A 141,802-nucleotide genomic window follows, 5' to 3' on the forward strand; every position below is an offset into this window, starting at 1 on the left:
CCCCGCTCCCTCCCTTCGGGCCCCCTAGCCCTTTCTCCGCAGTGCTGGCTTCACCCTGCACCCAGATGGCCTTCTCCAAGCGACCCAGGCCCCAGGCCCCAGCCTGGAAAGAAGCGCCAGTTGCTACCCCACAAACACTCTGCCAAAACCCAGAGACCTGGGGCCAATTTTCCTCTTCCGACAGCACCCGTTTGTCTGCTGTTTTCCTGGGGCCTCTCCTTCTCTCTAGTCCTTCATCTTTTTCAGGTTTGGAAGCTGGTGGGGTGAGGGAGGGAGAGAGACTGCGATTTCTGCCCAGACCGAGAAGGGCTGTGTTGCCACCGCGCTAGCCTTGGCCGCCTTGGCTCTGCCCCCGGGGGGGCGTGGCCTTCTGTGCGCTCGGGGACCAGCAGATGTTCTGCCTTGTGGCTCAGGCTGAGTTTAGGGTTCCAGCTGCAGCTGACTTGAAAAAAGGGCTTTCCTTTCCTACTCCCCGCAACTCTCCAGAGCTCAACTTTAGGAACTTCAGCCCAGGCCAGTGCGAAGCAAACCAAGTGGGGGCCAGCAGGGGCCCCCCACTTTGAGCAGAGTGGCTGGCAGGCTGGGCTGAAATCCACACTTGAGAAAGCTGTTGGGTTTCCGTTAGTCGGAACTGGCCTTTGATGGTCTGGGAAGAAGGTGGGGGAGCAACACGGGACGCCCCAGACTTTAGTCCATGGTGTCAGCTTAATCTGGGGGGCTGGTCCTCAACCTGCGATCCCCTCCGTCCCCTCAACCTTAACCCCTCCCAGCAAACCTCAGAGGATCCTCTTTTTCTCTGACCCCCAAAGGCAGTGGGGAAGGCCTGGCGGTTGTTAATCTCTTCTCTCAGAGAAGCCCCCTTCACTCTCTGTGACTGGGTTATGGCACTAAAGAAAGGGGACACCAAATGAAGAGTGACTTTAGGGACCTCTGGTGCCTTCTCTCTCTCTGTCTGAATGGCAGGATATGTTTGCTCACATGTGTGTATTTTTGCTCTGACATTGGATGTGGGGGCAGGGGCTTGGGAGCACAGTGAGGAGGCATATGGGGTGTGTGTGTGTGTGTGTGTGTGTGTGTGTGTGTGTCTGAGAGGCTGACTGATGATTTGGGAATGTTCTCAATGTCTGGGGGCTGGATGGCAGCTATTTTGGTCATTCCTGGCATCTTCCTCTGGGCAGGTGGCACATCTTAAAAGTCATCGACACCAAGAATAAGAATGGGCCTTTGAAACTCATGTAGGTCAATCCTTATGCTTACATAGGGGAAAACTGAGGCCCAGAGAGGCCATCGCAGCAAGGGATTCCAAAATCCAGAGCTAGATTTTAGACTGGGGCCCTTTCCATGCATGTGAGTGAGTGAGTGAGTGAGTGAGTGTGTGCGTGCGTGCATGCGTGTGTGTGTGTGTGTGTGTGTGTGTGTGTGTGGTTGTTGTCAATGGCTTTGGAGGGCATGAGTCAGTGTTCTCTGAACCCTGCCTCTGGCTACGTACGGGAAGGAAAGGGTTTAGGCTGAGAGTGTATCCCAGCGTGTGATTGGAGCACAGGGCCCGGAGGAGTGTGTACGTGTGCGTATGTGAGTGTGTGTGAGTGGGTATTCGATCTCCTTCGTGTAGACCGGGTTCTCCATCGTGATTCTCTCTCTCTCCCACATTAGCAGCACCTTCCTGGTATAAGGAAGAGATCTTTCCTCACAGAACCCCCCTGTTTCTCCCCCCAGGGCCCTCCTCCTCTCCCTCCCCCTGAGCCCAGCCCTTATATCTTGCAGCAGTTTGGTTTTGTTTTGTTCTTTAATGGATTTGTATATTTGTTTTCTGTTTTCTCTTTACAAGTTCCCTGCTAAATTTTAAGTCCCCCACCCCACCCCATTGTTTTGTTTTCACAGTTTAAAGCTGGAAAAGAATTAAAAGAAAAATACTATCTGATTTTCTTGCAAGTAAATCCACTTATTATATATTTACATTTATTTATAGTCTGTGGTTTTTTTATTAAAAAAAATCACCACTTGTTTTTCCTTTTTCTTTTGTAAAAAGAAACCTTTTTGCAGTGTCGTTGTTGGACTCGCTGGGCCCCCGGGAGGGGGGCTTCAGTGAGTCCGAGGACCCCCAAAGGGTCAATGAGCCCCCCTTCCCAGGGGGCCGGGGGCCTATGAGTCTGGGGGTCCACCATCGCCCCAGGGTCATCAAGTGGCCCTGAGGTGAGAGGTGAGGAGGGAGAGCTGCTTTATAACCCCCCGGGGGGTGAGCATCTCCCGCTCCTAGGGACAGGAGCTTGGGGTGGTGACCCCAAAAGCTCACCCTGAGGATTCCAGGGTTTCAGGGCATCTTGCAAGCCAAAGGCAGCCATCCCCTCTCCTTCCCCTCCCTCAAGGCCTAGGAAGTCATCACAGTGGGTTAAGGACCATTAAGGACTGGGAACTTGGGCGCTACGCAAGCCCCAAGTGCACCCCCCTCCAGGCACCTTTCGGACAGGAGGGACCAAGGACTCTAGGGTCACCTGGAGGCCTACAGTTGCCCCATCGATGCTGGGTGGAGCCGGCTCGCAAGCCTCGCGAGCCTCGGAGCTTGCCCAGCGTTCCTGGGGCAACCATCCAGAGGCTCCAGGGACCTGGCAGTGACCGAGGGGCTCACCCGGCGCCGGGGCCCCTGAGTCTCCACCCCCCCACTCGCCCAGGGAGGCAGAGCCCGCTTGGGGTTAAAGAGAACAGAAAAGTTAACTCTCCCGCATTAAAACAAAAAGTAACATAAACCCCTGATAAATGCAGAGAACATCCCCCTTCCTTTCCGCTCCCTCTCATTTTTTTGCTTTAATGTTATCTTGGTTCCCTTTTATTTTTTCGTTTAAATTGGTTTTTATTAAATGTTAAAATAATGGTACATGGGAAATCATGCATTTTCTTTTAGATTTATTTTCTATTTTAAATTTTTTATCCTCTCTCGCTTTTTTTTTTTTTAAGTTTGTTTTTCTTTCCCTCGGTTAATATTTTTTCACATTTCCTGTCGTTTTGCTTCTGTGTTCCTCTTATATTTTGTTCTTTTTTTTTTTTTTCAAATTTACTTGTTATGTTTTTCTCTTTTTTTGTTTTTTTTTTCGTTTTTTTGTTTTTTTATTTTTTTGTTTTTTTGTTTTTGTTTTTGTTTTTGTTTTTTTTTTTTGCTCTTGGAAGGTTTCCCCTTCCCCTTGGATGGTCGGGTTCCCGCCCCCTCCCCTGCTCGCCCCACCTCCCGGCGCACGCGCCCCTCCTGCGGCGCTGCCAGGCCCCTCCCCCACCCCCTCCCGCGGGCTTCATACGGGGGTGGTCCGGCGGTTGGCTGTGTTGGAGTGGAGAGAGTCTTTGTTCTCCTTCTGGATACAGTTGTGGACTTGGAGGAAGCTGTTATCCCTGTCGGAGTTGTAGGTGGCGGTGGGCGTGGTGGCGGCCTTCAGGGGGTCCCTGCTGAGGGTGTACATGGAGATCTCCGTGGACGGCAGGGTGTTGAAACCCTTGATGCCCACGGGGGAGGCGTCCCTGGAGTGTGAGGGCTCGGTGGAGCGGGAGCTGGAGCGGCTTCGGCGCTGGTAGCGGTAGCGGTAGCTGGGGATGCGGGTGATGGCGGAGGCCTGGAGGTAGTCCGTGGCGCGGGCGGTGGCCCGCAGCTGTTTGTGCCGGTCGATAAACATGTGCACCGCCAGCACCCCAACCATCTCGGCGATGATGAAGGACAGGGCCCCGAAGTAGAAGGACCAGCCGTACGAGTAACTATTCTTTTTGGAGTCGCTCTTGGAGGGGTCTCCGGCATTGGCAGATATATACACGATGATGCCAATGATGTTACTCAGACCTGCGGGGCACAGGGACGGGCGCGGAGGGGTGGGAGTCAGAGCGGGGGGGGGGGGTTAGTTTCCAGCAGGATATCAGGCCCTGGGGAGGGGGGAACCGAAGGGCAGGGGCAGCTGGGCGGGCTCTCCCTGATCCGGAGTTTTCAGGGTCAGTGCTCTACAGTGACATAGGCAAGCATCACCTTAATATTTTTGTCACGCCACTGAAGAGAGCCACAAAGGGGAGGGCAGTTGGAGGGGAGGGCAGTTGGAGACAAAGATGTGGGAGTGGAGGGGGAGAAGGGAGAGGCATTCTACAGCGCGTTGAGTCATGATAATGGACACTGTTTATTGAGCGTCTGCTACCTGCCTTCACTATTGAGCGCTTTCCAAGGGCGTTGCAAACTGAGGAAAGGGATCACAGAGAGGTTAGGTAACTTGCTCCAGGCTGCACAGAGATTTGAAGCTGGGATTGCAGGAAGTTCAGACTGGCTCCTGGAGCCAAGACTGCCTGGAATCAAAGCCCTTGGCAAGGTAACCTTAGAGTTTCCAGATCTGTAAAATGGGGAGAAGGATAGGATTGGCTCTTGTGGGAGTGATTGATTAAATGACTTAATACCTGTGAGGCTCTGGGGGGCCGGGTGTGGTAAGGACTACTTAAGTGTTCCTCATTCTTGTTAAATGGCTCATCCCACAGCCGTGTTCTTTCTCTGGCATCTGTAGCAATGTGACTAGTCCTGTAATGGGGCTGAGGGACGTGGTTTTAGGTGCCTGCCTGCACCCAAGTGGGACAGTGAGGGGACAGGGCAGTGAGGACAGGCCCAGTATTCTGAGAGGGACCTGGGATCTGGGCCCTTTTCTAAAAGGTAGGAGGAAGATGGGCCATTTGGGCTGAGAGGCGGGGTCTGGGGATGTTCCTGGGGGACTCCATGGCGGCGGGGGGCTTGGATGTTGTTATGGGGCGGGAGCCCCAGCACAATCCACCTCCCCTATGACATGACCTGTTGCCAGTCCTGGAGATCCCTCTTCTCCCTCCCCCCTCTCTGTTGAGTCCTCCCCGTCGCTGAGCACCCCAGCCTCAGCCTTTTCCCCCCAGGCAGGCCTGGGCTCTGGCCCAGCGCAGCTCAGTGGCCATTACCTGCAGACACGAAGAAGATGCCGGCACTCAGGATGATGTTGTGTCGAGTCTTGTAGAACTCGCTGGCTGCGATGCAGAGTCCACCCATGAAAAGCAGAATCACACTCAGGATTGGGAAAATGCTTGAGGCCCTCACGGCCCCTGCAGAACACAGAGGGTCAGGGAGAGAGAGAAGGGCACAGCTGTGAGCCAGAGGGACGCTAGGGGGAGAGAGTGGCCCACGGGAGTGGGAGTGGGGAAGGGGAGGGGGAGCAAGCCACTGCCCAGCTCGTGGCCCTTCAGGGGCTCCTCTCTGCCTACAGGACCAAACCAGGGCCTCATGAGGCCCACAGGGCCCTGTGTGACCTGACCTCTGCCCCCCTCAGGCTTCATGCCTCCTGGTCCCCATGTCTCCTCTTGTCAAGCCACAGCACCCTTCCCATGTCATGTAATTGCATGCTTCTGACTTTTGACGCACTGGCTTTTCTTACTAGAATGTTTCTCCTGTTCCTTTTGACTCAGCAAATTCTATTCATCCATTAAAACTCAACTCAGGGGCGCCTGGGTGGCTCAGTCAGTTAAGCCTCCGACTTCGGCTCAGGTCGTGATCTCATAGTTCGTGAGTTCGAGCCCCGTGTCGGGCTCTGTGCTGACAGCTCAGAGCCTGGAACCTCCTTCAGATTCTGTGTCTTCCTCTCTCTCTCTCTCTCTCACTCTCTCTCTCTCTCTCAAAAATAAATAAACATTAAAAAAATTAAAAAAAAAACCCTCAACTCAAATTCGCCTCTTCTGTCAAGCCTTCCCTGACTTCCTTAGGCAAAGTTGTCTGTCCCTCTCTCTGTGCTTTGGGGCACAAGGAGAGGCAGCGTGTTATAGTGGTGAGGGAGTTGCACAGCCTGGATATGGATCTGGCTTTACCATGTGTTAGCTGTGTAAGTTTGGGTAAGCTGTCGCTTTGCGCCTCAACTCTCTCATCTATAAAATGGGGACGGTAATAGTGCCTACCTTGCAAGACGGCTGTGAGGATTAGATGAGTTGATTCTGATAACGCGCTGGGATGAAACTCAGAGCGTATGTGGTAAACACTGGTTAAATGATAGTTATTACAGGAAAAATTCGTTTCTACATATGCTGCTACCATAAAGCCGTGGGGTCCCATGAGGGCAAGGACTGTGGCCTTTTTTTTTTTTTTTTTTTAGTTCTTTCTTTTTATTCTCTCTGTCCCCACCACACCTCTGTGTCAAAGACGCAGTAGGTCCCCAGTAAAGGCTCACTGAGTGAATAAGTGTGGGGAGGGCTTCCAGAAAGAAGCAGCAGCAGACATGTTACCAAGAAAAGAAAAAGTAAAAAACGAAGAACAACAACAACAAAAAAAACGCCTTCAGGATAAGATAAGAAGCAAGGACTGACAAACAGGCAAGAGAAAAGAATACCTTCAGGAACATTTGCCACCTGCAGGTGAGAGGAAGGAGGACAGAGGGACGCAGGGTGGCTGAGGGCAGGGGAAGGCAGCTGGGGGAGAGGCAGGCCCGGCAGGCAGGCTGTGTATGTGGGGGACAGTGTCCGGATGAGGTCCTCCCTAAAGGGTCTCTGGAGAGGAAAAGAGCTTTTCTCTCCAGATTCAAATAGGCAGCGAGTGACCTCAGAACCCTGATTGCTCGTCCCCGGAGCTGTGGGCCCGGCAGAGCCATCTGGAAGCTTGTGTGAAGAAAAGGAAGTTTTCTTTACGTGTTTGGGCTGTTTAAATGGCTTCTGAGGAAGTTGGGTCCTATTAGAGGGCCTGTTGGCTCAGCCGTGGGGTGGGGGTAAGGGTTGGCTGGGGATGTGCATCTTGGAGACGAAGGTGCCGGGGGTCGAGCCTCCCCTGGCTCCCCACCCCTCTGGGGGGCAGTGTGGCGAAGAGAGTTTTTCTGTATAGAACTCGGGGCATTTTTCTAAGAGGATTTTAGGCAGTGTGCTGCAATGCGTGGCATAAAACCTCCCTTCTCTCTTCCCCATGGATCTTTAGGAAGTCTACACTGCTTACTGATGCTGTTGGGTGAGTCGATTATTTTAGGGGGACTTGAAGAAAGGTGAACCTGAGCCGGGGCCAGAGGAGGAGGCACACAGAGGGTGCAGTTGGGTTCCTGGGCAATCGGGCTTCCCTTCTCCCGCCGACGGATGGGCCACCTCCCCCCAGACCTGAGTGTTCTCCCCCAGCAAGTCATTTCAAGAGAACCGTTATGTCCCCAACCTGGTCGCCCTTCCCGCACATCCCTACACACGCGCACACATGATTGCAAGGTACCTGGACTTGCACAGTCAATGCTGCCTGAATCCTCATCTTCACAAGCACAAGGGGAGAGGGGAGAGAATCTTTGATAAGCACCATTCTGTGTCGAGCCTTGAACGAGTACCTGACATACATTCTGTAATTTAATCCTCATAACAGCCCCATGGGCTGTGTTTTTTAGCCCCCGTCTATAGACAAGAAAACTAAAGCTCAGAAAGGCATAGTAACTCGCCCAAGGCAGCCCAGCTAGTGAGTCAGAGATCTGGATGTAGGGTCCCAACTATGCCACTCACTTGCTGTGTGGCTGAGACAGGTGCCTCGTCCTCTCTGGTTTGCCCATGTGCAAAGAGGGTGTGGACCATCAGATGATTTCTCACGCTTCTGCCCTCCCTGCGTGGATACGATTCCTGACCAGCTGGGAATGGGGGGGGGGATGACGGCAAGAAGGAAGAAGGAGAGGTTGGTGTGACTTCCAAGGGGGCAGTGGCAGTGGCTCAGATGAGCAGAGGGAGACCCAGATGGAGGCTGGGCAAGGAAGCTGCTTTAGAGCAAGCAGGGACTCTTACATTGGAGAAGTTTCTCGAAAGAGTTCTTTCCCGCTAGGCAGTGTCATAGGCTGAGTGGGGATTTGGGAGTTCGTCACATCTGAGCTCAGACCGGGCCTTGTCCCTAACAATGTGTCCTTGGGCCAAGGGTCTTTACCTGGCTGAGTCTGTTTCTGCATCCTGGAGAATGGGAAAAATAACCCTAATACCCAGCTCCCGGGAATGTAAGGTTTGCTGTTCACAGGGCAGTCGGAAGGCCAGGGGCCTGGGCATCGCGGGGGAGCTGGTTAGAGCCTGCAGATTCTTGGGTCTTACACTGCCAGCTACTGAGTTAGATTCTACATTTTTGCAAAAGCACGTAACACAAGTCACGTGCACGCGAAAGTTCGAGAGGCACTGTTGTCAAGGTTACATTGGACCATGGCTGTCCTCTTTCTACCCTAGAAAGGGTACAGTAAACGGTACAATCGTTGTTATTTCTATCGTCCTGCCCCCTCCATCCAGACACTTCTTCCCCACGAATTGCCTTGATTCCCACTGAAGCTGGGGTGGTTTTAGTGCTAAAGTCTATCGCGAGGAGCAGAAAGTATCTGGTTTATTCAATGAACAAATATTTATCGATCTCCTATGAGTAAGCATATGGAACTCTGCAGTCCCTACCAACAATTCTGGAGCTCTCCCTACAGCATCCTACGTGCCTTACATGGATAAACCCATTTAAACCTTACACCAGCCCCACGAAGCCATGGCCTTGGCTTCAAGGAGGTTACAAATACCTAAACCAGGTATTGGCAGACTTTTTCTGTAGAGGGACGGGTAGTAAATATAATCATTTGTGGCTTTGCTGGCCATATGTTCTCTGCTGCAACTACCTAATTTAGCTATTGTAGCTTGAAAACAGCCACAGGCAATACGTAAACAAATGAGTGCGCTTCTATTTCAATAATACTTTATTTACAAAAACAGTGCGGTGGGGGGGGGGCAGATTTGGCCTGCGAGCTGCAGTTTGGACATTTCCTGGCTGAGAACATAATATGCTGTACTGGGGAAGGGCCGCATGGTCCCGGAGTGGGGAGATGCTTCGCTTTTAACTAGCTGTGGGTCCAATGAATAAACACAGGTCGAGTGCCCGCCGCTGTACCAACTTCCAGGCTGGGCATGGAAGACACAGGGGTTCAAAAACAGGCCTGGGCCATGTCTTTATGGGGCTTACATTCTCATGAAGGAGATACATGTCGTCAGGTAATAACACAGATACTATGTAATTATCAACCAGGATAAAGTGCTATGGAAGAAAGGTACCCATATGGCACCATGAAGGTATGTGACAGGCTGATGTCACATATAGATGGCCAATGTTCATCGAGTGGTTCGTGTACCCCAGGGCTGTTCTAAGCACTGTGTATCTATTAACTCATTAGTTCTCATTACAGCTCCGTGAAATAAGTACGTTGGTTAGCCCCCATCAAGCGGCAGCTAAAACTTGAGGCACAGAGAGGTTAAGCCATTTGTCTGAGTCCGCCCAGCGAGGAAGTGGGGAAACTGGGTTGTGAACCCAGGAGGTCAGCCTCGAGGGCCTGTGTGTCTTGACCACCGCCCTCCCCTGCTTTCAGACATGCACGTCTTGCCCCTCAGAGCATCCTCTGAGCTCACGTGGGCATCAAGGAGGGCTTCCCCCAGGGAGTGAGGCTGGGGCTGGCATCTGAAGGGTAAGGAGAAGCTAACAGGGCACAAGAGAGGTGGGATGCGGAGTGTTCCAGGGAGAGGAAGCAGCGTGTGTGCGCTCCGGGGCTGGAGAAGCATCCTTGCTCAGGGAACTGGAAGATTCTGGATCGCAGAGAGCCACGGGAGAGCTTGGGGAGCCCTAAAGGGAACGAGGCAGGCCAGGGTGGGGGGCTCACGAGGTACAGGCTTGGGGCACAGAGCTGCGGTGGGCTGAAGCTGTAATGGGGGGGGGTTGTAGACACAGAGGTGGGGCACAGATGCACCTGCCTGTGGAAGAGCAGAGGGCTTAACTTTGAGGCTCCGGGCACCCTGGTGTGAAGTGATGGCCCAGCAGGGGCTCGTGCAAATCACGTGGTATGCCTGGCTTCCGCTTCCTTGTCTGGATTAGGTGATCTCTAGGGTCTTGTCTGTCTCTGATGGCCCTGTGTCCCCCAGACCTCCCCGCAGGGTCCACTCAGCCAGCCAGGCCACAGTCTCACCTGTTCCCTGTGCCAGTTGTGGCCTTTGATTAAAACGGTAGTCTTACCAGGTATATGGAGGGCGGGCTCCCTACTTTCCGGGCGCAGTGCTCAACTCTTTATGTCTGTTATCCCACCTGGGCTTTTTTTCCCCTTCTAAGCGGAGAGGATCAGCGAGGAGGTGGCTCAGGGGGGGTTGCTGGGCTCTTGGGCTTTTGTCCCTCACTCCCCTCCCCGCTGTGCTGGATGGGGTGGCCAGGACCACAAGTGTGTGTGTGAGCGTGGGTCCGAGAGAGGTGGGGAAGGGGAGAGAGAGGAGGAAGGACAGAGCGAGGGAGAAGGAAGGAGGAAGCAGATGACGATGGATGAGGGGAGAGAGAGAAGCTGAGAGCGGTGGCTTGGGAGCCCGGGCTCCACACGGGGCCTCCTTGGAGCCCCGTCCCAGCCTTCCCACCGGCAGTGTGGCCTCCGTGCCTCCAGTTTCTTGCCTGTGTAATGGGGACACCAACAGCACCTACCTCCCGGGGTGTTGTGAAGGGGAACACAGGTAACATATAAAGTTGTCAGGTGTGTTCTATCTAATGACATAAGGAAAAGAGTTCCAGAAGCCCCGGAGCTTCCTTGGGGAGTGCCATCTGCGCGGTGCCAGATGCTGTCCCATTCCCTGTTGTCTCCGGGGCTGGTGATCAGCTGCACCAACTCAGGAGAGAGGCGCCCTGCGTGCCTCCGCCGGCCATGCCCCCTGCCCTTCTGAGCCTCAGTTGTCCCGCCTGCCATAGGGAGGTCACAAGCACACCCAGCTCATAGCCTGCGATGAAGAGTAAGGAGTAAATACATTTCAAGCAGTTAGAAGAGCGCCCGGTACGCGCCAAGCACCAGGAAATGTTAGTTTTCTCATCTTGGCAGAAGGCACTGTTGCTGTTTCTCACGGGCCCCGGGTTGGTGTTGATCACAGTGCGGGTTGTGAGTCAGGACTAGGTGGGGAAGTCAGCGTGCTGGGTGCCACCAGCACTTAGAGAAGTGAAGGGGGACAGAATTCAAAGTGTCAGCGTGCGTGGAATGCACGAGGTCGGAGCCGTTTTGAGAAATGTTTGCTCTGGCTGCATGGATGTGAGTGACTAGGGGTGGTGGCTTGGGATGTGCCCCAATCACACTGTGACCAATGGGAAATACCAGCTCCCATCTCCTGGACACAACACACACACACACACACACACACACACACACACACACACACAGCCTGCAGGGACCTGTAGACACGCAGCAGACACGAGCAAACACACATTCAGACAGACGCTCAGATGCGCGGACACACGGGCACCAAAAGACACAGAACACAGCACAGACTCACACACTTGTGCACAAAGACCGACACACTGACAGTCACAGGAAGTCACACCTGGGCCACCTCTGCCTCTTCCTCACCCGCTCGCAAGCTTTGGTAAGGATAAGGATGGGCGGGGGCTGGGGCACCGTGGCAGACACATCGATGGCCCCCCAGAGCGGGCTGGGCAAAACAAGTCTGGCCATCATTTGTTCCTGGGCAAGCTAGTGACAGGTGGGCTAGAGCCACACTGGCCACACCTTCGTGGGGCCCAGATGTCAGGAGGCTCCGGGTGGTGGCCAGGGCCTGTCACCAGAAAGTCCCTGGACTCTGTGTTCAGGAGAAGCTTTGGAACTCCTTAAATACCCATGGGGGTTGGGGGTAAAAATGTTCATTCATTCATTCATTCATTCGTCCCATTAGATATCTATGGGGCGCCTTCCTTCTGCTGGGCCCCCCAGGAGGCCTGAAGCTTGGTCTGATGGCTTGAGAGCAAGTGAGCCCCACTTTCTTGCCATCCCAGGAGATGAGCTCTGCGCTCCTGTCCAGCCCTTCTGGCTTGCTCTCTCCTCCTCCTCTGTTCTAGGTCCTCCATCCAGCTGGTGGAGCAGGGATGGTAGGGGTGACCCGGGCCACCCACTTGCCACCCCCCTCAGCCCCCTTCCCTGGGGCCTCCTCCTCTTCCTGGCCTCTAAACCTTGGCATCCTGGGGCTCAGACTCTGCACCACCGCCTCGGGCCATTCATCGGCTCGTGGCTGTAAATGTCCTCCACCCGCTGACAACTGGCAAACTCCTGTCTGGGCCAGCGCCTGTCCCGTGAGCCCCAGACCCCAAGGCGTCTCCCCAGGGAGTCCCATAGGTTCCTCTGACTTAATGTGGCCGACACTGAGCTTCCGATTCTTCCCAATCCCAGCCTTGGACTCAAACCTTGACACCTTCCTTTCCTGGGAAATCCACAGGTAGGCTCTCAGGAAAGCTTACATTGCAATCCCTTGGGAATATTTTCAGGCTCCGACCCCTTCCCACCTCCTTCACTGCTATTACTTGGGTTCAGGACGCTGTCTCTTGTCTGGATTTGTTGCAGTAGGTTCCTAACTGTTCTGCCTGCTTCTGTCCTTACCCGATTTCAGTCTCTTGTGAATGGAGCAAGCAGAGGGTCCTGTAAAGTGTGAGATAGTGGGACTCTCTGCTCAGACCCTCTGATGGCTTCCTGCCTCAATCAGAGCAACCCCCCAGCCCTTTCTAGGACCCACAGGGGCCCCCGGGCCTCTCTTCGCTGGCTCTTCCTTGGCTTCCCCTTGCTCACTCCACTCTTGTCTTTCTGGCCTCACTCCTGCGCCTCAAACATTCCAGGCTCCAGTCTCAGGGCCTTTTCACTTGCTGTTCTCTCTGCCTGGAACATTCTCCCCTCACATTTCCACATGGCTCCCTCTCACCTCCTTCAGGTCTTTGCTCAGATTTCACAACAAGGATTTTATGGACAACCCCCTCTCCCCGGAATTTCCTATCCCCCTTTCCTGCTGGATTTTTCTCCGTATCCCTCCTCATAGTTTAACAGACCATATAATTAACTTGTGAAGTTCGTTTGTTGTAGCTTGCAAGCACCATGAAGGCCCGTCTTAATTTTGTCTGCAGGCAAAAAGGACCCACGGCCCATGGGTAGCTCAGATCTTTCCTGGCCTCCCGAGTACTGGGACCTCAGGCCCAAAGAGCCAAGGAGAAGATACTCAATGGGTTTCTCGGGAGCTATAGCTCTGCCAGGAGAGGCCCACAGCCCCATGCTTACACATGGTCAGGCCTCTTTCCGTCCATGTCAGCAATGTGCTGGCCCTGTGTCAGCCTCTGAACAGATCCTGCCCTTAGGTTGAGCAGAGTCCAGTAGACTGTGCCCCTGACCTTGGTGATAGCAGGAGCTCCTGCCACCTTTCTGGAGCCCACCCTGCCCGCCCTGCTGCCCTCCGAGTGTGAGGCAGGCCGGGCACGAACAGTCAAAGCCAGAATGTTTGGCTGAGCCCCTTTCCACCCTCCTGGGTCTCCTGCCCCCCACCCTGCCCCTCCTGCCAGTCCTCTGCTGTCCTCTGGAAACCCCTTGGGGTCCGGCCCCAGGACCCACCCCCAAGCGCCTGCTCTCCCCTCCCCCCCTCCTCAGCCGTGTCTCCCAAACAGCCCCTCACTTCTGGCCACCACCACAGCTATCGCTCTGGTCCAGGCGCCATAGCCTCTCACCAGGATGCCAGCAGCAGCGGCCAACTGGCCTCCCTGCCCCCGCCCCGGCCGGCGGCCAGAACGGACCTTCCACATCAGTGTCCCCTGCTCACGGTTCCCGTCGCACTTAGAATGACACCCGATTGGGCTCCTCTGCCGCCTCTTGGACCTCGTGCTGTGGAATGTCTTCCATTCCTGCACTGCACTCAGCCAGCCGGGCCTCCCCTCTGACCCCCCCCCCCCCCGCCTTAATAAGGCCCTTGCTTTCTCACCAGTCCCCCCTCGGGCACGCACTTCCCCCAAGTCCTCTCGGCTCTGTCCTTTTCCTCATTTAGAGAAGCTGTCCCCACCACCTGTCCTCAGCAACACCCCCCACCTGTCCTCCGCCCACCGCCTCACTCTCCACCCCCTCACAGCCAGTTCTGGAACAGTCTCAGGGGGCTATTTGTGGTCTTGCCCATTGCTTCTTTCCTCCGCGAGAATGTCACCTTCACAGAGGCACCGGTTTTGTTCTGTTCACCCTTGGGTCCCCTGTACTGACAACAGGGCTCTGCACGGAGTGAGTGCTCAGCGAATGTCTCAAGAGTAAATGAGTGAATGCTTCTAGAGGCCCAGTCTCAGCCTTGGTGCCGCTTTCTCAAGGGGACGCTTCTGGAATCATCTCCGGTTTGGGGGTTAGGGGCCAGGCTCCCTCAGCACCACACACTCCATTTTATCCCTGCCTGCGTCTTGGCATTCACGCTACCTTCACCGGCCTGTTTCTATATAGTGAGCCCTCAGGGACAAGGGCGCCGTCAGCCCCTCTCACGGCCTCCCACGTGGCAGGTGCGCTGTGAGAATGGGTGTAACCGACCCGAACTGGAAGCCGGCTGAAGCCCCGCCCACCTCCAGACACAGCCCCGCCCCCCTCCCCACTTCAGTGGGGCTGGGGATCGGAATAGAAGAACGATCGATCCCTGGCTTCTAGCATCTCGAGAGCTTATGAAGAATGAGACCATCTAGTTAGAATGTATTAGGATTTAGACTCTATTGATAAGGATAGGAACTCCCGTCTTCCGGCTTTCCAGAATTACTTTTGTTGCCTAGCCCAAGATTAGCGTAGTCTAGATCAGGGGTCAGCAAACTATGCCAAGTGCAGCCTGCTGCCTGTTTTTGTAAATGAAGTTAAGTTTCCTGGGAGCACAGCCACACTCATTGGCTTCCATTATGTCTAGACTCCACGGGCAGCATTGAGTAGTTGGGACAGAGGCTGTGTGGCCCACAAAGCCTGGTATATTTGCTGTCTGACCCTTTATAGAAAAAGTTTGCCGACTCTTGTTACAATGCTCAAAAAATACTGTTGGGTTAAGTAAGCTTAAATCAGACCCTTGGAATCCTGCCCTGTTAACAGCAGTTAACCAATTCAGGTCTTTTGTCCGGGGACACCCCAGTGAACCAAACACTTTCTGTGATTCTCTCTTAAACAATGAGGCTATGGAGGTATGGAGTAGGTAGAAACAGCCACTGAAGACTCCTATATCTGCCCTTTATGTAACAGACAACATTTATGGAGTATCTGCTCTATTCCAGAAGCTGTTCTAGGCACAGCAATGAAGGAGACAACGTTCCTCCTTTGAGCCCTCTAGCTGATTATCACATCCTTACTGTGCTCAACCAGGGTGGCTCCTGGCACGAGGCTTAGGCTGTGGTCCCCCTACTCCCACCGCCACCAGCAGGCCGCATCCGTCCCGCGCCGCGTCTCCCGAGGCCAGCTGTTTCTCTGAGGGGCTTCCCGGCCAGGCTGGGCGCTGCCTGGGGCCACGAGCTGCGCCTGTATTTTTCACCTTGATCTCCCCACCACCGATTGCAGGCTCTGGCCTAGGTCTCAGCCCGCTTTTATGCCACCGCACTGCTCCTGCAAGAGCCCCGGACGTGGTAGTGGGGAACGATAGCCCAACCCGTCTTTTAGGACTTCCATTTAAGAGCAGTGCCTTTCGGGAGTTCATAACCGGAAATGATGAGCATTGTAAGATATTTTTCTCCCTTTCAAAAGAAATCTATAAATTACATCGTGTTCCCTTCCTTTCTCTTCCTCACCACTGGGCTGACTTCATGTTCCATGGGCTTTTCAATGAAACCAGGTTGATTCTAAGGCTGACCCGAGAGTTGGCTTTGATGTGAAGAGTAGTTACTGAAAGAGACAGGGTGATCCATGTAATGAAATGCCTCCTATATTTTCCATAAAAGTGATCAGAGAGTGATGCTAGCCATTCTGCTGGGGGCGGGGGGGAGGCGGATGGGAGGGAGGCTTTAGCGGCCTCCATGCGGCTGGGAAGGTCAGCGGGGACAGAAGGTGGGGACGCTCCTGGTGGAGAGCAAACCTCTTCTAGAAGAGCCTCTTGAGAGCGTGGAGCACAGCTTTCACCCACTTCTGCTTGGGTGGCTTTGCTGTCCCAGGTGTCAAGGACCCTCAGCCCCTCTCCTGGAAATCCCTTTCTCAGGGAGCATTTTACCTTGTTAGTTTTTGTTGGTTCTTGAGAAGTTTTCTTTGGGACTCAAAATGCTTTCTCTTGATAATATGCCTCAGGTGGATTTAAGGTCACAGCATGTACCTCAGGATTTAACCGTGACTTGATTGTGGGGGAAGAAAAAAAAAATCTCATGTCTTGTTCTCGGTCGAAGTTCCAATCTGAAACTGCCTGATGAGTTTCTTCATTGAGTTAGTCAAGAAATATTTACTGAGCGCTTATTATGTGAAGGGCATTGGGCTGGGAATATGAACATGTGAACGAGATAGGGTGGGTCCCTGGCCTAACATAATTGGTGGGACTGCCAGGGAGATGTTTACTCAAATAGATCGGGACCCCACAGCATGATAAATGTGCTGTGCTCTGGGAACCCGTTAGGGGCACAGAGGACTTCCTGGAGGAGGTGATGTTTCAGGCTGGGACCTGGAGGATGAATAGGAGTTTATCAGACAAAGGGGAGGGAAGAGGGTTACAGGCAGAGGGAACAGCATGCATGAAGGTTCGGCCTCCAGACAGGAGGAAAGGAGCGAGGCTCAGCTTTTTCCTGCCCTCTGCTGATACAGGGATCTCTGGATAGTCCTGGCCTTTGGTGCTCTGGAGGTTAGAAGGACTGGACCCACCACCAGAAGGGAGAAAAAATTGCATGCACTCACGGAGGAAATATTCTGCTGTGTCAGCTTCGTAATCTGCATCCTCTGGGAAGTGATCGATTTGCTTGCAGAGACCTTTGAAGTTCCCTGGAAAACAAGAGGAGAAAGGACACGTGAAACATCAGAGTTTCCAGGGGCTCAGCACCCACTGGCCTCTTGCTGACTTCTGGCTCTTCTGAAGCTGGCTCAGCCCTCTCCCCGGCCCCTGAAGGAAGGTATCACTTTGTCTGTTTGGACATCTGCCTGGTGAATCAAAACACACACACCCGCGGTGCAATGGAAAGGATCTAAGGCCTAAGACTTCAAAACCCAGCCTTCCGTCCCTGCATCGAGGCTTCTGAGGATTAGCTGAAGCTTGGCGGGCAGCAGAGGTTTGGCTCGGGGCTGGGGACTGCCGAGGAGGAGGCTGATGAACCCGTCAGTACACCCGCCTCTGTGCCCCAGCTCCACTGGGAGTCACCTCGCATTTTGCATGCCAGAGAGCAGATCGCTGTGCAAAGAAGACAGACCCCACACGGATGCCGACAAACGTTCTCACAGCCCTTAAACGAGCTTGCAAAGTGCCTTCCCGTCTGCAGGGCCTGGAATCCACTGTGCCCAGCCCCTAGCTGCTCTGGGCAGGGGAGGAGGATGATGGGGGGGATGATGGGGAGGGGTTGAGCCCCCAGTGGGGGCTGAGCCCCACTGCCAGGCTCTTGAACTACAACTCATTCTGGCTCTACCATAGGCCTGTGAGAGGACTATTATCTCTTCCATTGCACAGATGAAGAAACTGAGGCTCAGGGAGGCTAAATGATCCGAGTAAGTACTTGTGGTCAGGAAACGATAGATCCAGGGCTCCAACGAAGGCCTTTTGACTCAATCTTTTCTGGCAGATGGCCGAGAAGGTGAACACAGGCTCAGATGAAAACCCAAGGTCCCAGCCGGCTCCACCAACGACTGTGAAGTGAATGTGGTCTTCGTGAAGGGCTGATTTGTGGGCTGGAGCTTGCCAAGCGGGTCTGCTCCGCCACAGTAGAAACCTCTGTCAGTTTCACACACGGTCGTACCCCCCCCCCCCGACTGCACCAGCAGACGAACTTTCTCTGAATGAATAAATAGGCAAACCCATGCTGGCAGCTCCTGTGGCCTGGGTCCAGCCTGGCATTCCTCACCTGAGAGGTGGAGATCAAAGGAGTTCTTCCTTCGTGGATTAAATGAGCTGACACATATAAAGTGCTCAGAGCGAGTGCCTGGCACGTCGGTAAAAGTGCTTGGGGGCATCGCTGTGAGGGAGAATTGGATGCTGACTATATTCAGCCACTGACATTTGGGATTTTTCTGTGACAGTAGCTAATATAACCTAATTAATACAGTTCTCGGTCCGTGTTAGCAATCTGTTTTCCTATGGGGTGCTGAACCTTCATATCCCATAAAGTAGGTTTTATCATGTACTACGGATATGATTTAGGAATTTTAGGGCGTTCCTACATAGACCTGTGTATATATCATATTACACCTGCTTCTATACGATACAGGTGTACTTCTATAAAGGGAAGCGTTTTAGGCATTTCTAAGGCTATTATTTTATGCGACATATTGCAGAGAAGATGGTTGATCGCCCCAATCACTGTCTCTGTACCATATTCACCCCCTTTCCTGACTTCTGCAAGAAAAACGATTCCCCAGAGGATATGGAGACTTCTGGTAACTTCACTGAAGCTCTGTGGGGACTCAGGAGCACAGCGTTTCGCTTGAAATGCTCCCCTGGGGCAGAACCCTTCTTGCCCACCCACCCTGCTTCTCCGCCCTCTCCTCAAGCATCCCCAGGAGGCCTCAACTCCCTCTAGGACCTGAGAAGAGTCTACTGCTAAGAGTCTAGCTGCTAAGAGGATAAAATCTCCTCCCTATTGGTAAAATTACAAATCAGTGTATTTGAAAAGTGCTTTGCAAAGTGCTTTCATTTGCTTTCAACTCAAGCTGGCAAATATCTCATCAGTGCCAATCTGGTGCCGGGCATCTTTGTAAGCAATCCGTGCAGGAGGTGAGATGTGGGCCCCGAGACTCCTAACAAACTGGGGACACGGGGCGGCTGGGGGGCTCTGTCGGTTAAGTGGCTGACGTTGGCTCAGGTCATGATCTCACGGTTCATGAGTTCAAGCCCCGCATCGGGCTCTGTGCTGATGGCTTGGAACCTGGAGCCTGCTTCGGATTCTGTGTCTCCCTCTCTGTCTGCCCCTGGCCTGCTCACTCTCTCTCTCTCAAAACTAAAATAAACATTAAACAACAACAACAACAACAAACTGGGGACACTGCTCAATCCCAGGCTAAGGGCTTGTGGGTGGTGCCTCCACCCTGTCTTCTAAGGGCCCCACGTTTCATGCTAGCAGCCCGCACCCATACCTGCTTCCCTTGCAACCTGGCTGTTTCTCTGCACGGGCCGTGCCCCAGTGATCTTTAGACCATGAGCTCCTAGCGCGGTGCCTGGCACACAGGAAGGGCTCAAGAGATGCTGTATAGGGGCTGTGTGAGGTCACCAACAGCCCAGACTCTCCCGTGAGGGCCAGACCTGGTATCCACCTGCCGATCTGATGTCTCCTGGTGGATGTTTTAAAGGCACTGTGTATCCAGAAGGTCCAAATCTGAACTCATGATCATTTCCCCTCAAACCTGGTCTTTTGCAGGCACCAACCAGCTCAGTGAATGCCTCTCCATCGCTGCCGATGCAAGCCTGAGCCCAGTTGTCACTGCCTACATTTCTTCTTCCTGACCGCAGGTCCCTTCCCTTAGGACGTCCTGCCTGCATTCACTCGCAGTGTCTCTCAAAACTGTCAAGTTCTCTCCATTGGCAGCAACACCCACAGCCAGGCCACCATCCTGGCTTCTCTGCGTGACAGCCTCCCCACTGGTCATTTTGCACTCACTCTCATCCTTGTCTACAGAGTAATCGTAGCGATCCTTTGAAAATGCAAATCTGATCAAGCCACTTCTAGCTTGAAATGCTCAATAGCTTCCCAGTCCTGTAAGGAAAGCTCAGCATCTTAAAGCGGCCTGATCCCAACCTCTGTCTGGCCTTATTTCCTGCCCACTTCCCTCTCTGTGCACATGCCATCTCAGCCTTCTGTCACGCATGCTCCCCCCTACCACAGGACCTTTGCACATGCTGGTCTGGCTGCCCCAGCCTCCCACATATCGTTTGTTGTCTCTTTCCCTCAACGCCCCTCTGCCCCTCCTGTACTGTGCTGGCGGGGTGTCTGCTGCTCTGCTGTCCATTCTGTGTTGGGGGAGATGTTAAGGCATGAGTGATCCTGGTGGGAATGTTCCAGAAGAGAGGGAAGGCATGATAGCTGGAGAGACGAGGGAGCGATGCAGTGTGAGAGGGGATGAGGCCCAGCTACATCTAGGGTGTGGCTGAGTCTGGCTGGAGGGTTGCCTTGCACCAGGGTGGGGGTCTGTGGAATGAGCCCAAGAGCAGGGGTGGGGGAGGCAGTGATTATGAAGATGGGTCAGACTCTAAGCTGGGGAAGGAGGCAGTGAAGAGGTGATGGGGTCAATGCATTGGAAGCCTAGGGTGGGGTGGGGGTCAAATAACTGCCAGAGCCGGGGGCTCCTGGGAGTAAGGTGGAAGACTGGGGCATGAGAGTCAGAGAGTGGGGGCCAGCGATTGAGATCACTGAGGGGACGTGGCATTGGTTCAAGGATGAGACCATGAACTGGGTGGCTCGGGTCGGGTGGAGGTAGGGACGACATTCAAAGTCTCTAGCAATCGGAAAGGTCATACCAATAAATATAGAAGACAAAACTAAACGTTCACTTTTATTTTCTATACGTAGTTAAGTATGTCTTAGGAAGCTGCCTACCAAGTTAAGGATGATACGCAAAGCACTCATCACATTATTCTGATAAACCCCAAATCATTGGTTGTTCTTAGAAACTATTGGTGTGAGGCTCTTTCTTTTTTTTTTTTTTTTTTTAATTTTTTTTTTCAACGTTTATTTATTTTTGGGACAGAGAGAGACAGAGCATGAACGGGGGAGGGGCAGAGAGAGAGGGAGACACAGAATCGGAAACGGGCTCCAGGCTCTGAGCCATCAGCCCAGAGCCCGACGCGGGGCTCGAACTCACATACCGCGAGATCGTGACCTGGCTGAAGTCGGACGCTTAACCGACTGCGCCACCCAGGCGCCCCTGTGTGAGGCTCTTTCTAGCTAAATGATGGTCCTGTCTGGACCACGATTTGCCGCAGGGAACCATACCAGCTGCTTCCAACATGTCTCTGTTGGAGTAAGACTTACTTTGTCTCAGTAAATACAGAATTTTCTCCTACCCTGTCCCATGCCATCGTGTTGGAGGCCCTCTCCAAGCAGGTAGCCCTCCTGCTGGGCGACCTAGGAGGCCGGGAAGGATGCCCCTGTGGGTGGTGGAGTGGGGGGCGGGGAGGAGAAGAGCGGAAACCTCAGAGGTAGTGCTCTCATGGGTGATGAGATGCCCAGCCTGGCCCAGCCACTCCGGCTGTAGGAAGATTCTGTTCTTCTGGGGCCCTCGCTGGGCCCAGGGCTTGGAGAGCTGCCAGGCCCGGGGCACAGAGCTCAGCCCTCCACCAATTCTTGGCGAGTGGGGAGAGGAGATGGGGCCTCAGTCCCAGCTGCTCCTTGCTCTATCTGTCACAGCCGGGAGCCACCCCTGTACAGCCCTCTTCCTGCACTTAGTGGGGCTGCTTGAAATCCTGGGTACACAGGATTTCAGCAGTTAACAACCAGCAAGCTGGGACTGAGATGTGCTCACCGAGCAAGGTGTTCAAGGCCAGGTACTGGGAAGGCTGTCTGACTGCTTGTGAAATCCAAGATGGCTGCAGGGTGGCCTGGGAGAATGAGGTGGGCCCGTGCTTACCTCCTCAAAGAATGGGGGGGATGCCAAGTTGGGACTGGGCAGGAGAGAGTCGGGGAAGAGAAGACTGGATGAGTTTTAGACAGGGCCTTTGGGAAGAGGCAATAAAACACCCCCTGTGAATTATCAGCCCTGTGAGTCATGTCCTCAAGGGACAGGCAGGTTTCTATGAGTGAGCACAAAAGAGGTTAGGAGCAGGGGTTCCTGACCTCTGGACCAAATGCCGAGGAGCCCTGGGCAGGGATTTGAAAGGCTGGGGGGGGGGGGCGGTGAGGTGGGAGATTGGGGCAGAGGCTAACGGTAGCAGTGAGGCGGTGAGGGTGGGCTGGAGGCGTAAAGGGTCTTCAGGAGCACTTGAAGCTCTGTGGCCACGGATTCAGTCCGAACGAAGAGGTGCTGAGGTTCATGAAAGGGAGGTGGCGTCAGCAGCACTCAGCCACCTCTGTTTGGAGTTGAAATGTGGTAGAACATCTTCGAGACGTCACAACAGTCAGTGCAGAGTGGCGCAGTCTGGCTTTCCTGATGCCAGCCTAGGGTCCTGCTGTATTTTTTTCAGGTTGGTGCTCATCAAGCCCAGGGACTGATACGGCTTCAGGCACAGATGAATCCAGGTGCTCAAAAATCTGGGGTCTCTCTCCCCATCTCTGGTTTTCCTCTCAGTTGGCTTCGTCCTTAGGCAGGCTCTCTCCCCAAGGTAGGGACTAAGGGCTGACCATGTGCCTGGCACTGGGGCGGTGGAGGGAAATCTAACCTGATTCCCTGCCTTTCGGGGGCTCTCAGTCTGGGGGTGGGGGGAAGACAGCACGGAATTTACTAGAATGTAATGTCCCACATACTCTATAGCCAAATGTATGAGGCCTTATGACAGCAGAGTTAGTTGTTCAGCTAAGATTTGTGTAGCGCCAACCGTATGCCATGCTCGGTGTAACCTGCTGGGGACACAGAGGAAAAACGTATACTTTCTGTCCCCACGGAACTTGTAGTGTGCGGGGGGAGATGGATGCCAGACGCTGTGGTGTAGCAGGGTCTGTGCGGCGACAGAGCAGAGCGTGTCTCGGGGCGCACAGGGGGGGCACGTGTGACTGTGAGTGTGTGAGTGAGAGTGAGCATGTGTGTGTCGGAGGGTGATGAGGAAGTCGGGGAGGGGGGCGGTGAGAAGAGATTTCTAGGACAGAGACCAGCAAGAGCAAAGGCAGGGAGGTGCGGGGCACACAAGAGGGGACAGACTATCTTGGGGGGTCGGGGAAGGTCCCCTGGACCGGAGTTGGGGGTACAAGGGAGCCCAGAGGCAGAGGTGCGCGGGAGCAGGCTTGCACTAGCTTCCGGCGGCTGCTCGTTAGAGTCTCTTGGTCACTCACGCGGGCAGCCACGGTGGGAGGATTTGCACCCTGAGAATTGGCACGTACGATAGATCGAGGTCCCCTTTCCCTGCCCGGAGAGCCAGTTGCTAGACATTTGCCGGCACACCTGCTGGATGAAGGGCAACCCGTGTGAGGGGTCGGCCGGGGTGGACGCGTGACATCAGAGCGGGACTGGAGACTTACAAGAAGATGGCTCCCATGTAGAGGGCTGGCTGGGTGGGGGTGAGGGCAGAAGAGGGGACAGGGACCACGTCCCCAGGGGGGCTGGGGGTCCAGGCTGAACTGAGGGGGGAGCATCTCACGCCCCACTCCCCAGAATGGCATTGACTTTGAGCTCTTAGAGCAGGAGGATGTGGGAGAGACTCTCCCACTGTGAACTAGAAAGGATTATTCTGCCAAGGCCCCCAACAATCACGAAATCTCTACTGGACCCCCACCCCAAAGGGCAGCAGTGCCCCACCGACCCCAGAGCCGAATGACTGCCCGCCCAGCTGAGACAGAAAGGCCAAGGGCTGTGCCTGAGGCTCTGCCTCAGCTCTGCCTCCGGGAATTTACTCTCAGACTGGAAATTTCAGCTTGCAGGTATTAAGTAGTTTAAAGGAGGTTTCATCAGCTTTGTAAAAAGCACATTAATATCTCACAACACCAACTGCTGTCTCATTTCTTTGAGATACAATAAGCTCTTCATAAACCTGGTCATTAGGGGCTGAACAGACGCCGTTTTATTTCCCACATATTCATGAGAAGCTGAAGGAGAGCGGGGCGGGTGCTCGGAGGGAGGGGGGGAGGCACCGGCAGGAGGCTGGCTAAGTAATTTTTTAAGTGAAGCAAATGAAGGGTTTGGTGGGAGCTGCTTTCTCTGTGTTTTCAACCTTTTCTGCTCCTGGCTTTTCGCTTTGCTGGCTGGGCCCTCCCTGCCGGCGGGGATTCAGGAGACCTTGGGGTGGGTGGGCAGTGCCGGGCTCCTCCCTGGCTGGGACCCCCAGCCGCCAGCACGATGCCAGCGGCAGCCGGTGCTGGAGGGTTTGAAGCAGCCTGTGTGGCTGTCTGTGAGCTCGCTCATTCGTTCATGCACTCATTGGATTATTTCAGACACCCACTATGGGCTAGGTCCCGTTCAGGTTCCCCTGGGGCGGGATGAGAAGGGGGTAAGGTGTCTGGCCCACCGACCGCCAGCTCACCTCCCAGAGGTCCTGAGCACAGATGTAGTTTTTCCTCTTCAAATGATGCCTCTTTCAGGAAGCCTTTCTTGATTGCCCTCAACTGGAAAGACTCTTTCTCTTCCCTATGGGTCTCTGCCTGCTTCTCAGATTTTAATGGGCATGGGAATCGCCCGGGGTTCATGTTAAGCCAGATTCTGACTCAGTGGTTCTGAGGCGGGGCCTGAGACTCCATTTCTCACAAGCTCCCAAGTGGACCACAGTTGGGATTGGGTAGCAAGGCTTTCAAGCACCTTGTGTCTGCTTTGACCATGACCTCTGTTAGGGTATTGTTGGGAACAAGTAAGCTCCTAAGGGCGGAATTTCCTCTAGAGAATTCCCTGAAGGTACCATATTTCCCTTGACTCTAAGATGCTCTCACACGCACATTTCAGTGTTGCTGAAATTAGAATGTGTCTTATAATTGATGGATTCATTTACTGCACTGTGTTTCTTTCCTCCTGAAGAATCATCATTACACTGATGGTGTGGCTTCTAATTGATGAGAATGGCTACATGACAAATGTTTATTGAACAAATGGACAATAAATGAATGAGTCTGTGTGTGCGTATGTGTGCCCACCCAGGTCTGCGGGCAGGCAGTGTGTTACACATTTCCATCCTCCTAAATGGATGAACACTTGTCTCAAACCATTAGAGCCCCTGGGGCATCGCCACCACCTTTTGCACCTGGCTTATTAAAAACCTGTTTGACAATATGAAAATATGTGTATCCCCCCCACAACCCAGCAGTTTCTCTTAGAAATTTGCCTCGGAGAAATTCTTTCATGTAGGCATGAGGAAATGTGCGTGCGAATGTTCCTCCCAGCCCTGCTTGTAAGGGCAAAACACTGGGACGAGCCCACGGTTCTGTTGTCGGAAGAATGCTAACTCCTTGGAGTATGTTGATAAAACGGGATACTACACAGCAGTGAAAATGAATGGATTACAACTACCCGTGTCAACACCGGTGAATCCCACACCCATAATACTGAACAGAAAATCAAGCTGCAGAAATATATATATATATATATATATATATATATATATATATATTTTTAATATATTTATATATTTATATATAACATATATATATATACATATGACATATGTATAACATCTAGATGTTATATATAAATATATAAATATATATATTTATGGTATGATTCTATTTTCACAAAGGTAAAAACTTGTACAACTAGGCTGACGATCATTTACAAGCGGTGAACCGGTAAAGCCAGGCAAGGCAACCCCGACCACGGAATTCAAGAGGGTGTGGACCGGAGGTGGGGGAGTCGTGGGGGGGCGGGGGTGGTGGTGGCAGCAGGGAGGGCCCAGGACCGGCTTCGACGCACTGCATGTTCTAGTTCCTAGTCTGGTGCTGAGTGCACAGGAGCTCTTTTTACAGTTCCTCTCTACACCTCGCGGTGGCGCAGCCAGGGTTCCCTACCCCAGCGTTTGCCTTGCCTTGCCATATTTTGCCTGCGCGGACGTTTCCCCGCGGGTTTGCGCGGCTGTCCCAGCCACGGGTGGCCACGTGACCGAGTTCTGGCCAATGGGATGGCAGCGGCAGTGGGGGTGGGAGTCACTTCTGAGAAAGAACCCTCAGCGGGTGGGACGCGCCGTCTGTGGGCCCCTGGCTTGGGCAGCTCCGGTGCGGTCTTGAACCACGGAGCCACCCTGCGGATGGAGAGCGGCATGATGGTAGAAATAGGCTCAAGGCATGGGGGCAATGCCGCCACGGAACTGCAGCAGCCCTGGGCCTCTTACCTCCAAGGTTGTGTGATGAGGAGGGAGTAAACCATCCTTTACATTGGAGTTGACAGGATGCCTGGGTGGCCCAGTCGTTAAGCATCCAACTCTTGGTTTCGGCTCAGATCATGATCTCACGGGTTGTGAATTCGAGCCCCACATCGGGCTCGGTGCTGACCGTGCGGAGCCTGCTTAGGATTCTCTCTCTTCTCTCTCTGCCCCTCCCCTGCGCTCTCTCTCTGTCTCTCTTTCAAAAATAAATTTAAAAACCTAAAAAAAAAAAAAGCCTCGGGAGCCAAGACTATTCCTAATGAACATAATCATACACGTTAAAATAGTCTTTTGTGTGGATTTAATGCTAACCACAGTCGGTTGAACTCTCAGTGCTTACATATAGCAAGTGCTCACTAAATATCACTAAGAGTTACTGAAGGAATGAATGAATGAAGGGGCGTCTCAGTGTTTCTCACAACGTCTTTGTTCAGGATGCCAGCTGTGGGGGGGGATGAGGGGAGTCGGGACATTGTGGGGAAGTCGGCCTTGGACAAAGGGAGCCGGGAAGGAGGGGAAAGAATGGGGGGTTCGACCTCAGGCAGGAAGAATGTGATGGATCCAGGCGGAGACCAGCGGGCCGAGGTGCTTACGGACTGGGCTGGGCTGGGGTGGGGAAGCTGGAGATGGTGGTCAGGACCCTACACTGGACGGAAATGGGCTTGGCTTCTGAGGAGGTGGAAGGATCTGGGTCCTGAACGTCAAGCGCCCTCATTGCAACTTTGTCCCCCGTCCCCCGCCATTGTTGACACTGGAGGCGGCCCTGGAGACAGGAAAAGCTCAGACACACTTCATGCCACGTTGTGATGGAAAGCCTGCTCCCGATGAGGTTAAGGACCCTCTGCTCAGGTAATGAGCCAACCTAAAAGCACCCTGTGACATCGACCTGTAGGCCTGGGTGTTGTCACAGGCCGTGAAGGAATCTTCCTGAAATACGGATCCATTAGTGTAGCTCCTACTATTAGGGAGGCCGTGAAGGTCAGTGGTTAGCCCAAGTCTGGAGGCAAGCTGGGTTTGTATCACCGTTACACCACGGAAGCCCTCTGAACCTCAGTCTCTTCATCTGTAAAATGGGGAGGCAGTGGGACCTGTCTCATAGAGTTGTGAGAATTTCCCAGAGCGCTGTATTGAGAGGCCTTGTTCAGTGCCTGCTAGCTAGTAGGTGCTGTTGTCTTTGCTGGGGCCCATTGGGGGTGGGGGTGGGGGACACGGATAGAGCACACACAGCTCCTGCGCTTGAGAAGCTCACAGACTCATTGAAGAGAATGGGGATTACTCTGCTGTGTCAAGAGAGCTCCCTGGGGGAGGCATGCCCAGGGAGCACAGGGAGCGGATACGCATAGATCCTACAAAACAGGATTGTTCAAATGACTCTGTCAACCCCAGGACCCCAGGGGCAGGTGGGTGATGAATAAATACCGTCATGTGTCAGCAGCTCTGCCTCATCTTGAGAGGCCTTACGGTGTAGTGGAAAGGTGGCCTTGCCACTGAGAGCACTCGCATTTGGTCCCTCTTTCTGTCGTCCGTTAGCCATGTGATCTTGGGCAAGTTGTACGCTTTTTGACGCATTCAGTATTTCCGCTAGTCCTCAACTTTTACTGAGAGCCTACGAGGTGTGGTGGTTTGAACTGGGCACCGCAATAGAGGGGACATTGATACAGCAGGATTCTCTGTCCCCAACAACTAAGTCCAAGAGGCACCGGGACAAATAATTAACTTGTATGACTCAGGGGTGGTGATCACTGGCCTCTGGGAGAAGCCGCCATGAGCCAGGCGCCAGGCTTAGCACTTTATATTTAATCCTCAAAAAACCCCTTTTGTTATGTTCTCCACTTAAAAAAAAATTTTTTTTAACGTTTTATTTATTTTTGAGACAGGGAGAGACAGAGCGTGAACAGGGGAGGGTCAGAGAGAGGGAGACGCAGAATCTGAAACAGGCTCCAGGCTCTGAGCTGTCAGCACAGAGCCCGACGCGGGGCTCGAACTCACGGACCGTGAGATCATGACCTGAGCCGAAGTCGGCCGCCTAACCGACTGAGCCACCCAGGCGCCCCATGTTCTCCACTTTTTAAAGACATGGGGACGGAGGCACAGAGGTAAAGGAATGCATCTAAGGATTTACTGCCAGTGTGATCAAAAGAGCTGAGATTTGACTCCAGGCAGTGGATTTCTAGGTGACCCCTGTGTGATATCATCACAGCGGAGCATGGAACCCTGGAGGGTGCACAGAAGCGTGCATAGCTCAGTCTGGGTGCTGGTGGGTTGTCAGGAAGGCTTCCTGGAAGAAGCCTCATCTCAGAGGAGCCCTGAAGGGTAAGTAGAAGGTGGCAGATGAAAGAGGGGAGGGAAGAAAGGTGCTAGGGAGAGGAGCAAGGGTTAACCAGAGACAGAGGACGGGATCCTGAGGCCAAGAGCCTTTGTCTGTCTGAAGGACAGATGGTTGTGCTGGATATAATTGTGTGTGTGTGTGTGTGTGTGTGTGTGTGTGTGTGTGCGCGCGCGTATAATCAGTTGGGAGAGTTGGTGGCTGCAGTCAGATTATTCAAGGCCTAATAAGCCATTTAAGGTATGAATTTAGGAGCAGTGGGGAGCCAATGAAGGGTTTTAAGCAAGGGGGACATGTGACCAGACTTGTATGTTAGGATGTTGGTACTGGTGGCCAAGTGGGGAATGTGAGGGAAGGGTGAGACTGGAAGCCACCAGCCCCATTGGAGCCACCAGGACCCCTTGCCTGGATCGCTGTGGCAGGCGTCCAGGGGAGAGATGGTGGAGGCCCGGGCGGGGTGGGGGCAGTGGGGATGGAGAGAAGGGATGGTCGTGAAGTCAGCGGAGGTCTGTTGATCTGCCAGGTGGGAACAGGGGGCGGTCCTGCTTCCCTGATGGTAGAAGTGAATAGATGAAACGAGAACTAATAAACCCACCCGGGAAATTGCAAACCCCGTGCAGAGGTGCAGGCTGGTGAGCACGGGCATCCTGTAGTGAACGAGACTGGGCATGATGCACGTGGCTCCGTCCCACTCCCCCCACCCCCCAAGCTTCTATCTCCTTCTGTGAAAAATGGGGTAAGGTTGTTGTAAACCCCAACAAGACGTCAAAAAGTGCTGGACACCGTGCCTGCCGCGTAATAAATGCGAGGGAAATAAAAATTCCCGCAGAGATAGCGTCCCTTCCCCTACCTCGTGCACAAAGATCATGGGGCCCGGCCCTGTGGACATTGCCATCTGAGGGATGCTCCTTCCCTTTTTTTATTTTTGAGAGAGAGAGACAGAGTGTGAGCAGGCGGGTGGGCGGTGGGGGGAGCAGTGAGCGGGAGACACAGAATCCGAAGCAGGCTCCAGGCTCCGAGCTGTCAGCACGGAGCCCAACACGGGGCTTGAACTCACGGACCGTGAGATCACGACCTGAGCCAAAGTCAGGCACTTAACCGACTGAGCCCCCCAGGTGCCCCGGGACGCTCCTTCCTGATAGCATCTCACGAAGATCTCCGGTATGTTGTTCAGATCCCTCCTTGGAGAGAAAAATGCCAGCGGCCTTTTCTGCTTTGCATAATCCACCTTCATTTTCTGACAACTGCTTTCTCCGAACCCCCTGTGGTTCATTTTCCCTGCTTTGGCACATTCGATTTCATGGCAGAGATCCAGGCCAAAGTGGTCAAATGCCATCTAAACCGCTGACCCAAGAGGACGGAAACGTTTCACGTGATGAGGATCCACAGGACCGGGGATGCCGCTCATGCGAGCACACTCTTGTTTTCAAGCCAAACACACTCCCCGACTTGGAAATCTTCAAGACCCCCAGCGCCTGTCGCAAAAAGGGCAGACATCTGGACAACCAGACATCCCAGCTATGTTCAGTGGGACCCAAAGCTTTTCACCTTCTCTGCCCTGACTCTCCTCTCCCTGCTGTGCCTTGGCATCTTCCCCTTGCCCCGGTGCCCACCTTTGCTTACAACTCCCCTCCCCGATGAATCAAACTCTTTCCTCCCCTTCACCTAAAACAGTGTCTGGTTTACTCCAGAGGGACAGCTGGGAGCCATGGGTGGGGATGTTCTGGCAGGGCCAGGAGTAGATGAGGTGCCTAGGGTCCAAATCAAAGAGGCACTCGCTCTCAGGATCGTGCAGGCGCAACGAGCATCTTCTTCAGCTTTGCACCTCAACCTTGCCTGGTCCTGTGTAGGGCAGGAGATGTCAGGTGGGTACCCGAGCCAGTGTGGTAGTTTTCAGCATTGCCTCCTAAGGTAGTGAGCTACCCATCACTGGAGGCATTCAAGCTGAAAGCGGTCGGCTGCGTCTTAGGGATGCTGAAGAGAGCCTTTCTTTAATGGCTGGGAGGTGGACTAGATGATTCTGCCTTCCACCCCTGGAAGCTAGGATCTAAGGAGCCTTTCCTGATGGTGCATCTCAGAACTGCGTCTCTTTCCTTCCAGCTCTGTTTTTACCTCCAAGACCACTCATCCGGCCGTCCACCGCAGGCTGCCTCGTGACAGCTCTCGTGCAGCTGGCCTGTCTTGTTATTTCGGATTTCACGAGTTTCTGTGTCATTGTCCTAACGGCATTCCACATGCATCAAGGACAGTGATCGAACTGCACACTTTCTGTTCTCTCGGTGGGTGCGGGAGACTCTCTAATATTCACTAGAAATCCTGCTCCAGCATTTTCCATATCATGCGATTCAACAATCGTGTCAACTGGTTGAGTGGGTTCTATTCACGAGCCCGTTCTACTAGAGGCTCGCAAGCTTGCTAAATAGTAACTATTGGGTAAATGTTACCTAGTTTCCTAGAAACTCAGGACCGGGGCCATCAGAATGCCTGGGTGTGTATGTAGCCTTGGGCAAGTTGCTTAACCACTTTGGGCCTCAGTTTCCTTTCTGTAAAATGGGGTAAGGAACATTACCTATTCCAGAGTTCCTTGTGTGGGCTCCATGAGTTTAATGCACATGTAAGGCTCTTAGAACAGTGTGTGTTGTGAGCTGTCGGTATACATGATCTGTAATTATTGTTGTCACGGGACTGGTGGGTCTTGTCATGCCTAGAGAAAGGAACGATCGCAACTCGAGCCTTAGTATTCCCGGGTGTTTAAAAAGACTTGGACTGGTCACCCAGGTGGGAGCTTCTCATTGCTCAGAAGTGTCTGCTCCCCAGAAGAGAGTTCTGCCCAGGAGACACTTGTAGATGAGGGAAAGGTGAGTCTCCCAGGAGTCTGACTGGCAGGGATCTGCCTGCTAGAATTCGATCACCTTTGGGGAACGTCCAAAGAGAGTTCTCCAAACGACAAAGCGGAGGACAACACTTGGTCTTTAACTATTGAGTCACTGATCAATGAAGACACCTTGCCAGCCTTCTCTGTGCTAGGCACTCTGCTAGGGAAGCAGGGAAGGACGAAAACACTAGAATCTGTTCCGAAGCCTTCAGAGTCTGGGAGCGGGGTGGAGGGAGGCCAGGGGTGGGACCCCGTGAGCTCTGCCCCCCAGAGCCAGCCTGTGCTCAGAGAGGAGCAGCCGAGACAGCCGGGCCGCCTTCCGTCTCTCCAGCGCAATCCCCAGGAGGAAAGGGGTTCTGGAAGGCTGAGGAAAATGACTGAGAGAAGTTGCAGCTGATCCAGACAGCTCAGCGAGGCTGGAGATCAGGAGGGAGGCGGGTGTGTCGAGGAACCGGGGGCAAGCTCGGGGCAGGGGGACCGCCAAGGACCCCGCGCAGGTGGAGGAAGAGAGGGCTCTGGAAAGACCTGGCTGTCGCTCGCGGGCTGCTGAGAACAGGACTTTGGTTGCTGTGGGAAAGGCAAACGCTATTTTCCTTTCTGTCACTTAAGACAATGGGGTGTTGTGACACTCCGGAATCTGAAGATAAATGTTTAATAAAAGGATTCAATTTGAGATGATGTCAGAACTTAATTAGATCCACACCGCACAGAGGGCTTTCGGTTAGGAGCTCCTTCGGGGTCTGGCGTGTGTGTGTGTGTGTGTGTGTGTGTGTGTGTGTGTGTGTGTGGGGCCGCCGAGGGGCCGCGTGGGCTGGGTGGGATAGCATCTCCCAGCCTCCAGGCCTGCAGTCTGCAGATTCTGGTTCAGAGGCACTGCTTTTGGCATCTCTGGAAGAGGTGCTGCAGAGTCCCGGCCATTCGGGGCCCGGGAATCTGCATTTGCAGGATTGGGGCTGCAGCATGCGACTGTAGAAAGGTGCAGATGAACTTGACCTACCTCAGGTTTAAGGCCATGACTCCAGGTCAAAGGAGGGAGGACTCCTCAGAGGAGGCCAAACTTGCACAGGGGAACTGTCTGTGAGCCTGCTTGGCCATTGAAGGTCAAGGCTGCTGGAAATTGGTAAACAGTCATGGTTTTGGTCCCAGCCTGGGCTGACATTCCTCAGGTATGTCCTGACATAGCCACGCTGGCTGTCAAATACCGGTCGGTAAAATGACTTCAGTCCAAGCCCTCCCGAATTCCCCATCTCCCTCTGCCCTGGCCATGGTGGTCCCTCCTCTAGGACCTCCTGGACACTGCCCTCCCCGCCTCCCTGCCACCCCAACAAATAAGGAGTGGGAGCCTGACACGGGGTTGTGTCCAGGAGGCCGTCTCATCATAGCCACTGTCCAGTCTGCCTTTTCAGGCCACCAGGCCTCCGTAGATGCGAAATATGCTATCACCTCAATTCCAACCTGTAAAAATGACAGCAGTCTGGGCGGCAGGATGTGCTAGACCTAGGAGCGTGAGCTTTGGAGTCAGACCCCCGCCCCTGAGTTCAAGAGCCTCAGCGCTGCCTGCCATGAACTGTGTGAAAGTTGGAGCCTCCTCTGTGAATGCGGTTTCTAACACGTGCGGCAAAATGTCGAGAAGATCAAAGAACGTCAATAATGTGGGTGGTTCCAGGGTATAACGGTTGGCACTTCAGATTCAGACTCTAGCAACCCAAGTTCAAGTATCAGCGGGATGTTTCCAAAGGGTGTAGAATGTAGAGTTGAAGAGTATAATATCTGGAGCAGACTGTCTAGGCTCAGATCCCTGCTCTGATACTGCTAACCTTGGCCTTGGGTGAGAAATGTCATGTCTGTCTGTCTCAGTGGCCTTATCTGGTGAAGGAGATAATAAATATCTCCCGGGTGGTTGGGAGGATAAATACGCTGATGGACTTAGGAGACTATCTACTGCAGAGTAGGAACCCAATAAATGTTAGCTGCTCGTTCATTATTATGGAGTGTGCCTGGCACACAGTAGGTGCTTAATAAATGGTAGTGGTGGTGTTCCTTCCCTCATCCTGCCACGCTGGCTGGCCAGCGCCTGCCTGGTTATTTGGCTGGCCGTATCCTCTACCAAGAACGTGCACATCCAAAGAACGCCTTCCTCATGTCTCCTCAATCTTCGTCTCCCCAAGTGTGCCAGCCCTTCTGGCTACGCCACCACCTACTAGGTGCCCAGTACGTTTTCTTTATTTTTATTTAAAAAAAAAAAATTATCTTGAGAGAGTGAGAGAGAGCGCAGCGCACACACAAGTGCATGGAGAGCAGGGGAGGAGCAGAGAGAAAGGGAGAGAATCCCAACCAGGCTCCGGGCTGTCAGCACAGAGCCCGATGCGTGAGATCATGACCTGAGCTGAAATTAAGAGTTGGATGCATAACCGACTGAGCCACCCAGGCGTCCCTACCCAATACGTTTTAAATCAGTGAATGAATGAGGGGGACCCAGACCAAGGACGCCTTTCATCCCAAGCTTGGGAGAGGATGCTTTTCGCCAGGGGGTTACCAGCCGTAGACATTTCATCAGTTAGACATGCCCTTTTCCATCAATGCTGCCATTTCCAAACGCCAGCCCAAGAGATGTTAGTAGGTAATGGGGTAATGGGGTAATGGGGTTCCATTGCCAAAGAGGTTTGGGAAATGCTGGATCAAATGAAGTGAAACAGGTTTCTTCACCACTGGGCTGTTCAGAGGGTTTGCTCTGCGAATTGCATCATCGGACCCTGATGTGAGACTGTGGTGCACGACCTTCTAAACATTCGGTCACTACAGACAGCATGTGTACATGGATGTGCGTGTGGATTTCATCCCACGGGGCAGGGTTCCTCAGACCATCTTTGGGAAACACTGCACTAAACGGATCTGGGATTTTTCTACCCGTCCTTTCACGGAGAGCAGGGGGTAATGAAAAAGTAGGGTGCAGAGGTTTCCAGTACCTTTCTCTCCCCTTGTGCACTAGCCTGGGAGGATTTTTACACATGTCTGTGTGCCTCTGCCGTGCCCTGTGGGCATCATGTGACCCAGCCCAGCACTCGGGCCTCCCGATGTGCCCTTTCCCCTTGGCACCTGGGACAGCCCTGTTGCTCTCTTCTTTCTTCTCATTATCAGACTCCTTTGCAAACTCCTCTTCTTCTGCTTGTCTTGTAAATTTGGTGTCTTTGGGGCTCTCCCCTTGGCCTCTTCATGTTTCATTCTGTAGGAATTCCTTGCGGAACCTCACCTGTGGCTGTAGTTTTCATCGTTGCAGGGGAGGACCCGAGAATCTTAACTCTATCCCAGACCTGTCTCTTACCCCTGACTTCATGGTGCACTGGGTCCCCTAAATATCCCGCAGATACATGGACTTCAGGCCGAACTTAGCTATTTTCCCCACAGACCCTTTTCCCAGCCGCTCTCCCTTCACACGCCAGGCCTTCATCCAACTGGTTTCCTAAGCTGCAAATCTGGGAGTCGTCCTTGATTTTGACCTCTCCATTCCCAGTCTGGTCTAATTGCCAATTCTTTAACAAATCTGGAATCACCCACGTCTTAGTCTGGCCCACTGCTAACTTCCCCTGCATTATTAGAACACCTCCAAGCCCCAGCCGACTTCTCTGACTCCCTCTTACCCAGTTCCAAACTATTCCCCACTCTGTAGCCACTGTGATTTGCAAAAGGCAAAAATCTGGGCTTCCTCTTCTCTGCTCCAGGACCCTCGGTGCCTCTGGATTTGCTGCCCCTTAGCTCATGGCTCTTCACACTCTACTCATCAGCCATCCTGAGCTGCCCGGACTGCCACCCCCACCATGCTCACTCCTGTCTCGGACTTTCTTTCTTTTTCTTTCCTCTTCTTTTTTTAAATGCTTATTTATTTTTGAGGGGGGGTGGGAGGGGCAGAGAGAGAGGGAGACACAGAATCCCAAGCAGACTCTGAGTTGTCAGCGCAGAGCCCGGCGCAGGGCTCGAACCCGTGAACCGTTAGATCATGACCCGAGCCAGAGTTGGATGCTTAACCGACTGAGCCACCCAGGGGCCCCCTATCTTGGACTGTCTAACTCACCTTCTGCCTGGCCTTCCTTTGCCACGTCCCTACCACTCCCTCCTCTCTACCTCCCTGGATGCCTCCCATTCATGCTTCAGCTCTAGGCTGACACATAATTTCCTCTAGGAAGGCTTCCTTGAAGTCTGCTCTTTCTCCCAGGCCCCTCTTCCCTTCTGTCCAGCCCAGCCCAGCACTCCACCCTGGCCCACACCACCCTGAGACGGCGCATTGGCCTGTGTCCTTGCCCACCCCCTCCAGGGCAGTGTAGGCTGCTGCGTTTATCGTCATGTCCATAGGCAAAAGATAGCCTGTCTGCCTTCTGTGTCTCCAGATGTGCGTATGCACCTCCCCCCCCTTGCCAGAAAGCAAGGGGTGGAGAGCTACAGGTAGTGTGACCTCAGGTGCCCAGGCGTTTTTGCCGGGCTAGAGGAGCTTGTGAAAGCTTGCAGAGGACAGTGATTCCAACTATGGACTCAGTAAGGTTTGGGGATTTTCTGTGGTTGGCAGTGGTTCCGTTTGCCCATCACCGGCTGTGAAGGAGCCTGGGGGCAGAACCGGTTCCCCCTTCTCCAGCTTCTCTCACCTCTTGGGCAGGGCCAGACTCGTGGCAAGGGCCTTTGTCCCCAGGCAAGGTGACTCAGTTTACTTCCAGTCTTCCTCACTAGAGGATGCCTGGCTTCAGAGCAGGGACTCTGCATGTTTTATTCATGATGTATCCCTGCCACCCAGCAAGGGCCTTGGCTTACAGCAGGTGCTCAGCGAATGTCTGGGGAATGAATGAATAGAACGCATGTGCTCACAGCCATATGCCCACTACAGCACGTAAGTCCCGCCTGACTGTTCAGGAGGGGAAGTGCGTGCACAGGGTTGGCAGTGACTGGCTGGAGTCTCACACACAGAGAAGGCCGGTGAGCAAACGGCGTGAATTCCTGCCCGCTGTATACATTTTGTGTATCTCATGGGTACCCTGCCCACAGGACCCCAGCTGGTTTAGTCTGGATTGCCTGCTGCCCTCCGCTGCCTCTCTGCCCCATTCACTTGACTCCAGCCAGCCCGGCTGCCAGTTGGTCTCTAACCACACCAAGCAGGCTCCCCGCTTAGGGTCCTTGCACTTGGGGCTCCCGCCTGCAGTGCCCTTGCCCTCCGTCCACATAGCTGCCTCTCTTACGTCACTCAGATCTCTGAACAAAAACTGCGACCATCACCTTCTACTCCCTTAGCTGGATTGATTTCCCTTCTTATTTAATCACTAGCTGATGTCTGATTGCATTTTTATGGATTATGCGTTTACTCCTTGACTCGTTGGAATGGAAGATCCACGAGGGCAGGGCCTTACTTTGTTCATTTTGTAAGCAGGTGCTCAGTAAATACTTGTGGATTGTGGGAATAAGTCTTTCACATGCTACGATTTAACCTACTTTCTTTCTTTTTAAGTTTTTTAAAATGTTTATTTATTTTTGAGAGAGATAGAGAGACAGAGTGTGGCAGGGCAGGGGCAGAGAGAGAGGGAGACACAGAATCGGAAGCAGGCTCCAGGCTCTGAACTGTCAGCACAGAGCCCGACGCGGGGCTCGAACTCATGAACCGCAAGATCACGACCTGAGGCAAAATCGGGCGCTTAAACAGACTGAGCCACCCAGGCGCCCCTAGCCTTCTATGTTCTAAAGAAACAATGTCATAGTAGAAATCAGTTAAAAAACAACAACCACAACAAAAAGACTTGGGGCACCTGGGTGGCTCAGTCAGTTGAGCGCCCAGCTTCAGCTCAGGTCGTGATCTCGCGTGAGTTCAAGCCCTGCATCTGGCTCACTGCTGTCGGCCTGTCAGTGCCGAGCCCGTTTCCAATTCTCTGTCTCCCTCTCTCTGCCCCTCCTCTGCTTACGTTCTCCCCAAAATAAATAAATATTAAAAAAAAAAAAGGCTCTACTGGGACACTGCGTTTAAAAGTAAGAAGGTGTGTTTATGTTCGTTCTCCTATTCATTCCGCACAGCTACCAAAGTGGCTGATAGAATTTTCATTTCCCGTTGCCCCCACCCAGGGCTCAGAAAAATAGTCCTCTGCCCTGGCTCCAAAGCTGCTACCCCTTGAATGGCAATGTCCTTGAATCACTTAAATGCGTGTTACCTTGGTTTCCCCGTCTCTGATAGGGAGATGGGAAAAGTACATGCCTCTCGGATTGCCGGGGAGAAGCTAATTTGGTTAAGTGCTCAGAGAAGAGCCTGGCACATACTAAGAACTCTTTAAATGCAGTTATTATTGTTGGGTCATTCTAATACTGAATTTTTATTGAAATTCCCCCATAGGAGAATTCCATCCTTGAATTTTTGATGTCTTTTTCATGCAGTTGCATTGGAGATTTACATTAAATAGCTGTCTTTTACTGTTGAGTTTTATCCCGGTGAGGCTGCACCATAGAAAGTAGGGCCTTAGGATTCACTAGATATTACTGTCTCCAGTGGTTCATGTCACTCTGTCTTCCCAGTGAGTCCCCGAAGGGGAGAGAGAGGTATCGCTACTAGAAGTCTGGATGAAGCCTTGTGACCTTCCCTTTCTCCTTTAGATCTGTGATCTATCAGGGATTGATTTTATCTGTATGGTGTGAGGTAGGGGTTGACACATACATTGTCCCCATAGGGATATCCAGTTGACACAGCCCCATTTGCCCTGCTAGTTTGGCTCCCTCCCTGGCTTATCATCTCCCCTCTCGTGACCCATTTGAGCCTTCCCTGATCTTCAAGGCGCAACTAAAATCCCTCCTCCTTCATGAAGTCTTTCCCGACCAATTTCATTATTCAGTTATTGCACCATGATTTACTTATTTTCTACTCTTCTTTCTACTCTATATATTTATTTTATACTCCTTTCAGGCATGGTGCCAGGCATCGGGGATGCTAAGCACTGGGGAGGGAGTGCATGAATTAGGGGCCACCTCTGCACTCAAGACATTCACAGGCTGGTGGGGGATGCAGACATTGGACAGGTTATGGTGCATGTGTAGGGTCCTGGGAAGGAAAGGTTCTGAGAATCCTGGAGATGTGTTATTAGAACCTAAACCAAGGTGAGCTTTCAGTGAAGTCCTCCCTAAGGAAGCTGCATTGAGGTGGAGATCTGCAGGATGACCAGGAACTAGCTAGGCAGAGGACAGGGAAGTGACAAGACTGATGTTTCCCCATCGTCTAGTCCTTGAGAACATTGGCATATTTACTACCCTCTCTTCGTGTTTTCATGCCTTATCTGCCCGTCTGGATGGGTGTTTCTGGGGGGCTAGGAGTAGAAACTATTTAAAAAAATGATTACAGAGCCTAGCACAAGGCTGGAAGCAACATAGGTACTCAATGTGAGTTCCTTGATGGTGGGTAGAGTTATTATACTATGTTTTATGTTGAAAATGCTTTAATCTGGCTAGTTGCTCAGAGGAGGGACTTGAGGCAGGGGGAGTGCATGGGCTTTGGAAAGCAGACAGACCTACCCTGAACCTTGGCTTTGTCACTTACCAACTAGTTCATGTGGAGCCTCTTACCCCATCCATTTAAGTCTTAGTTTCCTCATCCAAAAAAAAGATGTATAGTGACATCTACCTCATAGACTTATTATGGAGCTAAAAGGAAGAAATCCATGTAAAATCCCAAACCCTGGCACTGAGTAGGTGTTTAATAAAACACCATGGGGTGCCTGGGTGGCTCAGTCTGTTAAGCATCCAACTTCGGCTCAGGTCATGATCTCAACAGTTCGTGTGTTCGAGCCCTGAGTCTGGCTCTGTGCTGACAGCTCAGAGCGTGGAGCCTGCTTCAGATTCTGCGCCTCCCTCTCTCTCTTCCCCTCCCCTGCTCATGCTCTGTCTCTCTCTCTCTCTCTGTCAAAAATAAATAAAAACATTAAAAAAAAAACCCACCAGTCTCTTTTCCCCTCTCAAATGCAAATGGTGATACGATGGTGCGGGGGAGGCATATGGGCTTGGGAATCAGACAGTCCAAGGACTGAGCTGAGCCTTCATCACCTCTCTCAGTCTGTTCATTCACCTGTCGAATGGGATAATAGCTGCTGCTTTTGAGGATTTCTGAAATTCGTTGAGATAACTTATGTTGAACACCTGCCGCATTCTAGGGTCTGGTAACGCTGTTAGCCATCAATCTGAAATTTAGAAGTCCTGTATGTTTCGGCTGCTTGCCACGGGTATAAGCATGAGAGCCTCGCGGGGTCTCTCTGGCCACAGCAGCCGACCAATACACATGCGCCGAATGACTGTCTCTGCTTTTATGTGGCTGGAAGCCATCCTCTGTGGAGGTGGAGGGCACAGGGGAGGGACAGGTAGTGAAATCCGAGCTGTGTGCCAGTGACATCTTGTGGCCCTTGGATGGGTTCCGGGACTCCAGGCCCGGGACACTGCCAGCCTCTCCTCTGTGACTTTGTTCCCTTGGGTTTTGGAAGGGCCAGCCTCCCTTTTCTTCCCAAAGAGCTTGCTGCCATATGGCCGTGTCTTCAGCTGGGCTGGAACCCGGGCGGAACCCAGAGGAGAGCGGCCAAGTGTGCCTGCAGGGGCCCCTTGGAGGCAGCTGCTCCTGTGTCACATCCCAGGCTGCAGAGGCTGCCCCAATTCACTGCCAGGTCTGCTCACCGCCCTCTCACCAGTGACCGGCTTTCCCCTTCCTGGGGAGACAGGTGGCAGCTATATGTGCTTGGTCTCCCTCCACCTCTCTGCCTCCCTGATGGCCACCAGGGCCTGCCTGCCCCTGGTCCTAACAAACAAGACCTGTCCCTGACAGTGGGTATGCTTCCTACCCCCGGCCCAGCCTCTATTTTTCAGAGGGGAGAAGCGACAGAATGGCATGCGGATGGGGTGAAAATTTAAGAGAAAAGGGCAGGGAATTCACTCCTAGTGTCAGCTACATGCCTGGCACTTTCCACAAAACATCCTTTAAAATTCTCACGGCCCGCTTGGGAGGCCAGTGTTACTCTTCCCATTCGGATGCGGAAACCGAGTCCCAGAAAGGTGAATAAGGGATCGCCCAGGACACAGTGGCTTCGCGGCCTAGCCAGGATTTACCCTCTATTTGGTCAGGCCCCCCGTTCGGTGCTCATTCCATTAAGGTTTCTCAGACTTGACTAGTGTAGGGGTTGTGTTAAGTGAATAGAATTCCCAAGGCTCTGCGGGATGTCAGATTTTTTAAAATTCTGATGTTTAAAATGTAAAAGCACACTGCTAGGTTGCATGTTTCTTTATGCGCACGGCGTAAGAGTTTACAGGTCTCATACCATTTGTGAAATAGAGACAGCATTACCAGGGAAATACAGAATTGCCGTTACTAATCGAATTCGAATCAACAGCCCTGATTTAGTGTGATGGGTGACGTTGTTTTGCTCGAGCCTCTTTTGAGTTCATTATGCCTTGGCCGGTGTGTGCCAAGTGATCACTCTGCCTACCAATGAGTTCACTGTGACTTATCTCAAGGACCTGAGACACAAAGACCACCACAGTGTCACCGGACCTCGGCTGCCCATCAACCACGTCTGCTTTTATTCTTTTCCCACTAGTCTGTGACAACGAAGGCAGTGAATTTCCTGCCCAATGATACTGCTCTTGTGACGTAAACGCAACGTCTCCATTTCTCAGATAATTTAAGTGAAAGCGATATTCTGCGAACAGAATATTTCCACTGAACAGATGGCAAGAGAGAAGTTTGCAACGCAGATTTCAAGCTGAGGACCGAAATCACTTGAAAGTGATTTCACTTGAAGTTGTCACGTCAGTGTTGGACATAGTTGCCACTGTAGTGGCAGCTGGATGTGTTTATCAGCCTGTTACAAGTTAAATGGTATCACTCGGGTCATTGCTTTTTTTTTTTTTTAATGTTTATTTATTTTGAGAGAGACAGAGACAGAGAGAGACAGAGACAGAGAGAGAAAGAGCAAGTGCATGAGCGAGCTGGGGAGGGTCAGAGAGAGAGGGAAAGAGAATCCCAAGCAGACCCCATGCTATCAGCATGGAGCCAGACGCGGGGCTCGATCTCACGAACAGTGAGATCACGACCTGAGCCGAAATCAAGAGTCTGCCGCTTAACCAACTGAGCCACCCAGGTGCCCTTCAGGGTCATTGCTTTGTATAAAGGCAAGCCCCAGCGCCGAAATGGTGTTCAGAGGGGCCTCTACGGATCTACATAAGCCAGTTATGCATAAGTGGATTTAAAAATATTATTATCCCCTGGAAGACACATCCCAGTGTGTGCATACGCGCGCACGGTGCCTGGACCGTGAGTCTAGGAAGACCGCCACTCTGGGAAACCCTCCCCTGCCTTCTGTGACTTTGCTCAGATTAGCGCCGCAAAGACAAGTAATTGGACACTCCGCCTTCAGCACGAGCCTTCCAGATCTGTTTGCAGAGGACGAGCAGCTCAGAGAAGCTTTCCCTTCCTGGCATGATAACTTAAGGCAGGTGGTCCTCTGGGACGCAACTGAATGACTCTCAACCGAGTGATAGCAAAATCCTCAGTCCGGAGTGAGGCTCACGGTGGAGGGAGAAATGTGTTCACAATGGATACACTCCAAGAGAAAGGATACTGTATTTTTCTCCTTTTCCTTTAAATAACCAATCCCACCTAGAAAACCTCTCTGGCCTCTTCTGCCAGTTCATTTGTTCTGTGGGGTGGAGCGTTAAAGAGCATAGATTTAGGAGCGAGGCTCCCCAAATTCGAACGTCAGCAACACCGCTTACTGGCTGTGTGACCTTGGGCAGGTACTTCACCTCTGCGATAGTGCGATTGATAAGAAATATATATTTGGTCGCTGAAATGACCACAATATAGTTCTCCCGTGTATTTGGTCTTGTCCAGGGTTTCTGGCTTTGGGCTCCTGATACCCTGGGAATTGCCCACGGGTAAGGGGGAGGGGGAAAAAAAAAAGTCTTTTGTTATGTTAATGAGGCGACCTTTGGAAAGCCCTAAGGTAAGGGTGGGAGTGGCTGCCCAGAGAACCAATCATATGATTGGAGGGTTGGAACTTACGGTCCCACCTCCCGGACCTCCGGGAAGATGAGGGTGGCTGGAGGTTGAATCAGCCAAAGACCAGGGACTTGGTCTTGACTGTGCAAGGAACCCTCCAGAAAAACCCAAAAGGACTAGGTTCTGGAGCTCCCTGGTTGGTGAACACATAGGGGAGCGGGGACAGTGTTGTCCCTGGAGAAGGGATGGAAGCACCACACCCTTTCCCCAGACCTCGCCCTATGCATCCCTTCATCTGGCTGTTGTCCTTATCCTTCAAGAAAGCCCACTTGGGTCGTGGCTCCTCTGGGAAGCCTTCCCCACTTCTAGGAGCTCAGAGTGAGAACTGCCTGTACCAAGCCCACTCCTGGCTGCTGGATGGGCCTCCCAGCCCAAGCCTGTCTTTTCCGGTCATATATTTTGTCTTGAAGAATTTCGTATCTTCTGCGATGGGAGTGATTTGAGGACAAAGATGACTTTTGTTTTTGGATTAAATGTGGTGTGTGAATGAATGACTAATAATGATATTGCATAGGTATTGAGCTCATCCCTGAAACTGATAAAAAGGAAGTCAGGAGAACAGAATGAATTCCATCCCTGATGCCCATATGTGCTGCATATTTAAAAAAATAATAAATCAGTGATTAAGTAGAGTCTGTGTGTGTGCGCGCACACACACGCATTCTCTCCAGGAGCCTTTCCTTTCTACTCCATGCACACACAGGTACTGTGACACAGGCCTGTTCCCCACCCCTCCCCACTTGTCTGCTGGGACACTGTCTTACTCATCCTGGCATCACAGACTCGACCAGGCCCTGGCGAATAATAGCTGTGAATATTTCTTGAATAGCTGAGTTAAAAAGACAACTTTGTGGCTTTGCAAGGCAAGCCACACGGTTTTCCGTGTTAAGTATGCACGTTGGTTCATATCTTTGCCTATGACAACAACAGTCAAGCAGCAGGTGACATTTACTGAGTACTCGCTATCTGCTGTTCACCCTCCTCAGTGCTTTACATCTGTGATCTCGTTTAACCCTCCAGACGTGATTACAAAACAGGCACCGTCCTCCTTGTTTAGAAACCGGGAAACTGAATCACAGAGAGGTTAAGTGACTTGCCCAAGGTTGCTTAGCTGTGGAGGGGCAGGATTCAGACCTGGCCAGTTGGCTCCGCCTACTTTTCCAGAGTCCCCCCCCCCCCCCCCCCCCCCGCCACGAAGCCCTGGGCCCAGACCAGGTGCTGCATGAATCACTCCGTCGGTAGTTCCTCCTTGTTAGCATACCCCAGAATGTCTTGGAGGGCTTGTTGAAACACAGACTGTTGGACCCCGGCCCCAGTTTCTGATTGACAGAGTGATGAGTGAAGCCAGACAGTCTGCCTTTCTCAAGCTAGGTGCCGACGGTCTGGGGACACAGTCTGAGAGCCGTTGGCCCATGTCTGACTTCCTTACCCTTAGAATAGGAAAAGCGGGTTCAGTAAGGTATGTAGACACAAGCCATCTATGAGTGGGGCTGGGTGCCCAAGAAATGCTCCGTGAAAGCAGAAATTCAGCTCTGAAGTTCCAGAGGGAAGAAGGAACACATTTTAGGCCCCTACTATATGCCAGCCTTGCCCTGGCACTAAATTACTTAAAAGGCAAGGCAAGACATCTTCCTCACTCAGTCTTCGAAATTTGGAGAAGTAACAGAGGCTCACTCCTGGAGAAGGTTTTGAGGTGTTAAGAGTATAGCATTTGGCATTCATATGCTGGGACCAGATTGTCAGTAAGAGTTACAGTTCTGCCCCTTCCTGGGGGTGTGATCTCGGGCATGTGACTTAATTGCCTTGTGCTTAGTTTCCCAATTTGGGAAATGGGGTAACAGGAGTATCTACCTTATCACGTTCATCGTGAGGGTCAAGTGAGTTAGACTAGCACTGTCTGGGGGCGCCTGGGTGGCGCAGTCGGTTAAGCGTCCAACTTCAGCCAGGTCATGATCTCGCGGTCCGTGAGTTCGAGCCCCGTGTCAGGCTCTGGGCTGATGGCTCAGAGCCTGGAGCCTGTTTCCGATTCTGTGTCTCCCTCTCTCTCTGCCCCTCCCCCTGTTCATGCTCTGTCTCTCTCTGTCCCAAAAATAAATAAACGTTGAAAAAAAAATAATAAAAATAAAAAAAACTGTTTATTAGAATAGCACTGTCTGGCCCAGAGCTTGTCAATGACTTTGTCAACTGTTAGTTAACGCAGAAAGGGTGAGATTCAGGCCAATGAAAGGGAGCTGGACTGAGAGTCTAGGGAACTGTTCATAAACTGATTTAATAATAATATCGATGATGATGATGGTAGTAATAATAATAATTGCTATTAGTATTATTCATTGAGACATTTGTGGGTCAGTCACTATGCAAAATTCTACTGAGTTCTCTTAGTAATCTCAGTTGTTACTTCTGCCGTCTGGATGGGGAGACTGAAGGTCTGTGGGGTTAATCCCCGTAACACTCTCCGTGACCTTGGGCAGGTTGCCTACCCTCTCTGGGCCTCCAAGATGGGATTGACCTTGATGTTCTCTAAGGGCTATGCTGCTCCTGTGACTGCTCACCCCAATCATTAGGACACATCAGTTCTTAAAGCCTTGGCAATCCCCGGAGTGGGGAGCTCCTCTCCTTTGCGTCTTGGGTATCAAAGGAACAAAGTCCCTGGAATTCTAGACACCTCACGAATCGTATCTGCCATACAGCTCCTTCCAACGCTGGGCGTCCGTATGGGAGGTGGCAGGGATGGCCCAAGGTGAAGCTGTGAACCAGGAGGAGGCTTCTTGGCACCTTGTCAGCTCCCCCCCGCCCCACCCCCTCCAGTGGTGGGGGCAACTGCTGTCCTTTATGCAGCACTGACTGCGGGCCCGGTGCCACGTGTCCTCCCCTTGAGCTCCCTGAGCCCGGTAGCAAGCCCGGGAGTGCAGAGTTTCCCTTTCACAGAGGAGAAAACAGGCCCAGAGAGGTCAGGCTGCTCACCCAAAGTCACCCAGCTCAAGGGTCAGGGTCAGGATTGGAATCCAGACCTATCTGCCTCCCAAGCACATTACCAGTGACCACCACCCTAAACTGTCTCTCTGGTCTCTTTCTTCCTCTTTCCCCTGATTCCTAGTCCTTCCTTCCTTCTGCAGCTCACCCTCCCCCCCCCGCCCCCAACCTGCTCCTAGTGTCCCTGGAAAGGTCTGATAACTGCCTTCTAGGTACTAAGAAGCAGTAAAGACATCCAACCCTCACACTCTGATTTGGTAGATCTGGGGTGATGTGCCCTCTTGATTGTAAACCACAGTCCCTTCTGGATCTAACCTTCTTTGAGGCTAGGATCCTAAATGTGTTCAGAAGGGACTCCTGCAGCCCCACTAGCTGGAGGAAGTCCCGGGTGTGATGCTGCAGCACATTTCAACCACGCAGCTCCAATCTGTTCTTTATACAGAAGAAAGAGCACTGGATATGGAGTCTGAAAACGCATTCTGGCTCTCCCAATTACTCACTGTGTGACCTTGGGCAAGCCCTGTCCTCTCTCCGCACCTCATGGGTGAGAGGATTCTGGGCTCTATAATTTGGAGGTCACATTCTGCCTTCACGCTGCCTGGAGGGCAGGATCCTTCAGGGCAGGGCACTGGCACCCCCCATTTGCCTCGGTCGGTGTCCCTAAGGTCTAGAGAGCACCTCTCACAAGCTCTGTGCTCCGTAAATACTGTAGAATGGGTGAATGGCGCTCCTAAGCATTGAGTGGGCTGCTCCATTCTGCAAACTGTAACATATTAGATCCAGATAATCACCAAGATCGTAGCTAATCTCGGTTCCTAAAAGCAACCGTATTATGTTTTGTCTGATATGATAACATAGCTCAGCTTTGGGGAAATTTTTGTTTATCTTTAACCACAGTTAAGAAACAAATTTTTTAAGCAAAACCTTCTGAAAGTAATTTGACTACAGGGGTTTTTCTACCTCTAGTCGTTTTCTTGGAGAAAAGCAAAAAAGGCAAACAAGCGGCTACTTAGTAATAGGCAATGCTGTTTGGGAATTTAAAGGGACAGACATGAAAAATTTAGCAGAGTGAGCTAGCTGCCCCTGAAAACCTGGTTATAAATTTGCGCTGACAGCTTTACAATTGGCGTCAACTGTAGACCAACCAAGAGCTCCAAATTCTAATCCTATTTCTGATCTTGACTTGTTTTGGTCTCTGAAATGAGTCACTAAAATGCTAGAACCAAGCTTGCTCCTCTGGCGAAGGATGACAACATCGACCTACTTCATTCTTGCCTCTTGTTTGTTTCTCTTTTCCTTTATTTGTCTTTTTATGGAATCATCTGACCCGTATCACTCTTGCCCATTTTTATTCTCTTCTTCCTTCCCCCTTTTGCATCTTTACCCCCGATTCCTCTGTCTTATTTTTTTTTTTAATTAGATGAAATGTGGAGTTGGAAGATAGAAACCATCAGGCTTTTGTTAGTGTGTTTCCTTCTTCATCAATGAGGACAATGTGTACAGAAGATCTTGTGGATTTCACTGCAAAGGCGAGCTGAGAACTGTAACCAATCAGGAGAGAGCGTTCTCAAGAGCTCCAGAAATATTTTGGTTTTCATCTACTCACTATTTTGCTTTTGAAACCAGATTCCCAGCCCTTTGCCAGAGTTCCTGGCTCCAGTGTTAAAAGGTGCCCCTTTGTGCAAGCAGAAAAGTTACAGTTGATTGAGAGTCTGCAGCTACAGCTAAGACATCTCAGCCTTGGCCTTGGCCAGAGGGAGGACTGGCCCCAAAGATGGTCCGTGAGTGTGTGAGGAAGGCATTTATTTGGTGCAAGCTTTTGTCAGAGATGACTTCATTTAATTATGGTATAATTCTGCAAGCTGGTGTCCTTTTACAGATGGGGAAACTGAGGTTCAGAGAGCGTAGACGACCTGGCCAGGGCGGCATAGATAGGAAGTGACCCAGCCCTTCTGACATCCTAAGCCTGTTTCCATCAGTTAGTCTCCTTTCGGCTCAGTGGTGCTGCCTCCTGGCATCAGGCTTGAGATGAGCTGATTGCCGCGGGATGGGAAGGGACTGGGAATCGCGTGAAAGCCCCTCACACCCACTACTGCCTTCCCGGGGACTGGGGCCGGTGGGTGGGGGTGGGGTGGGTAGGTATGAGTGGGGGTGGTGGCTGTGCCCCTGGAAAAGTGGGAGGGGCAACGGGCTCAGGGTGGGGCTCCTGTGGGGTGTATGTGTGTGGAGAGAGAGAGAGAGAGAGAGAGGGAGAATGATAGAACCAGGATAAATATGTAACTAGGTGTTTGCTTCCAAAATGAAAATAGCGTTATGATTTATTTCTGATTTTAAAAGCAAGGCATGCTGGTGGTAACAAATTTAGTCTGCACAGAAAGGAAGAGTAAAGGAAGTGAAACCAGCCTATAATTCCACAGACTAGAAAGAACCATGACCCGAAGCTAGGCTTTGAGTTCTGCATTCCAGGGCTTAGCTACCTTAAATTCACCTCAGTCTTGCCCGTTGGCGAGTTTCCATGGAGACCACCAAAAAACGGCTAATATGAATAACTCTGATTTTTGAATTTTGGACTCACTTAGGGGTAGCTGGGTTGATGTCACCCGATAATTCCTTTAGGGTTTATTTTCTCTAGGATGAATTTTAAAACTCGCAAAATATGGTTAGCTCATTAAAAGTCATGCTTTCAAAAACGAACCATATGAGAAAAATTTCGATATGATGTTTAGACAAAAGGGGACGTAAAATTGGGCATCCAACATGATCTGAGCCTGGATTAAGATGTGTATCTAGGGGCACCTGAGTGGCTCAGTTAAGCGTCTGACTTCGGCTCAGGGCATGATCTCACGGTTCAAGGGTTCAACGCCCCCCCAGCAGGCTCTGGGGCTCTGTGCTGACAGCTCAGAGCCTGGAGCCTGCTTCAGACTCTCTCTCTCCCTCTCTCTCTGCTCCTCCCCTGCTCACACTCTGTGCCTCTCTCTCAAAAATTAATAAGCATAAAAATGAAAAAAAGACGTATATCTATATTCACAGAAAAAACAAAAGAATTTGTAGTTCTCTTAAAATGTTACCTCCTAAAATGTTATCAATGTGAATTATTTTAATTGTTTTCTTTATATTTTTCTGTATTCCTGAAGTTTAAAAAATTTTTTTTGAATATTTATTTTTGAGAGAGAGAGAGAGAGAGAGAGAGCTCAAGCAGGGGAGGGGCAGAGAGAGAGGGAGGCAAAGAATCAGAAGCAGGCTTCAGGCTCTGAGCTGTTAGCATAGAGCCTGATGTGGGGGTGGAGCTCTGGAGGTGGAACTCACGAGCTGTGAGATCAGGACCTGAGCCGAAGTCAGATGTTTAACTGACTGAGCCACCCAGGCGCCCCATGTATTACTTTAGTTTTTATAAGGGGCATGTTTTGCTTATACAGTCAAAGAATAATATGCTATTTTTAAAAAAGGATAGATGTTTGGGGACAAGATGTTTTTGAAATACACAGTGACTAGTATGTGCAGAGACAAAATAAAGCAGGGTATTAAGCAATTTCCTGTTGACCTTAATCAACATTCTAGCCTGGATGGATGTTGGAGAAAGAGGTGGGAGTAACTGGCTGAGGGAATGTTCATCTGAGTTTCTGAAATATTCATTTCCTGCAAATCCTCTACTCTGCAGCCATCTCCAATGGAAATGCCAGTTAAAATGAGCAAGAGAAAGATTCTGTCTGTAGGAGCCCTGAAAGCCCTCATTTAGAGTTAGGGTTCTGCTTTCCCAGGGAGACTGGTGGTTTTACCCATGGACATCTGCCAGAAATCAAACAAAAGGGACAGGTAGGAGAAAATAGTCTGTAATTTCGGCTCTATGGATGTATGTCATGTAGTAGATTTCCTCAGCTTGGTGTATGTTTCTGGTATGAAACTATCAAAAACTCCCACGATAGCGCCCACTGTTTGGGGCCACCGGCAGGGACACTGTGAGCCCAAAGATCCCTCCTGGGTGGAGCTAACAAGCTCCTCCAGCCTCCCATTGCTCTGTCCTTTCCAAATGAGTGGTAAAGACAACAATAAAAACCAAGAATCCTTAAATCTCAGGGGAGAGTGGAGAGGTGAAGGGAGGTCTGTTTTATGGCACACCTTCAATAAAAAAGATTTACAGGTAAGTCATTTTCTCTTCTTTCTAGGTGTTATATTGAGAGGGTCCAGTAAACTAAACCCCAGAGAGAGCTTGGTATAAATAAAAAAATCCGACAACTGTCAAAACAAATAGCAACCAATCAGAAATACAACGTTGAGGGAAGCTCCAGTTCTCAAATAATTTAGAGAAGTGTTAGCCTGTTACAGCAAGAGTAAAGACTTAAAGGGACCTTGGGAGGCAATTTAGGATGTCTCCTGAATCTCAAACTTGGAGATTTGATTGAGAGAAATGGGTAATACAGGTCTAGTTTTATCTCTAAGGAATAATCAAAGCTCTAAGTATCAGTGAAGAATACACTTTCATTCGTTCACCTGGCAGTCACCGAGTGCCTTCTCTGGACAGGCTGTGAACTGGGTGATGGAGAAGCAGATTGGAAGGACACAGACCCATCCCCATGGACCCCAGAACATGGAGGGAGGAGCCATAGCTATCGTGCAGGGTGTTCTGTACAGGGATAGAGGTAAATGCTGGCTGTTATTGTGGGAGAGAGAGGAGAAGCAACACTGTGTGTGTGTGTGTGTGTGTGTGTGTGTGTGTGTGAGCTGATGATTGGCAGAACTGAATTTGAAAGACACAAAAAGTTAGGCAGGTAAAGGGAGCCGGGTGATAAGTATATAAGCCAAGAAAGATACAATAGTCATTTGTTCATTCATTCATTTGACACATATTGAGCTCCTACTGTGTTCCAGGCACTTTCCCAAGAACGGAGTGAACAAGACAGACAATGCCCTTGCCTTCAGAGTGCTTATAATCTAGGGACCAGGCAAAGAACTGGTAAGCAACAAATCCAGGAAGAAGAGGCTTTCAAAGAGTAACGTGTTGTGAAAATACAAGAAAGTATAATGTGATCTGAGGGTGTGGTGGGCCTGAAGGTGGCCAAGGACCATCTCAGAGAGATTACCTTCCATGCTGTGCCTTGAGTCATCAGTCCAAAGCTCCAGGGAAGAATATCCAAGGAGGTGGGAACAGCAAGTGTGAGGGTTAGAACTTGGTGTCCTCAAGGATCAGAAGAAGGACAATGAATGAGGGGGACAGTGGAAGGGGAAGGGGGTGTTGTGGTCAGAGAGGTGAGCAGGGGCCAGATCATGTAGTGCCTGTGGGCCCTTGTGAGGACTTTAAGAATTGTTTGTAAGGGGTGTGAGTGGGTAGGTAGACCAGTTGGTCAGCTATGGTGATAGACCCTGGTGGGAAGCCATGGTGGCCTGGGTGGAGGTCGTAGTTGTGAACTTGGTCAGAAGATGACAGTTTGGGATTATGTTCTGCAGGTAGAAGCAACAGTTTCTATGGAAGGATTAGAAAAGTGAGGGGAGAAGGAAAGAGGAATAAAGGATACCTTCTGGGATGCTTTTGCCTGAGCAGTGGGTAGATGGTGGCCATTTATAGAGGTGGGGAAGAGGAAGTTTGTTTTGTTTGAAGGGGGGAGGCAGCAGGCATGGCATAAACCCACGTTTATGGACAGGGATGAGAGATGGCAGGAAGGGCAGGCAGAGGTCTTGAAGGATCCCGTTGGCCCCATGAGAGCACCACATGCAACACCAAAGCCTCAGGTAGTCAATGAAGACTTTTGCAACCGGGGCGGTGGGGAGGGGGGTGGGTTTAACACTGTCTGGTTTCATCGTTTGAAAGATGATGAGCTTCCAGTGTAGGTGTTTGCTTGGGGGGAGGTGGCAGGAAGCAGAGATTAGTCAAGATGCCGTCGTAATAGCGCAGGTAGAGCTGGCGGTAGGTGAAGTAAGGGGGAACGGAGAGAAGGGACAGGTTCTTGAGCTATTCAGCGCGTAGAAGATGCGGGACACGGTGTCTCATTAGACGTGCGAGGTAGATTGTGAACACTCATTTTATGGGTTCCATGGAGTTCATGGATGGTTTCTGTTCACTGCAATGCAGCACAGAGCGTGGGTTGGGTTGAGGAGGGAGGAGTTAAGTTATAGACTCGCAGATGTGTGTTATAGTCAAGTTATAGACTCGCAGATGTGTGTTATAGTCAAGTTATAGACTCGCAGATGTGTGTTGCTTCCCTCGTAGCCATTTGGCTCCTCCTTCTTCCCTGCCCCTCCTTCAGCACAGTCCTGTCCTTCAGGGGAAGCTGACCCAGCGCCCAGCTCCAGGGGTGGTCCCCCTGTCTAGGCAGGTAACTCACCCCCCCCCCCCCCCCCCCCCCCCCCGCCAATGAGTAGTATGAAAGTGGTCATGTGACTCACTTGGGCCAATGGGATGGGGGGACAGGTTTCCGAGGGCTTTTGGGAAAGCAGCTTCATTGCTTTCACCTGAGAGTGTCTGGAAGCAGCCCAGCCTGGTCGCCTGGATGTGCAGTCCCAAATCCCTGCAGCTGTCTAGCCACCTCTCTGAGGATATTGAGACCCAGGCAGACAGGCTGGAGCTGCCCAGTTATGTGAGGAAGCTGTTTGCGTGTCGTGCAGCCTGTTTGCATTTCCCTTACTGGCAGCTCGGAGCATCTGGACAGATACAAGGGCCAGTGGGACATCCGGTGGAGATTTCCAGCAGGCACGTGGGCATTCCGTGTGGGCCTGGAGCTCAGGGTAGAGTCTGAGGTGGAAAAAGAACTCTAGCTCGCACTCCTGAGGGTTGGTGTGAATAGGATTGTTTTCCTATTCAAATAAGACTTAAAAACAATTTTTTTTTTAACGGGGAGAGAAGTGGAGTAGTGGAAGGAAAAACTTCCTTGAAGAGTGCTCCGTGGTGTGGTAGTGTAGGGGTGGCTTATGGAACCTCTTTAATTAAAAATCTGAAGGAGAGATGCTAATCATTAGAATGATTCAGACACTGTTCAAAGAGAAGCTGAATGACCTATTTTCTGAGATTTTTTTAAAAGTGGAAATTCATTTTGTGTTCGTTGCCCCAGACGACCTCTAAGAGATGGAGATTAGCCCAGAGGAAAGAAGATGGGAGCTTTGGGGTCTGGCACCCACAAAGGCCAAGTCCAGATTTCACACTTAGGAGCTGAATTCTTTCTCTCCCTGAGCCTCTTTGTGAAGCTCAGAAAACCAGTCCCCTCCCTCCCCCAAGGTGGTCCTGTGAATTAAATTGGAAGCTCCTATAACGAGCTTGTACTGTGCCTGGAAAATAGTAGTGGGGCGGGGAAGGGGGAGAGGGAGGAGGGGGAGGTCCCCCTTCTTTCCATTCTCTCTCCATCTGTCTCCCATAAGGCTTTTTTTAAAAAGTATTCTATTATAACTTTTAAAAATGTTTATTTATTTTTGAGAGAGAGAGAGAGCCTGTATGAGCGGGGAGGGGCAGAGAGAGAGGGAGAAAGTATCCCAAGCAATCTCCAAGATGTCAGCACAGAGCCCATCTTAGGGCTCAAACTCACGGGACCGTGAGATCATGACCTGAGCTGAAACCAAGAGTTGATCACTTAACCGACTGAGCCACCCAGGTGCCCTGCTCTCATAAGGAGACTTCCTTATTTTCAGCATCCTCCGCTGACAGACGTGGTTACCAGTGAGCTCTCCTTGTCAGATCTGACAGTTTGTTCACATCTTCCTCGATCAATCACTAGGCACTTGAACTGGCCCATCACTCTCCTTGAATTTCCTCACTTGCCTTTGGCATCCCCGACCCCGAGTTTGGTTCTCTTCCTGCCCCTGTGGCTACTCCTTTCTGTCTTTGTTGGCTCCTCATCATCTTCTAGATGCTAAGAGGTAGAGCGCCCTGGGACTCGATCCTCAAGCCCCCACCTCTAGCACCTCACCCCTCAAGTGGTCTCATCTCAGCCGAAGCAGAAAGCCCAACGCCCTTACCGCGGGCCATCAGCCTCTGCCAACCTGCCCCTCCCAGTTTCCCCTGCTGCCTCCTACCATCGTCCCCCGGCTCACCAGAACTCCTTGCCGTTTCAGGAAAATGCCACGCACCCTCTCTGCTCAAGCCTCCTCACTTACTGTCCCCTCTGGCATGGCGTCTCCCTACCTCACTTGTCTCAGGTCCTTGTTCCAATGTCACTGTTTCAGAGACACCCTCCCCAGCACCCTCCCCAGCACCCCAGACACCCACCCCAGCCTACCGCCAGGCTTCATCCTGTCTCCTGAACCTGCTGTCACAGCGCTCAGCACTGCTTAATGCATTATATATTTATTCATACATCTCCCCCATTAGAATGTCACCTCCTTGAGGTCAGAGATCTTGTTTTAGGCACAGAATCTCCAGCTTCTGAAATGGTGTGTGGCACAAAATGGGCTCTCAGTAAATCTTTGTTGAATGAATGTGTTCACTGAGGATTATGGCTATAGCCATTACCAATGTCATTATTTTCCCCAACTTTAAGATTCTACTATATATGCGTGCAAAGAGGGAGTGCCAGTTGACTTCCCGACATCTCTCTTGGTTTTCCAAGTCCAGTGGATGCTCTGTAAATGGCTTACATGGGAACAGATCCAAACAGAATTACTGATGCTCAGGGGCCTCAGATCACCGCACTGCTGGGCATCCTGTACTTCCTAAAAAGCCATCCTGAGCGATATGGTTAGACAGCCACTTAGACATGTCTGTTTTGGAAGCAGTCGTCTGACCTATGGTGGGAACGTCAAATGAAACAGAAACATTCTGACGTTTTAAGAGCTTTAATTTACTCACGATAAAAGCCATGGCATCCGAATATGTCAAGTTTATAAGGCATAGACTTCAGAACAGGAATGTGCCTACCTAATGTGAGGGCATGTCAGCGAATTGATTGACTTGTTGAAGGAGGACACCGGGAGCATCTTTGGAAGACACAGAAGATGTATCTGGAAAATACATCTGAAAGTCGGTTTTAGGGTGAACCTGTCTTGCTCGCTAGCAGTATGAAGTTAGGTTATAAGTGGAATCGAACAATTGCCAAGGTGATTCAGGCAGATGCATCTCAGAGGCCCCGAAGGACAGCACCCCCATGACCATTGTCGATCAGTGGGGTGCAGTGGAGAAAGCATGGACTTTGGAGTGACACAGACCGGAGTATGTATCCTAGCTCTGCTGTGTGACATCAGGTAAGTTACTTAACATCTCTGGGCTCTGGTTTCTCCTGTCACGTGGCAGAGACTACTATGAACCATCCCATCTGTTTTCCCGGGAGCCCAGCACTCAGCCCGACTGCATTTCTGAGCCTTCCTCGCAGCTGGGTATGATCGCGTGCTTGAGTTCTGGGCCGAGGAACGTGATGAATGCCATGTGTGTCACTTCTGAGCGTAGCCCGTAAGAACCTCTCAAGGGCTCTCTGTCACGCTCTTTGCCCTTCTGGCCTGAGGCAGAGGAGCCTGGGAACTCCAGAAGCCGTGTGCCAGGGACGGTGGAGCCACAAGACCAGAAGGCACAGGTCCCTGCATCAGTGCCTCTAGGAGAGCCGCCTGTTTGGGACTTTGAGTGACTGAGAAACCAGGTGTCGACGAGAAAGACAGTTTTGTGTTTCCTGCCCCTGGGATTTGGGGGTTCAGTTGTCCTCTCAGATACTACTTCCCTAATAAATGAGGAGAAACATTTTTGTTTTTGGAGACTTGAAATACGTTTTGTGTTTGAAGCTCCCAGAACACGTCTTGATGTGCAGCAAGGGATCGATACTGGTTCTTACGATCCTCTTGCCTAGCTAATCTATCGTGGCCATCCCACGTTGGCCCTCAGAGGGTTTTGTTGGCCCTGGGGGGAGTATCAAGAAGTATAAAACATAGTCCCGGCTCTCGAATTCTAGGCACGGACGACGAGGAAAAACAGTTACGCTCTAAGTATATACACAGTAGTCTCCCCTCATGCGCGGTTTTGCTCTCTGCGGTTTCTGTGACCCGCTGTCGACCTCGGTCTGGATGCACACGGACGGCATGTCAGGTCAGTGATAGCCTAACGCTGTGTCACATGCCTGCGTCCTTCACCGCACCTCACCTCATCAAGTAGGCAATTTATCATCTCATGTCATCACAAAAAGAAGGGCGACTACAGGACAATAAGATGTTTTGAGAGAGAGAGAGAGAGACCCCATTCGTGTAACTTACTGTCCTATGTATTGTAGATTGCTATGACTGTTCTATATTATTAGTCATTGCTGTTAATCTCTTATGGTGCCTAATTTATTTATTTACATTTTAAAAAAGTTTTAATATATATATTTATTTATTTTGAGCAACCTCTGTGCCCAGCGTGGGGCTCGAGCTCACCACCCCAAGATCAAGAGTCTCACGCTCCACTGACTGAGCCAGCCGGGTGTCCCTTAGGTGCCTAATTTATAAGTTGAACTTTATCATAGGTATGTAGGGACAGGAAAAAAACATAGTATATAGAGGGTTCGGTACTGTCTGCAGTTTCAGGCATCTGCTGGGTGTCTTGGAACGTGTCCCCACAGGGAAGGGGGACTACATAGATCCTAAAATATCAGACCTCTGAAGGACAAGAATGGAGTGTCTCTAGGATCAGCCATTAGAATTCAGAGGAAGAAGTTCCCTTTGGTTGGGCTCGTTAGGGAAGACTTAACAAATCAGCAGGTATCAGGAGAGATTGGTTACGTGGGCCACCACAAATTGTGGTCAACTAAAAAATTTCTGTTTCATTTCAGACACATGAGATATTCAGTCTCTTAGCACTTATCCGTTGCTAGCCATGTTAGCAAGGTAGGCTATTAGAAAAGTAACCTAGAATATGGAAAAGCTGTAAATTAGGACAAGGGTGTTCATTACTGGGACACTTAAAATGTCAAATGATCAGAAGCGACCCAGATGTGAAGTAGTGGGAAACGGCTGAGGCAGATCAGGGCTCCTCCTTTTGATGTACTCTGTCCCTGTGAAACTTCATCGTTTCCGCCTGCATAGGGTGGCTACTCCATCTGTGACTTTGGACCTGACTGTTCCCAACTCCACTCCCATATCTCTAGCTGCCCACAGGGTGTCTCCGTTTGGGTGTCTCCAGGACATCTCAGACTCCGTGTCTCCAGCCTAAGCTTAGGAGTCACACACTGTCCCCACCCCTCTGCCAGGCCCCTCCGCCATCCAGCATCTCCTGCCTTGTCATCTTTGTGATGAAGAAGTTGTGAGAATCAGGATTCTAGACATCTCTTTTAAAGCCATCCTCTTCTCTTTATCTCTGCCGCTGCCCCCCCTGGGCTGAGCTGTCATTTCTATGTGCCTAGACTGTGGCTCACCTGTCCTCCTGCAGGCAACCTCAGCTCTTCTCCAGTCTTTTCCACCTCATCTCTGAGCATTCGCCCCAGCTATTTCCTCACCCTGAAACTCCTCAGTGACTTCCCCCTGCTTTTATTTTTTGAAGTGTATTTATTTATTTTGAGAGAGAGGGAAGGAGGTGGGGCAGAGAGACAGAGAATCCCAAGCAGGCTCCGCACTGTCAGTGCAGAGCCTGATGCAGGGCTCAAACTCAAGAACTGGGAGATCATGACCTGAGCTGAAAAAATCAAGAGTCAGTTGCTTAACTGACTGAGCCACCCAGGTGGCCCCCCACCCTCGCCACTGCTTTTAGAACAAAGACCCAAATCCCTCACTTGGGCCGCCCGTACCTCCTTGTCTGAGCCTTGCCTGTCTCTCCGCCTTCTTGTCCTGCTGTTCCTCTCAACTCCTTCCCCAGAATCCAGCCACGGGCCATTGCTCAGCTCTTCTCTCTGCTCCGAATGCACTGTCCAAACCCACTCCCCCGCCTCCGAACGCACAATTGCCAGGCTCGCCTTTGGCATATCCTCCAGATGCCCTGGACCCATCACCTCAAGGTAGCTGAACATGGTTCTGCATCTAGGTCAGGTTCCTCTGGGACCTGCTTTGTAGCTTACACGCAGCCTGGGCCAAGGAAAAGATGGCTCAGGGGCCTTCTGGATGGTGAGAAGCCAGGTGTTAAAAAACATTTGTCACTGATGATGCAGCGTGGGTATCTCCCTTTCTACAACTGAGTGTGAGACCATGGAACGTAGTTCTGATACCGAGTTTGAACCAGGGCTAGTCATTTCGTGCCAAAAATATTTACCATGTGCTGGACACTGTGCTCTTTCCCCTGCTCCCCGGGAGCTTGCCATTTGTTGAACACATTTCAGAAATCTGGGTATCAGGAGAGCAAATCTGTCTTCAGGGAACTCCCGCGAATGTGTTTTATTTCCTTGAGTAAGACATTTCATTTTCTGGGTCTCAGTTTTAATAACAGTCCTTGCTGACTGCCCCGTGGTGACGGGGGCTGGCGTTCATGCTGCTAAAATACTTGGACACCTTCAGGCCTTGGGTGTGATGCAGAGGGGAAGTCGGGCTTTGAATCTGAGCAGTTGAAAGTGCGACTTTCCCAAGACCCTTCCTTCATCCCTGCCGCCCTCCCCCCCCCCACCCCCAGAGGACCTGTACTATTCAACCAGAGAGCAGAGCAGGTCCTGGCTGGCAAGGACCCAGGGATTAATGTCCAGGGCGTTAACATCATAATTGGCCCGGCTTTGAAGGCGGTAACATCTGCTGTGTGAGGCCCTGATGCCAGAGCCCACGTGGCACCTCCCGGCTGGCCAGGACCCCCTGTCTTGGGAGGTTGGGAGGCAGCCGGGGTGGCCTGACGGCTGTACTTAGCACACGCTCCATGGCTACTGTCAGGTGTTGAAAAGCTCTCATTAGGGCCAAGGAATTGACTTGTGTCCGGGGCTTCTCAGGAAGGCAATGGGGACCCACGGGAAAGGCTTTGTGCCGGGAGGCGCCCAGGGACTGGTAATTGAGTTACTGGTAAAGTACTGAGGCGCCGTGGCCGTGATAAGTATTAGTGGCACGAGGCTGGCAGACTATTGCAAGGCTATTCTGCACTTTTCCTTTGGCATGGAATACTTGGAGATTAATTCTTTCTTGAAAAATGTTTACTGGGGCAATAGAGCCCGGTATTCAGGAGGGCAGTGGGGAAGTCGGACCACCAGTATCTGGAGGTGGCAAAGGGAGAAGATCACCATGCCCCACCCCGTGGCATGCATTGTCTCAGCAACAACATTCCTGGGACGCCTCGTTTTCCGGATGAGGAAACTGAGGCTCCAGCAGATTGGATGGCCTGACGACACAGTCATAAAAGATAGATTATGGATTAGAATCTTATCTGTTTTCAGGCCCCCACTGCCCTGACTACATCATGGGTGCATTTGTGGACACGGCCCAGTTAGGTCCATATAGTTTCCTTTGCTCAGTTTCCTGCTTCCAAAAGAGCTCTCAAATGCATCCACTTCCTAATGCTTCTGGCCCAAGCAGCTCTTATCTGCATGACTGCAGCCTCCTAACCAGCTTCTCTGATCCTTCTCTGCTCCCCTTTGCCTACCGAGTGGGAACAGATCTCAGGATGTCACTTGCATGCTTCCCATCCCTCGAAGGGTTGCCATTGCCATGCGGCTGGATTCCAAAATACTTAATAAGGCCCGAAAGGCCTCCCCACCCCCACCCCGCCCCATGTCTCCTTCCATCTCTGGACCCTTGGCTCTACCCACATAGTCTTCCTGTACTTTCTGGAAGGCTCTACACACTTAATCCTGCCTTTGGGCCCTCACATATGCCATTCATTCTGCCTGAAACTCTTCCCCGACTTTTTCCTGGGTGACTTCTAGTCAACTTTGAACGTTTCTTCCTCAGAGAACGTTCCTGTCTACCAAAGCCCTCTCCTTAGTGTCCCCACTCTCCCTTCTTCGCTTGTTAATTATTTGCAAATATTTTTTTTCTTCTGTGACTTTGCTGGCTGCTTGCTTTGGTCTTGGTCTTTTCTCTCCCTCTGTTTTATGAGCTCCTGGAGGTTAGGGACCAGGATGGCTCTGTTCCCACAATCTCCCCGCATCAAACACATTGCCCGGCACTCAGTGCATTTCCAATAAGCACATTTTGTATTTGTTGAATGAATAAATGGTTCTCAAAAACTGTTGGCACTGTCTCTGACAACGTAAGTGCATGTGGCATATTTATATCAGCCAGTTCATTCTAAGGCAGTTTTCACCCATTTATTCATCCGTGTGTCATTTCCATCAATATTGACTTAGTACCAACTGGATGCTGGGGATGCAAAACTGAACAAGAAAGGTTGCCAGGCCTCCAGTGACTTAGTAACTTCGGGGTAGGGCGGGGCGGTGGAGACAGAGCCTGAGCTGAGTCAGGTGTGGGTGACTGGTCCTCCAGTTACTCAGTGTGTGACCTTGGGCAAGTCACTTGTCACTTCACTTCTCTGAGCTCTGTGCGGGCGGCTCCTCTGTAAAATGGAGATAAGCAGACACATCTTGCAGGGCTATTCTGATGCGAACACGAATGAGCTAAAGTGCGTAAAAGCAGAGCTCGATAAAGAGAAGATGTTATTTTTATTTTTATTAGCTGGGTGGGGCATAAAGGGGGAGCCAGGTCATCTACCTGGTGGGGGGGGGGAGGGGAATTAGAGAGGCTCTAATACATGATGAAGTGCCTTTGAGGCAGGGTGGGTAGAGGTGGGGGCTTGTTGTGTGACAACAGAGGGACTTTTGGGGGGGATCTGGATTGCGGTGTTTTGAAAATGAGCATCGAGCGCCTGGGTGGCGCAGTCGGTTAAGCGTCCGACTTCAGCCAGGTCACGATCTCACGGTCCGGGAGTTCGAGCCCCGCGTCGGGCTCTGGGCTGATGGCTCGGAGCCTGGAGCCTGTTTCCGATTCTGTGTCTCCCTCTCTCTCTGCCCCTCCCCCGTTCATGTTCTGTCTCTCTCTGTCCCAAAAATAAATAAATGTTGAAAAAAAAAATTAAAAATTAAAAAAAAAAAAAAAAAAAGAAAATGAGCATCTCCTCATGTCTCTCTCCCGGGGGTGGAGGAGGGGGGCGCACACCACCTTCCCTTCTTCTGAGAATAGTTCAGTTTGTCTTTGGAAAGCCCAAATGCACCACGCCTCCCCCACTCTCGTCCCTGTTCCCATGCTGTCCCCTTCCCCCCCCAACCCAGCTGCCAAGCCTATACCTCTGTTTCCCCTTTCCTCTCAAAACTCGGAAGAAAGGAGGATTGGAAGCGTCTCTGTCATCCATCCAATGAAATTAGGAGCTGGTGGCTGTGGTTCTATTGATCACCACTCTCCCCTCCCAACCTCCTGGATACTTGTACCCAGGATGGACAAGGCAGGGATACGAGACTTAGCAACGACTTGGAGATGGATGGGGACCCGGAGGCCACCTCATGTGGCCTCCATCCTGGCAGCACCCTTGAGGAGGGGCCCTGGTGGACCCTCTCTCCAATGTGCCCCAAGGTCATGTCAGTGGGGGCCAGTTTCAACGTGTATCAGTGGTGTGAACTTCAGTCTCTAAGCCCACGATTCAGTAGAAAAACACTGCAAAGTAAACGTCTCTTCAAGGAAGAAGTGGCAGGATATTGAAGGGTTGGGGCTCTGGGAACCTCACCGCCGGGATCTACATTCCAGCTCTGTCATCTTGGACTGATGAACACAGCTCAGCCTCAGTTTCCCAATCTGTAAAATGGGAATGATAATGGTAGTTCCTTCCTGGGAGCTATTATGGGGATCGTTGCAATAACAAGGGGGGAGCCCTTAGAACACTGCCACGTCCAGAGTGCTAACATGGTACGTGTTGACCGTTATGATTAAGACTTGGTGGAACCCCGCCGAAGCAAGGGCTAGAGTGAGATGACAAGGGCCCAGAAAAATCGCCAGCCTCCCTAAATCCCTCTTTCTGCTCTCTGAGGACTCAAATGCCTTCGCCAGGGAGCAGTACCTTTCACTGTGTGGCAACAGAGAAGCTTGTGGCAGAGTAAAGAGAGCCAGGCCTCTGCAATGGCAGCCTGTGGGACTCTCAGCAATCACCCGGCCATGGGTAGTTACCTACCCTCGCTGCACTTCCGTTTCCTCACTTGCCAACCGGGACCCCCGTCTCCACAAGAGAGGGTAGGACCTGACATCTCAGCATCACCTCCCCTGGTTCGCTCTTGTCCAGGCCACCTCAGTGACTGGTTACTGCTGCTGTCTCCTGACGGGCCTCTGTCTCCCTGTTTGTCCCCATATAGGCACCATGTAGCTTTCCCCATATAGTTAGTCCCCATATAGCTTTCAGAAGCTTGCTCTGAAAACCCAAGTCAATGAACTTCCAATGTCGCTGCTTTCCTTAGACCCTCCAGTGGCTTCCAATATCCCCGAGTGGGTAACTCTCATCCTGGCCTACAAAGCACGTCTCTCCCATTCACTCGGCTCCCTCCCATGTGCCTCCTGCTGGGAACACCCCAGGGCCTTTGCTCATGCTGTTCCCGGGCCCTCAGCCTGGAATGTGTTTCCCCCAGATAGCAGCATAGCTCATTCATTCTGCCCAACTGTCCCCTCCTCTGAGAGTCCCCGCGCGGCCACCCTATCTCTCACGGCATTTCCTTTTGGGCGCTCCCTGTCCCCTTCCCCTGCTGGATATTTCTGCACAGCACTTATCAGGGCTTGACAAACGTTTATGTATTTGTTAGTCTATTGCTTTTTTTTTTTCTTCTCATCAGGCTGCAGAGCCCAGAGAGGGGAGGATCCGACTCTTTGATCTCTGCTGGATCTCCGGCACCCGGCACAGTGCCTGGCTGGGTGTAGATAGTAGTTTTTGAATGAACAAGTGCAGAGTGTGTCCAGGGATTAACATTGTGAAAATGGGCCTGGTCCATTGTAGGTGTTTGATAAAGGTGAGTTTTTAATCCCTTCATTATCAAACTAGAAAGAACACTGGAAAAGCAAATACCCTTGGGAGGGGCAACACGTTGATTTCAATTCACCCGGGATTCCTGCAGAGGGGAGGACTAAGCTGGGGGGTGGGGAGGAAGGCAGGCCGAGGGCCCCAGCCACTCTTCCCTTGCTAAGCAGTTTTGCCTCTGGCCAGCTTTGTTTATGCCTGTGTAGGATGATTCTTCAGGCAATTGAATTGAATTACCCTTTTCATTCTAATAATCTGAACAGAATTCAGATGTGGTATTTGATGATGTCTTGTCTATTGAACGACCGCAGGACTGCCTGGCACGTTGCAGCAAACGACCATCAACTTGAGGGCCGCCGTGCCTCCACCAAAGTGCCAATATTTCCGTGGAAAATCCCGGTCATTTACAGTTTATGTCTCAAAAATGAATTTTTATTTCATTGGCTTAATCTTTAGAGTTATCAGAAACGTGTGTTTATTCCCAGGGAGACTTCAAATGCAGGATTCTTGTAACAAGACCAGAGCTGGAAGATTTCCTGAAGTGGGGGAAAGAAAAGCGCTCCCTGCCTGGCTGGAATTGCTGTGTGTATGATGCCCTGCAGAGAGAGAGAAGAGAGCAGGCTGGATGCCTTCCAAAAATCAGAAGGGAAGCTGATTCCTACTTGGGAGGGTGTTAAAATCTTAAGGGCAAGGCCAACAGACCGAGGGGAGAAAGTGAAGGAGAGAGAGAAGTGTGTGAGCATCTTTTCCATTTTTTTTTTTTTCTGTTTTCTTACAGCCAAATGCCTGGAAACCTGCGGCATCCGGCAATTCCCTGGCCGCGGCGTATAGTAAGCACTCAGGAAATGTAAGTTAAATTGGAGTTGAATTTGGCTGATGAGGGTTTGGAGGCAGTGTGAGCTGCTGTGATCTGATTCGACCAAGTCTCTCCCCACACTCCCATCCCCCTGGTGCATTCATATTGTCTAATAATCTGTCACAAATAGCAACAGCACTGAAGCCTTTCACTGTGTCACAGGGAAGGATCCAGCCGTTCCCAGGGGATCTCCCCCGGCACAGGAGCCGGCCCAGCTCTGCCCACACACTGGGTCTCTGAGTCAGAAGGGCATGTTTTTGCAACTAATTTTACTACTCTTGTTTCTATCCCATTGGTCAAACCCTGCTAGCTTTTTTTGGGAAGGGGTCTGTACCAGCTGAGCTCCCAAGATTAGTTATATTGATAAGGAGAAATTTCTCTGACCAGCCTCCCATCCCGCTTCCTCATTTTCTGCCCTTAGACAACTCGAGAAAGATAGACTGCACTGTAAACAGCATCATCACTGAAACATCTCCTGGCAAGAGCTCTTGGAATCATAGATAATTAGTGAACTTGTAGCAGCCAGCTAACTCAGCGCCGATGCAAAGCTACTCGGTTAGTCACCGTAGTATCTCCAAGTAAAGGGATTACTCCAAGCATCAGTTATGGACAGATGCGACTGACTTGTACTGTCCCAGTCTTTTGTGGGCATAGCAACAAACAAACCAGACCAAACTCTTTGCTCACTTGCGACTAATATTCTAACGATCCACATTTGTCTATCTATCTTATGCAGTGACCTGAAATGACACAGACAATAAAATTACAAAAAAAAAAATATCAGGATCAAATAATATGTCAATGAGAAGGGAAGGTCAGCATCAGAGGAGAAGAAATACCACTAGGCAATTCATAGGGTCCTATCAAGCTGCCAATGCCAAGTGGGAGCTTTGGTCTGAAGCTCCCTGACGGCCAAGGTAGAGAGGGAAAGTATATCCGTCACACGAGTCTCATTTGTTCAGAAAGGGATATCGGTACTTTCCCTATTTCTTCTTATAATAAAATCCATTATCTAATCATATGACCTTATTTAAGCCTTAGAATGATCCTTTGACTCAACTATCATTCATCTTAACCCCATTGTACAGATGGAAAAACTGGGGCTTAAAAAGCTGTGTACCTTTCCCAAGGTCTTATCTGGGAAGTAGCAGAGGTGAGGTGAATTTTCAGGCAGTCTAACTTCAGAACCAGTGCCCTTAACCATATACGGTTGGCCCTTGAACCACGCAGTCAAAAATCTGAGTATACCTTTCGACTCCCCAGAAACTTAACGACTAATAGTCTACTGTTGACTGGAAGCCTCATTGATAACATAAACAGTTGATTAACACAGTTTGTATGTCATATGTATTATATACTGTATTCCTAGAAGAGGAATATGTTAGAGAAATGAAAATGTTAAAGAAAAGAAAATGTTAAGAAAATCCTAAGGAAGAGAAAATACACTTACAATGCTGTACTGTGTATGTGTGTATACATACATGTACTGTGTGTGTGTGTGTGTGTGTGTGTGTGTATGTAAGTGGACCCACACAGTTCAAACCTGTGTTATTCAGGGTCGACCACTTCACTGTCTCTCCCCCAGGGCAAACTGAAAAAGTACATGAATGGCCCTTGAGCAAAAACCTAGTTGCCCTGGGAGATGGTCTCCTGCCAGAGATCTGGGAGGAAAAAAAGAGAGAGGCACATCCATGTGAAGTGGGAAAATAACAGTGGGTATGAAATTCATCAGCTTCTAGGCCCAAGACATCCCAAGAATGGGAAAACCAGAGCTGTTAGGTCCCAGGTTCGAGATGGCCCGGGCTAAACTAACCTGATAATCTTGTACCCATTTCCTGTTGTCATAAAGGCAGAAATAAGTGAAAAACAATCCCCGCTAGGTTGGCTCTGCCTGTTCTCAGGCCCCAGCCTTGCGAGAGAGCCTCAGTAGGTCTGAAAGAGGGGCTGTAGTGCTGGGGTAAGCCATCGGGGGGCGCTCTCCAAGGTGCTGAAGCAAGAGGCTCTTCCTTTTCTTTCCAGATTGGCTGCTTGCCTTCTGAGTCACTACTCCTGGTAACCACATGAGTGGAAAAAACAAACAAACAAACAAACAAACAAACAAAACCACAACCCCTCCTCGAAATAGGAGACAAACTGCATGACCAAGTTGAGAAAATGTGCCAATTTGTAAATGTTCAAGTTTATTTACAGGCGATGCCAACCCTGAGAGGTAGCATAGGGTAAAGGTACAGCATGCGTTCTGGAACCAGACTGCATTGGCTCAGCAACTCACTAGCTGAGGGACTTGGGGCCAATTTGTTAAACCTTCTATGCCTCACTTCCTCACCTGTAAAATGGTGGTAGTAGTAATAATAATAATACCCCAGGAAGATTTGCTGTGAGGACCAAATAAGTTCTAAGTCACTAAGCATTGTAAAAAGTGCCTGGCAAATAATAAGATCGATATGTGTGTTTGTTAAGAAACATCTCTTACAGCAAAATTGCTTGGTAATGGGGTCATTTCTGGGATGATGAACCCAGCAGAGTCACTGCATGCCGTTGGGTGAATCCAGCCTTAGGGGATGCGGTGATGGCAGATGACATAGAAAATAGTATGTTGCTCTCATCCCTCTCTATCACATTTACATGAAACACGAAAGGCCTGTGCACCAGATGCAATTGCCTCTTGCATCTTGGACTTCTGAGTCCAATGATTTTCTAAAATGTTGAATTCTGTTTGCTCTACAGTTTTTAAACAACAGCTGTTCATCCACCCCAGAGGTGGCAGCGAGTCTGTGTTGGGGGATGTTCAGCGCGTACCCACCTCCCTTGGCTCCTCACGGGGATGTTAGGGGGTCTAATTAATTACTGTTTGTAAAGCATTGAGAAATTCTCTAGTGAAAGTTGCTATAGAAATGCAAGTTGCTGTATTATGATTACATGTACTTGTAATTGTTTGCAAAGTTTACTTATTGGGCAGGGAGAGAGGGAGAATATTTTTTTTTTCCTTGATGATAGTGGATAATGCTTTGTAAATTGGCATTTATGGATGTCAAATCACTTTATGGAGATGTATCTTCAGAGCTACAGGGAATCTCATAATAGGAAATGTACATTGAGGATTTCTTCTTTTGCTTTTGTGCCTCTCCCTATTGTAACTCCTTATTTCCACAGTGAAACTAATGTGAAAAGAAAGAAACATTGTAAGAAGCAATCATGTGTATCCAAACTTAAAAAACCCCAGTACATATTTCTATACAAAAGTTCCTACATAGAGCCAGGTGGTGTTTTTTTTTTTTTTTTTTTTTTTGCCTAGAACACTCCTCCCGTTAATTTATGCTAAAGGTTGAGCAACATTAGGTTGAAATAAAATTTTGAAGGAGAAACGAAGAAAGTTAGGGATACATGTAAACTCCAACAATTAAAATGTTGTGTTGGGCGCCTCTAAGTCTTGGCTTGGCTTTATTTTGTTACATTGTGTGAAATGACTAATAGCAAGCTCACATCTGAGAAATGTCTTTCCATGGTTATACATGCACTTTTTTTTCTTTATTATCTACTTTCCCCAAGTTTATAAGGAAATACCTATTTTATGGGTATGATTGACCACTATATGAAACCTACCCACCTTCCTCTAATGTATCTGTTCCCTAACTCAGGTGTGAGATTAGTGATACCAATCTTGATGTACTAAAAAGAAAAAGCTGACTGGAATTAAAAGTTAGCATTATATAGAGCCAGCGCCCAAGACCTTGTTTGCGAGCTGTTTACATGGTGATGAAATCTGCATCAGATAAGAATGCTATCAATGCTGCCATTAGCGACTCCTCAGCCAAGTTTTATCTATAGCCTCACAAAAATTGATTTGCAATCAGTTATATTTGTTTTTTAAAATCCCATAAAATCTAAGAAGCCTATTTTAGTCTGTAAAATGGAGCAAATAATTGCCTCTTTTACATGAATAAAGTGTAAAATCCATACCTGGACTAATGGCCGTTTTCTTATTCCTCAGAAGGCCCTTTGATCTCCAGCCACACCATACACCCCGTAGATGTTCTACTTTTCTGCTCGTTTGCGAATTTCTAAACTGAGTTTGGAATTCTCATCGACAATCCCTGCCGTGTTCTGCTACCTAGCCCCCACCCTTGCCAGCTGCAGACACTGACGTTCTCTGCTCCAGGGTCCCCTAGTATCTTGTAGGTGATGAGATTTCTCACACACTAATCCATAAAGAAAAGAATGAATGAATGACCTGGGGCTTACTTCTTGAGGGCAGGCACTCTTATTTTACATTTGCTCATAGCCCTTGGTATGGTGGGCTGATGGCAAGGGGCAGATAATGACACTACTTATCCAAACCGTCCCGTGCACGTCCGCTCACGATGGCTTTTGTTCCTAGAGGATTAGCCATGTTGCAAATGATCAATAAGTCAGATAATCCTGGCAGATCTTCACTTAAAATTCTTAGAGATGCCATCACTTACTTAACTGCATTCAGTCCTATTGATTTACCTCTCACATCCTTCTGCTTTTCTTCCTCCCTACTGACCATCCCAGTCTGGGCCACCACTGTCTCTCACCTGCACAGCTGCGGTGGCCCCCTCAGGTCTGCCCGCAGTCATTCTTGCTCCTTCTTACCTCTTCATCTTCATTGTAGCAGAGGGGTCATTTAAAATGCAAGTCTTATCATCTTGATTATGGGATCCTTAAGACCCTTCAGTGGCTCTCATTGCTTTAAGGAATGAAATAACCATCTGCCTTTGTCTCTCCCTCCACAAGTCTTGCTTCACTGTCTTTACTCTAGCCACTCTGCCTTCCTTCCTGGTTCTTAATTATCTCAATTTGTCCCCCCACCCCCACCCTGCCTCAGGACCCTTGCACATGCAGTTGCCATTGCCTGGAACACTCTTTTCTTCCTCACTTTTCACCTGATTACCATGTCATCCCTTAAAGCCCGGCTTCCCCAGCCTAGCTAAAGTTTTGCTTACACACTCTTTCTAACTCCCAGGGCTTTTTCCTCCCTCACAACATAGTTTGTAGGGGTGTGTGCGTGGGGCTGTATGTCTAAGCTCCACGGGAGCAAGAGCTGGGTCTGCTGTTTGCTCCCCACTCTATTCCCAGAGCTTAGAATCCCCTGGGACAACATAAGGATTTAGAAAAAAAAAATGTTGAATGAATGAGTAACTCTAGAATAAATTTAAGATCTTTGTCTAATAAAGTAGGAGTCAAGGAAGAAATTTATACGCTCAAATGTCTGCTTTCCAGCTGCTGGGAAGGTGTGCATCACCCAGCTCTACTCTCGGCGAATCCTTGGTATCAACCTCAGAAATGATGCGATATTTTTCCCAGTATAAGTTCAGCCCTTTATAAAATAATTCCAGCACACCGTGGCAGGTGTCCAAGAGGTCCATAATTGAATGCAAATAATTAAAAAAGAGCACATGATTTCCAAATTAAGCAACAGAAAAAACAGTACCGTACAATTGTACAGTGATGATTCTGTATCGGTGAAATAAATAGCCCAGAAACCATCGATGTGGAAATGTCCTAGGGCCCAGCGCTCTTGGGAATGTGAAACAAGCATCCTCCCTCACTAGGTTCCCGCTGGCGTCTCTGGTTTGTCTTGCCGTCCACCCCTCACACCTTCTGTCCAGCACAACCTTGCTCAGAGTGCCCCCTGCAAGTCCATGCCGGGAACGTGGTTCCTTCTGCTCAAACTGCCTCCCTTTCCCATCACCTTCTTTGCGTTTCCATTTCTGGGACCCCAGGGCAAACATCCATGCATCACTTCCCTGTCCAACTAACCCCTTATCCAACAACATTTCCTTATCCGGTTGAAATTTTAATGTTTCCTTCATTGTCTGGGTAAGTGGCCCATCCACACCGTCCATCAGCTCATGGCAGAATCCAGGGGATTGTCCTTGCTCCTTTCTTCTCCCTTCAGTCCCAGGCACATCCCATCTATCAGCAAGTCCTGACGCAAGTCTGGTCCTTTCCTCCTACCACATCCTCCTGATCTTAACCACCATTTTCCCTGCAAAGGTTTCCCAATGGGCCCTCTCTCCTTTGCTTGCTTCATTTCAGCCACACTGGCCTCCTGCTGTTCCTCAACACAGCGGGCACACTCCTGCCTCAGGACCTTTGCACTAGCTGTTTCCTCTACCAAAAACACCTTCCCTAGATAGTTATTATTTATGTATTTATTATTTCCTAGATATTATTTGGTCTCTCGTCTCCTTCAGGTAGTTTTTCAAACATTCCTTCCCACTAAGACCTTCCCTATCTATTCTATGAAATATTGCAACTTCCCTTCCCCAGAAACACTCTAGGCCATGTCCCCAGTGTATTTTTCTCCTTAGATCTTGTCTCTGCAATGTGTAGGGCTCGTTTCATGCGTGTCCACCCTGTGCTTAGAAGGAGTCTGTGCTTGGCTTAGTGCTCCGTGTTGCCGACTCTGATTCCATTAGTATCTTTCTAATTTTTTAAATTAAGTAGGCTTCATGTCCTGCATGGACCCCCAACATGGGACTTGAGCTCACCACCCTCAGATCCAGCCCTGAGCTGAGATGACGAGTCGGACGCTTAACTAGCTGAGCCACCCAGGCACCCCAAGATATCTTTTTTTAAACAAGGGGCCCTGCAAGTTTTGACCTTGGTCCCACAAATTATGTAGCTGGTCTTAGCAACATGCTATATCTTTGACTTATTTTGTTGCATCAATCCCCACTGGGGAGTGAACCACAAGGGCAGGGGTCCTCACCTCTTTTGTCCATCACCGTAACCTTAGACCTAGAACAGATCTATGTATGGGACAGATGCTCAAGAAATATTTGTGGGGTGCCTGGGTGGCTCGGTCGGTTGAGTGTCTGACTTCGGCTCAGGTCATGATCTCACAGTTCGTGGGTTCAAGCCCCGCGTCGGGCTCTGTGCTGACAGCTCAGAGCCTGGAGCCTGTTTCGGATTCTGTGTCTCCCTCTCTCTCTGCCCCTCCCCTGCTCGTGCTTTGTCTCTCTCTCCTTCAGAAAGAAATAAAAAGAACATTAAAAAAAGAGAGAAATATTTGTCAGTAGATGAGTCCTGGTTACACCAGCCAGAAATCAAGGGAGTCACCCTTGACACTTACCAACTTCCTTGGACTCCCACGTGCAAGTTCCATCCGTTTTGTTCCTTAAATATATTTTAGATCTGTCTACTCCTCTCCATTTTCTCAGTACCACCCTCAGCCAAACTACCTGGATGCTTCCTTGTAATGTGCTTCTTAACTGGTCTCCATCGTCCCCATATGTCCCCTCCAACCACTCCCCATAGTTGCTACCTTCTACCCGTAGAGCCCAGGATGAAGGTCAAAGTCCCTGGCATGACCTCAAGGGCCTGCTCGAGCTGACCCTGTCTGCCTCTTCTGCCATACCCTGCCCTCCGTCTTGGCAATGCAGCCTCTTGGGCCTCCTTTTGGCCCTGCAAATACATTGTTGTTTGCATGCAAACCCTTCTGTCCCCTGTTTCCAGAACACCTTTCACTCCCTCTAGCTCTTGCTCCCTCTCATCCCTTTCCTGAACCCCTGAGTTAAATCTTCCCATTATTCGCTATCACAGAAGCACCCTCCACACACCCCTTCTCTGTAAGTCTTACAATAGCAGCAACTGGACAATGATTGGTGTGCTTTCTTTTCTTTTCTTTTCTTTTCTTTTCTTTTCTTTTCTAGAGAGTGTGAGCATGGGAGAGGAGCAAAGGGAGAGAGAGAGAATCTCAAGCAAGCCCTGTGCTCAGCGTGGAGCCCAATTCGGGGCTCCATTCATGACCCTGAGATCCTGACCTGAGCCAATATCAAGAGTTGGAAGCTCAACCAACTGAACCACCCAGGCGCCCGGATGTGTTTTCTTGATTGTTTTTTTTTTTTTTCTCTCTCTCTTTTTAAAATTTATTGTCAAGTTGGCTAATATACTGTGTAGTGTGCTCTTGGTTTTGGGGGTAGATTCCCATGATCCATTGCTTACGTACAACACCCAGTCCCAGCAAGTGCCTTCCTCAATGCCCATCACCCATTTCCCCCTCTCCCCTCCTTCGACCACAGGATTGTAGGGTTACAAGGGCAGGGACCGCACCTCTGAGGTCTCTGCCCAGCGGGGCCGTCAGCAAGCACACGGCAGGTGCTCAGTAATGCTGCTCAAGTGAGTGAATGTGGGGCAAGATGCCCTGCTGAGCAATTAATTTAGGTCGGGTCTTCAATGGCTAGTTAACTTTCACTCGAGTCCCGAGGAGGCAGACAAGCCTCAGGCCATGTTCCTGGCATTAAGTTAAGCAAGCAGTAGGGCCAAGAGGCAAAGTTGCCCCCATGCGGGGCACGGGGGCTGGGCTGTCTGCAGAAATCTTTTGTTATGCAAACACAAAGTTGGTCCCCATGGTATTTCTTTCCTTTTTTTTTTTTTTCTTTTCTTTTAAAAATGTGGATGAGTTGCTAACATGGATAAATTGGGAGGTTTCACATGAAAAACTGAATATTTGGCTTCTTTTGAAAAGTTGAAAGACCCAGCCTTTGCCAGACTGGCCTGTCGAGGAAACAGTTGAGAGAAGCAGAGAGGCAGGTAGAAAGGGGTGGGGGTGGGGGTGGGGGGGTGGGGGGGGGTGGGGTGGGGTGGGGGGAGGAATAGCGAGGGAGCCTGAGTGCATCACGACTAAAGGCAGCTGTGGCTGGGGAGAGGAGAGGCCAGAATGCTGGGGCCTGGGCCAGACAGAGACTTCTGGGGTCTGGCGTAGGAGGCAAGAGAAGTGAGAGCTGTTTCTGTGGGTTAGGAATTGCTTCGTCTCTAGGGATTCGTGTTCTTTAGGGATCAGGAGTAGACATTGGATTAGAATTCTTTTAATTCTTTGACTAAGATGTGACTTTTTTTTTTTTTTTTTGCAGAGTTGAGCCACTTGGAGCTTTATGATGTTTTAGGACTCCTCAAGTGCATGCGTTTATGACGGAATAGTTCCTGTAAGGAGAATGTCGGTGCTCCTACCCGAGGTCTTGGTTAAGTAATTCAAGTCTGGACCAAGTGAAGCTTTCCTCCACCCCTTCAGCAATTGCTAGCTTCTTGACATCCTGGCCATCAGTTTGGTTAGGTCCTATTTTGGTACCCCACCCCCCTCGACGTGGTAATTCACAGTTTACATTTTGTCTCCCTTCCTTGGCCAGAAGACTCGGGAGGATAGGGACCAGCTGTTTTACTGTTCTTTATAGATTCAGCCCAGAGCTAAGACCATACCTGCTGGCACATAATCAGTACATGTTTTTTGAACAAATGAAGGAGGCTTACCAATGGCCGTGATTTACTTAAGACTTCCAGATCTCTCTTTAGCTAGGTCCACACCAAGGGCTACCGGAAACATTCAAGCAGCGTAGGATGGAACGGTCTGACAGATAGACTCTAACTTGTTACCTCTGGGAACTAATTTAACTCAGGAGCTGAACGTACCCAGGAAATGGTGCTGGGCTCTTGCAATTGACTTTCTTATAAATGATTCAGGGACTGGAAAGGCTGCGTACTGGTGTGTGTGCTCATGATTCTAAGCTGGCCCCCAAATTTAGACTCATCCTTGACTCGTGTTATTCTCAAAACCCACATTCAATCCACAGCAAATCTTGTTGGTTTTACCTTAAACACACAGCCCAAATCCAACCACTTCTCATCACCCTCCCCATCCCCCAGCGTAAGCCGCGTCCTCGCTCATTGGGACTGGTATAATGGCCTCCTGACTGGCCTTCCTACTTCCACTCTGGCCCCTGTGGTCTGTTCCCCACCCACCAACCAGATCACTACCCTCCTCCACTCAAAGCCCTCCAAAGGCTTCCACTGTGCTCAGAGCAAAAGTCAAAGAAAGTCCTTTCAGTCTGGCCCCTGCTGCCTCCCTAGCCTCCCCTAGCTCCAGGAACTCTGGCCTGTTTGCACTTCCTCAAATGCACAGAGCACATTCCTGTTTCTCCTGCCACACGAGGCTCTGCCCCAGATATGTGGCTCTTCTCCTCACTTCCTTGATGTTCTTCCCACTGAGGCCGCCCTTCTCCGGCCTTCCCTACTCAGATTGCTCCTCCCCTGGCTGCCTGTCCCCGGCCTCCTTCCCTGTTGAATTCTCCAGAGCACTTACCTCCATCTGACCTATATTCTGCTTTTTTGTTTGTTTCTTGTCTATCTCCTGTAGCATGAGGGCGCGTCACGAGGGGGAGGACGTTTGTCTGCTCTGCTCACCATTGCAGCCCAGCACGGGGCACAGCGCCTGGCACAGAGAAGTGCCGGACAGCGACTGTGGATAATGGGGGCCGCGCCATGTGGCACGAACCTCGTGGCGAGATGACCGTGTATGCGTATGTGTGTGGAATGTCTGTGGCTTAGTCGTGGAGGATTAGTGCTGAATTCTTGCCTTGGTGCCTTCTTTAAGGGAGATCAAGTAGCTTTGGGCAAAGAGAACCCAGGCGTCCACGTCTGGGGTCCCAACAGCGTGCGGAAAGGAGGTTAGCTTTGCGGTTAGACCTTGGGATACACAGAACCTCAAAGCAAAAGACTCTGGTCCCGGAGAACACGTTTGGCTCATGTGTCAAGGACAGAGGAGCATAGTCTGGGTTCAGGAAGCCTCCGCTGGGGGGCGGGATGGGGGTGGGGAGAGGGGTGTGGAGGCTGCTCCAGAAGTCAGGCTGGGGGACGCTGGGCTGGAATTGCCTGCAGTTGTATGAATGGTCCCTGGGTTGAGGAGCTTATGGGACTAGACATTGGATTTATAGTCTGTGCCTAGAATGTTTTTTCAACTTGTACAGTGTTTTTCATTTTCATAATCTTAAACCTTTTTTTTTTTTTTTTTTAACTGGATGATAAGATTGGCCTGGGGATGGGCAGTGCTGTAACAAGGAAGAATGTCCTAAAGTTTGTGTATTTCTTCTGCCCTGACCCAGGGAGCCGAGGCTTCTGGTTCCAGAATATCAAGCCGGCGCAGAGATCTCTGGGACCCTAATGAAGCAGGCAGATGGTGAAATCCTGGTATGGTTCTGGTGCCCGGGGGCACAAAGCAATTCTCAAATTCTTGTCCTCTTCCAACTGCTCTCAGTGCCCATGGCCCCACAGAGATTCAGTGAGACCAGGGACTGGCATGGACTTTGTGCCTGCGGGGAATGAGCCCATAGACTTGTCATTTCTAGGGGGCTGTCCAGATGTCCCGCTTGGGCTGTCATATGTAAGTGTATTATGATGGAGTATTACAGCATGTCCTGGTTTGCAGTAGGGTGCCAGCATGGTCCCTGGGAATCCTTACAGAACAAACGCAGCAAATAAGAACAAAGACTTCACAAAGCCACAGGAGCGAACCAAAAAAATGTCCCATGAAGTTGAGTGCGGGCAGGTGTAAAGGGAAAATACTCTGACCTTTATTGGGAGGAAGACGGACCCCGGGCTGTGGATTTCAAACCAGGACAAGAACCACGGTCAGGGCGGATTCTTCCCATAACATGAGGGGACCTGCTGTCCTTGCCAAAAAAGCAGGGGAGGGGTGGGCACCACTGGACAGACTGTTAATGAGGCGGGGGGAGGTAAGCCAAGCAGAAGGAAACACTCACCACGTACTGAGCATTTCATGTCTGAGAGCACAAGAAAAATACTTGGAATGGTTATTATTGTTCCCATTTTACAGATGAGGACAATGAAGCTCAGAAGCTAGATAATTTACTATCTTGCAGCTTCCGAGTGTTGGGACGGAGTTCAGACTGAAGCCTGTCCTCATCAACCATCTCTCATCTTGTCTCTTCCTTCTTCTAGCACATTCATACCCAAGGCCTACCGTGTGCCAGACCCTGCCCAGGTACTGGGTACCTGGCCAGTGGCCAAAGCAGGAATGTTCTGCCCTCATGGAGCTTCCCAATCCACGGAGGACGTTGACAGTGAGCAAAGCAGAGCTGATAATCACAGCTGGGATAGTGCCACAGAGGAAGTGGTCAAGGTGCAGTGATGGGGAGAGAATTGGGGGTGGGATCTCCTTGGGCTGGAGGGGGGGCAGTCAGGGACAGAGATAAGATAGAGCCCAGCGTGGGAAGGGCTGAGTGGGGGATGCATCTGGGCTGGGGGAGCAGCAGTGACTGCCAGGGAGGGAAGGGGTCTGCATGTCACAGGAGTGAGCAGAGGGGAGAATGAGTTGCAAGGTGTTTCTCCAAAATGCACGCCCTTTCTGCCCTAGCGCGTGGCTTTGCCAGAGAGGAGCTCCTGTCGGAAGAGGAAATACCACCCTGCCCGGTGGGTAGGAAACTTCGGGCCTTTGGGAGTGAAAGAGATGATGGGGGAGGGAAAATACCCACTGCTTCCCAGTAGATGTAGACAGAGTCCCACTGAGAGACTCCTAACGCATTGTTAAGGCAAACAGGGAAGGCAGGGTTCCATCCTTTCGATGGGGAGGTCCTAGACAGCAACCTGACTTCAACCCGATCGGAAAAGAGGCCGGGGTGGGGCCGTGTGGGAGAGGGCGTGGGCAGAAGCCCATCTACCATGGAGATCCCACTGGCATTTCTCGAGGAGGAGAAAAGGAGAGGAGGAAGGGAGTTAACGCTGGTCAGATGGCTTCTCTGCAGAGAACTGTATGCTGACGTTCCACAAGCCTCACTTCCTAGAGGCCCCCCAGGTCTTCATCTTACAAGGGAGAAACCGAGGCTCAGAAAGCTTAAAGTAACTTGCCCAAGGTCACTCAGCTAGTAAGGGTGTGCTGTGCCTTCTTTTTTTTTTTTTTTTTTTTTTTTCAACGTTTATTTATTTTTGGGACAGAGAGATACAGAGCATGAACGGGGGAGGGGCAGAGAGAGAGGGAGACACAGAACCGGAAACAGGCTCCAGGCTCCGAGCCATCAGCCCAGAGCCTGACGCGGGGCTCGAACTCACGGACCGCGAGATCGTGACCTGGCTGAAGTCGGACGCTTAACCGACTGCGCCACCCAGGCGCCCCTGCTGTGCCTTCTTGACTCAAAAAGCCACACTCCTTCCTGTGGACCAGGCTGAGTAGCAGCAGACTAGCCAGGCGAGGGAGGGAGTGAGACCAGAGAGGCAGGAGCCAGGGGCCACTGTAGGGAGGGGTTGATGGCAGGGTGGGGGGAGAGAGACGGTGAGGGGACAAGGGGACACAGGTGGAACTCTGATGGACTGGGCTGGGCTTTGCTTTCTGCGCCAGTCTGACTTGGGTTCAAATCCCCCCTGTGCCGGTTTGCTAATACCTAGCAGGTAGAGGGAAAACCTTGACTATCCCAATTCCCCGTGCTGCCCCTCCCCCAGCCTGCCGCCCCAAGAGGAGGCCCCCACAGCTCCTCTTGCCTCGGCCGCCTGAGTAAGCAGTCCTCCAGAAGAGCCTGACTCATTCGCCTTGGCTCCCTTCCACCAGAGCTCCAGGGAGGACAGTGGCCCAGTGGCCCCGTACCTTCTAGCGTGGTCTGACTACCCAGCCTCCTCTGGGAGCCAGAAGGGGACAATCCCCTCGGGACTCTGCGGCTGGTACCTGCAGAAGCCTCAGCCTCCCAAGTTGCCTCTCATCACCCAGCACGCAGCTGTGCTGCCTTATTGTATGTGCTTGTGTGTTAATGTGTCACTGTCCCTCATCAGACGGTGAGCTCTTGCAGGGCAGGGATGAGCCTGAGTCATCTCCCGTCCCTGGTGCCCACGACAGGATCTGGCATAACACGCGGGCCGCTCAGCAAATATTTGTCGAATTCCCTTCCTAATCGAACAGGAAATTTCCCTGCCCTTGCCTGGGGACGATCACCGGGGGGGGGGAGACAGAGTCCCGTGGCCTCGGCTTCTGTTTGCTACCTTCACCCCGCTGCTGCGGCCCTTGGATGCGAGGCGCACAAGGCATCTGCCACATTCCGGCATTGTTTCCTCCTAGTGCTTTCGTTCCAGCCCATTCTCACTCTCTGTCTGGGAAAATCACAAGGAAACTCCACGTTTTGCTCCTGGAATTCTTGCCAGCGTGATTCAAGCCGAATGGAGCACATGGCACCGAGTTCCCACACAAACAAAGACGTTGCCACTTTCAGCGCGGTGGCTTTCTTCCTTCTGCCAGCCCGGGCCCCCCGTCTTGCCCAGGCAAGAGGGGCAGAGTGCATGCGGCCCGGTTCTCACCTACAAGGCCCCCCATGGTGGGTGCACCTACAGTTGGGCGGTGGGTGGTGAAATAAACACAGAGGCCATCTGCCCAGGGAATGCATCCCGAGCCCTATCCACTCCCCACTCACCCAGGGTTTCCTGGATCAGATGTCGTACCAGTGTTTAACTGAGCTGTGCGCCTTGGAGTCAATTACCTACTCTTTCTGTGCCTCAGTGTTCTCATCTGGAAAATGGAGATGGTCACAGCACAAGATGATTAGAAGATTAAGGGAGATACAGTGAAAGTGCCGTGCAGCGCTCGGTAGACAGTGGGCACTCAATAACTGCTGGCCACGATGCTGATGCCCTGTGTCGGTGTTAGCACATGTTCTCGGAGCTCAGGCCTTCGCGGGGCCGTGCGTTCCTCGGCTATAAGCCCCGTGACCGTGAAATCAATCACTTTCGTGCTCGGCGCTCCCAGGCGCTGCGTGTGAGAGCAGGATTGCGTGGAGGCTCCCGTCCAAATCCAGTGTCGAGAAATGGAACAGGGAGCTGGGCGGACACATCGATTAGGCACATTCCTGGCTTGAGTGTGGCTCTCTCCAGTCCCCTCCCTGCAGGCTGGCGAGCAAAATTCAGGTACTGACCTCCTGAGAATACCCCTTAGGCTGAAACCTATCGCCCCCTTTGTCAGAGATTATGTGATCTCCAGGGAAGAAGAGGTGTGGCATCTCACCTCTGCCACTTCTGAACTGAGCGACTTGGTACAGAGGACTCTCCCGTGCCTATGATGCCCTCGTCTACGAATGGGGTTGATAACTGCCCTCCACGAAGGATGTCAGCGGGGCTCGGCACTGACTCGAGTGTCAGGGGCTTGGCCGCGGTCTGTGCTTAAGAGCAGCTGCCCCTTCACCAGTGATGCTGCTGTCCCCAAATCTCTAAATTTTAACTAGGGTTCCCCTTGTGAAGGCCTGGGTTATCCCCACTGGAAACCTGTTTTGGGAACTAGCCCCCCTGCATGTCACCGAGGGAACTGGGCGTCAAAACTGATGGCCCCTAGGTGGGGGGAGACCTGGCCCAGACCTTGTCACAGGATGAGCACCTCTGGGATGAGAGGCCAAGTGGCCTAATGGGCCGGAGACTCAGACTGGCTGGATTTGAGCAGTGTTTCCACGCTCACTCCCAGTGGGGCCTTGACAAGTTCCTTAACTGTTCTGAGCCTCGGTTTCTTCACCTGAAAAATGGGTGTGATGATATCCCTCTTTGTGAGACCAGAGAATTAATGGCAGCTTATTAATTATATTCTAAGGCACTATTCTAAGTCGCCCTGTGATGTCATCACATCTATAAATAGCCTCACCTGACAGTTGGAGAAACTGAGGCACAGAGCGGTCACTAACTTGCTCAGGGCCACTTGTTCATCCCATTTCCTGGCGCGGTCCCTGCTCCTTCCTCTACTCTCCTCACATTTCCCCAAGCTCGCCGGGCGAACCCACGCCTCTTGGCCTCTGTGTTCCTTCTGCCTGCAGTGACTGTTTCCCCACCTCTGCCTGACTCAATTTGGTGTGTCCTTCAAGGCCCAGCTCAAGTGTCTCCTCCTCCAGGAAGCCCTCCTGCCAGGGCACTAGAGGTAGGTGCTCCTGTAGCCTGGCATCCCCTCGACGCAGGCTCACACCCCCTGCACAGTTACAATGGATTCAATCTCCAGAGCACTTTCTTTCTCCCGGGCACGTGAAAGGCCGTTCGTGCCCCCTCTGCAGTGGGGTTGGTCTTTTCTCCACCTCGTGGCTGGGGAGACGGGAGCTGAACTCAGTTTCGCTCTCCAGGAGGCAGCTGGGAATGCATCCCTTTTAATTCGGCTCTGTTCTGGGACCCTGGCGTAGGTGCGTGTCTATGGCCCCACGACCCTACACCACGTGGCAATTCAAACAATAGCTGTCGAATGAATCCTGAGCCCTCAGGATGTGTCTCGAGAATAATAATAGCTAAAAGCCAAAAAGACCTCAATCAAGGACCCCAGGTTCCCATCCCCCCCGGCTGGTTCAGGCAAGTCCTGATCGGAACAGAAGCCCTGCGAGAGCAGACCCCTGGGTGCATCTGTCAACACGTGCCTATTCCAGGGTCTGGCTGGAGGAAGTGCTCAGACCGTACGAAGTGACAGGGAGATGTATTTCCCCCTCACGGGTGACATCTTGGACGGCCCTGCTCTCTGTGGACCCAGTCTGCTTTGGGGCCCCTAAATCTGAAGGTCTTTGGTTTCGGCCAAGGGGCACGTAGAGGAAAGAGTGATCCCTGCACGCCCCCATATCAGAGAAATTGGAGGTTTGATGAGTGCTTCACGCACACAGAGAAATGACAAAGCGATATAAGAGTGAGAGCCTTCAGAATACCCATCTTCTCCAGCATCCTGCGTTTTTTTCTTTTTAGAGCAAAGCCCTGTAATATTAATAAACGGCGGCGAGAAGGGAAAAGTGACTGTTTCCTTTTGACATGGCGAAGATCACAGGGCCTGGAGGACCTTTAATCTTTATTAATGTGTCTCAGGGGGGCCTCTCCCACAAGCTGTGGGAAGCAGACATGCAACGAGTTTGCTTGCTCGCGGTCCTCAGCATCCCTGGGCGCCTCAGATGACTGCCTGATACTGTTCAGAGTGCAGCAAAGCCACGTCACGGGGACCCGCTGTGTCCCAGGCAAGAACAAGGCAGCCCTAACCCAGCTCCCATCTGTGGGGGGCTGGATGACAAGGGAAATTCAGGACACGGGCCTCAGTCACATGGGCCCGCTTCTAACCAAGGGCACCGATGCCCCGAAGAGGCTCAGAAGGAACCAGGCTGTCAGTTGCAGGGACGAGCACAAATCATGCCTAGGAGGGGCCACACCTGAGTCCATTAAGGAGCACGTCCAATACCGACACCCTCATTTCCAAGGGCTCTCCTCCACACTGCCTGGGCAACCGCTTCTTTCCCGCCCCTCCTTCCCTCTGGCTGGGCTGTGCACCAGGGGGCCAAAAAGGTCTGTAACTTGACACCGTGCAGACCTAATTCCACAGACCTAGTGAGCCAGGAATTGCAAGGCGGGTTCGGAGCGCACAACAGAATTGAAAAGTGTTATAGTAAGGATAGAAGAGCCCAGAAAGTTGCAGGGTCTCTCTGTCTCTCTCTCTTTCTCCTTCTCTTTCTCTCTCGCTCTCTCTCTCTCTCTCTCTCTCACACACACACACACACACACACACACACACACACGTGCGTGCATGCTGAGAAACGGAGAGGCATATTTTGACATTCATTCATTCAAAAATTCTGAAAACCACTCGGTGCTAAGCACTGTTCTGGGCATTGGGGATCCAGTGATGGGAAGGACCGCCAAAGTTCCTGTTCCCCCAGAGCTTACGTTCATCCCAGTGTTCTTGGGGGGAGTTTCTCTAGTGGCCAGGGTGGCACAGGTTAATCTCAAAAGCCACGTTACAAGACAGAGGGGGCGGGCACCATTTGCACCCTCACTTTCCGGACACGGGATCTAAGCTCAGGTCAGAGGCCAGCCTGTCTGAGGCCACCCGCTAGGGTGGGGGACCAGGATGGGAGCTTGGTTTCCAGGCCTTTTCTCTTCCTACTCACTGCTCAGAGGCCGCGAAGAAGCCCGAGCAGAGAGGCCGGTGCTATCTGGGAGGAAGAACCCGGTGAAGTGTGCTCAAATAAAGCATCACCTAATTCGATTATGTTTGCTAGACTGCAGTGTAATAAAACGGAGTTCCTCATAAGCATCATCTCCTAATGTTTACAGAACAAGAAAGCAGAATTAAGATAGGAATTTCCAGGGAGAAAAGCATGTGTTTTAGGCTGAAACGTAAAGAGAATAGACCCGGAAGAAATTGATTCCTGATTTTACAACTCAGCTCGGATGAGGGGGTACACTGGGCGGCTGGCTCCTTGGGGAGGGCCTGGTGGATGCCCCCAGTGGCTGCTGGGGGTGGAGGTTCCCACCGGAAGGACCCCAGGACGGGGCAGAGGGGCCAGTGGGAGGAGACGCCTTATCGGGAAGAAGTGTTGGCAAAGAGAAGCCTTGGGGACCTGCTGGGTTTGTTCCAAACGCCTCCTCGCTCCTGTCCTCCCAGCGCCCACCGTCACATGCAGACAGAGTGATTTTTCTAGTAAGAGTAGAGCCTGGTGATGAGCATGTGGGTCCTGGGGCTGCCTACGTTCGAAGCCTGGTGTGCCCCTTCCCACGCTTTGTGACCCCGGGCAGATTACTTGCCCATTCCGGACATCCATTTCCTCACCCACAAGTCATGAAGCTAGAATGAGCCCATGTGCATGAAGCACTTAGAGCGGCACCTGGCCCCTAGTAGATGCTGAATTAACAAGAGCTGCTCTCATTATTTTAAATCTGCATATACCCCTCCCTTTTCTAAAACGTTCGTTCGTTGCCCTCAGGGGAAAGCCACACTTCCCAGCCTGGCAGTCAAGGCTTTTGGTGATCTGGCCTCTGCTTCGGACCCCTTTGTCCACCCTGGAACTCACGACTCCCTCTTTTGTGCCTCTGCTGAGCCCCCTGTAGAGTTTGGTCCCTCAAACTGATTTCATTGTTCTGCTCCCGGGGCCCTTGACCTCACTCGACAGTTAGGGCCTGGCCCTCGTTTCTAAGCTCTGGGTCCTGTCCAGGACGTAGCACTGCGCCTCAGGCAGTGGCTGCTGGGTGAATTTGGCCATTTAACGGGGAGAAAGTGCAGGCCAGGAGCGCTTGCGACCAGTTATTATTATAAAGTAAGCACATGCCTGGTGATGGGGGAAATGTTAAGTCCACGCAGAAGCTTGAGAGGCTGTTCAGATGATTTCCCTGGTTAAAAACCCTTTGAGAGGAAGAGCCTGGGGAGGGAATACTGTGTTTTGCCATCACATTGCCTCTGGATCAGGGAGGAATAAAGCGAGGGTTCATGTTTCTCCTTCGAGAAATTAGGTCACTGGGTGTTGTTAAAGTGTGCCTTACAGAGCTATGCTAATCAGTTCTCTTCTGGCCTAAATATCTGGTAATTATCTTGGTTTTTTTTGCTTTGCCAGACTCGGCTTCCTAAAGCAGTTCATCTACGCGGCTACTTGTCAAGATCTTCAAGGGTAATGTTAACTACGACCACCAAGTGGCAAAGCCCGCCCAGTGCCTGCCTGGTGCCGGGCACTGTTCTAAGCGGTTCAGGCGCACAGACGTCTCAGATCTCTGCACAATCAGGAGGAAGATGATACTACTGCTCGCTGCTTCCGGGGCCTTTGCTACCTCTGCTGAGTTCCCGGCCCTCTCTTCTTCCTCGCCCCTGGCTCCCCCTGCCCACTCCACAAATTGTCCTGGCTACGCGGGGGCACGTGGCTTCCTCGGTATAAGCCAGAGCTCCATGGGGATCAAGCTCCCTGCCTCCCCACCCACCCCGTGACATCGGCCTGCCTCGGGTCCTTCCCCCCCCCCCCCACGCACCCTCTGAGGCCTGGCTGGAGTCTCGACTCTGCCAGAAAGTTCTGTCTGAACTCTCGTGGCACTCGGAGTCCAAACCACCTGCTTTACTCTGTGGCGGACCAATGGTCGCCAGCATGCGTGTGCGTGTGCACGTATGAGCACGTGTGTGTCCATGAGTGTGCGTGTGCGTGCACGTTCCTGTGATCACGTTCTTTCCATACTTAGATTATAAACCATTTGAATACAGGGATCAAGTCTCCCTCTGCCTCTCAGCCTCCATAGAACACTGATCTAACTATAAGATTCTCCTTACACACTTAGTTCATCCAAAAAAAAAAAAATCAATAATAAGCCTATATTAAACACAGTCCACCGTGTGCCAGGTACTGTGACCAGCACCGGGGTGTTGGCCTAGACTGTGATTGACTATCGATGGGAGGGCAAATGTGGAAAAAGAATTTAAGGAAAAACCCAATCGATCCGGGGCAGTTCATCATTTGGCGCTCAAAACTCCACAACCCAACTTTTGACCTAACATACGAGGTGACGTCAATTACAAATAACATTCACCTTGACATGTAAATACAGGTTCTATAGGCTTAACATCTTCTGACTAGTGGGTGTGTTTGGAGGGATCTATTTTTAAGTTTGTATCTTCACAACCTGATAATCGAAAAGAATGATGATCATAGTGGCCAAATTATTGAGCTTTTAAAATAGGCTCTACCTACAACGAGCTCAGGGTCCGGAACACTCTCAGGGTAGGCCCTCTCATACCGACTTCTCTGAAGGAGAAACAGAGGCTCAAAGTTTAAGTCAGCTGTGAAAAGGGCAGGCCGGGCGGCCGGAATCGCCAGCCGGGTCCAAAAAGTGTCCGTTCTTTACAGGTTTCTATGTCTATGCTTCTGACGTTCTCAAATTATAGAGAAAGAAAGAAATGTTTTGACCTTGTGCTAATACGTTTTCCGTAAGGTCAGAAATAAATAAGTGAAAATTAATCTGACAATCTGTAAGCAGGCTGAAAAATACCACTTCACTTTCCCCTTGGATTCGACCCCCGTAATTGTTGCGCTCATTGACAGCTGATTGGTTTAAATAATTCATACCCTTTCGTGAGGCCTGTTGCTTGCAATTGGCATTTGCTTGATGAGGGCTGTGACTGACGGGCGATTACAGGCTGACATGTCCCAGAGACAGGCTCAGAGCTGCCACCCCCACCCCCCACCCCCGGCGTCTTAAGGCAAATCTGTGTATCAGGACCTCACTGCTCTGTAAAGCGCGGACTGGTCAACAGACAGCTTTTTTTTTGGATATTCTGACCACATGCACATTCCCAGCCTTCCTGTGGGCCAAAGGGAGAGGGCTGGCCGTGTGTCCTGGGACACTTGTGCTCTAAGTTGCAGACGTGACTGGAGCCTGTGTGCTCCAAGGGTCTGCCTGGAGTCCCTGCCTCCACGTCCTGCAAGACAGAGAGCTCTTGTCTCTTTTCCAGGCTGTCAGGAACCCAGAGCTTCTGCTGTGGAGGGTGGGGGGACTCCAGTTTCTCCCAGCCCCTCACCCAGGAAAGAAGCTTCCACTAGTGGGAAAAGTGACCAGCCTTTTTGAAGAGAAGAGAGGTATATGCGGAGATAAGAGGGTACGGACGGGGCTCAGAGGGGCAAGACAGCCGTAACCCCAACAAAAGGCAAGAAAGAAGGGCACTAAGGAATCATGGGAAGAAGGACGCAGATGAAATTCGCAGAAAAGCTAGAAACCTTTCCTTGCTAGGAGAGGCAAGGGGACACGGACCTTACTTAGAGCCACACTGGGAATGTGTGGAGGGGAGGGCAGGAAGGGGCCCGGGAGGGGCAACCTTTTGCACAGATGGGAAGGAGCCAGGCAGCTGGAAGAGGCCGAGAAACCACAAGCATAGAGGCGGCTCCCACCAGGCCGTCTTCAGTGCCGCTCTGTGCGGATAAGAGAGCAGCGGCTCCCATTAGCTGGGTCTCAGGATGTCAGATTTCCCCCAGCTTGTTGGGGTGACCTTGAACCCGGGAGCAGTTTTGGTTGCCTTCTAGCTCTTAGGTCACATGGCCAGTCCTCCTTCCCCACGCGTCCAGCAGACATGGTACCTCCCACATCGTCGCCGCCATCAGACCTCACTGGACCCCTGCATAGCAGAGGCCCACCCGGGAGCCCCTGAACCTGAGTCTGTATTTCAACCAGACCCTGGGTGACTTGTGCACATTGATGTCTGAGAAGCAGACCCCAGGACCGTAGGCTTCGTGGGCGGAGGATGGCATCTCCCTTGCTGACTGCTTTGATCCCCGAGCATGGGGCCGGACACATCCTGGGACCTTAACAGACACGTGTTGAAGGAGTGAAGTAATGAATCTCTGCAGACACCAAGACAGTGGGGTGGGGAGGGGGCCAAGTGATGGGAAAGAAGGCGATCGATCAGCCCGAGTGGGCAGCAAGGATTCGGAGAAGGTCGAAAAGACCGGAAGTGGCATTCTCTGAACTCTACTGACGGCAGAATGACTGGTAAAACTTTCTTGTGGATAGCAGTTCGCCTATGAAGAAAACGTCTTGCAGCACACACACGGATCTCTTTTGTGGATTCTCGAATGCCATGGAAAAGGCATCTCCACGTGGAAACAAGAGGCAAGAGCCCTGTGTGCGGAAGAAGAGGCGGGCGAGGGAAGAAGCGAAGGAGGAGGTTTGATCCCAAGAGCCGGGGGGAGAGCAGAGAGGGCTGGCACCCTTCTGCCGCGCGGTGCTGGAGAAAGCCGAGTAGGTGAGCTCCGATAGGGGACCGAGGGCTTTGGATTCTACCCAGAGGTTCCAGTCTCCATGCCAAGCCCTCACCTGAGCAATGTGCTTTATGGTTTACTGCACTGGAGTTTCAGCAGATGTTGTCTCTACCTGTCACTTCCAGGAGCTGACAACACCCAGGCGAGAGGGAGAGGGCAGTGTGCACCGGGAGGGGAGGGGAGGGGAGGGGATGTGCCGGGGGAGTGAGGCAAATGCACTTGACTGCTGGTGGGTTGTGGGGCTTGGGCAGCTGGTGGCTGTCCCTCCCTCAGGATCAAGAAAGGCCTGGTGGTGCCCATGCTTGGCCAGGTCAGCCCTGGCAACTGAGGAGCTCGGGGGGCTGGGCCCCTCCCTGAGGCTGATAGCTGCGGGCTGGCGTCGGTTCTGGCGGATGGTGCCATGGGGCCAGGCCGCCATCTTGGTTCTAGCATCTTTGAGCAGGGGGAGGGACGACCACGGGAAAGTTACTTCACCTCTTCCCTCACCTTGGACCCAGGACGAACTCATTTTACTCTTAATGCTCAAACCACACCTGAGATAGGGACCCTCTTAATTCCCATTTTACAGATGAGGAAGCCCAGGCCCAGGGCGGGCCCCGGAGAGAGCTGGATCGAACGCGGGCAGTTTGAGTCCCTACACCACGTGCTAACCCACTGTGCCCTGCGCTGCAGGGGAGAGGCAGGGAGAGGCTCCAGGTGGGCACTCCGGAGCCAGACTTGCATCCTAACTCGCTACTGATGGGCTCTGTGAGTCTCCCTCAGCCTGTTTCCTCATCTGTATGACAAGTTTAATTATAGGAACATCTCAAAGCGTTGTTCCGAGTGAGGGTCAAGATAAAGTGATAGCAGCTGGTCATCTAAAACAGTGCCCGGCATAAAGTACTTCTTGCTTTTGGTATTTGTCAGCTTGGTGGGGGGGGATAAAATACAGTGACTTAGGAGGTGAGTGATGGGAAAGTCTCAGTCCTTTCCCCTCCTCTCCTCCTCCGACCCAACAGGTAGGCTCCGGTCAGTTTCTGAAGCCGGGTGGGAGTGAATTCCATCCTGTGACACGGGCGTCTTTTTATGTTGACTTTTTTTTCAAAGAGCTGGGAGTACGTCCAAGGTGGCAAGTCTCATTTGTATGGATAACGGCTCTAGGAATTACGTCCCATCAAACAACCCCCGGGGCCTGCTGGGTTACATTAAGTTCCTGATGTCACCCTGCCAGTTGAAGACACGGCTGTCGCTGGAGTGTCAGGGCTCCCGAGTGCCCCGCTCACTGCTCCCTCCTTTTCCGTAGGGAGAGGTTTGAGAAAGAGAGAGAGGGAGGAAGAGAAAGGCTGGCTTGAAGTTTCTGTGACCGCTGCCGACCACAGTGACGGTCAACAGGCATGACAAGATGGTAATGGCAGCCACCGTCCTTACTGAGAGCATTGTCTGCGCCATCGGTCTGGATCCTCACAGCGACCCTCGGAGGCGGGCGGGCCTGCCATCCCTCGTTTTAGGAGACAGAGAGCTGAAGTGGATTCGTGTCCACACAGTGGGGAGGCGGTGGGTGCTTACCAGTCACACCTGCCCTGTGGGCTACTAAGCCCCCTTGTGGTCTCGCCCCAACCCTTGCGGAGTGGGCTTGGCCCACGCTACCTTCTGGGGAGGCCAGACCCGAGATACCTGCTTCCACCTGTGAATTTTCACAGGGTTGATCTTGCCCTCCCAGCAGCTGTAAACCACACGCCAGCAGCCTGCACCTTGACCTTTCTTTAACTACCACGGTCTCGGAAGTGCCTCCAAACCTGAATCTTTAGTGGCGGCGGAAGATCCTTCTCTGGTTGAGACCACGGCCCTCTCTTTAGGGGGAGAGTCTTTGCCACCTGGAACCGCTGACGGTGCACCTGCTGTGTGTCATTCACCGCCCCCCCCCCCCCCCGCCCAGGTCAGGAGCTCGCCGGAGTAACGATTTCACTCGTTTTGCCAATGAGAACCTTGAGGCCCAGAGAGGCTGAACCACTGGCCTCAGGTCACCAGCCGACTCCTATGTTAAGTCACTGGAGTCTCAGATGCACCCTGGAAGCCCAGGCCTTGTCAACACCCTTTTCCTGGGAGACTGCTCGGAGGAGGCATGAGGTGAGCCGATTTGCCAGAAGGTCCTTTGTCTGCCATGGCTCACCACGGAGGAGGCAGGAATTACCCGCCCTCTGTTTCACAGAGGGACGCACGGCCTCAGAGGGTGAAGAAAGGGCCTCGGTCAAGGTCACGCCGCCCAGAAGTGGAAGAGCAGACCGCCGCCAGCCCGGATCCTCTGCCCCCACATCTGGTGCCATTTCCTCTACCCCACGGTGTGGGAACATCTGCCGGCCAGCCTCAGCGAGGGCCCTAGAAAAACGGCGGGGGCCTCGTTTCCCTCAGCTGCCGGTCGGAAGGCTTGTCTCCCTTTCTGCCTCTTGTAATATGAAGTGTGCGCGCGCGCACGCGTGTGTATTTTAAAAATCTTTTGTCAGCACCAAATTCATCTGAAATTGCAGCAGGCATAATACTTCCGTGTCCTCTTTACGCTCTTCGGTTCTAACAATCTTGCAGGTATCAGCCGGCCTCCGCTTCAGAGGAAAAATAATAATGAATGACTTAAAATAACTCTGCGGAGGAAAACGAAGGTTTGATTTGAATTGCAGAGGGAACGGCTCGCTTTCAGTCCCTCTCCCGCTCTTCGTTTGCTGGCGAAGGCTTTCAGACTCTGCAAGATCCTTCTACATTCGGAGATTCCAAGGCTCCGGGAAAAACCAGAGTCACGTTGTTCGATCCACGAGGGTATTTGTCAGGCATCTTTCCCCGTCATTCCAAAATACTACCAGTATCACCTTAAGAATAGGAAGCATTTAGTTCTTTGGTCTGTCCTTTCTTAAACATCGTCCGGGGCATAGGGAGTGATACGGTTTCCCTACCACTGTGCTGCCTACACGAGCATCTTCCTCGGGGCTGCATCAGAGTGGCCCATAGGCCGCAGAAGCCTGTCTCATTAATCACGGTGATCCGTATCAATAGAAGGGAATTCTCAGAAGGAGGTGAAATGCAGGTTTAACCAATGAGGCCCTATCTGAGGAGACTCATTATAACTCCTTACATCGGTCCCAAGAGGACATGGCAGGTCACGGGTGTGCTGAACGCTTTAATAGAAACCCTACTTAACCCACATGGGCACAAATGAAGCTGAAATTACGGAGAAGTATGTGCTGGCGTGTGCTGACCCTGTGGCTCGATTCAATCGTAATAAAGTTCTGCGGGTTTAATACATTTTCTCCGTAGAGTGTCACAGCCGACGGAGTTGTGAATAGCACGTTCTGTTTTTGCCTTGAGAACAGTTCTCGTCAACCAAGTAGCCAATGGGAACTCAGTTAATTAATAAAAGTACATCCCTTTTAAGTACTGCTGTGGCTTGACTGGCCCTTGATCGCATGGATTTGAACAAAGCCAGTTTGGAGGTCGCTAATAGGAACTTGTTACTGAGCTGTCATTTACAAAATGTACTTTGAGGCTCTGAGTCATCAGGTCACGCAGTGATGCCAGGGGTGGGGACGGAGGGAGGCTTAGGGTTGAATCTATTGATGTGCTGGAACCCAGAGGGGAGGGCAGCTGCTCCCCAGGCTTAGACCCCAGGTCAAATGGGGCCACATCAAGTGATGGGATTGTTACCTCCCCAGGTGCCCATTGGGGTTGGCTTGCAAAGCGCTGAAGAATGAATCACACCCTGTCCTGGCTGAGGTTTATGACACGCGATTTGGGGGTGGGGGGGGTAGGAGCAGGAAAGCCTGACTTTGTCCCATGTCACATGACTTTGTCCCATGTCACATGACAGGGGCCAGCAAGTCACCAGAACTGGGAGAAGATGGCCATCAGTCAGAATCTCAGTTTCTAACCCTTGTGTGAACCAAAGGTGCCCCCTCACCCCCCTTCCCCTCTGATCTTAGAGAATCAGCCCACTCTCTCTATCACCTTCTACTACCCTCTTTCCACACACGTTCACGTTTGACCCAATTCCCCCTTCTATCCAAAGACGCGACCCAATTCTCGAGCCTTCTCCCCCACAGTTCTGACCCAGTTCTCTCGTCATTTCCACAAAGACGTGACCCAATTTGGCTGCGTCCTTCCCCATGCACATGCGATAACATTCCCCCTACGCCTCCCCACACTACAGATCTGACCCAATTTCCACCTCCATGCTAGTCATTCACACCTGTTCCCCTCCCCCGCCCCACTGGACCGGAGCCAGACGGCTACCTTCCCTTTCTACAGGTGACACCAGCCCCTTCTTTTAATACCCAAGACAGAGCTGCACCTCCGACAGCAATCTCTTCTCTCCCCAGGTACGTCCCCAGGCGTTTGACCTGATTCTCCCACTCCTCAAACCCTGCTGGGGACGTCATCACACCCCCTCTTCCCAAGGACATGTGGTTCGTGTCATTGCCGGAATGTCCAGCCCTCCGACACAGCCAACATCCCCAAAGTTTTCGGCGCAACCATTTTGGCACCTGGCATGGCCAGAGGAAACCGTACAGCTGCCCGTGCCTTAATCTGATATTCAGTTATTAGGTTATTTTTGAAGAAATCATTTTGTTGGCAGCGTATCCGTCAGCATTTTAAATTTTCTTAAAAAAAAAAAAAAAGGACGTGGGAACCGTTCCGGTGAACTGTGGTGGGCAGTCAGGGCTAAAGGCCTTTACAGGAAGATGTGGAAAACAGCCAAGGCACCAGCCACGGACCGCCCCCCTTGCTATGTCCGTGGGACTCCTTAAGAGGTTACAGAAGATTGCTCTCCATGGATTCCTCATTCTCGGCCGCTACCTAGTTAAAAAGTAAATACGTTTCAATGATCACAAATGATTTTTACTTAGCCACCAGGAATCAGACCACAATCATTTTTGCATTTTGTAAAAGCCCCTACACAGCTGTCACATGACAAGGGTATTAGGTACTATCAATTTTGGGGACTGATTTGAGTGAATGACCTTGGACTGGGGGCGGGTGGTTGAGGGAAGGGGGGAAAGGGCTTTTGCAGCCTCGCCCTGGCTTCTGTAACTGTTCCTTTGTCCCTGTCCAGTGGTCCGCTTGTGTTTGAGGCAGGAAGAGCCCGTGGCTCTCCTCCCTTTTCTCTGAACTCTGAGCTGAGGTGACACTCGTGGTGGAACTAGAATTAGAAATAGTTGTTGTTTTGACAAATCCAGCATATTGCTGTGAATAGGGTTTCTCTTCTAAAATGAAGCACCATGAGTTCAAAGCCTTTGGACACTGTAAAGAATGTTCCGAACGTTCTTATCATGATGACAATCCCTATGATCATCACTGTTGTCACCATCTCCATCATCACCACCTTCATCACTATGTCTTCGTCACCATCACCACTAGACCCCCACTGGCACCACCACCACCACCACCACCACTGCCGTCATGATCATCAACATCACTAACATCATCACCACCATCACCATCACCACCATCACTGCTGCTTCCACCATTAGCATCACCATCGCCACCACCATCACGGTCATCATCGTCATCACTAACATCATCACCACCACCACCATTACCGTCATCACCACCATCACCACCACCACCATCCCCACAACCACCACCATCACCGCCATCATCATCGTCATCACTAACATCATCACCACCACCACTGACGCCACCACCGTTAACATAATCACCACCATTACCATCATCATCATCATTGCTACCATCATGATCATCACCACCACCATCACCACTACCGCCACCATCATCGTGATCATCTCATCACCACCACCATCAGCACCACCTCCTTCACCACTATCTTCACTGTTACCACCATCACCACCACACCTAATAACTCTGATTCTGTCCTGCACCGTTCCATTCTTTGTCTGCTGTCAACCTTTATTTTATTTATTTATTTGTTTATTTATTTATTTATCTATCTAGAGAAAGAGAGAGGGAGAAGGAGAAGTAGAGAGAGAGGGAGAGAGAGAATCTTAAGCAGCTTCCATGCCAAGCATGGAGCCCCACATGGGGCTCAATCTCACAACTGGGAGATCATGAGCTGATTCAAAATCAAGAGTCAGATGCTTCACCAGCTGAGCCACCCAGGTACCTCACTCCTGTCAACCTCTTTATGTATTTATTTATATTTTTATAAATAGGAATGAACATGGAAAAATCACTTTCTATGTTTTTTATTTACAAATTTTTATCTGCTTTATTCATAAATAAGTTAGAAGCTCAAGATCTGCCGATGTATATCTCATTATTGATTGATTGATCAATCTATCCATCCATCAATCAATCAGTCTATTCACCCACCCATCTAACTGTCCATCCGTCCATCATCCATCTATCTATTATCTATCATCTATCTATCTATCTATCTATCTATCTATCATCTATCATCATCGTCTTTTTCTTTCTCTTTTTGGTTGTATTTCTAGGACTTTCTCCTTTTTCTTCAGACCTCCACGCTCACCTGCAGCTTGTTTGGAGCTCAAAACCTAAAGCGAACCAGTACAGCAAGTTAGCACATAGAGAATGCTTCCAAACACCCTAGTACAGAGACCAGAACTTTCTTATTTAGAAAGAGAATGATGAAGAGAAACTAAACTATTTTATCTTTCTGTGGGAAAAAAGAGTGCATGTCTTTATTCAGCATCAAAAGTTTCTAAAATGGAAGAAGTCAGCAAATCCGAACCTTTGGTTCGTAGCCAGTGCGTTAGGGCCATCATGTGCACATTGTTGACATCCGGTGAGTGCTTGTTGAATTGGATTCGAGTGTCAGCTTTTGGACCAAAAAGGAATTAAACCCATAGTTCCTTGGGCCACCACCTTTATTCTCAGTCTCTTTTTGGGTCACATCCCTAATCTTTCCCAGTCTTTCCTTTTGTCCCTTATCAAAATTCATGACCCTGATGCTGAAGTAAAATTGATTATTAATGTTTGGAATCCATTGGGTATACAGGATTTAAGTCCCAACTCTTCCAACAACTAGCCTGAAAAGATCATTTTTCTTTTGGCCTCAGTTCTCTCATCTGTGCAATGGGAATCAATGCCATATAGGAAACACAGTAGGAATTGAATGAAAGAAGGTCCATACGGTTGTAGCTCCCAAAGCACCCGGCTCATGGTAGGCATGTGTATGGTACATGTACATTTCCTGTGGAATATCACGTCCTCCTCTCTGTCCATTTCTGGTACAGCCAAAGGATGCCTGGGCTGCATGCTCTTAGGGATCAGCTCTCCTTCTGCCATCAGCTTGTTCTTACAATCCTCAGCCCTTAGGAGAACCTGATCATTGAATTAGGGAAGTGTAACATAGGCAGACCAGGGGGCAGGATTTCCCTGTGAACTCACTGCCTTTTTACCCACCGCAGGAACACTCTGAGACAGCCCATCACCATGGACAGGAATGGTTCCTACAGCGTGGTGATGCTTGAGAAGGAGCTGCAGGGTGGGAAGCCCTCCTGTTGGAGTGAAGAGGGTGGGGAGGGAACCCTGAACCTGACTCCCACCAGTGCACCTGTTAGCTGTGTGACTTAATCTCTCAGCTCCTTAATCTCTCCTTCCTGCTATGGGGGCTCCTAAAATAGATGCTGTGTATTGTTCTGAGGAAACGATAAAAACACTTGGCACCTAGGAGTGTCCTCAGTAGATGTTGTTTTCCTCTCTTCCTTCTCTCTCTATCCTCCCTTTCTTTTTGAAGACATTCTTTTCTTTGCATTTCCTTTTCATCCGAGGTTTTGTGATACCAGATTTTGAGAAATGCTGACTGCTCACCGGTGGCTTGTATGGAACCCTACAGTTATTAGGAGGGTGGACACTAAGAAATCCAATAAACAATAAATATTTGTTTGTATAAATAAGAATGGCAACAACATAATTATTTGGGATCATTATTAAATTGTGAAATCAAATGAAGCCAAACTGATAATAATTGCACTGAAAGTCAGTGGACAGCTACACCCTCTAATTTGTTTGAAAATACTACCCTACTTTGTTATTGATGCTTAATCACGCAATTATTAAAAAGAAGACCTCCAAGCTGACAATACTAATAATGGTGATAAATCTTCCTGACGTGGAGGGCTCTCACTTTGTTTTAATTGAAGGGAAGCTATGGAAGTGTTTTCCCTCATTTGAAAAAAATCTTCCTTTTTTTCTCAGGCCATCTGTCTGGCTATTAAAATCCCATCAGCTTCATTGCGAGAACGCTTACTTCCCCCACGCCTGCCATCCCAAAGGGAGCTCTTAGAGCCAACTAGTTCACGACAGCTCAGGCCCCTCCAAAGGAAAAGCATGCTGCTCTCAACTCGTCCTTTGAGGCATCCTTTCTTCCCTGGCCTCTCTCTACACGGCTGCATAGACGGTGATTTATTTCCAGGCCCCCACAGTAATACCCAGCAATCAGTTTATACCTTCGATAATGTGTTGATTTGTTCAACTGTTTAAGAAGTAACTGTCTCTTCTCAGCAGGCTAGGCTGTAACGAGACAGTGCTGGATGTTCAGGATAAACACGCTTGGGGTGAAGTTCAACGCTATGATTTCAAGACCATGCTCTATAGACGAGCCTGTGAAACTAAGTGGTTGAGTCAAGATCAAAGGTAGGGAAGGAAATACCTGTGTCCCTCTGCTCTGATCCAACACCTGGTGTCCTAACCCACATTATTCCCAACCTGTCCTATGTCCCTCTAAATCCTTTCTCCTGTGATGGTCATGCAAGATGGTCATTACCATTATTACAAGGCTGGCCTCAGCGCCCCCCCCCGCCCCCCACCAAGGACAATCATTACTGAGAAATCTCATAGCACCTCTTCACACTAGGGGCAAATCCCTCAATGTTGGAGAGACTCTAGAAAGAAATCCCTTCACTTCTGGGAGATGCAGAGGAAAGGGCTAATTCCTCTCACCCAGGTGGTCCTGGGAGGGACATCTCCTCAAGACCCTGCAGGAAAACAGAGGGAAGTTTCTCCAGCTCAAGCCAGTGTGTCAACAAGGGAGTTAGGCTCACGACCTCTCTCTGGGCAATAGTCCACATCATTGTCCTTCTATAGATGTAAGAATGGGTCACATTTTAACTAAGAGCTGAGTGTTCCTGACGCCATAGAAAGGCTCTTGGAGTCCAAGCAATTTCTGTGGATTGACCCTCTGACCTTCTCTTCACTTTCCGCCCCTTTATCACTAAAGAAAAAAAAAAGCTGTGAGTAATGGGGGTAAAGGGACACCCATCTCTCCATCTTTTTCAAGCCTGCGGGAAGGTTTATAGGTCAGAATGGTGCGTTTGCAAAGTGAATGATGGGCTATTGTGGTATCTGAGATGAATTTAGTTGGTAGAGGGATGAACATTTAAGCAGACTTAAGTGGAGTATTTTTAATATGTGTTAAAATTTTAACTAGTGCATTAAGCCAGTGGTTCCTTGGTTATTATTGCTTAGGATGAGGCTAAAACAGGGCCAATTAAAGATAAGTGTTAAGTTAATAACAATACAGGTGGCACCTGGACACAGCAGACATAATGAAGGCGGAACCCAAATGGCTGAAGGTTGGGAAATCTTGATTTACAACATCACCGATCTTTTGAGCGCCTTCTCTGTGTACAAGCCCTTTATAGAGATTATTTTACAATTTATAACCCACTGCATGACAGGCATCATCATTCCGGTGCCCTGTGGCAGATAAGAAACAGCAGAGATGACCCCCCCTCTCCCTGAGGTTACAGAAGTGGTGGGGACTCAAACCCACGCCCGTCTGATGCCCCAGCGGGGCTCTTTCTGTTGGATGGCGCTTAGTCAATCAGTCAGGGAAAACTAGGGTAGGATGTGGTTGGGTTCTAGGGAAGATCTACGGTCCCAGGCTGCTCGGGTGTGCGGTCCTGTCTCCCGGTCTGTAATTTTAGCCCGAGTCCCGGCCACAGGCTTTGCGGCTTCATCGCTCAGTCCACAAATACACCTCTCCTGCCTGGTTGTTCGCTGCGATCTCTGGGTCTCGGTGAGTTCTCCTCCCGCAGTGTTTTTGGGGCTGGAAGGGGGTGTGTGTCCCTGCCTGGGGTGAGGCGTGCCGCTTCTCTTCCCTCCGACCAACTGTCACGGACCCTCCGACCAACTGTCATGGACCCTCCGGCTCCAAGGTTGCGGCTGCTCCAAGAGGGGACGGCCCCCTCCCATGCTCAGCCGTCTTCCCTCCCTCCCAGCGGCCTCTGCCCACCCTTTCCACGTCCCCCTCCCCCAACACCAACCTGGTTTTGCTGAGCTTCTGGTCCCGCCTCCTGCTCTCCCCAGCTCTCCCTTTTTAAGCCACTGTCTTAGCCTTGGCATGGGGTTGGGGGGTGGGGGTGGGGTGCGGCTTCCTATCCCTGCGTTAGTGTTCCCTGTTCCCTCCAATCAGCCACCCCACCCATTCTGCCTCAGGCCATGTCCTTGTAACCCTGGTGCCATGTACCGGAGGCCCACGGGGAAGCCTGAAAGGCACAGTGTTCTCAAGCTAGAGGGGAGGCCCTTTGAAACAGACCTTCCCGGCCAGGTTCTTGTGTTCTCCTGTGAACTCAGTCCTGGGGGAGGGATTCTGCTATTCCAGGGCTGAGGCCGGGAGAGCGGCCTGTTCTCTGAGCTGCTGCTTCCATGGCAAGCCACGACTCAAACCAATGTATCCCTCCCTTCCTCCTTCTGTCTTTCCATCCTTCTTTCCTTTCCTCCTTTCCCCCCCTTCTTTCCTTAAAATTTTTTTTTTTTTGCTGAGAGTCGACTATGTGCCAGACCCTGGCTTAGCTATTTCATCAGACCGAATGGCCGATTTCCCACTTATTGACCAAATGCCCATCGTGTGCCAAGAACCCTGCCAGGCAATGAGACCCACAGGCAAATCTGACAGCCCCCTGTCTCAAGAGCCTTCCTGCCTGGCCGAGGAGACAGAGACTTGAAAACAGAGAAGTCTGGGAAAGTAGAAAATCTTTGTGCACGTCGGAACTGGCAAGGACAGGCAACGCCACACCTCTGGCTTTTGCAGCCCGTGGGGAAAAGGCTTTGCGTTTCGATCAGCCTCCATCCCCCACTTCGCTGTGTCAGCGTGAACACCACCACTGTGAATGCCAGACATAACACCCCATCTCCAAGTAGATGTCCCCGTCCCTCTGTTTCTCATTGCCATCTGAAGGCTCTCTTTGGCCAGATCCTACCGCCCTCCCATGTGATTTTGTGGGACAGGTGGAGAAGCCCGGAGCTCACCCAAGGGTGTGCAGGGGTGTAAGCGGGAGGAGGGGGCTAAAGAGATCCATGAGTGCTGGTGGTCCTGCCCAGAGAGAGGTGGAGCACGTGGTCCCCAGGGAATTGTCCCTCTGGTTCCACCGAGCATTACTGAGCTCCTGCTGTGTGCTAAGCGCCCTACTGGGTGCGTGAGGTTCTGCACTGATGCTGGGATGGGACCGGGGTCACATGGATGCCGGTCCCAGCACCATTGCTGGCTGGTTCCACGCCGCTGGCAGAATCCCCTCCGTCTCTGGGCCTCAAGTTCTTGGGGCCCAAAGTGAGGGTCTGGACCAGATGAGCTCCCTGGATGCACTGCTAGATACCCTCCTTCAATCTGGAATAAAGATTATGTTTTCCAGACTTCCTTACAGCCAGTGTATGGTCAGGTGACAAACTTCTGGCCAATGAGACCAAAACAAAAATGTTGTGTGATATCTTTTGGGACACTTCCTTAAGCACCATGGGACAGGTGCCCTTTTGCCTTTGTCTCTTCGTGCCATTCTCTGCCTTGAAGCCTGGAATCTGAAGACAGTGGCTGGAGCTCTGGCAGCCATTATAGACTGTGGGGTTGAAGGCCACACCACAGGGATGGTGAGCAGGTAGGCACCTGCGTTGCTAACCTTCTTGTGGTGCCTCCAGACCAAACTTGTCTCCAGATTGGTTTACTTAAGAGAGGAAAAACTTTTGTCTCATTTAAACCTCTGTTACTTTTCTGTTTCTGTTACTTGTCAAATCTGATCCCTCCTCGTACAAGCCCTAAAATCCCTTCCAGGAGTTCCATTCTGAGGCTGTGACGTTAGGGCATCTTTAAACACTTGCTTCCCGTGCTAGGCAGAATAACGGCCGGCTGCAGATGCCCCCCATCCCAATTCCTGTAACCTGTGAATATGCTATGTTGCATGCCAAAGGGGAATTAAGGTTGTAGATGGAATTAAGTTTGCTAATCAGTTGATCTTAAGAGAGGGAGATTATCCTGGATTATCCAGGCAGGCCGACTGTAATCACGAGGGTCCTTACATGTGGAGGAGAGAGGCAGGAGAGCCAGAATCAGACAGATGCAGCACGAGAAGGACTTTGTCTGGCACCTGCTGGGCTTTGAAAATGGAGGAAATCTTGCTGCCCCAATGGAACGCGGCCAGTCTCTAGCAGCCGGAAAAGGCCAGGAGACAGAGTCACCCCCCGAGCCTCCAGAAGGAACACGGCCTCGTTGACAACCTTGATTTTAACCCAGTGAGACCAATTTCAGACTCCCGACCTCCAGAGCTGTAAGGTGATAAGTTGGTGTTATCTTAAGCCATTGAGTTTGTAGTGATTGGTCACAGCAGGCCGGAGGAAACTAATACACTCTCTCTGTTTCCTCCTGGGAAGATAAGATCATAACCCCCACGCTAGAAAGTGCTGTGTGGCCTAAGGAAGATGGGTCCATAGGACGCGACCCAACACATAGGAGACCCTCAAACACCGTCCACTCTCAGGGAACACCAACCATTCCCGTCACACCTGTGGACACCACCTTCGACCATCAATAACGACATTAGCGGCAAAGGAGCCTGGTCTCCCAGAGTTTCTATTCTTGTTGGGAGAGAAATAATATGCCCTCCAAACAAATTCAGAGAGCAGGAGGCTCGATGGAGAAAACAAAACAGGCAGGGGGAGGTTGGGAGGAGGATGGGTGATGCCAGCAGGGGGGGGTCAGGGCAGACCCCCCTTCCCCCGGAGCTGACTTGTTTCTGAGCCCCGCGCATGAGCACAGAGCCTGGCATGCCAAACATCCAACACGTGTCACGTTGGATCATGTGACCATCCTCCCAGATCAAACTGCACGTCTAGAAGTTCATATCCTTTCTGAGCAATTGCCGGGCACCTCCTGTCCACCCTCCCCACCCCGCAAAAAAAAAAAAAACCTCTAGAAATTTCCCTCTTCTCTCCGAAGCTCGCTGGGCAAAAAAGGAAGAGAACCCCCCGTGCTCCAGCAACGCCCCCTCCCCTCCCTCCTCGGCCAGGCCGACAACATGGGTTGTGTCCCTGGTGCCTGCCATTTAGTTATTGAATAAAGCAGACCACATGGCCTGCACGACAGGGTGCGCTTCCCGAACCGGGGTCAAGGTCAGAAAATGTCAGCCTCTGAAAGAGACGCTGTGGGGGTGGCGGCCTATGGGTGAGAGGCTCTCTTTAAAGGCGGCAGCGTTTAGCACACGGATGGGATGTCGTGTCGAGGGAGCCGGCCGGGCTGGCCCTCCACCCGGATCTCATCAGGAAACGCTGCCCGGGGATGGGAGATATTCACGCATCTGTTCACGGAGGCGCCGCCTGCTTCGCCCTGTGAGTGGCTCTGCCCTGCCCGGGCTGCTCTGGTTTTGCTTAACATTCTCAGCATTTTTGGCCACCAGGAGACAGAGACGCTGCCTGCGATTTGCCGTTGGCCTTAGAGGAGCGGCTGCGAATTCAGATGCGCTGCGGAGGGAGGCCGGAGGGAGGCCACAGGGGCGAAGCGGCCACGGAAGACACGTGGGAGCGGCGGGGACCCCGGGGGACTGCAGAGCACCTGCCACGCCTGAAGGGGCCACCTACTGTCCACCCGGCCCCTGCCATCGGTGGCCAAACGGGAATGGGGTCCCGGGGTCACAAAAAACCCGATTTGTTTTGCTTTGTTTTTCTCCCAAGTGAAGCCATGACTAGGAATTTTTATAGGAAAGTTCTTCGTTTGCGGAAGATTCGAGGGCTAAACACAACTCGCTGGCAGGCCACCGACTGCAACTGCTAGGGTGACCACCATCGCCACACTACGGATAAGGACAGTGGCACTTACTATGTATCAGCATCTCGCCGAGCACTTTACACGAGCATTTTGCTAAAATCTCATGACCAACTCAAGAATGAGATACAACGTTTCCCACTGACATGAGAAAATCGAGTCAGAGAGGTGACACTCCTCATCCAAGGTCACCTCGCTGATAAGTGATAGGTTTGGGGCTTGAACCCAGGCCGACAAATGCCAGAGCTGACTGGAGCTCCAGGCCTGGCTGGAATATCCTGGGATTACGATGGTGCTGGGAGAAAAATCTGAGATTAAATATGTATCCTAATCTCAGACGCGAAGCTACGTTCTATGTCCTTTTTCCATAGTCATTCATCCGTCCATCCATCCATCCATCCATTCATTCAACAAACACTGACTGAGCTCCTACTATATGCCCGGCACTGGGCGAGGCCAGGGGGACACAGGTGGGAATCACTCTATCCAAGACGAAAGGTCTCGTCTTCTCCCTGCAGATGTCTCCTGTTTGCTCCCACCGACTCAGACAAGGTCACTCACGGTCACACCTTACTTGACACAACGACAGTCCCCAGGTCCTGTGGATCCTCTAGGGTCAGTCCCCTGCCCTGGGCCAGCTGCTTCATCACTTCCCAGACCATGCAGTCCCCTCCTTCCTGGAGTCTCCGCTCTGTCCTCCCCGCCCCGTCCCCATCTTTACTTCCCGAACGATCCTTCCAAAGTGCGAGTTTGACCATGTCCCTTCCCTTCCCAACATTCTCCTCTCTGGGCTCTTTGCACAGCACAGCCATCCCTCCACGATGTGGGCTCTGTCCAATCTTGTCCCTCGGGTACTAATACCTTCCCTTACCTCCCCGCCCACACCTGGCGCCCAGCAATACCAGAAACCTCTTGTGCTCCCCTGAACACTCCGTGCTGTCTCACGCCTCTTCCTGGAGCAGGGTCCCCAACCGGAGCGTGGCTGCTTGTGTCCCTCTATCCCCCCCCCACTAGAGCAGAAGCTCCTGGAGGGCGGGGGCCCCGTCTTTTCACCTTTTTAAAATCTGGAGCCTGGGATGGAACTTGGCACATGGTAACCGGGTGAATTTTGTCGATGAAAAGGATTAGGGAACTCATGGTCTAGAAGCGGAGACAGAACTGGGAACAAGCAACGGGAAGAGGGAAAGTGTGTTAGAGACACATGTGGAAGGAAAGAGGGAGGGGTTGTAACCTAGTGGGAGGCAGCTGAGGTGTCGGGGAAGTGACAAGTTAGCTGAATCCTGGAGACAGGTGGAATGTGGTTGGGAACAGGCCCTTCTGGCAGAGGGTGGGGGAGAGGGAATAAATATATATATATATATATTTTTTTTTCACCCCTTTCCCCCTCCAGAAACTGTAGCTAGCACGATGTCCATGTATTTTGAGGCATTCTTCTGTCTTCAAAGCAACGAACGAAACTGGCAGTCCCTCCACGTCCCCCCACTCTGCCCTGTGTAAGGAGCATATTCCTAATGTAAGCTTCAAAGTTCTGAAGACTGCATCATGCATGGAGTTCAAGTTCTCCAAGAGATTTATGTATAAACTTGGGGGCTAGGGGATGATGGGAAATACAACAATTAGCGCACTAGGAAGGCTGTGCACTGGTTTGGGGGACGGACAGACTTGGGCTGGAATCCCAGCTCTGCGACTTGCTGTGTGCCCTCGGGCGAGTTACTTAACTTCTCTGAGCCTCTTAAGATGGAGATAATGGGCATGACCGCATGTACCTTCAGAATTGTGAAAGTTATGCAAGAGCTAGCCTCTGAAAAGCATCTAAAGAGTGCTTAGCACGAAGGAAGCACGCCACGAATGATCAGCTATTATTGTTTATGTTATCATTACTGTTGACGTGATGCCAGGGTTACCTGCTTTGCCAAACACGTTGGAGGAAAACCCGGGGAGAAGAGTTTCCAACCTTAGGGAGACTTCAAGAAGGATGAGGGATAAGACTCGTACAGAGGGCTGGGGGCAGAGAGGTGACAGATAAGACTGAATGATCCTTTAGGCAGAGAAAGCGAGAGAGGAAAGCAACGGGGCAAGACTGGAAGAAAGGCTAGCAGCCAGTCAGCAGTGGATTGCGCCCCACAACCAGGGCAGAGAGAGGCTGGCACCGAAACCGCACGGTGCATGCTGTAGAGCAAAGCAAGGTGCTGATTCCCCATACAACGAGGCCACAGCAACCGTGCACCTGGGATCTCAGAGCTAATCCTTGGCACTCTTGTTAGCAGCTGGAAGACTACCCAAGGTCAAGGAAGTTCAGGGAAGAGTGAATAAATACAGCGTCAGGAAGGGAAAGGAGTGGTGACTCCTCAGAGGCAGACTCAGGGCTGCTAAGTCAGTACCTCTGGGCCGGGTGATAAGGACCAGGATTTAGATTAAGAGAAAAGGCTGGCGGTGGCCTTATCGGCTTCCTGAAGCTCATTTATGGCAAAGCTGTTGCCCTGGGGGTGGGGGTGGGGGTGGGGGGTGCAGGGTGCCAGGGAGACACCTGCCTCTTCTCGGGTCTTTCACCAAGTGGTTCCAGCCGAGCCTAGGAGAAGAGCGCGGTCTAGAGGATGCTCCGGGTTTCTCTTTGGAAGCCAGGTCCCTGCCTCAGTGGGAGCTCCTGGAGGGCAGGTGCTGCTTAGCTGTTCACCCAACGCTGGCTCCTTAGCATTGTCTCGGTGCCAAGGCAGACCCGGCCCCGCCGGCACGGAGCATACAGCCCCTAAAGGGGCACACGGACCACAGGCAAAAAAGGAAAAGGGGCACACGGACCACACGCTAAAAAGGAAAAAGTCAACGTGAAAGGCGGAAAAGGGAAAGGAAAGAGGCTCACAGGACTGGGGGCTCCAGGGGAAAGGGTGACATCTGAGCAGAGACCTTCTGCACCTTTGTCACCGGAGGGGCTACACCCGGAAGTCAAAAGAGAAGGGGGGCGGATCCCGATGCACCTGTTTTGCGCATTCCCTAGGATCTTCTCTCTTCTCTCTTTACTACAGCTCCGTGCAACTTACGTGCTCACTCCCTTTCCCGGGAGAGAGCTCACCACCTCTGGCCCCTGATGCCTGCCACCCCCCTGCCCCCCCCCCCACTGTGAGAGACTCAGCCTCCGGGGAGCTCACTGGGGGGCCAAGCCCGTTGCTGCCCTTGCTTCCGCCTTGCTGGGCCTCCCTTTCTCCCAGGTGGAAACACACACCGCCCCGTGAGCCATTTCTGTCCCTCTGGAAGGCGGTCCCGCCGCCTCCCAGACTCACCCCTCCTTGCCATCTACCTTCCAGCCGCGTGGGACCCTCTGCACGGTGGCTCGGGCGTCTGTTTCTGCACATGGCCCTTCCCTCGGTCTGAGGTGCTCACCCTCTTCCCAGCTTGCTCACCCCTACGCATCCTTCAGAACCCGGTCTCCCCCGGCATCCACCCCTCCCCGGTCTCTGCGCTCCCAGAATCCCCTGTGCTTATGCTTCCTGCTGTCCCGTCATCTTCGTGTGTTCACCGTTGTGTCTCCCCTGCCAGATGAGAAGTCCCTGTGCCCCGAGGGCAGAGACTGAGCCTTTGACTCTGTCCTCAAAGCTCGTACCCGCTAGTGCTCCGGGAACAGCTACTGAGCAGAGATCAACTGTCGCCCTCTCCCTGGTCGAGAAAGGTGTCGGTAGGACCACACTGTTCCGCCCTCTGCTGCTCCCGGAGTCACGGGACAGGCACCAGCTGCCTGCGGGCAGAATCCCTCGGGCTCTCTCGGCACCCTGCCCGCAGGCCAGAAAGCTCGCCACCTTCCTTTGGTTCGAAGGCACGTAATTCAGGTTGCAAGGTTTCTGAAATTAGAGCGCGTTTGACAATTGATGTGTCCATCAAATTTGTCCTCCCCCCCCCCGCCCCCAAAAGCTATTTTTAAGAGGATGGTCCACTTCGTAAACTAACGGTGCCCCGGGAAGCGAGGGAAGACGGGACCGGGAGAATACGGCACCTTTCGTAGCCGGGAGAGAGGACCGGGATGCCATGAGGTCATGCGACTCAGCCACGATCGCACAATGGCCGACCTGCATTTCTGGGGGGTCGGGGAGCACACTTAACGTCCCTCTTCTCTCTCGTTCCTCTTTTCCAAAAGTCTGCTGGATAGGACTGAGCCGCATTCAAACTCCAGCGCAAATTCTCCACGGTCCTAACTGATTGTAAGGGGCGCCAGGAATCCCTCTGAACTTGCGGGAGGGCGACGAAGGCAGCAACAGGGCCATGTCACATAGCCTGTTCCTCAGGATCCCCCACGGGGCCTCACCGGGATGGCCCTCAGGCAGGTGGGGGCTTGCTCACCACTGCTTTCTTTCCTTTTTTTAATTAAAAAAAAGTTTTTTTTTAATTTATTTTTGAGAGAGAAGGAGAGAGAGGGAGAGAGAGAGAGATTGAGAGCAAGCAGGGGAGGGGCAGAGAGAGAGGGAGACACAGAATCCGAAGCAGGCTCCAGGCTCCGAGCTGTCAGCCCAGAGCCTGACGCGGGGTTCGAACTCACAGACCGTGAGATCATGACCTGAGCCGAAGCCGGCCGCCCAACCGACTGAGCCACCCAAGCACCAGGCACCCCGCCACTGCCTTCTTATGTTGGCACAGGGCTGGCACCTGCCGTCAACACCTCCACTGAGTGTATTTTGAATTTAGTTGATTGGAGTGGAGTATTATCTATTCCCGGCCTTCTCTGCGCTGTCACGGGAAGTTTGGAGGCCTTGATGGCATTGGGATGGAGACGGGGGGGGGGGGGGCGGGAACACGCCGAGAAGAGAGGAGAACGGCGCCCGAAACCTCGCAACAACCTTAGGGGCAGGCACTGTCACCTCCACCACGTGGATGGCACAAGGGAGGCACAGAGACAGAATTCACTAGCTCAGCGTCACACAGCTTATAAGCAAGAAGCCAGAAGTCAGAGAGCAAAACTCCGCAAGACTAACAAGGCCTCGCACCTTTGAGTCCTAACTACCTCTGAAGCCCTCTCCCCACACCGTCCAGCACTGCCCCCCCCAAACTCTCCACCTGCCCCCCCTCCCCCAGCCACCAGCCTCACCCAGGCCCCTGTCTCGTTCTTCCTCACTGATCTCTGTACTTGCTGCCCTCTGAACTGGAATAATCTTTTTTCCTCTCTTCACCCCATGAACCCCTACTCCTCCTTCAGATAATCGTTCTCACCTCACCTCCTCAGGGAAGCCTTCTCGGATTAGATACCGCCTCAATATTGCGAACTCACAGCCCCATGTGACCTCCCTGGAGAGCACTATCTTAGTTGTAATGTACATATATATATTTTTAAATTTTTTTAACGTTTATTTATTTTTGAGACAGAGAGAGACAGAGCATGAACGGGGGAGGGTCAGAGAGAGAGGGAGACACGGAATCTGAAACAGGCTCCAGGCTCTGAGCTGTCAGCACGGAGCCCGACGTGGGGCTCGAACTCACGGACCGCGAGATCGTGACCTGAGCCGAAGTCGGACGCCCAACTGACTGAGCCACCCAGGCGCCCCTGTACATATATTCTTTGAATTAGGGTCTCTGAGGACCGGGGGCCGTGACCCTGAAGGCACCACCTCAACTCCTGGCCCAACCCCTGGCCCTTTGCCGAACTTCACCAAAGGTTTAACAAATAAATGAGTGAAGGAGTTGCCTGACCCGTGACTGTCAACCAACCCAGAAGCTTTAAATGCGTATTTCACTTGAATACGGGTATTTTGGCCACAATACTCATACCTAGGCGAAAGGGAACCATTGGATTTTGCACAGTCTAAAACATCTCTTGTGTTATTAGTTTGGATTTGTGCCTTCTCCTCCCCACTGACCTGAAAGCGAATGCTCGTGGGAAGCCCTCCCCAAGGATCTCGGTGACAGCCGCTGTGGGTGATGTGGAGGCAGGAAAACACAGCCACCGTCTATTTAGAGGACGCTCACCGCCCGGCACTTCCTTCCCAGGCATTCGGTTGTTCTCCCAACTCTTTTTTATTACCTTTCCTTATTCTCGTCCCTTGCGTGTGGAACACCACCCTCCCTTCTCTCTCTCCCCCTCGCTCCCTGTCGCCCTCCTCTGTGTTGAGTTCTCCATTTTCTGGAACGTCAGAAAGAGGATGCTGTTGCCACCACCGCTCACCGTAGATCAGTTCGAGAACGATCCTTTGCCGGTATGAAGGGACCACGGGCTCCGAATCCCCGCCCCGCTAAGCAGGCAGTCGCGGTTTGCTCATTCACCAGCGAAGGTGGGCTGACATCGGGCACGTCGTAACCGCGGTGGCTGCAGCAACGAGCAAACCAGACAGAAATCCCTGCCCTCGTGGAGCTGACTGGCCGGCGGGGGAGACAGACGGCAACTAGCCCGAGTAAACTATGGAGTGTGCTAGAAGGTGGTAAGGACTCCGTAAAGGAAAAGGAGGCGGAGTAAGGAGGATTGTAGGAGGGGTACAGGTTGGGCTTGTCGATCTTGACCGCCAATAAGATGGGCAGGGAAGCCGCCCTGTGAGAAAGCTGTTTTGCCTTCCTTTTACAGAAAAGGAAACTGAGGCTCGGAGAGGTTAAATGCCGTGCCCCGAATCTCGCCGGCTGCAAGGCTTGGAACGAACCCAGGCCCGAGTGGCTGCGAAAGTCTTTCAGCTACGCGACATGTCACAAAGCTCCATCTGAAAATGTACAGGGGACATACGTTTGCTATTTTCTGAAAGATGCTTGCAACTATAAAGCTGAGGACACTTCCAGACTTCCAGACCGGAAGGGCAAACCCACAGGGGCGCGTGGCGGGTCTGGCCTGAAGCTCAGGGTCGCGTTCCGTCAGCCTCACGGGAGTGAGGGAATCACGGCAGAACCGTCACGCTGCGAGGTGCGGGTCCGGTGGGCCAGAACAGGCTCAGGCTGGGCCCTGGCTGGGGGACACTTCAAGGGACACAGACAGAATAAAACCCAGGGCTAGCAGTGAATATGAGCATAGGGCCACAGTAGGCCAGGGTATGTGCATAGAGCCCTCTGGAGGCTTGCGGGGTGGAAACGGGGCCCTGGATTCAAGTTCTGGCTCTGTCCACGTGGGCTTGGTGGGCGGTGTCACCCCTGTGTGCCTGGTTCTGCTCAGCTGTAGAGGGGCACGGGGGCGGGAAGGGCAGCACGGGTGGGCAAGGGCTCCAGAGTTTGTGCCTCAGTAAAGCACTCAGGTTTGCCTTCCCGGGTGAGGATGCGTAGGTCTTGGCCCTCTGGAAAACTGGTCAGCACCTAAGACCTCGGGGACTGTTCTCAGGATCCCGGGGACTGGGTGGGGAGGTTTGCTAAAGCATAGAAGATTCTGGGGTAACTACATGGGGACGGTCCCTAATGCCTGCTGTCTACCCACAGTGTCTCTTCTGGTGCCTCTTACAACCCACCTGGGCTTGGATGTACTTTAAAAGCAGGCAAGGGAAGAAAACCAATGGGTTATTTATTTATTTTTCCCTTGCTTGCAGAGACTGAGTTTACTGACAATTTTCCGTTGGCCAGTTAGGAGCGGCACGACCTTAAACACGGACTCCTTCTGAATCCTCTTAGTTTGTGATGATGAGTTCCATGACTCATTATTATTCTTGTAAAAAAGAAGCACCAGGAAGAACAAACAGACCATCCTGACTTCCTCGCCTCCTTCTTTCTCGATTACTCGACTGTCACACGTCCTTACGGTGTTTGAGTTAAGTTAAATAATCTTAAGGATTTCGGAATCAATCCACCCATCACTACGTTTATGCCCCCCCCCCCCCCATTGTGCGCAAAGCGCCTAAGGAGAGTCGAACGGGGAATCTGACTTGGGAATTCTGGAGTGATGGGTCCAGGGTGTGGAGCGACTTCCACAATCAGCTCGCCCGAGACTCGAAAAAGTTAAGATGATCTGGGAAAGGCTGTTGGCCTTCCTAAAATAAAAGATACGTACTTTCCTTCTGGAGAAGCGAGGCAGCCATGGCTGAACCCAGCCTGGAGCCCTCACCACCTCTCAGGCCGGGCAAAGGGTACGCGACCGGGAGGTGGGCAAAGCCAGTTCGGGCAAAGCGAGACGCTTTTTGCTCAAAGGGAGCAGGGACGTAGAACGAGTGGCAGAGTCACCGTGAGCAGGCAGCACGTGGAAGCAAAGACAGGAGGAGCCGTGGATGGAAGAGGAGCTCAGAGATTCAGCAGAGAGAATGTTAACAGCCCAGACAGAAAGAGTTCTGTGCTGCCTCACGGCAAGGAAAGGGACGCGCGCGAGAGAAGGGAGGGCGGTCTCTGCTCTAGACCACGTTGCACGGCTGTTGGTTCCTCCTCTGCAGGACCGGAAATCCTCTGGGGGAGACGCGGGGGGCCCCCCGCACAGAGGGGAGGAAGGCGAGGAAGGCGCAGGGGAGGATAAACACAGAGTGAATTTCTTGCTGCCCCTGGAGACCATGATTCCTTTCAGTGACAGCAGAGGTTCATATCCTGAGCAGCAAGCCACCGCTCGGCCCAGAGACACCTCGCTCGGAGCAGCTGTTTTAGCGTCCTGTCATGGGTTTTACTGAACGATATTCCCTGAAAGGGCCAATCCGTCTCTCCATTTGGAGGCTTTTAGTGCAGCTTTCCTGAAAAGTTCAAGGACTTCTCCTATCACGCTCCACCTGTCTGTATCCACGCACAGACTGTCCCACCCCCTCGATCCCAGTAAAGACCCCAGTCTCCAAGGAATTTCAAGTTCACACAGACGCTCCTATTTACCCTGCACAAGGGGAAAAAAAATCAAAAGGTTGTAACTTCTTGATTTCCCTTGTCTCTCGCTGTGTGTCTACCCCTAACAGGTGGCCCTGTCCCTCCTCATTCTTCAGCAGACTGATTCACTCCAAAAGCAGCGATGGAGGCAGGCAAATATTTGCTGATTCTTATTTTCATCAAGAAGGGAACGGGGGTGGGGGAATGGCGGGGGGGAAAGCACGTCAGGAGACAAAAAGCCCGAGTGAAAACCCAAAAAGCCGCAGAGACCAGAAGCAGACGGGGTTGTCTTTCCCTCTGGAGTCATCAGGAGCATCTTGGGGAGATTTGAAGTCTGTTCACAAACTTTTGGGGTATGGCCAGGAAACACAGCAAAGAGGCGACAGGGGAATCTTTCCTGAAGGTCCAAGTTTCCACACACAAAAAACATAGATTGGGAGAAATGTAAAGTGCCGACAACTGGATCTCCATAAAGGCTGACCCTATTTTGAATGCTCCAAAAAGCAAACACAGAAACACCTCACAAGAGCCATCTATGCTAACCTGCAGAGATAAGTGCTTTTCCAGTCTGTGGAAATCAGTGCATTCTTCCAAAATAAGTGGGTGGCTTCAAATCTTCCAGCCACTTCCTAAGTGGCCAAGGCCCGACTTCCTGGGGGCAGTCCCAGGTCCGCGAAGCCCCATATGGACGGACGCGTTGGAAAATGCAGGCGAGGTTGCACGCCCCCCCCCCCCTCCCGCCACCCCGAGCACCCACCCTTCCCGCCTGGGCCTTGGCCACAAGTGGAAAAGGAATAGCATCCTGGAGAGAGCCTGGCCCAGCCCCCCCTCACTGCCCGGAGGCCCCAGGCCTGGGAGAAGGGCCAAACCCACAGCTCTGGTGCGCACCACACAACCCTTGGGAGGTGTTGTAATCCTAACCCTTTCTGGGAGATGATTCGGGGGTGGGGGGGTGGGGTGCCGTGTGGCGAGAAAGCGAGGGGGGTGGGCGGCACATTTGGGGACGCAGACACCAAACAGATGGAATTTAAATGAAAATACTTAAGCCTTTTAATACACAAGTGATCCGAAGCCACCTCCAGTCCACTTGCCTTCTGGGAATTATAAAATGTTTCGAAGATCCCAGTCCATGAAGAATTTGCAAGTAAAGCCCTGATAGGAAAGTATGTTTATACCAACTTACCAATTTCTGAGTATATTTCTCCTAAAATAACGTTCCGTCTTTCCTCTAATTTCTTGGCTGCCTGTCTCCATCCGAGTAACATCCAAGGAAGGCAAATTGCTCCTATGATCATTTCCCTAAAGCAACTCTCATTCACTTTGCTTTTCTTCTCTTTTGGAATAAAAGTCTGCCATAAATGTTTAATTAAATGGAAGCCTTTCCACTGTTAATGACAAGCTGCTCGAAAGGCTTTTCATTCTTTAAGGACGGGTGTGTTTAAAACGGTCCCTATTAATTTCCTGATATTGATTCTCTGGCTGGGGAAGAGCATAGAGTATTCAGCCTACAGCTCTCCTGCAGACTATGTTCAAGGCAGCGGTTTGGATTGAGAAAGGGCACCAAATGCAGTATGCGTCAAATAGACCATCGCTCAATGAAGTCACTTAGCTATTCAAAACATGTTCAGCCATCACTCAACCGCTTGCACCAAGAATGTTGGGAGGGGGGCACGAAACTGGTGCTCTTTCCCAGACATAATCGTTTCCCAAAGAGCGGCTTTGGCTCAGTTTGGGTTAGACCCAGGGGCCACATCAGTTTCTCCCTCTGCTGTCTGTTTCCCTCTCTTCTCCCCCATCTCCTGGCTTCAAGTCCTTGCATCACCATCCCATGGTGAGCTTAACAAACAATTCTGCAGTCCCCGCTTCCCAGCGCTGCCTCAAACGGCCTCCGGTATTGGTTCATGTCAGAAGCAGAGCACATAAGCCTTTCTCTCCACGCAGAAACACGCATCTCTCTGTGCACATCCTTCTACGGGTAGCTGTAGCTTGTACATACGGATATCTCTATGTATGTATATATACACACATGGCCATTCAAATGCGGTCCCTCGTATTAAAGTCTGTTGCTAAATGCAGGTTGTATGACCTGCAGGAGTTTTTTTCTGTGCTTATGAACGTGGCTCAGAAGCACATGCCTTTAGCGGTACCCCGAGCTCCCAGGCTTCTCACGGTGGGGACCCCTTTGGCCACAGCACATGCACAGGCACACACGTCTCAGTGACCCTGCAAGATCAAGGCAAACAGCTGACACCCCCAGTCCACTGCCCCCCCCCTCCACTCCCTCCCTCAAGCTCCCCAAGCCCTCGCCTCTCTCTCCCGGCCTCCCTGCACAATGTCTGATGCTCAAGCTGGCCGCAACGCTGACCGTACTCGCTTCTGGATAACAGACATGTCACTGCGTGGAAGTGAACCGGTTCTCAGCCTAACCCGCAAGTGAACTGCTGTTTATCAGGACTTGGGCTTGTTTCCTGTGAGAGACGTATGTATTTTTGGACTTTGTAAACGTTAAAACACACACATACACACACGCAGCCAGTCGCCCCGAAAGATATGTGTGGGTTCATAGACATTACGAAATGCTCTTGAACTCAGCTTGCGATCCTGGAATAATTAGGATTTACCAAATAAGGATTCTTAGAAACAACAGATTTTTTTTTTTTAAAAAAAGGAGATTTGCAGATGATGATGTGTCTGGGACTTTTGGGGAGTAAGGGGAGGAGGAGGGGGGGAAAGGAAGCACATTTTTGAATTCTTCATTGCGAAAAGAGGAGCAGTGTTGACAGAAACAGCTATTTCCCCCCCTTGTAGATGGCAATGCTTACACCAAATGGCAAATCCTAATGATTCCAAAGCAGGCAGAGCTCATTTGACTTTAAAAGACAATCTCTTGTTGTTTTCATCACATCACAGATCATTCCAATGAAGAGGTTTAGGGGAAGGGGGGGGTGGTGGTGGAGGCTTGAGAGTTGAGTATGGCTTTTGCTTATTGATTTTCTTTCCTCTGAAACTAACCCAACCAACCTTGATCTGTGGTAGGAAGGAGTGAAGTAAGAAAATGGTGGAATGTGAAGGGGACTTATTTGGAGGAGGGTGGGGAGGGGGAGTGAAAAGGGGAGGGGTGAGGTGGAGAGGGGGAGGAGATGGGAAATCAAATACCTTCTAGACAGCAGGTTCTCCATAATCCAGAATGGGTCATAACTTCCTCGTTCTTTTTGCTGGTTTCATTCTCACTGACACTTTTGGTCTTGCAAACCCCTCTGGAGTAGAGCCAATAGTCGGTTCCCACAGCTATGGTCATCAGACTGAAGGCAGCGAAAGCACCAACGGTGGTTAAAAGCATTTGAACACCTCGATCAAACAGCCCCATAATTCTTCATTATATAAACACCCAACCGACTTCTGGTTCTCGGGAGAGTGTGTGTGAGGGTGCGAGTACTAAAGCAAAAAAATAAAAATAATTCCACTACTAATATAATGGATCTGTGTGTGAATAGAGAATATGGAGAGATATAAAACCAGGGAGGTAAGAAAAGCTCACGGAAAAGAGTGTAAATTATAAAGATCACACGGGAAGAGAGGCTTGCCTTTTGAGATCAGAAACTGTTCCAGTTGCAGTAAAATTTTTTTTTAAAAAAGGAGGAAAAAAAAAATAAAAAGACACCCCCCACCCCCCCAAGTGAGATGCCTTAATCTCTTTTCCTAAAATTCTGGTCTCCAGTTTCCATATGTGATAGCTAATTTGGAGATGGCTTCCACAGTGAACCAGGGAACAGCCGCATTCTCAACACAATCTCTCATGGTCGGGACCTAGACAGTTAGAGATTGTAAAAGCCGGGATGCAACCTTCCGTCTTCGTTCTCGGCTCTGCGGCCTGCGCCATGAAAATCCTTTGCTTCGCCAGTTCTCTTCCTTGGGGGGGGGGGTGTCTCGGGCGCTTTCGTTTCAGACCAGACTTCCCAGTATTCTGTAAGCCCTTGATCTCAGCTGAACAGGTGCGGGGGTCTCGCCTTCCATGGTTTTGCCCCGGCAGCGGCAGCGGCGGCGGCAGCAGGGCGGGCAGGCACGGCGGCGGCGGCGGCGGCGGCGGCGGCGGCAGGACGAGCAGCGGCGGCGGTTATTGTTGTTGGTGGCGGGGGTAGTGTTGGCGAAGTGGGGGAGGGAGGGGGTTTCTCCCGGAGAATCGAGGCGGGTTTCCCTCCCCCTATCTGCAAAGCTCCTGGAAACAAGGGAGCCGGCGTCTTGCTGCAGGATGGGCCGCCCGCCTGCCCCCCCACTCGCTGCCGGCTCGGCCCCCGGCGGAGGCGCTCCCACCTACTGCATTACCGGGTGGTGCTGAACTGGACAGCTCCCTGCGCCGCCCGCTCCGCGCGCGCCCCGGCTCGCTGGGCGGCCCGCCAGGAGGGGGGCGCGGGCCGGAGTCCTCCCTCCCTCCGGGGGCGGCAGGGCCGGGGCAGAGCCGGGGGCTGCCTTCCCTCTTTTTACCCCTCTCCCCAAATCCTAAAATGAGCGCTCTTCTGGGCTCCCGGAGCTCGGAGGAAGGCGTAGCTAGAGATAGCTTGCTCCCTCTCCCTCTCCCTCTCTCTCTCTCTCTCTCTCTCTCACTCTCTCTCCCCTGCCCTCCCCCCTTGGTGTTTCTTCCAGCTCAGCCTCCTTCTCATTCCATCTCTACGTGCCCAGAGCTTCAAATACAACCCTCCCATCGCAATCAGATGGGCACAAAACTTCAAGCAGCCGTTTCTCTGCCTGGAAGCGGTGAAAATATAGCCTGGATGGGTAATTACAAACACGGTCTATCTGTGTTTTTCCAATCGTCGTTTTCACTTTGCTGTCTTGGGGGGATTTGTTTTGTGTTCTGTTACTGGCACGTTAGCCGCGTCTCCTTTTAGTCGTTCCTCTCTCCGTCTCTTTGTCTCTCTTTCCGGCTAACGGGGTGTGCAGTGCACCGTGTGTGTTTCTCTGTAGTTTTCCGTGAAATTCCGACTCTGCTCCCACAAGCAGACATTTTGGAAAGATTATTCATGGAAAAGGGTGCGAAAGGGTGGCTGGTAGCTGGGGCTTGGGCAGTGATTTTCATCTCAAGGATAAACCTGTTTGCAGGGGAAGTGGGTGAAATGGAATCCTTCTAAGTTTCCGTGTCATTCATAAACTGGATTGGAAGAGATAAAAAATCTCCCTGCTGTGAACACTGAAACACATCACAGCCCTCCCCTCTTCCTCAGCAGAATCGTTCTGCTGGGTTAATTACAGCGTTACCTCTCATTCCTATATGTGCAACTTTTCCTTAATGTGACTCCTGGAGAAAGGAGCCCATCAGATTCCTGCTGATATTGATTACATTTTTCTCTGATCAGTTTCGGAGTTAAGTGAGAGTGCATGAGGCATGATGTAGGTGCCCTGTTTTTCATTTTTGGGGGGAGCGCCCTAGAGAGAGGGGTGAGTCTGGTGGGTCCGTTGGGGGTTAGAGGTGTTTGAATTTCCTCACTTGGTTATTCCGTACTTTCTTCTCTTTCCCTCCGTTTTTGTCTTGAGATAATTTGTCTCACAATTTCTCGGTGATTTGGTGATTACCAAAGAGTATATGATAGATGACTAGATTAAAAACAGACTTTTTTTTTTTTTTTTTTTGGTGTTGTCTAACTTCTTTCCTGTAGCTGAGAGCTGGTCTGCAGGGGTAATCGGTGCGTACTTTTTGATGTAGAAAAACGACCTGTTTCTCCACCCTGCATAAAACTTCCTTTTCTCACTCTCTGTTCCTTTCTCAGAAGGGAAAGACCCTCACGAGGGGCGATTGCTGTGTTCCTGGCACCCGGGAGAGGGTCCTGGTGTCCAGAGAACAGAACCACAGTTTCGGCAACCTCTGCTAAAGTACCTTGAGGGTATAGCAAGACATTTGCAGACCGAGGATTTCTCCAGTGTTGTGTCTTGTCCTGTGAGGACGGGGATGGGAATTGAGGTGGGAGAGGGGCTGAAGTGCTGATGCACTGGGCACGGAGCTTAGCAAGTTCCGCCAGGGGTTCAGGTGTGTGATTTTCTTGGCTCCGGCCCATAAGGCAAAAGTGAAGGGCAGACGAGAAGGCCTCTTAGATGGGCTGGGTCTTTTGGGGGGAGTGGAGACAGGCTTGTCTGAAGCCACATGAGACTGAGAAGCTTGCCCTCACTCCTGCCTGTCCCCTTGGTTGCCTCTGACCTATCCAAGAAGTCCCTTCACACTGGAGGTAGAGCCCTCCTTCTCCCCTCCCATCACATTTCAGACCGACCCCTGAATCTTTTGCTCAAATGGAATCAGTAACAGAGGCTCAGAAACTTCTGTTTGTCCACGGAGGCTGCTAACATCTTAGCCACTGACCGTAGCTGAAGATCTGCAGCATTTGATTAATCTCCTGGCCAGATAATCATGGAGAAAAGGAAAGGGGGCTTAGGGGAATGTAACAGCTTTGGCCTATCAGTGTGGACGGAGCAGACTTCTGGGGACAGAACAGGCCTGGGACCACGGGTTGCCTCTGCTGCAAACACACTCCAGACAAGTGGGTTTCCTAGAGCCTTGGCTTTACCGTATGTAAAATGAGCACACGGGTACCTGCCTCTTCCTTTTCTGAACTTGTTCCTGGCTTCTCCCTGCTTCTCACCGCTGCCACCGCCAGCGGGCCCGGGCTTCTTCATCCCATTTCTAGCGCTTACTTGTGCCTGCGTCGTCGCCCTCACTCACTTGTGAGCCCTTGAGGTCAGCGCCCGTGTGTGGTTCACCATGATGTCCTGGGACCTCGCGTGCAGGCCTTGGTACATGGCCGGTGCTTGATAACAACGGCTGAGTGATTACGGTGAGGATTAAATGGTAGGAGACAGGTGATGTGCCTGGCACACAGTAGGCCCTCAGTGAACGTGGCTTTCCTCCCTCTCCTCCCCACTTTTACATCCAGTTTGGTCTCTGGCTTCTTTGATCTAACTCCGGTTCTGCTCCCTGCCCCCCTCGCCGACCGAACCCACCCCTGCGGCCCAGATGAGGCTGCCTGGGAAGAACTGGCTTGGTTGAGTCCCATTCGATGGCTTGGACCCACCAGGCACACATACTTAGCAGCTGCTGAATGGGTGCTCTGAGGGGAACAGCTTTGTGTGCCTGCAGTTGGTTACTTGGGAAGGGCTTAGAGGAAATTAGCTGAAATGCCACAGGCCTATTTTGAGCTCCTTCTTTGATGGAGTGGAAATCACATGGGATTTGGGCACAGCAGACCTGGCCTGGAGGCACAAAGCTGCCTTCTCCTCAGTTTTGACCTTGGGCAGTCTCTTAACCTTTCTGGAAGCCTCTCTTCATCTGTCAAGGAGGATCGTGGAGGAACCTTACAGGGTGGCTGTCACTATTACACGTTAATAGCAGGAACAAAAGCCAACGGGCCAGACAGCGGTCGAGGCCGAATCCCACAATAACGCTGCGGGACACGGACGATCCTTGTTCCCATTTTACAGATGAGGACACGTAGCAGGTTAAGTATCCGGCCTAAGGCTGCCCAGTTAGTGAGTGGCAGAGCTGGGAGTCAAGTCCAGCGGCCGAGCTTCAGAACCACTGTGCCTTGACCCGAGATACGGACTTCCTGAATAAGGGTATTACACCCAAGTGTGTTGACTTCTCATCCGACTTGGTGAGCATTTAACGAGTGACTTCTAGGTGCTTGCTGTTTTCACAGAGATTCTTACACTTACCTTCCCAACAACCCTACAAATCCGTGTTACTACCTTATCCTACGGGCGAGGAAGAAGAGGCCCGGAGAGGTCACATATCGAGTCCCAAGGTCATATAGCCAGTTGACCGGAACAGCAGAGGCTTGAATACTTCGCACTGCTTCAAGCTTTGCCAGCTCCACGTCCCAAAGTTTATTCGCCTATTCATTTATTCGTTCAAAACACCAAGCACCTACTAGGCGTCAGGCGCTGTATTGATTCCAGAGGATGTTGGGCAGGCAGACACGGTCCCTTCCTCCAAGGACCTGAAGATATGCGGGAGGAGCAGACAGGTAAGGAATAGCCACATCAAAGGTGAGGAGGATGGTGGGAGATGGAGACTACCGGGCCTTGGAGTAGGGAGACGAAACCCAACCTGGGGGGTCAAGGACATCCTCCCAGAGGACAAGGCATTTAAGCTGAGATGTAGGAATCAGAGTTAGCCAGGCCAGGATGGGGGTGGCTGAGAAGGCGACGAGCCTTCTAGGCTGAAGGGGAACAGGCACGTGCCGAGGTTTGAAAGTACACACGGGTGGGAAAAGACGATTGGCGAGTTTTAGGGAACTCAGGCTAAGTATGGCCGATCTAAAGACAGTGGTGGGGAAACGTTTTAGGCTAAGAACCTGGAGGCCTCGGAAAGGAGGTTGGAGCGTAAGGAGCCTCCCGGAGGAGGCTGGTGGGGCAGGGAGACAGCAGGGCAGTTGTGGTGGGGCTCCAAGCAATAGACAGGGGTGGCCTGGATCTGTGATGACATTGGGCATGGAAAGAAGTGGAGATTCTTGGGGGCATCGGGGAGAAAATTGATGAATATTGGTGCGCGTTATAGAGACAGCCGCTCTGAGGGAGAAGCAGCCTAGAGGGGGGTGGGGGGGCAAAGCGTGGGGAAACTGAGACTCCTGCTTCGGTCTCGGGTGGAATTTTGCTACATTCTATTGCCTCTGCACTCCTTGCCCCTATCCTTTCTCTTCTCCGCGTGGCCATTAATTAATTAGGACTGTAAATCATTCATTCAATTACGTTCTACCCCGCCCCCCCCCCGCCCCCTCCCGGAAGTAAGCCTCACAAAGGCAGAGATTTTGTGTTCACGTTGTATTTCCAACACTTAGAACAGTGCCCGGCACACAGTAGGTGCTCTATAAAGAACAAGTTCCTTTATTGGTCTAAAAATCTAAATGCATGCATCCAGATGCATAGCTTCTCTGTTTCAGGCCATGAGCTGAGGTGCTGGGGAGGCGGATGAGATGGAAAATACCCAAACCAGGGAGACTGGCAAGCAGACAGCTAATTCCAAGAGACTGGGCAGTGTGGTCCAGCCCAGGGAAGATCTGGGGTGTGTGGCATCCCCTACTGCGAGCTCCCACAGCCTCCCAGCGCTTCTCTTCTTGTGGTTTGGAATTTCTGTTTAATGGCCGGCACACAGTAGGTCCACGAGGCCCGTCTGATGAAGGAAGGAGGGGACAAAATGAAGACACGCGCTATGGAAGCCCAGGGAAGGCACTCTGTGTGACATCGGCCCGTTTTGTTTACATCATAGCGCTTTGCTGCAACTTGACATTTCTTGTTTATTATCTGAAGTCTCTCCCCCACCCCCGCTGGCCGCCCCCCCCAGGCCACCAGACCTCATCGGTCTTGTTCATTCCAGTCTCCCCAACGCCTAGAAAGTGCCTGAAGTGCTCAGAGAATTTGCTTTTTTTTTTTGAATGAGTGAATAAGGTTCAGGCTATGGGGGATAAGCAACAGGGACCAGATATAAGAATTTGGGAGACATTTGGAGCAGGCCTCCGGAAGGCCCTGACACTCGGCAGGTGGGGGTGGGTGGGAAGGGTGAAGGTGTCCCCGAGGTGCGATGGGAAGACTGAGAGCACGTGGTGGGGAGGCAGTACCCCCCGGGGTCAGACTTGGGGAGGCAGCACTGGCCTGGCTTGTCCACACTGCTCCTCCCGGGCCTGCTCTGCTCTATTGGTCCCACACACGCCATCACGGTGACCAGAGACTTCTGGACTGGACAGCTGTTGAGCTCCATGCTGGAGCAGGTACTCCAGAGAGGCCCCGATGGGGCCGGGAGGAATCGAGATGCTAGGAGACTTGAGGTTTCTTACCTTGCAGCACTGAGAACAGTTGAGAAAGCCTCAGGGAACCCCAAGAGTCTGCTGCCAGAGGGGGCCGGCAGAGTGGGGTCAGCCCGGCTCGTCGTGGGGGGATGTGGTTCCTTCCGAGCCTGGTGAGAACCAGGAGCTGAAAATTCACACGTGGAGGTGTCCACGGCCACAATTCCCCCAGACAAGTGGCTTGCCCACACCCGGGACTCGCAGCCCCATTCTGCGCTCTGAATCACCAAAGCTCTGCCCCACCCCACCCCCAACCCCCGGCTGGTGTGGGATTTCACCAGGAACTGAGTCACAGTAAAGAATATTATGATAGAAAATCAATAAGAAAGTTACAGAGTAGAACAAAAAAATAATACAATAAAGAGGACACATAAAGATGCAGAGGTGAAGCAAGAAATCGAATGTTAAAGGACAGAAGGGCAGGCAGAAAAGGTGACTTCCAGCGACTTTTCAGGGAGAAGGAATCCAGGGGTGGATGAGCGAGTTTGGGAGGGGACCGAGAAGGGATCCTGGGTGTCCTTCATGACCAGGTTCGGCCACCCTGCGGCCCCTCGTCTTCCATTTCCCTCCCAACCTCCCCTCCTCCAGTCAAACCAGACTCCCGTGCCTGGATCCCACGGCCCCAGGCCTACCCCAGGGCCTTTGCATCACAGTTTTGGTGTCTGGGATGCCGGTCTCCTGGCGGCTGATTCAATCCCTCCTTCCCGCAGCTGTCTGCTCAGAGGCCCAACTGACCACCCGATAGAGATGCCCGCCTGCCCTTCCTCCGTCACTGTCCATTCTTTACCTGCTGAATTTTCTCCTTAACCCTTAACAGCCACCCCCACCCCCCACCTTGGCAAAGTTCATCCTGCCATTTATTTTCTGGGTTATAGTGTAAGGGTCGGGGTCTGGTCACGTTATTATTATTCCCCCTGCCTCTCTCACAGCTTCCGGCACATAGCAGGTGCTCACCAAAAATGACCCCCCCTGGGCCAGTAGGGAGAGAAGCGGAAACCCCAGCCCGCAAGAGGAGGCAGGAAATGGGAATATCCTGGAAGAGCTGGCCTGGAACTGTGCACGGGGAAGCCAACTGTGTCTTCAGGAGAAGATGCTGGAGGTTTCTGGGAGGCGGGGGTGGGGGTGGGGGTGGTCTTCCAAGGTTCCGGAGCAAAGTAGAACTTGGAGAGGTGACGAAGCTGCAAGGACAAGGGAGGGCACTCCTCTCCGTGCAGATTTCAGGCAGGTCAAGAAGGAGGGGCTGCGGAGACTGAGAGTCAGGGCAGGACAGACACGGGCCGGTCGGCAGGGAGCTGGAGGCCCAGGTTCAGGCCTCCCGGCAGCGTGGCCTCGAGCGACCGATCAGACGCTCCCGAGTCTCAGCCGGCCGGTCTGGAAAATGGGGCAGCGTTGCCTGCCTCGAGGTGCTAGTCTGATAACAAAATGAAATAAAAAAGTACTTCCAGCCCCGCCTCCACGGTAAGCCCTAAATAAATATTAGCTCCACGTTGAGCTGCTGTTGGGCGTTACGTGCTTTGAGTCGAACACAAAAATGAAAAAGACGTGGTCCCTGCTCAGTCGAGTGAAGAGAGGTGGGGGAGAGAGGCCTGCCGGTGGCAGTCAGTTTGGTGTGGATGGAAGGCGGAGGTGGCCACGCGGGCACCACCAAGAGGGCAAGGACATTCATCGTGGGCATCAGAAGTTGGTGGCTGCTGGGCTGGGTCTTGAAGGGTGAGTGGAAGGTCAGGAGCAGAGAGGGCCAGGCAAAGTTTTCGGGAGGTCCAAAGACAGGGGATGTGAAATGCCCACTCAACACCAATGTGTTGAAAAAATACAAACTTTAAAAAAAAGATTTAAAAAGTTTATTTATTTAGTTAGTTTTCAGAGGGTGGGGGAGGGAGGGACAGAGAGAGAGGGAGAGAGAGTCCCGAGCAGGCTCTGTGCAGGGCTCGAACCCACGAACTGTGAGACCGTGACCTGAGCCGAAGTCAGAGGCTTAACCCACTGAGCCGCGCAGGCGCCCCTTAATTATTTTTAACGGAAGAGGTTTTCATGATTTTTGCAAACTACGTGTTAAAAACTACGTTGTCTAAGAAAAGAATGGGTTGAACCCCTACTGGGTGTCCAGACTGGCCTGGTCCCCGTCCCCGGGATCACACACGCCCAGGAGGCCGACACTATGTAATTGATTATAAATTGGTTAATTGCAATCAGACGCTGCAGGACATTCCGTTTTGCCAAAGTGCCTGGAGGAACTGGCAGAGATCAGGCTGGAAGGGGAGGTGGGCCAGGTCAGGGAGGGCCTTGAATCACGCACAGCACTTACTAGGTGACAGGTCTGTGCGATCGATACAAAGGGGAACAAGACCGGGTCCTTCGCTGGCAGGAACCAATGACCGAATGTGGAGTGCTGGAGGGAAGTCCGTGGTGTGACAGGAGCACAGCATGGGAAGCGACAGCGAGGGAAGGCTTCATGGAGGAGGTGACATTTGCCTCTTTTTCCAACTGAATGGCAGTCCCAGAGCTGACCGTCCTGCCTTTCCGGCGGGACTTCCGAACCTGCAGGCTTAGAGGGGCACTAACCACACCCAAGAATGACTCAAGAGCAACGCGTTCTGTGCCTGGCAGAGTTCCTTCTCTAGGCCTTGGATGTAAGGGAAGGAGGAGTTGGCATCATACTGAGACATCGACCCAAAGACCAGAATGTGGGGAGCACCGACGGGCTGCTGCTATGCCCTGGTGGCTCGAGGGCCAAGGGCTAGGAGTCCCAGCTCCACCCTCCCTCATGCGCTACGTGAGCTTGAGACAGGTTATGCTACCTCTCCGCCTCTGTGTGCTTCTCTGTGAAATGGGCATCATGGTGGCTTTATGGAGCTGTTGCCATCACGATGATTGAGTGTGTGTCTCCCCCTTGGTAAGTTTTAATTACGAACGATTTGCTATTATACCCTGCCAAACGTGCCACCGATTCTCTAAGTGTGGCTGACCCGGCCTCTTGTAGGGATGGTCAGAATGTGGGCAGCCTGTTATCTGAGCCAGGTAACTCACTGCGTGATAACACCCCAGCTCACTCCAAGGGCCCGTTTGGATAGAGGGACTGTCTCCCAGAGGGACATGGGGCTGCTTCCGGAAGCCGGGCTGCAGCCGTGCCCCCAGACCAGGCTAGGCTCAGTGTCCTGGCCAGGCTCTTCTGAGCCACCTGCCCTGGCGCCTCACGTCCTTGTGCTGCAAATGCTGTTTCTCGTCTTTTCCTGAGAAGTCCTGAGTCCCGAGAGGCTGGATCCTTGTCCCTCGTGCTCACCACTGTGTCCTTTGCATCGCCCACAGAGTTTGGCACGAAACAGGCTCTCCATATGTGTTTGTTGATAAACGGGGTGGGGGTGGGTGGGAGGAGAGAGGAGAGGGGCAGGAGTGATAATAGCGTATGTTTTTCCATGGCGGGGGAGTCCTGTTGACCACCCAGCCCCCACCTTTGCTGAGTGTGGCCTGTGTGCCGGGTGGGGCTTCACATCGTGTGAACTCGCGTGATCCTCACAGCAAGGCCTCCAGAGAAGTTCAGTTATGGTTCTCATTTTACAGACGGGGAATCCGGGGCACAGAGAGGTCAAGCTGCTTGCCCAAGGTGACTCAGCCAATAAGTGATAGAAGCAAGATTCCAGCCCTCAGGCTCTCGTGCGGTAGAGCCTCCTATTTGCCGATTGCCTGTTGTATGCCCGCCTCTTAGTCCCTTAATATCACGGGAACCTTGGGGACACTGAGGCTCAGGGATGTGAACGTGTCAGGCCAAACTGCCAGCAAATGGGCAGATTCACCATGGTTTGCACACGGCGCTCTGCCTGTCTGTAAAGTTTCTGCCCGTAGTAATGAGGGCCCCAGAGTGGGGAGAGGTCCTGCGGGTCGACTGTCCCTCCCCTGCCCTGTGTCAGTGACGGGAAGGCCTTCTTTCTGGCCTCTCACCTAGGCCTGCCCCTGCCTCCACTCAGCTGTGGAGGCCACACTGAATGGGGTAGTGGAAAGAACCCGGAGTCTGGAGCTAGAAGACTGGGTTGAATCCCAGGGACCTTGGGGAAGGTGCTTCCTCACTCAGAGCCTCAATGTCTTTAGCTTGGAAATGGGAAAAATAACAGGACTCCCCTAGTACAGTATAGTATGAGTTAATTTAGATCGCACACCTAGGACCGCATGCTACACAGACAGTGCTTGGGAAACGTGTGGAGACGGTAGCATCTCCCTGGTTAGAAACTTCAGTGAAGTCTGCACACTGGAAGGCCGGACCCCGTCTCCTCCAATCTCGTCCGTCTTATTCCCTCCGTCACCCGCGATCCCCACGTCTACACTGAGCTCCGGCCCCGCTCCCCTTCTTTCTCTGGACAAGCCAGGCTCTTTGGTGCTACCCGTTCTCCTCTATCTGCTTTCATGTGTCCACCTGCATCCCCGTGGAGATAATCTGGGGAAGGGCATAACTGGGACAAGGACATACCCGCCAGCTCCTTCTCGGTCTTTCCTTTTCTCTTTTGCTCGTCTCCCTCGTCCTTACACATTCCTCTCTCCCATCCCGTTCACCCCCGTATCAAAAACCTGTGTATTTCCTTTCTTTTCTTTTTTAATGTGTATTCACTCCTTCCTTCATTCATTCAGAGTGCGCACTAGTCGGGGAGGGGCAGACAGAGAGGGAGAGACAGAATGCCAAGCAGACTCCGTGCTGTCAATGCCCAGCTCGATGTGGGGCTCGATCTCACGAACCGTGAGATCACGACCTGACTCAAGATGGGGAGTCAGATGCCCAACCGACTGAGCCACCCAGGCGCCCCAACAACCTGTGTGTTTCTACATGTTCACACAACCGTGAACAGAATATACCTGCGGCTAATGTTCACACACAAACACATGCCTTCGTCCAGTCCTGTGCACGCGCACTTGTGGGGCTTGGCCACCTTGTCGCAAAGTGGGGCCATAGGAGGCACCCCTTCCGCATCTTGCTTTATCAGCCAAACAACAACCCCTGTGAGGCTCTGTCTGCGTCAGCTGCAGCAGCCCTAATTCATTCTTTTCATGGTAGTGTTGTATTTCACAGTGAGGAATCGCGATCATTTCTTCATCCACTCTTTTATTGGCAGGCATTCTCCTTATTTCCTGTCCTCTCCCCGCACCCTGAGCCTGTAAGCGGTCCTGAAGCACACACCCTGCTACATACATCCGCTCACCCGGTGCTTTTATTTTGATGGACTAGATCCCCAGGGGTGGGATTGCTCAGCGGAAGGGTATCTGTATTTTTTATTTCAGGTCGATGTTGCCAGATCGCTTTCCAACAGTGCTGTAACTTGTCGCCTTTCCTCCAACAACTTCACGAGTCTCTTTCCCCACATCCACTCCAGCCATAGGTGCTAGTATTATTTTTCGATTCGGTATTTGTATACATTGCAAAATGGCAAGTGGTTTCAGACTTGCATTCCTTATTTTCATATTGACTTTGTGAGGGGGCTCTGTGGCTACCAAGTAATGTTGGGGGGGGGTAGGATGTCTTTTTATGTACAACTTTCTTGTTTTCTTATGCACTGAGACTGACCCTGTCATCTTCCACATTTTCTCCCAAGATATTTATTGTTGTAGTGTATTTTTGGATGTTAGCTCTTCAATCCATCCAGCGGCTATTCATGTATGTGATGTCAGATGAGGTTTCAACTTTTTTGCAAAAGAGAGCTTTTCAAGTTTCATTAATTGAACAATTCTTCATTTTCCAACTGAACTGAAATACCGTCTCTGCGCCATATTGGATTCCTGCGAATATGTTGACCTAGTCCTGCTCTCTTGGGCTGTTCCGCTGATCTGTGCCTCACTTCCCTGCCGGCATCACCTGAATTTGGTAACAGGGGCCTCCATATGGTCTCACCTCTAGTAAAGCCACATTTCTCCCCGATGTTTTCTCTTTCGTAGGATCTGGTTGTGATTAGGTCTCCCTTCTTCTATGTGAACTTTGAATTATTCTATTCAATGGCGTGTTGGTCACCACTGGATCCCAGTGACTTACCTGGGGTCAAGCATTCAATTGGGGAACAGAAGATATTTGTCGAATGTTTTGAGGCTCTTCTCCTTCCCCAATTGGCCCCACCCCTCTACCTCTAGGTCTATAAAAGGTATTAAAGAGCAATATTCAAGCCAAAAGTAAGTTAACATGAAAACGTGTGCAGAGTAGACGGCTCAAACCAGAGAAAGCTTCCGAGATGCTGAAACTCTCAGTGCATTGTTTTGTTTGAGACACTGGAAGCAAAGAGAGAGAAGCATTGATTTTTTTCCCGCCTCTGTTTATTAGACACCTACTGTATGCCAGTAGACTTATTCTAGGTCTGGGGATATAGTGGTAGCCAAGGCCAAGGCAAAAGTTTGATTCTTGGGGTGTGACGATGCTACTGTGTTCACCATTTTCATTATTTTCCAGTGTGATGACGATATTGTGGTTATATTGAAAACAGAGGGTCCCTGTGTTTTAGGGACACATACTGAAATATTTACAGATCCAATTACATGAAGTCTGGAATCTGTTTTTAAATAAGCTGCGGGTGGGAGAACTGAATGGAAGTACAGGTGAAACAAGATTGAATTGATCATTATGGGAGCTTGGTGATGATTTCATAGGGTAATATTTATTATACGATTCTCTCTACTTTTGTCTATGTTTGAAATATTCCATAATGAAAAAGTTTTAAAAATGCATACAGAGGTTATTATGTTTCAGGCATCATTCCAATTGCCTTAACATCCAGGAATTCATCAAGTCCTCACAGAAGCCCTGTCTTAGTCACCTGGGGCTCCTATGACAGAATACCATAGACGGGGGGGCTTACACAGCACACATTTATTTCTCAAAGCACTGGAGGCCGGGAAGTCCAAGATTAAGGTGCCAGCTAACTTGGTTCCCGGTGGGAGCTTTCTTCCCGGCTTGCATATGGCCACCTTCATGCTGTGTCCTCACCATGCAGAGAGCGAGTGAGCGAGCGAGCAAGCGAGCTCTCTGACATCTTCGTATAAGGGCAGCGATCTCATCATGAGAGCCCCTCCAAATACTGTCACCTCCAAATACTGTCACATATGGGGGTTAGGGCTTCAACCCACGGATTTGGTGGTGGTGGTGATGGTTGGGGACACAGTTCAGTCCGTAGTAAGGCCTGCCCAGTGGCTATTGTCATCCCAGTTGAGAAAAACAAGTCCCCCCAAGATTCGGGAACTTGCCCAGGATCACAGCTGGTAGGAGCAGCTCTGTCTGGCCCCGAGGTCCTGTTGTCAAGCACTGTTTCTGCTTTGACGCCTATTTGTTCCAACGAACCTACACACAAAGAGTGGTATGTGTAATCTGCAATACAAAGTGCTATAATTTGTATACAACGAAATAATTTCGTATGGCAAGATGGCAGGAAAGGCTACGAAAGATTAAAAAAAAAATAGGATTGTGAGAGAGAGAGAAAAAGAAGACCTGTCATGGGAGGAGGGACCAAGGCTGCGGGGGTTGGGGGGTGGGGGTGGGCAGGGTCCTCGCTCAGCAAGTGTGACCAGAGAAGGACCTCTGAGGAACTAAGACCTGAGCAAAGATGGGGAGGCTGTGTGGAGGTCTGGGAAAGATGTTCAAGCAGAGGACTGACAGGTGCAAAGACCCCGAGATAGAAACAGGAGGCTGAGTGGGGCTGGAGCACGGCCGGCCGAGAGGGATGATGGCCATGTAAGCCAAATGGATCATTTAAATACATTTTCCTACATCTTGCTGTGCTAAACTCATCTGTAACAGAGGAATAATTTAATTCCGAAGCCAAATTAACTGCTCTTTGCCTTCTTGCAAGGTCACCTGCCTTAATTTTTTTTTTGAATAACTCGATTCAATTTTTCCGCTCTTGCCCCATTTTCTCCATCTCCTACACGCTTTTTGAGGTGGTTATAACGTTATTATCTTATTATTAGTCCCTAGCAGGGATAATTCACTTTCCAATTGATCTCTGCTGCTTATAAAACGCCAAATCAACTGGAAGCATAGGAAGCAAGTGGTTAGTGAATCCTGAAAGCCGGTGTAGACAGAAAGTGGTGCGTGAGAGGCTGGGGGCCAGGCACGGCCGACCTCTGATGCGTTGAACTGACCTGTGGTTGAGCCGTCCAAGCGTCAGAGGAGCGTCCACGAGGCAGGTTGTCAAAGGTGTAGGTGGAGGTTCCTGCTTGCATCAGACTCACCTTGCTTGTGCTTTAATATTTCACACGGTCCTTGCTAGTTTGTGTTTGTTCTAAGTAAGCATCCAACAATGTCCAGTTCAATGGATTCTGTAGGTAAAATGTGTCCAAGCACAATGTTTCCCTTGAAAAAAATGGCTGCCGATACACAGATGTTTGTCGTGCAGCCTTCACACTGCCGTTTTGACTCGAGCCTGGAGAGTGTCAACCGTGGACCAGCGAGGTTCAGGGTATAGATGGTGGGATCACCTGTGATGTTGCCAGTTGGAAGAAAAGAGGCCAAGGACGGACCATTAAATGGACAAAAAGGAGAGGCTATAAAATAAAACTTATTCTTGGGGTAACAGGATGCCATTGAAAAGAACAATTTTCAATTGTCCTAGACAGAGAGAGAGAGAGAGAGAGAGAGAGAGAGAGAATCCCAAGCAGGCTCTGCACTGACAGCCCAGAGCCCAACACGGAGCTCAAATTCATGAATGATGGGATCACGACCTGAGCTGAAATCAAGAGTCTGATGCTTAACCAACTGAGTCACCCAGGTGCCCCCACCTTTTTTTTTTTTTTTCCCTGATTCTTGACTAGTTTATTTGGAGGGGGCAGTTAGGGGGATACAGAATCAAGAGGACAGGGGCGGAAGGAAATGGACAAGAAGCCTTCCACTGAAGGCTCGGGGGGAATTTTTCGGGGTGTTGGAGGGAACCCTGGAGAAGCAGCTGTAGGGGAGATGAGACAGGAGTTGGGAATGAATGGAAAAGTGGACTTTAAGAAATTTGACAGGGGTGCCTGGGTGGCTCAGTCGGTTAGGCGTCCGACTTCAGCTCGGGTCATGATCTCACAGTCTGTGAGTTCGAGCCCCGTGTCGGGCTCTGTGCTGATGGCTCGGAGCCTGGAGCCTGCTTTGGATTCTGTGACTCCCTCTCTCTCTGTTCCTCCCCCACTCATGCTCTGTCTCTCTCTCTCTCTCTCTCAAAAATAAATAAAGATGTAAAAAATTAAAAAAAAAAGAAATTTGGCTGCAGTTTGTGTCTCTTTGTGGTGTCGGAGCAACATAATTAGGGAGCTTGAATTATCGTGAGTGTTTCGGTGGTTGGATAGATTCTTTGACTATTACAGCTCCTTGTGGACTGGACCACATGGGCCATGGGGGCCATGTGCAAGGCTACAGGGAGCAAAAGCCAGGATGTAAGGGAAGCTTCTCGGGTAAGATGGTACACTGGCTACCGATTTGGTGAAAGTTCATGCCAAACTATACAGCTTAGACGTTAGACATGTGTCTTTTGGTTTCAGGCGCTAGGTAAAAAAAGCCAAAAGAAATAAACAGCTCTAGATACGGGGTCAAGAGACCTACATATTTGTCCTTGCTTCACCAGATGGGCCCTTCCTGCATTCCGTAGATTACTGGGTGAGCAGTTCTATAATACCAGCCCCTAGTTAGGTGCTGGGCATGTAAAGGTACAGTGTTCATCTTTCTGGGTAATTTTGTGCTCCGTTGTGAAGGGTGGGCAAGAGTTTACAGACAGACAGTGGAGGGAAGGGAATTTAAGGCAGAGGGATGTGCGTGTCCAAAGACATGAAGGTTTACAAAGGCATATCTTCCAAAAGCAGAGAGAATTTAATGGACCTCAGATCTAGAGTATGTGTGGTTGGGAAAATATGTGATTGATTTCCCTACTGTTGGCGTTAAAGATGTTTCTATTTTTCATGATTATAAATAATGCTGAGATGAACATCTTTTTTTAAATGTTTATTTATTTTTGCGCGTGAGAGAGACAGAGAGAGACAGAGAGACAGAGCACGAGCAGGGGAGGGGCAGAGAGAGAGGGAGACACAGAATCCGAAGCAGGCTCCAGGCTCCAGGCCGTCAGCACGGAGCCCGACGCGGGGCTCGAACTCACGAACCATGAGATCATGACCCGAGCCGAAGTCAGATGCTTAACCAACTGAGCCACTCAGGCTCCCTGAGATGAACATCTTAATGCATTAAATGGTTTCTGCAGTCGGCTGTACGCTAGATTCCTACAAGTAGGGATCACGGGGAGTTTCAGTGGGAGAGTAACCCGGCGGGTCTTGCCCTGTCACTTTGTCCAAGTCACTGGCCCTTCTGGGTTTCCATTTCCCCACCTCAGAACGTGGATCCCAGGAATGAAAAGAACCTTTCTGGCTCTCACATTCACACATCTAGTGGCATCTTCAAACCGTGCTTTGTCCAGGACTTGCGAGAGAGATCTAGATTCCTACTGACTGAGAAAACTACTCAGTATTTCATCTCAAGCAAGTCTCATCCCTCCTGTATGCCTCAATCACTCTGTTGGCTCAGCAAGGAGACTAAAAGAGACTTAGGGGGCCACAAAGTGATGCTCGTGAAGCTTTTTTAATAAAAGAATTCTATGGTCCGGAGCATGGAGTCTCCTTCCACACCATCCCTTGTACGCAGACTTCTCCTTTTCTTGCTCTCCTGTCCCCTCTGGCCCATTGGTTCCCTCCCTCCACCTCAGGGGGGGCTGGAGGAGGATCCACCCTGTGAGTGACATCCTCCCTGGGGGTGGCCGCTAACTTCATCGATGTTCAGCGACTGTTAACGCCGATACGCCCTGAGCTCCTGTCCATGGAACCCACTCGCCAGAGCCAGCACCCCTTCTCTGGGCAGAGCCCCCGAGGCTCTAATAAGGGCAAAACTCCCCTCCTTCATGTCTCTTTAGTCTTGGGGTGCCCCTGCCGTGTTCAGAGTCTTGCCTGGAGGTGCTACCTTCTGTTGACTCTGCACTGAAAGCTAGTGGTCACTTACCTCTCTGGGTTTATTTGGTGAACGAGCTTTGGGAACTTACTCTTCAAGATTCCCACGCCCTCCTCTGTGCTCCTAGGGCTCTGAAACCAGACTCCCTGGGTTTAAATTTTCGGCTCTCTCATTGACTAGCTATGTGAACACATCTGAGTTACTGAATCTCCCGGTACCCCCGTTTTTCCATATGTAGCACAGAGCCCAGTGCGGGGCTCAGACTCACAAAGAACCATGAGATCATGACCTGAGCCGAAATCCAGTTGGACGCCTGACTGACGGAACCACCCAGGCACCCGTAAAAGGGATAATAACTTTTAAGTGCTTACAACAATGCTTGGCATGTAAATGTGTTCAATGACAATTACACTGCCGTGAATTTCAGTACGAGGGGTGATATTAATATCGGGGTGTGGGTTAGTTATATTAATCTCGGGGTGTGGGTTAGTATCAGATACTCTTCCAAATACACATTTGTACTACAGTGTAAATGTCTGATACGATAGCGTGACACAGACCTCAAATGTTTATCTCGAACAGTAGATGTTTAAGCCAAAGGGGTGAATGCCTAGACATGGACTTTTGACGATCAAGAATTAGTCAAATTTGGGTCATAGTTCCTGCTCGGCCACTTTTTTGTTGAGTGGCCGTGGGCTGGTTTCTTACCTTCTCAGTGACTCATAGGGTTGTTGTGTGAACATGAGAAGATATTGTGAGTAAAGCATGTGATGATAAGGTGCCTGGCACATAGTAAGGTCAATAAATGCCCATGGTGGAAAAGTTCTGGCGTGGAGGAGAGGGTGGTGGCAGGAAGTCTCCCACGGAGCCCTGACCCTTGCCAGCCTGTGGGCTCTGCTTCAGCTGTGTCCACTGGTCCATCCCGTAAACATTCGTTAAGTACCTACCGTGTGCCAGGAGTTCCTCGGCTCGATCAGTCCGTTCCCACAATTCCCTTCATCATTGTAAATTCTACGGACATCAGTCCCCCTGGATGTTAACTAGGGTGTCTAAACAAAAATGACAATGTGACGGCAAATCAAGTTTGGGAACCGGAATTGGAGAGCACTCAACGGGTTCCGTGGCCGTGGGACCTGGAGCTTTGCCTACCCTCGTGCGCCTTGAGGGATGACTGCGGGTGTTGAGTCTCCTGTGACTGCAGACTCTTCTTAACACGTTCCTTGTGTGTATCTTCCTCTCCACTGTCTGCTGCAGGCATGACCCCACCTTGCCGGCTGCTATCGCCCCGTCCCTCGTCTCCAGCCCAGCCCCAGGGGAAATAGAATCAGCTTTCCAAAACTCATGTCCTTTGAGCCATATACTGTCCCCCCTTGCGCATGGTGCGGGGACCTCTTCTCTCCTCCTTTGCCTTGCCGGTTCTCTTCCCCCTCCCGGATGCCTCCTGCAGTCCTGGTCTGGGATGGGGGCCCCTTTTTGACTCCTCCTGGCCTCCGCGGGGAGCCTCTCTCATACTTGACGGTACTTCCTGGCAACCGCATGCTTCCCGCTGTCCCCTTCCCGGCCTCTTGAGAGGGCGTTGGATTGGGGACTGCCGTGTAGCCCCGTGGCTTGTGGCCAGAGGGTGGGCGTTTGTGACTGTGGACACCTGTCTGGGCCTCGGTGTCCTGCTCTGCGAAACAGGAATCGTGACTGCAGCAGCTCTCAGGACGCCACATGGAGGGAGAAGTGGCCTTTGCTCTCCCCGCTCTGTGCCCTTTCGTGGCGGGGAGGCCGCGGACTGTCATGGAAAGAGCTCCCACCTGGAGCCTGGGTTTGGATCTCAGTTGTGAGACAAAGGGCAAGTGACTGTATGCCTGAAAACCGAAACTTCCCTCTCTGCCATATGGGATGCTTCTATTTCTCTTTCACTGGGTTGAACTGAGGTTACCCGGGTACAGGAGGACACAGAGTAGGTGCTTGATAAATATATTTGCAAAAACGACACAGGCTTGCAGTTGAGTAGTCCCACGGTCCTGGGGCATGTGACTCCCTGGGAAGGCGCTCTGGAGGACAGGGGAGTCTATGGCCCCATTTACGGATGAGAGAACCCTACTTTGGCTCCCAGCTTACCCTGAGGATGGCGTGAGGGTCACCTGCCCTCAGACGCACCCTGGCTGGGTCTAGTACGGCTCAGTGCCTCTGCACGTGGCTAAGCGTGGTGGCGGTGGGAGTCGTAGAGAAGCCACATGCCTTGCCCCACCTCCCCCCCGCACCCCCCCCCCCCCCGCCCCGGGCTGTGGGTGCTGTGCTCCAGGCTCGCCACACCAGCTGGCAGGCCAGAGGGCCACTGTGAGTCCTGGGATCGCCCCGCCCTAGCTGTGTGACCTTTGGCAAAGTCCCCTCGCCCCGCCAGGTCTCCGTTTGCGCATCTTGTCAATGGAGGGGTGAAGGAATCTTGATCAGAGCAGTGCTGTTGCACAGACAGGAGATAAAACACATGAGGCACCTTAGCAGGCCAATGGCACTCAGGGTCATCATTATTATCTCCTTTAATTCTAACCCTTAAAGCTGGAGATCCCAGGGAGCCTGAAAACACCCCCTGGTGCCTTTGGCCTCCAGGCGGGAATAGTTGTATTACCCCTTTGTCTCCCGCTCCCGCTCGGGGCCCAGTGGCTTGTCCACACTCTGGTGGGGGGGGGAGGGGGGCATTCTCTTGACACCGTGAAAGGTACAGCCCAGCAGGTCCCTGGTGTTTCAAAAGCACCAACGCCTGGCCCGGGGTGGGGGTGGGGTAGCATTTCACAGCCTACAAAGCCCTTCCTCTTTGCACCTCTCTTACCTCTGGCGTTTTACAGTTGATAACATCACAAAGTGTCTGCTGGGGAAGCAGGGACGCTGGCCCAGGACTCACAGATGAGAACATGTAGGCCGAGGGAGTCACACGCGGGCCCAAGGCCCTGCCTCTGGGGTGGCCCTAGGAGGAGAGGTTGGGGGGGGGGCGGGGAAGAGGTCCGAATCGGACTCTGCCCCAGTGCCCTGGGCTCTCCCTCCTAGCCCTCCCTCCGTACCCTGCAGAAGATAGAGCCTTCCTGAATGAAGCTCGGGAACGCTGCCACCGTTCAATGAGCTAATGGCGAAATCGGAAACTCAAGGGCTGGTAGCAGAGGCAAAAAAAAAAAAAAAAAAAAAAAAAAAGAAAGAAAGAAAAAAAAAAGACAAGCTTTGATTCATGGGCAGGAGGATCAGTAAATGGGGAAGACGGCCTCCAGTAATAGAGGAAATGCCTGAGTGGCACATCCTTCCAGTGGAGTCTCTCCCCGGGAGAGGAAGGTCAGGTTAGCGGAGGCCTCGGTTAGCTTAGCGTCGGAGCCTGAAAGGGGAGGCGAGGGAGCACTGCAGTCAGAGCAAGCCTGGTGAGCCCCATCGGTGAAGTGGAGGGGGGTACGGGAGGGGGGCAGGTACTGGGGATCACAGGGCTCCCCCAGGTAGGGGGTGTAAAGTCAGCAGGTAGGAGCCAGGCACATAACAGGGGCTCACCAAAGAAAAACACCTGAAAACTCTTATTTTCTTTTTTAAATTGTTTTTAGAGAGAGAGCGCGAGCGAGCAGGGAAGGGGAGGAGCAGAGAGAGGGAGACACAGAATCCGAAGCAGGCTCCAGGCTCCGAGCTGTCAGCCCAGAGCCTGACTCGGGCTCAAACTCACAAACAGTGAGATCATAACCGGATCCGGAGTCGGACACTTAACCCACTGAGCCACCCAGGCGTCCCTGCCGCCACTGGTCTTAAACACACAAATGAGTTGATTTTTACACTCTCGGATCTGGTCTCTAGTGTGTGTGGGCACTACAATCACAGTTCAGGTGAGGACTCAGGGATCAGAGAGGGGCAGTGATTTGTCCCAGGTCACACAGCTGGTAGATGGCAGAACTGGGCCTCCAATCCCCAGCTCCTTCACCTGCATCTGGGAGGAGATCGAAATGCATGATGCGGAGGGGGGGGGGGGCAACATTCCAGTGTAAGAAGGAGAGTATTATTGTACCTTGACTACTTCTAGAACTTTCTTTGACCCTGGTGAACTTCTCTGCAAAGGGACCCTTTATAGAAAAAAAAAAATTTTTTTTTTTAGTTAATTTATTTTTGAGAGAGAGAGACAGAGAGAGTGAGCCTGAGCGGGGGAGGGGCAGAGAGAGACTGGGAGAGAGAGAATCCCAAGCAGACTCTGCACTCTCAGGGCAGAGCCCGACGTGGGGCTCGATCCCACCAACCGCAAGATCAGGGCCCGAGCTGAGACCAAGAGTCCGATGTCCCACCGACGGGGCCGTGCAGGCGCCCCTGCAAACAAGCTCTTTGATAGGAGAGCGGGTGGGGCTTCCCCCTCCCCCAATATTTGGGGTACCTGTCAGTTTCCCAAGTGGACGGAGACTTCCTCTGTGGGCAAGGAAACTCCCCGGCCTGAAACGGGAAAACGAGGGCAATTAACAAAGCCGGTTTGTGCGAAGGGCCTCGGCTTTCGGGGTAACCAGGAAAAGGGGACACTGTATTTTATTTTTACTAATCACCGCCCCCACCGTGCTCTGTTGGGCTCCGCCTCTCTTGCTGGCTCCTTCGGGACGACACCCCAGGCCCCTTCCATAACCCTCCCATCACTGTCGCTTATTAAAAAGAATAATCTCATCTTCGTTATTAAGACTCAGCCCGGTTCATTTTAAAACGTCGCTCTCCCACGGAACTCGGAGCTCCCCCGTCTGGGGTTGTGTGCGTGCGTGCTCGTGCGTGCGTTCTCATGCACGGGCCTACGTGCGTGCGCCCGTGCAGATGTGCTTGGGTGTGTACCTCTTCTGGAAGTCGGGGCCGGGAGGAAGTTGCGTCCTCACGTGACTGCATCCTGAGAGCGGGCTGTGCCGGTCTGGGCGGTTCAGACCCACCGTCCCTTCTGCAGACAGTCCTGTGTCCGCGATGGCGGGTTTGCTACGCGTGTGCCCCATGGTTTTTTTCTGTATTTCTGGCCCCCCACACCGTAGCTGCTGGCACCCTCTGTGAGGCCGGTGCCTGAAGGCAGGCTCTCTCGGGAGGAGGTGCTGGTCGATGTGGCTCAGACTCAAACTCCGTCTCCTTCTCAGCTCACGGGCAAGTGGGGGTCTGCCCACAGCTCCCACTCCTAGGGACCCTGATCTTGGCAGTGGGCCAGGACATTGACTTAAGCCCTGAGTTTCTTAAAGACTTTTTTTTTTAATTTTTTTTAATGTTTATTCATTTTTTGAGAGACAGAACATGAGTGGGGGAGAAGCAGAGAGAGAGAGGGAGACACAGCATCCGAAGCAGGCTCCAGGCTCTGAGCCGTCAGCACGGAGCCCGACGCGGGGCTCGAACTCACAGACCGCGAGGTCGTGACCTGAGCCGAAGTCGGACGCTCAACCGACTGAGCCACCCAGGCGCCCCATGCCCCGGATTTCTACTTGGATGTCTGCTCACATGCTGGAAATTTCCCTGACTGCGGGAGAGGGCAGGGGAGGGGTGGTACGGGGCATTCCAGATCTTCTGGAAGGGCAGCCGGTGCCACGTTCTGCGTTCGTCCCCAGACTTGCACATCCCACGCGTAAATGCTGTCCGCCAGGCTGGCGCCGTGGGAAGTCCCAGGACTCCAAGATTCAGACCTTTGAGATGGTCCTGGAGGATGTAGCGACTTTGTCCTCTATGGTGAACCCTCCCTCCCTCTTCAGCGGGAGGGCGGGATGGGTAAGGCCCAGACCTCACGGCATCCGGTTCCCGGCGCCGGGCACCGCCGGGGGCTTCAGGGGCACTGGCACGGCGGGTTTCGAGGCTCACACATAGGCTGGCTTTTCAGAAGTGGCCTGGACAGCCCGTGGCAGAAGCGAACGTGAACCTGCGTCCGCCTGTCTTCCAAGCCCAAAGCGACGGGTGTGGGTTGTCTGTGGTTGCCCAGAATCGATTCCTCATTCTCTGGTCACAGCACCCTGATGTCTTTAGGGAGCAGTTACCTCTTCCCCATCAAACAGCCCTGTCTGGTACCCTAAGCAGGATGTCGGGGGTCCTGCTCTTTGCCTGATGGGAACCCCTCTGTTGTCTGTGTCGCAGGGAGTTAGGCCACGAGGAGCGCTCAGGCCGGCACCCGACAAGTAACCATTGCCACTATTCCTACCGTTCTCTTCTTGGGCTCTGGGTCACGTCAGGGTCCAGGTGGGGCGCGTGGCCACCCCTGGGCCTCCCGGGCCTCAGGCTGTGGGAGATCCTCACGCGGCCTCAGCTGACAGGCTCTGGTTCAGTTCCTATGGGGCAGATGCTCGCGTCGCATCAGGTGGCCGCTCGCCCCAGCCGGCGCGAACTGACCGTGTCATGGCCCGGTGGCCGGCGAAGTCAGTGGGGGAGGGGGGCCATCTGCGCCATGTTCTGGGGGCCCCGGCCCCGGGCCGGACCGTCTCGTCCTGCGGTTCTGCAGAACTGGGGCCTCGGCAGGGAAAGCCCGGACTCACCACCCTCCTCGTCACCGTTGTCACCCTCAGCCGTTGCTGTTAAGAATGACCATCCTTACTGTTCTGAGCACCCGGAGTGGGCCCGGCCCTTTGTGACAGTGAGGACCGCCCTAATCACGAAAGCAATAGCCACGCACGTTGCCAGGGTTACTCTTCCCGGAACCCGCGGGGAGAGGCGTGTGCCCATTTTACGGATGAGTCAGTTGAGGCGGGGGAGTGTTGCTGGGCACGCGTGGGGAGTCCTCGGGTTCCCCTCGGTGTGGTCCCTTCAGCGGTGGCAGCGGCTGCTTTCTCCCGGTTTATACTTCCAGGCAGACATGGACGTGTTTGATCCTCGCAGGGACCGCAGTTTGACCCACAGGAGACACACACCCGCTCCTCCTGGTAAGGTGGTTTGAATCCTACTCCTTGTAAAAATCATCCTGGCCCTGTGATTCTAGAGGGAAAGTCACCGCCTCCCCCGGGGTCAAGCCCGCATCCTGGGGACGAGTGGCACTATCCTCACCGACGCTCTCTAGGCATCGGTGACTCCCAGGTTCCTACCTCCCGTCGGGCCCGTGTCCCGAACTCCAGACTCACGCCTCCGGCCAGCTTCACCCCTGCAGCTGCACGTGGGTGGACAGCTCAAACTCCACGGCCCTCGGCCCCCTGGTCTTCTCCATCCTCCGGTCCTACTTCTCCTGTAGCTCCTTCCACTTTGGTTACTGGGTTCTCCACTCCTCTCACGCTCCATCCCGGAGCCCTGGAATCATCGTTGGCTCCTCTCCCCCCCACCCCTTACCCCGTATCTAACCCATGAGGAAATCCTATATTCGCCATCGATCGTTTCTCTTTGCTTTTGTCCTGGTTTGAACCGCAATCCCCCGGCTTATCCCACTGGCTTCCTAATCGGCCCTCCTGCCGCTCTCCCTCCTCCCCCTCCATCCGTTCCCACTGCAAAGACTGAAATGATCCTCTTAAGACGTGAAGTCAGACCTTCTCCCCTCTCTGCCTGAGCCTGGGTGGTGGCTCCCCATTTCACCCCAGGTAAAAATCAAAGGTGTAAGGTAGCCTCCGGGGCCCTTCCTGACCTGGCCTCGTATCTCCCAGCTCTCCTCTGCCCACACTGGTCGCCTGGCCATCCCCCAGCACACCAGGCACACTCCTGCCTCAGGGCCTTTGCACTGGCCGCTCCCTCTGATCCCGGCTAAACGCACAGCTCACTCCCTCACTTCCTTTGAGTCCGTGCTCAACAGGCAGGCTCCTTCCTCCCCAGCCACACTCAGATTGCATCACCCAGACCTCACCCCCAAAACTCCCGAGCCCCTCACCCTGTCCTACTTTGTTTCTTTGTTTGTTTGTTCCATAGAACGGATCGCCTTCTGGCATCTTCTACACTTGACTTAAGGAGAGTTAGCTCTGCTGTTTATTGTCCCACTCCTGACACCAACATGTTGGCTCTTCAGGGGCGAAGCTCTTTGCCTGTGTCGCTCACCCACGTGTGACAGGCTTCTGGTACCCTGCCTGGCAGATAGTGTAGACTCTACGAATGCCTTCCTTATAGCTTCCTTCTGAGCCTTGACTTTCTCCCTGAAACTCCCACTGTACTAGGTATTGTTCAAATCTCCAGGAGACAAAATGACCCGGGGGGGGGGGGTAGGTTGCTGACCTGGTCTCTGTCCCCACTTCTAGGCTCACTCTTAATCTTGTCCTCACCTTTAAGCTCTATCATCCTTAAAGCCCTCCCAGGCCCCTGCGCTGTCATACCTCCGGGCCTTTGCACGTGCTGCGTCTCTTTTCACCCCGCGGACTCCCGGGTGTCATTCAAAGCCCTGGTTAGGAGTTACCTCTTCCCTGGGGTCCTCCACGATACTCCCACCCCCCAAAGTCCTGAGAGACTCCTCCCCTCCTTCCTCCGAGTGACTTCCGTGCCTCGTGTGCATTTCTCAGCGTGTGGGGCCCCCGTCTCACTGGGGCTCGTCTGCATGTGCGTTCCGTCATCAGACTGTGAGCTCCTTGAAGGGAGAGGCTGGGCTCTGTGTCCCCGGCTGGCCCAGAGCCTGGGACACGGCAGCCGCCTAGCCAAGTGTGTGCTTGTTGCACACGACAGAGCAAATCTGACACGAGCCAGGACAGAACAAAGACTACGCTGAAGACCCTTTCAAGGTCACCGGCTGGCAGGGAATGAACAATGTCTTATTATTTGATCATTTATTTATACTCTGTTTTCGAGTAGGATTCAAGGCGGCCCGGGATGAAAGGCACAGATGTGACAAAAACAAAACCCCGTGTCTCGAACGCCTTCTCTCTTTTCCACGACCGGCTCTTCCTCCCTGGCCTATGAACAGGCCCAGGTCTCTGTTCTCCTAACAAAAGCACCCCAACCGTCCTCAGGTCTCTGTCCCTGTGTGGCCAGCCTCTCAAGCCGGGCCTCCGCTGCCTGACCCCCCGACCTCCGCTGCCCCCCGCCTCACTTGCTCACCTGTCACGTGACCAGCTCCTAGGTCAGCGGCTACCTCTGTGACTATAGTGGACACAGAGCTCTGGTGGGACCAGACCCCTCGCCACATCTCTCCCCTTCTCCGGCCCCTGCTTCCCCTGGCTCTTAGGCCGCCACACTCTTGACCTTTTCTTCTATGGCTTAGCTTCTCCTCCCCAGCCCCCCTTGTAAGTGGCCTTCCTCTGTCCGTCCCAGGTCCCCCCGCTCCCGGGCCCGTCTCCTACATACTTGCAATGTTCCAATGACTGCGGTTACCACTGGGATTCTTTAGGGTCATTCTAGAAACAGATGACCCCCCCCCCACCCCGCCCCTGCCCCAACCTCAGTGGCTGAGCACAGTGTTTCTTTCCCACTTACATAAAGGCCATTCGGCGGCAAGGGGAGGGAAGGGGGCTCTGCTCTCTCTGGTCACCTAGGAATGCAGGCCCCTTCCACTTGCCTGCCATTGACCCTGGCTCTGTGCTGTGGGAGGAATATGCCTCTGGACAAGGACAGGTAGACGAGGCTGTGGGGGAGAGCACAGGGCGAGTCAGGTGGCCCTGAGTCCCTGACTCAGCCTGTCCGCTTGGTGTCCCCACCAGCGGGCACAGTCAGCCTGTCTCTCTGAGCACCCTTTTTCTCTGTCCCGAGGGGAATGTGCCCCTCACCTTTAGACTGTTACGAGGCCCCATGAAAGCATGGACTCATCCTGTGCTGATAGGGAAGTCCTCCATGGGTGGGGACGAGCTCCCTGCTCCCACATTCGCACGTTTCTTGGGCCCAGGAGACCCCTCCCAGTCGGCTGAACCCAGGAGTCGGGCACGTGGTTGGAAGAAGGAGTCAAGATCCAGCCGTGGGTGGCTTGCTGCTGGGGACTGTGCGGGGACATCCCGGCCGGAGGGCAGCTGTGTGCCTGGCTCCTCCTTTATAAATTCATGGCCGAGTGTGGGGACTCACCCAGGGGACCGAGTCAGCCTTCCGGCCGGCACTCAGAGCCTATGCCGATTGTCAAATCCATCACCCTCGGTCAATGGCATGACAGTGGGCATATGTCACTGGCTCTTGAAGTCAGACAGGCTGGACCCTTCTGTCCTCTTTAAGGAAAGGGGCGCTGACATTGATGGAGCACCTACTGGGGGCCAGACATTCTCCTAAGTGTTTGACATCCACACTCCCTGAACTCTCACGATAGCCCTGGAAGGAGGGGTGGGTCATCACCCCCATCCACAGACCCGGGCACCAGGACTTGGGAATTGCAGGAAAAGCACGGCGACGAGGAGGCTTCCCAGAGAGCGAATGTTTCCAAGGCGCAGTGGCTTAGTTTTGAGCTCTCCGCTGACCCACATCGTCGACTCTCTTAGGACCACAAGACAGAAAGGCAAGAGGCACGGACTTGGGAACAGGAACCCCTGGGCTTACCGCCTCGAGTCCGGCGCTGGCCAGCTGAGGCGTGTTGTACCAGCCACTTCTACCTCTTGAAGTCTCAGTTTTCTCGTCTGTCAAATGGGCACAGCTATGCTGCTCTCTGAGGGACGAGTCAGAGAGCTTTTTAGCAAACCGTCAAGGTCTGTCATGTAAGCTGTCGTCTCCTGCTTAGACGCTTCTTAGGGGCTTCTCCTGTTTGCTCCTTCCTCGGCAGCCTCTTCTCCGCACAGCAGCCAGAGGGACTTTCTGGGGGGGGCGGGACACAGAATCAATTCACGTCACATCCTTGCTTAAAGCCTTTAAGTGGGTTCACCTGTGTGCCAGGTACCCTGAATAATCTGGCTCTGCCTTTAGCTGTCTCTCTCTTCAGCCCCCCTTGGCCTCCTTTCTGTTGTTTCACCGCACTCTGCTCTCTCCCGCCCCAGGGCCTTTGCACCTACTCACCGCGCTCCCTGGAACGTGCGTTTCTCTCGCTCTTTGCCTGGGCAGCACCACGCCTCCTTCGGATTGCTGCAGAAACCTTATGCTCAGGGAGGTTTCTTTCTTGCTGCCTTTATCTAAATTAGGTCCCCTGGTTTTCTTCTCTTGTCACGCTCGGTATGCTGCTTTCACCTCGCACAATCTTCACTGGAGTTTTACTCGTGCCCGTGGTTTTTGTTTTGATGTCTGTCTCCCTCTCAGAATGTGAACTCCATGGGGACAGGCGCCTCCTCCCCTCTGCCCGCCACCATGGTGCCCGGCACCGAAGGGCACTTGAACGAACGGAACTGCTTCCCGCTGTTTCCCCAGGCCACCCGCAGCGGCTGTTCCCCGTCCTGGGCTAGAAAGTGTGAGAGTGAGCACGAGTCTGGCCCAGATGCGGCGGCCGACAGGCGGCCCAGAGCTCTTCCCACCCCCTACCCCCCCCACCCACCCCAGATCTCATTTCACCCTCGTGACATGTAAGCCTCGATTTCTTCGTTCGTGAAACGGAGAGCTGGGTTGGAAAGTCAGACGTGATAAGGGATAGAAGCATCCGGCGCCGTGAGGGTATTTTAAAAACGCTGCTCCGTCCCCATTTTACCAACGTCCTCGGTCCCTCCGGGACTGGTGTTTCGCCCATTTTGCAGGTGGGGATGCCGAGGCCCAGAGAAGTTGAGCAGTTAGCCCAAGGGCACAGTGGCAGAGCTGGGCACGAGACGGGGTCCCCCGCATTCTGCGTGCCATCAGCCTGCCTCGTCCACCTGCCGGGCGACAGCACCGGCTCCAGGATCCTCCCTGCAGGAGCAGGTGCAGGGAAGGCGCTCCTGTGCTCACGGGCCCCGAGGAGAAGCCGGACGCGTCTCTCATACCCCGGCCTCTGGTCTCAGAAGAGCAGCTGGAGCGTCTCTCTCTCCTGCCTCCGTCCCAAGTCCCCTCCTCGCAGCCTCCCGAGACGGGACCGCGGCCACCTCCGCAGAGCCAGCCCCAGGGGACCAGGTCTCCTCTCCCCGGGACCACTGGGACACCGCTCGCCGACTGACCTATATTCCGCTCCACTGCTGTTTGCCGTCTTTGTCGCCTCCCGCCCAGCACGCAACCCCACCCTGCCCAAACACTCCCGTCCCTCCAAGGACGTTGTAAAAATAATCACAACCTGGCCCTCGGGGAACCTTGGCTTTACGGTACGTCCTGTTCGCAGCGGGGCGTGGTGTTCGCAACCCAGTTGGCAGCCGGGGAAGAGGACCCGAGGCAGGGGGGCGTGGGGAGGGGAGGGGAGAGGAAGGTACTCACAGGCGCTCGCGGGGGCGGGTAGATGCAGTGTGGGAGCGGAAGACAGCGGGGGAAGGCCAAGGGGAAGGGGAGACACCAAAAGGGGTGAGAAGTCGCAGGGACCCCAGGGTAACAAGGTTGGGGGCTCAGATGCCCCCCGGAGCCAGTGGAGCCCCAGAAAGGGCGGCGGGCAGGTGGAAGCAGGGCAGAGAAGGTCCCGGAAGAGAATCCGTGGAAGGGAAGGGCCGGACGGGAGAAGGGCGCAGAAGATGCGCCAATGGCCGAAACTGAGCTCCCGGGACATCGGACCCGGCCGTTTGTGGAAAACAGACACCGCGGACGTGAGAGAGTCCAGGAGGAGACCAGCCTGAGGGCTGCAGAGTTGGGGGGAGGGGGGCTGGGCGGCAAGACAGGAAGCAAGTTCACCTTGAAGTGGGAGGTCGTTGCCCTGAAAGGGGGCCCAGCTTTCATCTTTGCCGGGATGTCATTTCTCCCAGAGTTTTCCAGAAAACTCTCCAAGCCCGGCAAGTCTGGGCTCCGTTATGTTTGATGGTCTGTTCTTTGACTTCTCTTACTGACAGAGGCAGGATTTGCACCCGGGACTCTGTGTTCTCCAAGCCCGGGCTCTTACTGAGGGTCCCCCCCACCCCCTGTTGCCTCTACAGTGGAGCGGGTGGGGATTTCAGCCAGTCCTGAAGGAGGGGTGGGGTTGCTGAAGCAGGAGTGGGGAGGGAGGGCGTCCAGGAGGGCCTGCTGTATGGACCACACGGAAATGGAAAATGGAGGGCAAGGCAGCTGTGCGGGGTGCAGCACTTTCTTTTTTTTTTTTTTTTTTTAATTTTTTTTTTTTAACGTTTATTTATTTTTGGGACAGAGAGAGACAGAGCATGAACGGGGGAGGGGCACAGAGAGAGGGAGACACAGAATCGGAAACAGGCTCCAGGCTCTGAGCCATCAGCCCAGAGCCCGACGCGGGGCTCGAACTCACGGACCGCGAGATCGTGACCTGGCTGAAGTCGGACGCTTAACCGACTGCGCCACCCAGGCGCCCCATGCGGGGTGCAGCACTTTCGATCCCTGTCCCGTGCCTTATCTTGCGCCTTATCCGTTCCTCCCTCCCTGTCGCTCAGCACTACCTTTTCTGTCCCTTTTGTAGCACCAGCCCTTCTAGATTCTTCCACACTACCTTCCACTCAGTTAGGCGGCTCACAGAGCTCCTGCCCTCCCTACAAAGGCCTTTCCTCATCTTGCCCACCTGGACAGTGCCTTACTTATCTGCCAGGGCCCAGGATGAAGGTCGCCTCCTCCAG

The 141,802-nt window shown here is 52.0% G+C and overlaps 1 protein-coding gene and 2 long non-coding RNA genes across 4 annotated transcripts; 2 read left to right on the plus strand and 1 right to left on the minus strand.

Annotated features, from left to right (window-relative positions):
• Nucleotides 1–3,281: 3,281 nt before the first annotated feature.
• CACNG2 (calcium voltage-gated channel auxiliary subunit gamma 2) lies at nucleotides 3,282–111,033 on the minus strand. The gene is made up of 4 exons (XM_047067113.1): nucleotides 110,823–111,033; nucleotides 16,602–16,685; nucleotides 4,933–5,073; nucleotides 3,282–3,817 (listed from the first exon to the last, which is right to left on the minus strand). Exons 1-4 carry the CDS (start codon nucleotides 111,031–111,033, stop codon nucleotides 3,282–3,284), a joined length of 972 nt encoding a protein of 323 aa, XP_046923069.1.
• Nucleotides 61,648–66,634, plus strand: LOC124502446 (uncharacterized). Of its 2 annotated transcripts, none has more exons than XR_006959907.1 (4): nucleotides 61,648–61,805; nucleotides 62,299–62,395; nucleotides 62,592–62,660; nucleotides 64,689–66,634. It is a non-coding gene; the product is annotated as an uncharacterized LOC124502446 (long non-coding RNA). The 2 variants fall into 2 exon arrangements; XR_006959908.1 differs by having other exon boundaries at nucleotides 65,397–66,634.
• On the plus strand, nucleotides 71,558–77,744 carry LOC124502447 (uncharacterized). The gene is made up of 6 exons (XR_006959909.1): nucleotides 71,558–71,784; nucleotides 73,574–73,658; nucleotides 74,430–74,610; nucleotides 74,845–74,900; nucleotides 76,531–76,783; nucleotides 76,966–77,744. It is a non-coding gene; the product is annotated as an uncharacterized LOC124502447 (long non-coding RNA).
• Nucleotides 111,034–141,802: the final 30,769 nt, after the last annotated feature.

This window comes from Lynx rufus, unplaced genomic scaffold (genome assembly GCF_022079265.1).
Source record: "Lynx rufus isolate CCGP_SWC_20201006 ecotype Redwood Valley unplaced genomic scaffold, mLynRuf1.p SCAF_7, whole genome shotgun sequence".
NCBI classification, from domain to species: Eukaryota; Metazoa; Chordata; class Mammalia; order Carnivora; family Felidae; genus Lynx; species Lynx rufus.

Coding starts and splice junctions, on each gene's coding strand:
- CACNG2 (XM_047067113.1), bottom strand. CDS start 111,033: ATGGGGCTGTTTGATCGAGGTGTTCAAATGCTTTTAACCACCGTTGGT. Junction 16,686..110,822: donor GAGAACCTGCTGTCTAGAAG/GTATTTGATTTC, acceptor CTTGTTTTCCAG/GGAACTTCAAAGGTCTCTGC. Junction 3,818..4,932: donor CATCTTCTTCGTGTCTGCAG/GTAATGGCCACT, acceptor TGTGCCCCGCAG/GTCTGAGTAACATCATTGGC.